The sequence below is a fragment of the Cinclus cinclus genome, chromosome 5 (assembly GCF_963662255.1).
Source record: "Cinclus cinclus chromosome 5, bCinCin1.1, whole genome shotgun sequence".
Classification (NCBI taxonomy): domain Eukaryota; kingdom Metazoa; phylum Chordata; class Aves; order Passeriformes; family Cinclidae; genus Cinclus; species Cinclus cinclus.
The window spans coordinates 73,638,915-73,775,647 of record NC_085050.1 but is presented as its reverse complement, the minus strand read 5'-3'; the positions used below and the strand labels follow the sequence as shown (position 1 = coordinate 73,775,647).

The following is a 136,733-nucleotide window of genomic DNA, read 5'->3' as shown; positions in this document are numbered from 1 at the left end:
TCTAACCAAGAAGAAATGCTCCTCGGTGTCATGCATTTCATATTTACTTTCTGACAGTCTGTGAGAAACTCTTCTGGAGAACTCACCTGACTGATCTTACTGAGCAAGGAGTTTCTGTCCTCTAAGCTCCAAAAATCATGGGAATTTTGCAGGAGAAATATCCTTTGGAGAATATGTGTGATTGATGGGATGAACCTCATGAAAGGCTGGCAGCTGGCGTGAAGTCACACATGCCACTTCAGAAATGAAAATGATAGAACAGTGACTGGCATCAAAGCTCATAATGACTCTCAGCAGTTTCCAAGCTCTCTGGTGGTTATTGCACTTTAGAGGAATGGGGAAGGGATATGGTTTTCTGTGGGTGATTAAACATTCGGCTCCATGCCCTGTGCTCATAATGGATAGTTTCCTGATTAACTGCACTGGGATTGGATACCTCAGCTTGTTGGACCTAACAAACAGGTATTGTCAGACCTTCGGGAAAAAGGTGCTGGGGAAAATCACACTCCCTGTTGTAGGTTTATATCCGTGATCTACATTAAATATTCAGATGTGTTAGTCTGGTATCGGCCACTAATGTTCTGTGTCACACAGCAAGGCTGTGTTGTCCTTCTGTTAAATGTCCCTTATGTTAAATAGAATTGTGCCAACTCCTGGGTTCTAATTACATTACTCCCTATAAGAGGAAATTAGCTGTGTGCTGGAAGCAGGAGAAACAGTGACATACAAGAGTAACTTCCACATTTCATTGAATCCAAACGACAAATACTTTTCCTCAAAGGAAGAGGAGAATATGCCTTTAATGCAAAGAGGATCCAAGCCCAGAAATAACTAACACCGAGCCCTAATACTGGGGAGAAGGTAGGGTGGGAACGGCAGAAGGAGAGTAGAACTTTTCAAAGTCCAGAATACACCTTAGGAATTGCTAAAGGTATTGCAGTTCAAACACCTTGCAGTTGTAACTGTGACTGTCCAAGCCTGCTCAGATCTCAGTTGTTGGTGGTTTGGTAAACATCAGGCCCAGAGACATAAGTCAGTCACAGAGAGATAGGATCTACCTCTGATGAGCAAGATTGATCTGGGTAGGAAGCAATTACAAATCACTACTTTAAACTGTCCAGTCACTTTCTTTTGAAGAGTTAAAGATTAGCTTCATCCTTTTCCCCCAAAGCACCAGGGTGAATTGCAAATGCACTGAGAAGTTCTGTGCAGAGGAGATATGATTCAGTGTATAAATACCAAGGTAGTTAGGCAGAGATTTACACTGCTGAATAATGGTATTTTAAATGTCAAGTTCACAAAGTCCGAGATACTTTATACACATGTAGTGTTGCTTTCCAAAAGTGCTGTAATTCTACAGGCAGTCTACAGAGGCTTAAAACAGTACAAATTCTGTCTTTGTACCACTGGGCCTTAAAAAATCTAGAGAGCTACTTGTGAGTGCTTGGAAAAAAAAACAGGGTGCAAGTTCCCAAACTCTCCTGTCACACAAGTATTCTGGTTTGCTGTTACATACTTGTGAGGAATGGGAGAAGGCAAACAGGCCATGCCTGAAGCATTTGTTTGAGCTGCTGCTAACTCATGATCAGTGATACACAATTCACCGGGGTTACAGGAAGTTCTCTATGGCAGGAATTGCCAGCAAATCAATATAATGTAAATTGCTCCCTGGGGTTTTCCATTTCATATAGGTTTGAAACAACATGAAATGAAAGAAAGAAAGAAAAGGAAAATCCAGGGACACACAGTGTTCTCAAGCAGGGAAAGTAGATGTTGGAATTTGAGGCTCCTTCTTTATCTCCTCATAGCTGTTGTGCTTTGCACCATCTCAGTGCCTCTGAGTTAAGATGTTTTACTCTTCAGATCCACATCCAATGCTAAAATGTGACTCCATGGGCTTTCATTGATTCCCAATTTACACCAGTAAGGGGGTGATTGGAATTACCATGCTCATGGAATGTAGCATAAGGTTGTTAATTCTGCTTCGCCTAAGTTCTTGAAAACAATACATCTTTGGAAAAGCTGTCATTACTTTATCCTCCTCCCCCATGCAGGTAAACCCTAGAACACAGGCTTCCAGTTTTGGGACCGCTGAGGGGATATAGGCTGGCAAAGAGGAGGCTGGGGAGTAAGGGAGGGAGCACAAGCAAGTGCTACTCCCAAGAATCTTCTCCAGTCCTTTCCCTGTTCTCAACCACTCTTTCTGCTCAGTCCTCAAGTCTTGACTTTGTCACACTGAATAAAATATTTTTCTGAGTAACTCTTTTGTTCCTGTATTGTAATAGGTTTTCTGTTACATATGATGATTAACGAAAAAAGGTACTTATCTAATAGGGAAGACAATGTATGGTGATACCAGCTGCAATACTGGAAAGTCCCTGAGTAATCCTACTGCAATTATTTTTTGGTTTGTTTTTTTTTTTCCTTAAAAATGCAAGTAATGCAATTAAACTGGTCTCCTTTGTTCTTTGGTAAAGTCACCACATGCTGAGTAGCCTGAGCACCCTGACAATGTTTTGGACAGCATCTTGTCCATTTCTTCCTTTTAATTTTCTTTTTTTTTTTCCCAATCCTACTTCCCTTTCTGGAGATGATTTCATTTCCTATGCACTTACTAGATACATGGGGAAAACCCAGGAATACACAAAGACAGTTATTTTCCATCAAACTTGATCAGTAAATGGCTTTTGTTGTGTTGTGAGTCTGCCAAAGGGCCCAGAAAGGAAGGACTGTAATTCTGGAGTCCTTCAAACAGCTGAAAAATGTGAACCAAGTTCTGAGTCAACCAGAAATATTCTGCTGGAAGCTCAGGGACTGCTCAAGCAAAGCTCAGCTTCACCATTAGTGAATTTTAGATGTCCAGTTGCAAGCGTGGAGTGTTAAATGCACAGCACTAGGACCCAGAAAAGCCAACAGAATGAGCACTGGGAAATCAAACTGGCTACCAGAAAATTCAGGAGAGAGAGAAGGAAGTGCTAGCAATGGGTTTAGGTGTGTTATACAGTTGTGTATTCCTGGAGCAGCTGCTTGTGCAGCAGGGACATCCATGTGCCACATGCTCCCGAGACAGAACTCCAAAGGGTTTCTCCTGCCTCTGCACCAGAGATCTCATCAGGAAGGCAGGTGGAAAAAACCATTCACCAGCAAAGATGTTGCAACTGTGCTTCTCTGCAGCAAGTAGCACGGGCTGCACGGAAAATACAGGAATAGGGTTCATCATCTCCTGTGCTGTGAGGAAGTAGTGCTGTGGTACAGCAGAGCTCTGCCTCTCATCCTTGTTCTCAGAAGTGCAATTTTATGACTAATTAATACTCCTTTCTTAAGCCACTTGCACAGTGACCTTTGTAACACCTGCCCAGTGCGGGACTGATTTGGCAAAGACCTTCCACTTCATACACAGCACTTCTAAAACTAAGCAAATGCTATTTGCATTTTTCAAAATGAGGGTAAATATTAAACACAGGCAGTTTCATGAAGAGGGGAGGGGGCAGCCACACAAATTTCAGTAAGCCCCTCCTGAGATGGAGGGCTCAGCAAAACAAGTTAGGCTTGTAGAATTGCACATTAACTAAACAAAATAGAATTAATATTTTTGGACAGGATTGATCAGACATTGCAGAAGCTCATCAGAAGACAGATACTAGAAGTGAATCTCGTGGTTACATTTCTAATTACAGCCCTTTGTTCTATATTTTTCATGTAAAAGTCATTCAGTGTGAAAGTTGGCAAACTTAAAATCTTGGGGAGTTTGTTGATACCTAATTAAGGAATAGTAGGGGGGAAAGACATAGAGTTATGGCATTTGTAACTATAATTAATTCTCTGATTGGCTCTCTCAAGTCAGCTAACTTGCCTCAGTAAAGGTTCATAGTAGAGAACATCTCACCACCAAAACACAGATTACACTAAAGACCCCAACTGCCAGGATAAAAAAAAGAAACACACACAGACAAGTTGAGGTCTTTTCCTGTTGCAGATCAAAAATATGAAGAGATTTTGCATATGGGCTCACAGAAATGTAAAAAGTTAAGAAGAAACATTTGCCTAAAGAAAATCTAAAGACCAAGAGGATTGCCCTTTCCTGTTGAACCTCATACTCTTTCAAAAAAACCCATCAGGTCACGTGGACTGACTCAGCTGCTCAGCAATTTTTAAATCATCTTTTGCACGTTCAGATCTAAAATTCCTGGCATTAGGGATGATTACTAAAGATAGCGGTGAGCAATCATTGAGAGCAATGAGGACAAGGCACTGCAAGGAGCCTCCCAGGGGAAAGAAATTCCTCACTGCTCGTGGGAGCATAAGGAAATGTAAATTTCCTGGGCACTCAAGTCAGAGAAGGGTAGGAGCACATAGAAAATTATCTGAGAAACCACAGTGTTTTCACTTGGGTACCTCAGGCTCTCTCCTGCCCCTTGTTTTCTGCAGTATAACTGATGAGAAAGCCTTGCTCAGTGAAATTACTGAATCTTACACCTACTATAGCACCTCCAGATGGATCTGAACTAATCCTTCACGTACCAGTTTGCCATGTGACTTGGACAGGGACTGTTGGACCACACAGCAGTGTCAAAAGTTGGATGCAGGACAGTCTGCATTCCTGTGTGTCACACGCTGCCAATAAGCACCAATACTCAGAAATCTTATCTCTTGGTAGCTGCTAAGGCACTCTCATGCCAAGAAAATTGAAGCTTCTCAATAACTGTATTCATGACCCTTATGATAAAAGAAGTGTTTATACAGCTGAGTGCTATCAGATATCGTTTATGACACTCACATTTAAGGCTTAGCAATTGCTGTCTTCAGTCAGAATGTGTGTGAACTAGAATTCCAGGAGCTCTTCATTCACCCACCTCGCGTCTCCAAAACAAGGTCCTTTTAAATCAATTGGAATAGCAGCTGCTCTCTTTGGCCCAAGTCACACAGTTTACAATAAAACATGTGACATTTTCATTCAGAGTTCATCTCTTCTGGCTCCTCTCTGTAATCACAGGAGAGATTTTATCTTTGTCAATTCTGAGGTTTTTTTGCAGGCCACTCCCGAGCACTCTGCTCCCTCTGTACTAAATTAGGAGTCAAAGCACAGCCTCCAGAACACCACTCAGTTGTTCCCACTGCTCCCTATCAAGATTGCTTATACTGTAATCATTATGTTGTCTCTGATAAACATAAAACACCTAAGCACTTTCTTTATATTTGAGTGGAAACACACAGAGCCATAAACGTCTGGTCTGCCTGGACCAAGAAAGCAGAAATGACGTTTCCTTAAAACTGAACAGGAAGAAGGTTTTGCACAAAGACAAAGGATTAAGGCTTCATTGCATGTATAGCACACAAAGAATAAATTTTTCTTCGATATACTGAAAACCATTAATGAAATTAAAGAGGAATAACAGTTTCTTGGATTTATTTGAAAAAAAATCCACACTCTTTATGCAATGCAATTCATCCTTCCATCTCCTCCCTGTATGCAGTCCAGAAGATTATCCATTGATGTTCTAGCTTGCATTTCTGTAAACTGTTTGATGTGCGTGGAAATAGTGTGTGAGGGGAAAATAAAAAGTCCAGAGTTGGGAACAAACAACCCATTCTGTGCTGCTCTCAGGCAACAGGACAGCACTTCATAAAAAGAGATTGACCTGGAGACCTGATAAAGGCCTACAGAATTATGAAGGCAGTGGAAATCAGGGATAAGGCTCAATATCTACTTTTTGTTGTCCTGTAGAAGAATCAGGAGGCAGCAAATGAAACCAGATTCAGACTACCAGGGATAAGTCTCAAAGACACTTAATCTTTTCTTACCCTTTCCTAGACACCTCCTGATTGCCACGGTTGAAGAGGACAATGCCTAGGCAGACCCCAGGTCTGACAAGCAAGGGCTGTGGCTGGGGGTTTATCTGTTTATCTTTTAGCTAATCCATCTGTATTTGCTGCAAGATGTAAAGTGAGGGGAAAGTCAGGTGCTTAATCCCATAGTTTCTGGAATAGCTGCTGTTCAGATCATATGCTCCAAGGCTATTTATAGACAGTGGTAGATATGGTAGTACCAAGTGGAATTCAGTCTGGCATATGTAAATCTCCGAGACCCTCATGACCAGTCAGAGAAAAATGACCTACATTAATTCATACCTGGCCCTATGCTTTGTTCCTCTGACTTCCCCATACCCTGGCAGAGGAACAGTAATGGGAGTCCTTAATGTTTAACCCAAAAAAGGCCAACTTGTATTGCAGTATTTGTGTCTACTGTTAAATGAAATGGTTGAACACCTCTGACTTTGTTTGAATAACCCTTCTTCATTATTCCATCTTCAGCTTTCTTTATCTTCATCGTAATCAGAATAAATATTCTCTTTACAGGGTCAAATTTAATTTTTCAAGAGTGCCTCATTTTATTTCAGAAGCAGAATTCTGCAGGAGCTTTTAAAATTTTCCTTTGCCCAAATTCAAAGCAGCAAATAACTAAGAAGTTTTTGCTTCAGCAGAAGTAGTCATCCTCAAATAACAAAATCCATCTTAGGTTAGGTAAAGCAAGTCATCGTATCATATTTACATATTCTATGTGTTCTCAATGGTACTACAGAGTCTCAGTGGTACTACTGTATATTTCAGTGAAGCTAGATTTGAATTCACCAGAAGAATACTGTAAGTAGTTCTGCTAAGGTTATCTCAACATAGAAGTGTTTTTTTTGTTTGTTTGTTTGTTTGTTTTTAATGCACATGAATATAAAGAAAACGAGAGCTAGTGCCTGTAATTTCTAGAATTATTGGCTCTATCTCCTGTCACGTCTTAAAATGGAAAAAAAATCACATTGAAGTCAAAAGACACAGAGGTGGAAAACCACAGAGCAAATGCCTTCAACCTGGAGTGGAGAGTTACAAGGCGGACACAAGCACAGATTAAAATTATCCCAAGAAATTGCAAACTCTCTGCAGACTCCACACAGCTCAGTACAGGACAACCCCATGTGTCTCGACTCCATCAGGTGCTCTGTGCTGAGAAGCGGTTTTGTGGTCACGGAGGGAAAGGGGCTTACCGACTCACTCACCTGTGACTCAGTGCACAGCAGCATCTTGCAGGCTCGGAGTTTCCGTGCCTGTGACCCACCCGTGATGCCGGAGTGCCCCGCGGGGCACAGGGAGGATATAAACACGGCTGGCCCCGAGCACAGGCACTTGTCACCCCGGGATCTGCCAGAGCTCCCTCCACCACAGAACCGGGCCAGGCCACACGAGGAAGGCACGCTCTTGCATCATGACTGGCAAGGCAGAGGCTGCTGCGCTGATGCTGCTCCTGATCTCAGCACTTGGAACACAAGGTAGAGAAACCCTTCCTAAAGCTCTCCTGACTAATGGTCAGAGCAAATGCTGATGGGGAGACACTGTGCTGCCTTACCAGTGCAGCAAAGGACTCTCGTAATGCTGTCAGCAAAACACCCCATGTTGTGCTTCCTGTGAAAGTAGTGAAACACTCCCCTTTTTTTTTGTTTTCCAGGCGCGGCAGTGCCACGCTCGGCCATTGAACTCCGGTGCCAGTGCATAAGCACCCATTCCAAGTTCATCCATCCCAAGTTCATCCAAAACGTGAACCTCACCCCCAGCGGACCTCACTGCAAGAATGTTGAAGTCATGTAAGTGTTTTGCAAAACTTTCCTGATTACTTAACAAGAAGAAAGCAGATGTTGCTCTCGAGAGGGTGTAAATGTTCTGTGAGCCGTGCGAGCAGCCGGCAGAAGCAGCTGCTCAGAAAGAGGAGCAGCAACATTCCCTGCTACTGCAGACAGCATGCTACATGTTGTGAATTGTGTTGTTGTTGTTGTTGTTTTGCCAATCTCTGCTTTTTAAACGCATGAAATATATTGACCTAAATTCACAGTCATCAGGTAGCAAATAACTTTCTAAAACTCTGAACTCTACTGACTTGTGAAAATGCATGGAGCCATGCTGAGCAAAAAATCAAAACATAATTTTTAAGGGCTAGGTCCAAAAAATGATCACCCTTCTACTCAAGTCAATGAAAAAAAACCAAAAACTACCATTACCCTACAAATCATTCCAGTTGCATTCCAGAACTTTTAGTGTCAGTACAATTTCTGAATCAAGATGGAAAGATTTACCTCTTCAGTGGAAGACTGTTACAAACATAAAGCCAGTTGGGGGAAAAAGCAGTTTTGAAAAGAGGGAGAGTCCTGCAGAGGGTTTAATGCATCAAACAAACAGATATTAGAAGATACTAAACCAGTGAAAAAGATCCCTTTATGTTAGGCTACATCCTAAGTTTATACAGCTTGAAGTGGAAAATGTGTACGGTATCGCTAGAATGATGTTGTGAGAGAAAGGTGGCATTGCCTTGGATTTCACTAAGTCACCCCTTTCCCTTCCTTTCTTCCCTGTTGCAGAGCTACCCTGAGAGATGGCAGAGAAGTGTGCCTGGAGCCCACTGCTTCCTGGGTGAAGCTGATCATTAAGGTCATTCTGGACAAGTGAGTCATTTCTCCTCAAAAAGCACAGCTTATTGAAAACCGGTACTTTAATTGAACTATCAAACACAGATGGTGTGAAGTGCTCCAAAATTCTGTGTCCTTGAGCAGTTATTTCCTTTTGTGTTCACTAATTGTGACAAACACTGTGATTGCTTTGAGCCTTAATTACAGCATTAGCTATTGAAGTTTTACTGTGCCACACATCTCTGGGAAGGTTATGCTCCTTTCCCCTGAGGCACAACTGTTTTGAAAACTTGCAGCACAACTGCTCAGAAAATCCAAGCATTACCTGACTGGTTTTCTCATGCTTGCGGCGGTAGAAAGCAGCAATCAGTTTTTCAAATAAATGGCATATAGATAAGTGGGGGAGTGGGGGGAAATCAGGCACTTCAAACCAGTTGTCAAGGGAAGCATCAAACCATGGCAATTCGCTGCTATTGAACCCCTTTGGGAATGTTATGATGTACCAGTGTCCCTTGGGTTCTGTCACAGCTTTTCAGGGTCTTGGGCACAGAAGCATGAAGTGCTAGTCTTACCTGTTGTATAGTCGATTTTTAATAGCTTCCTTTTCCATCTTCTTTCTTTCTAGGGCCAACACCAAGCCTGAGACGGTGTCCTAAAACAAAGAATGTTTTAGGACAAAGATGTCCTAACTACTCCAGGGAGGCAAAAATAGGGAAGGCACTCACCCAGCTTCTGAGAGCTCACCTCCTCTGGCCTCCTACATTCACAGTGTCACAGCATTTAGAAAATGTACTCCGTGGTACAATACTTTTAGTCTTTTAAACGGGTCTCATTATGTCGGAAAGCAACTACTTGCAGCAAGGAGGCAGAAAAATTGGCTTGTGAAGGAATATGGAGATAATCCCGGAATAATTTTTGCTAAGAACAGCTGGAACAGTGCAGTGCATACCCAGCGGAGCTTTCACTAAATGACACCTTCCCTTTTTGCTAACAGTTTAGGAAAAGACCACAGCTTCTCCCCAGCAAAGCATGGACAGGTAACTTCAACTGTACCTGGGTCCCTGCCACTCACTCAGTGGGCCACTGGCTGAAGAGGGGAGCTTCCAGACTTAACGTGTCTAAATTCTGGCACATCAGGTTTTGTGTCATCATTTTCAAGATATTATTTATTGTGAATGAGTGTTGTGATGTTGTAAACATGTATTTTAATGTCATCTTTTTGGCTAGAAAAAGCACTTTATTTATTTATAGAATAATATTTATTTATTTATTTATTTATTTATTTATGTTTACATACCTAATAAATGCTTGTTGAAATGTTTCTGCTTCAGTGTTGTCTGTTATTAATTTTCTTGTTGGAACAGAGAACTCGAAAAAAAGAGGAAGCATTTTCTTTCAGTTTGTATCACATAATGGGTTCCCAGAAGGGCAAGGAAGGCGTGTGAGTTGTGAGGGGCAGCAAATTAAAACGGCAAATTGTTGCCTCTGTGAAGTGTACATAATTAACAATCAGAGGAATTATGAAAGCTATCTACTTTCTTCTCCTCTTCTTGTCAGACTCAGGGTTTTCAGAAGTCTGGATGATAAAATTTACAGATAATAATGAACTAATACTGGTTAGTCACAGAAATTGCAAGGCCATAGCAGTGTGGGGCTCTGACAGCGCAGCAGCTGAGAACATGGCAATAAATAAAGGTTTTCATTAACTTAAATAAACAGGGAAATCTGATAAACATTAAGGAAGTCCTCCGTAATTCCAGTCAGAAGGGAGGACTATATCAGGGGAAATCCTAAGGAACAGAACTCCAATTATATGGCCTCACACCTACCTGTAGCACAGCAATTTACAGAGGAATGTTGAAATTCAAGCAGTGAACACCTGAGAAATTAGAAAGTTGAGCAAATATTTTGATATTTGTTTAGGTTTGGTCCTTTCCAACAAGCAGCCACTCCACATTCTGCACAATCAGCTCATGTTTGCTCATGGTGCAAGACATACAGGGAGTTTTTGGCAGTGTTTGAGCAAGTTCTTGTGCAAGTGGACAACTGTTCTGACCATACTTTCCTCCCTGTCCCCACGTTTGCCCCTGTCCCACAGCACAGCACTGCGCAGCAGCTAGACCTCGGAATGGGAAGGAGTCAAAGTTTCTCAAGGAGACAGGTTTTGTTCAGACTTGTCTTACAAGTCTAAGCCTTCCTGTTAATAATCCCAAGGGATTTTTACAAGCTGCCTTCTTTCAGAGATGTAATTTGGAGATAAGGATGTCGCAGGTATGAGCCAAGAATGGGGACAGGTTGGGAAGGACCACTTGATCTGCACAGCTAGGAAAGTGTGAGTGTATCCTAAAGGACTGCCATCAATTTTAGTGTAATACAGAAGCATGTAACCTTTGCCATGACTAAAATCCCAGTCAAGTTATTGGGAGCTGAACCATGGCCAAGAAAGCACTTTTCTCATCAGTTATTCTGTCCAAAATGTCAGCAATGGCTGCACTTGTGGGACCCTGGGCAGGACATCTGCACCTTCCTCCGTAGGCTCATCAGCGAGACGTGATTCCAAGGGTAGAAATGATAATATATCCCATCTCTGTTCTGTATGCAGTCACGGAACACCATCCTAGGAAGCACAACAATCACCCTCAGCTTCCAAAAATGTGTGTCAGTGCTCTTGGCAACTGCTAAGAGAAGCACTGTGACTCTTGGTGTCTACTTTCACCAGACTGAGCTGCTCTTCCTGGTAGGTAGAAATTGCTTATGATGTGTTTATCTGCTGTCTTGAACACCTGTGATTATTCTAAATGCATGAGATTAGAAAGAAAAACAAGCAACTTCCTAAATGCTTATTTTAACCAGGTATCATTACAGCCCTTACTGCCAGATGCTTTCTCTTTTCATATTCTGAGCAGATGAAAGTGCCAGAAGAGCTTAAGTGACTTTGGTGCCAATGCCTCAGACATTTTAAGCTCATCATGTCCTGCTTAATGACTAGAGAAACTTTTCAGTACAGAATAAAACATCTAAATCCCTTTAGCCAAACGGAAAAGGACAAAATCCTTTCAGAGAACAGGAGAAACCAGTTGTGTCTTGTCTTCACAAAACACTGACTAAATAACTTAATCGGATTTATATCAAAATATAGTCTGTAAGAATGGGATGAAAAGTTCTTGTAATTATGATGGGTAAATGTTTTTTAACAAGGCACTAAAGCATGCTGCAAAGGGTTGACCAGAAATTCTATATTCACAGAGTAGGGAATAAGTCCCTTTATTTTGGCTCAGAGGGATGTCAGGTAATGTTGTATTGATTTCCACGGGCAAGCTTAGCATTGCTGGTTAAAGCAAATATCCCACGAAGAAGTGCAAACAGAAACGGATGGATAACAATAACAATGTAAAGAATAATTGAAAATATACAGCAGCAAAAGCTAGGGAAGTTTGAAGTGCCACTGGACGGACCGCACAGAAGTTTTCAGATTTCTTATGCAACCCTCTCATGTGTTAGGAAACCTGCATGTGCAGAACCCACCTCTCAGTGCTCAGGCTGATGGGAGTGCACCTTTCAGGTATAAAACCTGATGGGAAAGAGCACCAGAGCGGGACCTCTGTCAAGAAGAAAACGTGCACAGCAATGGATGGCAAATATGTGGCTGTCACTTTGGCTCTCTACTCGGTCTCAATGGCATGGTCAGAAGGTAAGAAAATGATGTCTTAAAATTCAGTTAATAAGTATACACATGCAAATGCAAGTGGGCTTGCACTATGTCCATGATGACCTTTTGCAAGAGAAGTGCATCTTCAGTAAAATGTCATTCGGAAGTAAAAAGGATCATTTGTACCTGCTAGGATGCTGTGGATGTTTCCAGGAGTACAGTATGCTTCTGTCTGCAAAAGGATTTATTCCTATGCCACAATATATGCTTGTCTCTAGGTTTTAATAAGCGTTTGAATTAAAACAGAACCTTTTCCCCGAAATATGTCCATATAGCTCTTCTTTTACAAATGACAAATCTATCCTTTTTGAGATTTTACTCTTGGTAGGCAGATTGATGACAGAGCAAGAATTACCCCGTTTGCAAAAAAGAAAAAGGAACATGAGAAGATGATGGTGGCAGAAGCTTAGTAATCCAAGTTTTAATTCAAACACACCTGCATACCAACAGCTCTGACAGTGCAGCTGCTGTGCTGTGCACGTGCAGTTAATTTCGTCTCAGCGTTCAGCAAATCACAGTGTCTGAGGGACAAGAATGAGGCTACAGGAGGGAATACAGTTGGCTTCAGGGGAGCAAATAAAGAAACTGTTTATGTACCTAGACATAACAGAGTTTTGTTCCACAGGTAAGGCCCTGGAGAAGATGGATGAAAGAGGCTCCCAATGCCAGTGCATAGTCACTCATTCCAAGTTCATCCCTCCCAAGACTATTCAGGATGTGAGATTAAGCCAAAGAGGATCTCACTGCAAAAATGTGGAAGTCATGTGAGCACTTTTCCTAAATTGCATCTTGCTTCCTACAGGAGGAACTAACTCGACATGTCTCATCCTATTTACTTATGTGTTTTGAGTGGCGGGATGTTTCCCTGGCAAAGCCTCAGAGACATCAGGTATCAGGAACAAGGCCTCATATCCGAAGGAATAAGATCATTCCCAGCTAGTATTACAAGCAGCTTCCAGACTCTACTTTTTATCTCTTTCTGCTGTTATCTTATTTGTGAAAAACATCAGAGGGGAGAATCAGATGCCCCAACACAGGGCACAATTAATAACTTAGACATTGAAGAATCAAAGATAAAAACTTGATCCTCTTGATATGAATTACAACATTTTCCTCTGACTTGGCCTGCCTGTGGCAAAGTTTGAAAGGCCACAAGTTATTTCCTGTGTCAGAATTGCACATGGAGCATTTCCCTGTTTGAGGAGTGGAGGATTTGGATTATACTCTGTCTGGGTACAAAATAAAAGATACAGTCAGCTGCTTTTAAAACCATCCCTGGGGCTAATCACAGGAGCCAGACCAATGTAGTGAGTAAACGCAAGTGCTCTGTCAGGTCTTTATGCTTTTGCTGTGGTTTCTTAGAGCAGATAATGTTTGTACATCATAGCCTCTGTGCAGCACTGCATGGCATCCCGTTCCACCTCCCAAGGAATAGGTAATTTAAACCAGGTTTGGTTAAAAAAAACCCAACTTTTCCAGATGATTATGTTCCTGAAAGGTCTACTAAAGTATGGTCAGATAGAGAACTGAAACCAAATAGAAAATTCATTAGGCCCATTACAGCATAAAACACCTGTACTTTCATCATTCATAAAAACCCCCAAACACATAAGACAAAACCAAGCAGGTCTTTCATCTACTGGCTAAGAAAAATTCCCAGCCATCAGGAGAAGTGTGCAGGACACACCCAGCCTTAACTTCTCTGCTCCTTTCTCGGCAGAGCTACGCTGAAAGATGGCAGGGAAGTGTGTGTGGAGCCCACCGCGCCCTGGGTCCGGCTCACTGTAAAGGCTCTGCTGGCCAGGTAATCTGTTTCCTTTCCTAGAACACCTGCACTTCAAAGCTTATTTTAGAATCTCATTTTACTTAAATTCTTGGCAGGTAAATATTCACTCTGTTCAGGCATTAGTCATTCTTTCCATCAGTTCTCTCTAAAGCAGTATTTCTTCATGCCTGAGGAGTGAAATAGTCCACTTTGATATCTTCCTGATGTGTAAAATCTCCCAAAATGCCATGGCTACGATACCCCTAAACCTCTGTTTAGACACAGAACATTTTGTGTGTTTGATACTTCCAAAAGTCAAGACCTCAAAGACTCACTTCCTCTTTCTGGGTATAATTCATACTTGCAGCTGACATCTCCAAGAGCTTTCACTGCTGTAGACAGGGACAGTCAAATCCCTGCTTTGCACACAGGCAGACAGAAGTTCTTTCTCTTGGAGCAGTTCCTGCAGGAACAGTTTTAGTTTTGTTTTTGTTTTTGTTTTTTTTTTCTTTGCAGTTACGGCAATTGGTTGGTGCAGTAAAAATAAGTCATTTATGTTTTGCGAGCACTTATTGCTCTCCCTTATCTTGTGTTAACAGCAATTGTTTCTTTAATTAATTTCTGAATTCACTTTATACTTAATCTAATTGCAGGGCCAGGGACAATGTTGAATCACCAGTCAAAGAAAAGTCAAGGAAGAATAAACCTTGGATTTCTGCAAGCATATGAAATGAGAGAAAACATTGCTGCTGAGAATGCACCCTCTGCTACATTACTACAGTTGATTCTTTTTCTTTGCCTGAGATGGTTGCCATTCATCTCATTTTCTTTGCTGTTGCTCTCTCTAAACTTCTGTCTGTGATAGATCAAGGAGTTCAAGGCTAATGAAAGTGTTTAAGTGTTGTAAGGATGAGAGTAAACAAGATCAAATTAGTTACCCCTATATGGTCTTACTCAAAGCAGAAACAGAATGGATAAAATTAGCAAATGCATGAATAAACACATAATAAAGAAGCATCTGTGCAGCTTTGAAGGAAGTAATCTCTCATGCACTTGTTACAGTTGTTCGAAGGTGAAAACAAGACTGTGGATGTGGCAGGTCTCACAGGTAGAGTCAAACTGCCTTTCTAAATCCTTTCACAGCCCTCACTAAACACTGGAAATAATGAGGCTAAGAAATATGTCTTGGAAATGGGTAAGTAACAGGTGAATACGTAGAGATGAAGGGCAGAATGAGAAGATCGACTTTCATTGATAAAAGAACATCACCCATGGATTCTTACACCGCCTTGTGTAGGGTCCTGCTTGGTTTCGGAGTCCCACACAGGATCTAGGAAGGTCGTTTGCCAGGAGCTGAAGTACTCTGGTGATGCTTAAGGATGATGTGAAAACAAGGCTTATCCATAAAGAATTGCAGCAAGACCTTAGCAGATTCACTGATTAGGCAACAAACTACCAGGTGAAATTCCCTGCAGGAAGTAGCCAAAGTGATTGACACAGGAAAAAATTACAAAGCTCCAATAGAAGCAAAATGTTCCAGGCTGACCATCAGCACAAAGGAGAGAGATCTTGGGATGGTGCTAGGTGTATGACAGGAATATCAGATCAGGGAATGAAGAGAGCCTGTAAGTGACTTTAGCTAAAGGCTATTTGACTGGGTGTAAGGAAGGTGCAAGCAAGCACGGGCTGATACCTGAACTAGCTCCTGTCTCATCAACAATTTCGAGTCACTGTAAGCCTCGGGGTAAAGACAGGGAGTTCACGGCTTTCAGAAGGGAGCAGCTAAAAATAGAGTGCCTACATCACCTGCGTTAATTCTATTTGTTGTGCTGCAGTTTCCACTCACAGACAGGAAGATGCAGGCAGAGACACATACATGCACATATACCAAGAGAAGTTTAGAAGTCATACTTCTGAAGAAAGGAACACATTAATTATTTCAATATAACAGAAAATATTAGGTCAATTTTTTTCTCTCATGTCAATTCACAGATAAGTCCGAGTTGGAAGGGACCCAGAAGGATGATCAAGTCCAACTCTTAAGTGAAAGGCCAGTATGGGGATTGAACCTGTGACCTTGGAATTATGAGCACCATATTCTATCTGACACCCTAATAGAACACATTTTTTTGTTTCACAAAGTGATTTTGCAGCTAACATATTTATTCTGTGTTGTTTTTCCAGGGTAATACTTATATGGCAAAATATTAATGTTAATGTGCCAATTACCACTGATTTATTGCTAATTTCTTTTTACAGTCAAAAAGATGTTTAGTCTTAGTGATTTGCTTCACACTGTTTATGGCTGGCCACATGAATCTAATTTTTGAGGTAGAAAGCACTGAAGTGCAGACTCTAGCAGCACTCATCAGACTAGACACACATGGTGAGAGCGATGGAGGACTCAAAAATGCCATGAGTGCCCTGTGGGTTTCAGTCCTGGGAGCCCCAGGGTGGGAGCTGGTGTTTGCAGTTTGACCCCCAGCAGCCCCCTCAGCAAAGTAGCTCTGGACTCAGATCTAGATCCATAAGTTCACCGAACACATCCACTGCTGCTTCCTGCTGCTGCATCACCAGGTTTTGGTGAGCAGCAAGATTTGACCTGTCCATCAGCTTGAGGTTCATTGGATCATCAAATTCACGTGTTGCAGCTTTTATGCCAAACAGATCTCGCTTATAAGAGTCAGAGATGTAGGTGTCATGTGTGTTACAGCCACTGACCGCTTCCAATTTAATCAAAAGTTCCGGTCAGGAGCTTGTTAAAGCTTACCATGTGTTTCCTCCTGCCTCTTCCAGGTCTTACTTCAATAGTCAGAAAATGCTTCTGGCCGAGCTGATGGGAAGCAAATGCAAATAAGCAATAAATGCAGCCTTACAGGGCAGGTAAAGCCCAGGTGCTTGTGCCTACCAATTCTATAGGTGAACTTAGCATCTCTTCTGTTCATACCAGGTAGATAAATTTTATCTGTAGTATGCATATTTGTTAATGTTTCCTAGTATTATATGTTAACAACACAGGTAATGTTAATGCATCCTGTTCTAATATTACTTGATACCTTATATTAATATTTTCAGTACATTTTCATATTGATTTGGAGCAAATTAAACATTTCATTTAATCCAGGACAATTTTTTAAGTGGAAGCTTCAATACAGAATTGACAGAGATAAATACAATATAGAGCTATATAAATACAATATAGACAATACAGAGCTAAAATATATATATATAAATAAATATGCAGCAACATACAACCATTTTTATAAATGCATATATTAAAAGGCAAACTGACTTAAAAGCTGTATTGCTACTTTGTGATTCCAGAGGGATTCAGGAAAGTCCAGCACTTGTTGTGATCTGGCTACGGCTACATAACCACCTATATTTAAACAGTGAATTTTGAAAAACCCTACAAGCTGACCTAAGCCTTTCTCCTTTACTTGCTACCACTTCCTCCTGCAGCAATTCTGATGTCTAGCAGATATTTTGCTTTTTACGTATCTGTTCCCCAAGCTGTGCCTCATTGCAGACTTCCACAAGAGTTTGCACAACACTGGGCACAGCTTCTGAGCAGCGGAATCGATTGTTTCCCAGCTCCTGTATTTGTCCCTTCAGGTCTCTGCAGCTCAAGTAGAATGGCAGCTGAATGCCAAGGCCTTTGCGGGGAAAAGGAGGTGGCTTCAAAAGACAGAGAGAGATTTTCCCTGGGTACAAGAGTAGCTGGAACAGAGGACACACAGGAGGCAGGAACTGACAAACAGACTGAACCCTCCTTCATTTCAGCAAAAGCTTTGCCTCCTGGGCCTCTGGGTCTTGTGTGCACAACTTCTTAAGGGAGAGGATGGAATTTGTCCAAAACAAGACAGATTCGTAATTTTCTTAGAGTAACTTTATCAGCCCAGGAGCTGGAGCATTCCTCTGGACTGGAGTCAGTAATGGACTGAAGCTCAGCCTCCGTACACCTGAATCCCCCTGAGTGTGTCCCTTGTGCAGGGGCATCCTTTGCTATGGACAAAGATTAATGGACCCCAGCCAAAATCATAACAGATGCCCTTTTGACTTCTGTGCTCATTACACAGGGTGATGAGTCATGACAAACCACTAGTTTCCATCCTGCAACATGGAGAACACAAGCTATATCCTGCCTTAGAACATAGGCATGGGAGGTATTTGCTTCCTTTTCAGCAGTCTTTCAGTAATCAGACTGTTGTGTAAGTGCTGTTTTGTTCACTGCCAGCGTGGTTGGTACAGGGTTTAGCATGGAAGGTCTCTGCTCGCGGCAGTATCAGCTCACTCAGTGACGCTATCCCTCAAAAGGAGCAGCAATTCCATTTGCACAAGTCATGTCTGATGGCTGGCAGTAAAACAAGCTGCCAGAACCTCATAATGGACTTGCAGTTTCCATGACAAAAGCCTGGATGATATCCTGGGCACAGTGTTGAAGGGATGTAGAGAGAACTTGGGCAAAACATGACACTCCCAGAAACGCAGCTTAGGAGTGCCTGGCCTTTGGGCTTGATCTCATGCCTGGACGTTTTCACGCCTCAGTTGTCCCTCTTACTCCCCCTTCACACCGTCCCAATGAAACTGTAACACTGGTGAAAAAGTGCAGGGATTTTTATTCCATTACAAACATCCTGCTCTTCTAGACAGATACTCACTCTTTGTTCAGGGGCAGGGCTTATCATAGGCGGAGCAGGCTCTTGGCTTCATTTCTGCCCTGGGAATTTCTGCAGATACGTTACTGCCACATACAGGAAATAGCTGAGTCTGGTGGTCAGGAGCACAAGCACTCACTGATTTCACTTGGGGATTTGAAGGGGAATTCTCTTTTATTTCCTCAGATATTAATAACATTTCAGCACACACCAAAATTACATAATAATGCTGCAAATAGTAACTAAGAAAAGTGGGGTCTCTAATCAAATGGTTATTTGCCTTCTGTGTGTGTGCATACATATATGGAGACACAGAGAGAAATCATAAGAAAAAAAACAGCAAAACCTTCCAAGTAAATTGGTTAAAACCCCAACATCTACAATCTGGCACCAGTGGAACCACACATTAATATAACAACATATACATCATAATAGAACACACGCAATAAAACATAATATTAAGCTCCTAACAAAGCCCTCTCCTGGTCCACACCTTCAGAGGACTAAATGTATTTTTTCTTGAAGCTCTCTAAGAGACACAGCTAAGGACCAGCACAACATCAGGAGTCAGAATCAGTCTCTTTTGTCAACTTAACACTCTGTAAGAGGTAGGAGAGACAAAGCTGCTGGATCTTTTCCTGGGGACAGCCCACACAGCAAAGGGAAACGAATTTTACCACAAAATTCCTTTTACCAAGTTGAGGACAAGTGGCATATAGGAAACAATAATGAAGTATGGGCAAACTCCTCCATTCTTACCAAAAATAAATTGCAATGCTTTACATGGTAAGATGAGTTTTTATGAAGTTCCCCAGATTTAGGGAGAACCATCTAATCTACAGATCCCAAAACCACAAAGCTTTGAGTTTGAAGACAGCAAGCAGCAAAAGTCATCATGTCAAAACGATGATGTTTTTACTACACAGAAACAGAAGGCATTCTCCTAATCACACACATTCCAGCTGAGTTTGAAAATACAGATCTTAATTTAAGCAAAATTTCATCATTTGAGCCCGTCTTCCTTGGAATTTTCTCCCTTGCAAGGTATTATCCCCAGGCACAGCAAGTAAAAGCTCAACATTCATGCACCAAGGTTCTCTAACAGAAAAGTCTGTACAGTGCCATAACTACCACTCTTGTGTCCCTTTGCTAGGACCTAGGGTCGCTGTCACTGAAAAACATTTCAGAAAAGACTTATTAAAAATGTCTGGACTCATGGAGGAAATAAAATCGGTTGTGTTCAGCAGATCATGCTGTTTAGTTTGCATATAAAACTTCCTCTGTTTATCATCCATTAACATGTGTAACATGAAAAGTACAGGAATGATTTTCAAGTCCTATCAGAATTCAATATCTGCTTCCCACAGAAATCTTTGAATATTGCAGCCTTTATTCCTTACTAGACAAAAAGATTTAGTGATGAACTTACTTTGTACCATGCCCCTTGAACAGAGGGAAAAAAAAAAACTAAAATGAAAATCTTTTACATCAAAATAATGCTGAGGCAAAATCCTGACACAGTAAAGAGCTTCTCAGTAACTTCAGCACTGCCTGAATCCCACTCTGGTGGCTTATATCAGGTAAGCAGAAGCTTTCACCGTAAGAGGGAATAAGAAATTCAGTCTCTCAAGTACAGACCTCATACACCTACAAAGAACAGCAATAACCCTGAAGAAAATGTTAATAAGTGATAACATAAACGTAACTGAAACCATTCTGAAGTTATATTATTAAATAAGGATATGCTTTAGAAAAAGCACAAAATTTACAAGTCTACTGAAATAATTGGAATGCATGACTACCATAGACATATTTTTAAAAATCAGTGCATTGTATCATTATCTGAAGAATAATTCCTCGTCATCTAGGAAGAAGTTTCACAACAGTCATGTGACTCATTTTTACTGCATCTGGGAAATTCCTCTAACGCAATCCCCGTGCCAGCAGAGTACAGAGGCTGGGCACTAAACAGTATATAAGCAGGAATCAACAATCCCCTCACACAGCACGAATCAACAATCCTTTGGGACTCAAGCTCACTAGCTCTAAACAACCCAGCAAAACACTCCTGTCCAACCATGAACGGCAAAATCATAGCTGTCCTGGCTCTTTTCCTGATCTCAGCAGCTGTGTGTCAAGGTAAGTAAAGCTTCCCAAAGTCCCTTTGGCTGCAGCGTTGCCGAGGCATCAGCTGAGATATTTGTCCTTGCAGAGTAGCTTTCTATTTGTCTCACTAAATTAGTCTCTTTTGAGAGATTTTCAGCACCTCTCTTCAGTCAGAAGTCTACCATGTAGACCTTGGACTGATGAGTTACTGACATCTTGTGGGAAATATTTTAAGGATGCAACTTGCATTTGCTTTGTTTCTGTTTCAGTTGAAGTGTATGTGTCTAGAGACAGGTTCTTCTGTGGGTAGAGACAGATTTTTTGTTCTGAAGTGTTCTGATGTTTCTCTCCCTTCCCACACAAATAACAGTTTATCATCTTGTATTTGTTGCTTGGTGGCCTCAAGCAAGTAATACACAGTTGGAAAGGGAGAGCAAAAAATGTCAATACAGAAACATGGGCAAACTTCCAACTGATGAACAAATCTAGGGCTTTGTCTTCTGCAGAGTGGCCAAGGTTTTTGATCCAGATATTGAAACAATGCAATTAACTATACCGTGTAGTCAGTATGGCTAGTAACCACAGAGTATGTGGGGCCATTCCTAAAATATTTGTTAATTTAGTTTCCAAAGTACTTGGGCATCAGCTCCCCCTAAACCTAAGTAAACCTCCCTGTAAACACAAGGATTTAGGCAGCTTGGACAAACGCAATATTTTAACTGAGAATGTTGTTACAATGGAGCAGCTGTGCTTCATGCCTGATATGACCCTAAGACCACCTGTCAAACCCCAATGTGCCTTTTCTGCTCACAGGTAGGACCTTGGCAAGGATGGGAACCGAGCTCCGGTGCCAGTGCATAGCCACTCATTCCAGGTTCATTCCCCCCAAATCCATTCAAGATGTGAAGCTGACACAGAGCGGCCCCCACTGCAAGAACGTTGAAGTCATGTAAGTAGCTCTGCAAGAGGTTCCTTCCTCTTCCCCTGCACCACTGCCACTGCTGCTGGGCTTTTAGGCTTCACAAGCACCACAGTCAACATGCTGACCTCACGCAGCCAGACTCGGTTTTTATTTGGAGAGGGATGGTTTAAAGTGAAAGACTATGTTTGTCGCCACCTCTATGACCTTACATATTCCTGAACTGACCATTGTTTATCTGTCAGGGGACATATTAAATATTTCTAGTAGTAGAACATGAATTTCATGGACTTGTCAGCTCTTAGTACACAAGGTAATGATGTAGTTCGAATCCTGCATTTATTAGGCAGGCATTCTCAAGGAGAAAAACTAAGTTCCAACAAGTGGATTTAGGGAAACAATGGACCAACCTAACCAGATCTGAACAGCACAAAGGCATTAAAATCGTAAAATCCTTATTCTACTCAGACACCTTTTCACCACTGGAAGTTTCATTTGCTGTGTAAGAAAGCTTTAGTAATATAAATAAATCCAAATCAAGTGTTCTTATAGAGAGGGAAAGATTTTTGGGAATGTGCGACTGCTCTGAGAGTAGATGCAGAGACCCACACAATTCTGGATGGTTCTGGTCCACTCAGCTGCATAACACGTAAAGCAGAACAGCCAAATCTAACCTAGAGTAGCTGTGACAAATTTATACTGTCTGATCTAAAAATGAAGGATTACATTCTGTGAGTAAAACAGAATTAAATTCTGTGAGTAAATCCATGTAATAATTTCCTAACTTTTCTTTATTCCCTGTTTTGCAGAGCTACTCTGAAGGATGGCAGGGAGGTGTGCTTGGAGCCCACTGCTCCCTGGGTACAGCTGATTGTAAAGGCAATTTTGGCCAGGTAAGTCCCATTGCCTCTCTAGCTGGGCAGTTGAGTGGTAAACCTCCCAGAAAAAGCTGGTTTGAAGGATTCCGTAGTGATGCTTCCCATTCTTTCTTAACCAGATTTAAAGAACAGGGAAGCTTCCTGCTTAATTACAGAATCAATCTTAGTTTTCCTGACTGTGCTTCAGGGTCCTTGCTCAGGCTCATATGTCAGTACTAAACCTCTGAGTACCAGCAACTCCCTCTGCAGGGAAGCACAAAGTGCTTGCCTCCCTTTGAAAAATAAGGCTTTTACAAAGTCACCTTCCCCTTATTTAGCTGCTATTTTTGAGCTAATGAGGTCCTTGCTGTGAGCAACTGCAGGAGCTCATGCTGCAGAGGTTTCCCAGCTGGACACTAGACATGCTCACGCTGGGATTTCAGTAGCTGCTTTTGAAACATCAACTTTATTCTCCCTGGCTCCAAGATAGCACAAAGATTTGGAAAGAGACCCCGCATCCTAAACTGTTTGTGCAATGCTAAGCAGCGGTAACTTGAACCTTCTTTTAAATTACCCTCTTCTCTCACCTCTTAACAGGGCTCAACAAAATTCTGACTCTCCTCTCTAAGAAACATCAGGACAGAAAAAATCTGGGAACGGCTTCATCCTCCTTTGTCAAGGGAAATGTTTGGGAAAAGCATCACTCAAGCAGTGCACCATCTTCCACATCCTGTATCAGTGTTATGATGTTAATTATGGATGGTTTTATTTATTTATCTATTTATTTAACTGTATGTATTTAAGGAAGACTTTCACAATGGTCAGTGTTGTCCATGGGACATGCTGCCTGTGACACTGAAGGAAAAGTGGTTTGCTGAAGGAGATGGAGAGCCCTTGGCAGCCACTTGAGCCAAACATATGCAGCGAGGTGCAACGCACCTGCAGCACAGCTTATTTACACTAAGCCTGATAATTTTGCTATTTCACCAGCAAACTGATGAACCCTCCTGCTCCTCTGGAGTGCACCAGTATGTTGTGTCAACATCAGCTTCCTGAACCACAGTCAGCCTGTGGCCAGACTGTGAACTGCAATGTCTAACTTGAAAAACCTAACCTACAGAATGTGTAAGACTGCATTTGGTATTTGCGTATTGTGATTTCCATGGTATTTATAAATGTATTTATTGAGCAGTTTCTATGTAAGAAAGAAAACAATTATAATTTATTTAATTTCTACTGGATTTTTCATTCCTGCTACTCATTTCTGGAGAAACATTCACAATCTCATTACTCTGTACTTGATTGTATGTCTAATTAGCTAGTCCATCAGCTAATGGAAAAAAACCTGCATTTTACATGCATAGAGTTTGATTGAATGTAATTATTCCTATAAGTGTACTATTAAAAGTTTTATATTTAAAAAAAACCCATTTGTTATCCATTTGATCTTTTAAATTCTCATTTGAAAATTTCACTTTCTTTTTGCTAGCCTGATTTCTGGAACTGAAATGAAAATTTTTATGGCCAGGGTGCCATAACTCCCGCTGTTATGGTAACCTGGCACTCCTGACCACACTGTTGAGGGTTAGTTCACTCCCTTTTCCCGCTGTGTAATTTTCCCCATTGTCATGCTAAGATACCTGTTGACTGGACCCTGGTGACAAGGGGGAGGGGACGGGAGGGAAGAGGCAAGCCCTGTGAGATTCAAACAGCCAGAAGAGGAAGCGGAAGGCTGGGCCTCGGCCCATTTCCTCCGCGGAGTTCAGACGAGAAGGGCGATCGCCGTCTGTGTCCCATCCCAGCATCGGGAAACCACCATCGGACCCTGCCCGGCTGTCTTCTCGCTGTGAACTACCACCATCCAGCACTCTGCTGAGCATCGGGACCGACCCCGTGAGCGGAGAGCTCTCTCTCCATCTCTCTCTCCCCCCGGGACAGCGCTGCCATCACCCCCAGCCCTCCTGCAGCTCTGCGGGACCCGCCCGCCCCCAGCACCGGGAACTGCAGCTCAGGGAAAAGGTGCCTGCAGCCAGAAAGGGACTGGGACTGAGTTACTGTTCTGTTTGTGGGTAATTTCATAGCTGTTGTTGTTCTTGTTTGTCGTAAAGAACTGTTATTCCTACCCCCATATCTTTGCCTGAGAGCTCTCTTAATTCCAAAATTATAATAATCGGAAGAATCACATTTTTTTTTCAGTCCAAGGGGAAGCTTCTGCTTTCCTTGGCAAACACCTGTCTTTCAAACCAAGACACACACTAACAGACTCTTAGGGTGGGGTAAAAGGCTCTCTCCTCTCCTCTCCTCTCCTCTCCTCTCCTCTCCTCTCCTCTCCTCTCCTCTCCTCTCCTCTCCTCTCCTCTCCTCTCCTCTCCTCTCCTCTCCTCTCCTCTCCTCTCCTCTCCTCTCCTCTCCTCTCCTCTCCTCTCCTCTCCTCATTCCAAATCCACGGGGACTGGTGGGCTCTAGAGACATGCCCTTTCTTTAATTCCCTTGCAGGTAAAAGAGTTTTACTCCCAGATGCCTAAACACTGCTAAGTGTCCAGGTCAGCCCCACAGCTGTAAATCTTTTCTACAACAAAAGGCCGCTATCTGACCACCCAAATGGGAATTTGTGACCTTTGGGTACCCAAAGAGCAAGCCCTTGTCCTGGTGTAACAATTGCTTCCTATTCTGATACCTGAAATGCAGTGTGCTGAACACATGATCCCTGCTCCTCTTAAAAATTTTCCAGAAGGAAACAAGGAATAAGACAGAAAGGGCATAAGTTCAAAGACTATTGCTTTTAACTAGAGTATAACTTTACATACTATATATAGTATGAGTTTATTTGGGGGATGCACAATTTTATTTCATTTTTGTCTATGGTCTAGACAGTTATAAAACAGCAGAAGGATTTTTGCTGATTAACTTTGTGTTCATAAAATAAGACATCTGTCTCTGGCTTGCTTCTTCTTGAAGACTCTTCTCAGTAAGACTGATGCCAGTCCTTTCCTTCACCATAGATACTTTGGCATCAGCTAGAAGAGTTCTTCCGCTTTAAACAACGTGCCCTCTGGCCCTGCAGCTATCAGGCCATGCAGAAACCAAGCATTCATCACCTTCCTTTCATTTCAGGGCCCTCCATATCATTAAATGCAGCAGAGGTATTTACATATCCTTTCTGTCCTCTGCTATTCTCTCGGCCCCTTACTTCAACTTCCTTTCAAACCACTTTTATTCCCTTTATTTTCACAACAGGTTCATTTGGGGAGCAAGAGCAGTGGCAACTACCAAGTGACCAAGCAAAAACCTCCTGCCATTTCCCTGTCCTCAAATACCCCTTCCCATGTCCGGTTGCAGGAGTTCTGCTCTTGCATGGAGAGCGGCAATTTGTCCCCTGGAGCTTCTGTGGTTGCTGTCCTTGTAATAATGAAAGCAATATTCCTCTCTAATGTATAAACACTGCAAACTATAGAGGAAGTCATGGGAAGAAATACTGGAAAGTCCCTGAAAAATACGTCCAAGTTTTCCTTGGAAGACCAGAGGATGCGAACATGAGTATTTCGGCCTCAATTTCTCGGTCTGTGCTGATTATTGGCTAACACGATGTGGGCTAACATAAACATCCTGGTTTTGTGTTAGGTGACAAACACCCAATCCATGCTTTACTTGCTTTTAAAACATTATGGACCGCTTCCCATTCTAAAATGACTGCTTTTCTTATGTTCGTATCACATAACAAAGGAAAATTATGCATAGGACTGACTTTATATGGCAGATTTGTTTCTAGCATTTATTCTTGTTTATAACCAGATATCAGCAGCAACTCTACAGGAAATGGAACCTTTGGAAATTACACAAACTGCCACAGAAACTTTGAGGTGAGCAAACAGCAAATAGATGTTTTGTCTCTGTGTGCACAAGAAAAAAAAGAATTTTGCCACCTATAAAAATAAGTCTGAGATCTCTGCTGTTGAAAACTGTCATGAAAATTGACTTTAACATCACCTGCAGTTAAATTACTTCTAGTAACAATCACTGGTGTCAGTCAGTGCAAAGACTGTTTCACAGTTCCTGTGGAATTCTGGAGAGGGAGGTTCTGTGGAAGAATCTGGTAGGTTATAGGTATAACCAGGCTCACTGATACTGTTCCCTCTGCCCTTGTATGAAACAGGCAGCAGTGTGACATCTCTACAACCTTCTGCAGGCAGATTTCAACTTAGCTGTGCTGAATAACTTATCATCGTTTAACAAATATAATTGATTTTAACAAACACCAACTCGGATAGGTCCAATTACCTTATTCCATGGAAGTTCAAATCCACGAAGAATGTGATCAGTATTTTTTGAGAGAAAAGGCTTGCACCAGGTTTGCCAGATCCCATCTCCACCAACTCAGAGCCAAGGATGCTAGCAGAAATGTGAAGTGAGACTGCATCACCCAAAATGCACATTTACAACTCCAGCATCAGCCTCTCGACTTCTCCTGTTCCTTACTAGAGGACAGGTGAACTGGGAAAATCTAATCTTTTTATCTTTTGCAGAAAACGTTTTCATACATAGGCACCCTATAAAAACCTGTGGAAATAATAAGTCATTAGGGAAGTGGCTTGAGAGCATATTTGGACCCAGTTAACCAACTTACCTTCAAAGGAGCCTTCAGTTAGTGTGAAGGAGAGTTAAGCAGCTTTTCTGACTCAGCTAAATAAAAAATGTCAGAATTTAAAAAAAAATTAAGTACCGAAGTAATACTCACACTGCACTCCTAGGATTAATGATTTCTTGATTTTTCCTTGAAATAATTTTCCAGAATGATGAAAGCTTCCATAGCTCATAAGAGAAGCAAATTAATAAGTCCACCCTCTTAGCCTGATTCTTTTATTAAAGACATATATTACATGTTTGTACAGAAATATGGAGACTTCAAAAATGCTGACAATTCTTCTTTTCCTCTTCTGTTTTCAGGGTCACATTTTTTTACAAGTTTGCAAGCAGACAGGAGAATCCGAATTTAACCGTTGTGCTAAAGCCAAAACGTCAATAAAATTGCAAAAGTTTGGAATACCATTTCTGTGTGAATTGTGTCTAAAGTGTCAGCAGCAGACTTCATAAACAGTGTGACAGGATATGTGAATGAGAGCGTGGACCACATGGGCTTCCTTTTATTGGCTGCAGAACTTCTTGAAGGAATAAGAATGTGTGAGAATGAGCCCCGGCACAGATGAAACATTTACAGTGCAGCTAAGAGGCAAGGTTTCTGACTGAAAGCCAGTAGCTATTCAGAGGTACTCAGAGAAGCACAGCCACATGCCTTAGCAGCAGATAATCATAAGCAACAGAGGAGTGACTCCTGTTCTCCCTTTGGTCAGACTTTTGCAAAAGTAAAAAATAGAGGCAAAACAAAATATACTAAGCCCAGAAAAAGAGGCAAAGGGCAGAACTTGAAACACCCCCTGTCATCTACTGCTCTTACTGAAAAGTATGAGTTCGTCCATGCCAGTGTGAGACTCTGTGTGAAAGGCACTTAGTCACTCAGTACAGTGAAGAGCAAGTGATTTGTTAAAAGACCTGACTTTGAAAGCTTTGTGTTTGTCTTATCAAATAAAGGAATGCACAACCACCCAGCTGGCTCATTGCTGAGACAGACATTGCCAGCAGCAGACCAACAATCAAGTCAATAAATGTACATTTGCTGACTTACTGCATCCCTGTAGTCAAAATTCTTCCAGCTCCTCATTTCCTGGTTTCTCCTGCGTTTGGTCCTTCACCTCTGACAGCAAAGCCCATCATTCTGCAAAAGAGAAGCCATTTACATCAGCACTGCTCACCGTGAGCACAATCTCAGTAAGAGGAGCCAAAGAAAACAGGCTCTGTCATAGATGGTTCATAGTAAACCCTGCAGCTTCACCCACTCCCTGTTAGCACCAAGGAAAAGCCAAGTGGTCTTTCTGCATACACAAATCTCTCACCAAAGTCAGCGGGAGACTCAGCTGAGGAAAAAACAAGGGAAAGAGCTGTCAATCTACCTGCACACGCCTGACCTGTTGGCAGGCCAAGTGCCAGAATCATTTCCATGTCGGGAAGTTCTCACGATACTATTCCTGCTTGGAGGAAAGGATGAGGGAGAGCATGCAACGTCTTCTGATACTCAAGCGACTATTAAAAAAAGAAAAAGAAGAAAAAGGAAATGCATGAAAAGTACCTGTACAGTTTGTTTCAAATGGTGTTTACCAGGAAAACAAGACAGGGCCATCCAGCTGGAAAGTCTGCTGGTAGAACAGTGCTCCCCTAGAAAAATGAGGATTTGAACAAGCCAAAAAAAAAACTCATTAGAAAGTGAGGATTTTGTCAAATTCAAGCTTGTGTTCAAGTGCTAAGGGCCATGTTCATCTAAATTAAACTAATCATAGCAAAATAGTATTTGGAGCTAAGTGAAATTATTCTTTTCAGTCAATGTCCTGATCAGTTTCATTTTACAGGGACTTCCACTGTTTAGAAGAAAATCAAAGATAAAAATGCTGAATTTCAATTAAATCAAATGTTGATTTTTTTCCAGCCTGTTTTCCATAGAATGCTCCTAGCTTGCTTGCTCTCCTGCCACCTCAATTTACCCCTGACAGCAGTGCTCACTAAGAATTTTAATTTCTTGGTTCTTAAGAAAGAAAAAATGCTTTGCTCATGTTTGTTACCATTACTTTTAGCACAGTGCATTAGCATAGTCCTGTAACCTGCGTGCATTGAAGCAATTTGGAGTTGCACTATATGGAAATTTTAGAAAAGGAAAGAAAGAAAAGAAAGAAATAAAAGATAATGGGGAAGATAACAACTGACAATAAACTCAGTGGTGATCACATTTACCAGAAATGTTATCAGCGCGTTTCCTCCAAACAGCTTCTTTTCTAAACACCTCCCTATAACAAGCTGAAAGGATACATGTCCCTCTTGTGGCACTGTAGGCTCCTTTGGATAATTCAGTAACAAGCAAATGCATCGGTATTATTTTCCCTTCCTTTCAACAAATAGCAGCCATTTTATGTTGCCAGGAACAATCCAATTAATTTTACTACAGAGACCAAATACGCCGGAGGCCGAAAAGGCTGTAAGAAAGCATTCCCTGAGATTGCAGCTTCGGTGTCTGCTTGGGTGTAAGTCAGGTAAGACTTCTTCATTTTTCCTTCATTGTTACACAATCAATGGGAGTGACAGACAGGATTAAAGTCTGGGCACTATGAGAGAAGACTTCAAAGATTTTGTGATGATTCCAATGAGCATTCCCATTTTCCTGTGGTCACATGTCTCGTGTCACTGTTTTCCCAGGTGATGCTATCACTTTAACCAAAAGACCACAACTATCCAAACCACACTCCCAAAAATTACTCAGCTCCACTGAGTCTGAAAACCAAAATTGCCTCAAGCCATGCTGGGGAGAATGTTGATTTTGGACTGGTTTTTTGGGGAGTGAATAGTTTGTTTTTTAAGAGACTCGTATTTTGTTTACTTCCAACTCTCCGCAGATGGAACAAATTTTTATTCATTTATTTCCAAACAGCTCAGTTCCAACCTGACTGAAATATTTTTTATCAGGCTGTAAGCACGAGGATTGGAGGAATTTATTTGTACAGCTAGTCTGAGGGGTCCCCATGAGAAGTAAAGTCTTCACCATAGTTAACAATATCCTGACAGGGGACGTGTATTTCACTGCGCATGAAGTTCACACAGATGCAAGGGCAAAAGCCTGCAGGCAATTCAGAGGATGAAGAGCATTTTCTGCTGCTGGTAAGGCCAAGAGGAGCACTTTCTGCCTTTCAGAAGCTGTGATGACCTCAAAGGCTTATTAACTGAACAACTGTGTGGGGGTGGAAGGAGTCACACAGTTGTAATCTTTGTCCAGGATCATGCCTGTCAGGAGCCAGGACATTCTTCCCCTTTAGCAATGGTAGGGACAAATTGCTTAAACAATTGGGTCCCAAACTCAAAGCTTCTCCTGTCCTTATATGTTAGATGCAAAATACCAGAACCAGTGAATTCACCACCAGCCATGCACTTTTTGGGAACTGTTTTATGTTCAGGAGTCCCACTAAGTAAGGTGACAGTGAAACCGCAGTCCCTACAGTCCCATCAATGATCTCAGAAAAGGGAAGTTGGCACCTGAAACTGAAAAAACGGAGAAATTATGTCCAAACATAAAGATTTCAGAGCCAAGTCATTCTATTTGCTAAGGTAATTCCTGAGTAATACAAACACATTCCTTTTAGCTACCAGCAGCGTGTGTGTTCACGCTCTGATTCCCAGCAGTGCACACAGGTGAAGAACCTCTCACTCTGTGGAAAGGAAACAAAAAGACCTGAGGGCTCCTGAATGTCAAAGTTAGGTGCAGATGCAGGAAGGCTGGAGGGAAGATACTGAGCATAATTTGTTATAGATCTTTATTTTAAATGTGAATCTTCACATCTCAAAAGGTATTACAGAAATGAACACACAACAACGTGTGATGTGTGCCACGATGCAGCTGGCAAAACGGAATTGGGATTCTCCACAACAGAAGGTCATGAACAATACGAGACTTCAATCTCTTACATCCTCTGGTATTATTTTCTGGGGCATATGGACTGGAAACATTTCAAAACTTGAGAAACAAACAGCCAAGTTGAAGGAAATGAAACATCTGATAGATATAAAACATACTTTGCATAAAACTGTAGCTTGAAATTTGGCTACTGCCTCCAGCAAATATGTTTGTCCTTCATGACAAAGCTGGATCCACAGGAGGAATCATAGGTGTTAGGGAACAGCATCTCATCATAGCCTGGGAATACTACGAAACATATTGGTAGAGGTAAGATAGCTAACATAATGAAGATGAGAGGATATCAGCAGTAGATACCCTCTCACTTTAGACAGTTGGCAGTGACTTGACATTTTACAGATCAGAACATAAATCATTCCTAATCAAAACCCTGGAGGAAATAAGACTGCTCCTTCAGAGACTGGCCATGTTACATGGTTTCTAGGCCATGATAAATGTTCACCTTACACTTGGATCTGGGACACATCCTCCAAAGCAATTCTCGTGCACTTAGGAGAAGTCCTCACTTGTTGAAGTGAGACATCTCTTGTTTTATTGTCTTGTAGCTCTCCTGAGCCTGCTGCCAGTGAATGGCTCCCACTACAGGTGCCAAGGGAAACAAATACCTTCTGTGGAAAGGCACAGAGCCAAAGTCTACAACAAAGCAGCCAAATCACTTCCTGCACGTAATGAATTGAGGACTGGATAATACAGAGGAGATTGAGACATGGTTTATTCTCTTCATGTTTATTCTCTTTATGTCCCTACTCAGGACCTGCCTGAGCTGGGTCTGCTTTGTGTGTCCCAGTAACCCAGAGACCCATGTGAAGGACCCTGAGAGATTTCACAGGACCGTGGATTTCTGGTGTATCTTCACACAGCAGCTTCTGCTAAAGAGGTGGGTGACTTGAATGGGAACTTCTGCGGGACAAATATAAACGTTGTGGCGAGTCCTGTCCCAGCTACACTGACACCACCACTCACAATAACTAATTTGAACTTAATTCAAAATTATCTTCAAGGTCCCCTTCCAATCCAAACCATTCCGTCATTCTATCTGAACCACCTGCACTGAGTGCATGGCAAACTTAACTACAATGAAAGAGATAGGCCAGCAGGCAGGATAAAAACTCAGCTTTCTAAAGTGATGCTGTCCGCTCCCTATCTTTTCCATGCTTGCTAAAGATATTTTGCCAAAGGTAGTGAAGGGAGACCGAGCAAAGTGCGTAATTCAAGGGAGTTCCTCCACAGCTCAGCCTTGCTGCTGCTGTTATTTGGACTGACGAGACCTTACACTCCCACAGAAGAGAGCTAGAAGCAATCTCAAGTCTGCAGGTACACAGCCTTGCCCAGGCAGAGGGTCTTGCATGTTGAAATAGAGACACCCATTTCCCTTGTTCCAGGCCTGTTTGTGCAAGTCCTGACTCAGAGGACCAGGCTTTGTACATCTGCTGCACCGCAGCATGTCCATGGCCTGAGTGCTTCTCCTCTTGGCACATGGCTCTGAGGGAGAGCTGGCCGCAGAGTTTCACACGTTGCTGCTCCATGTCTAAAAACAGCCTCACGCTCCAGACCCCAGGGGACTTCTGGAATTTCCTCAGCAGTAACCACTGTGGAATGAGTCTGATGGGTCAGTTCTTGTGAGCAGTCATGCAAGCACAAAGCCAAGCGCTGGCACGTAAACTGTCCTTACTCATGTGCAGTGTCCAAGAACAATGTGTAATCTGACTGTGCATGAGTGACGAGTGAGTGATCTGCCCCCCACATGCACTCAGAGCTGCATCTGCCAGCGACAGCTGCAATTACCTGAAGCACATTATCTGTGCATCATCCTACCTGCTTATTGCCTCAGTTTGCTACAGCTGGGCAAATCCCTCTTCCTGCAAAGAACGTGGCACTTCCTCGGGACAACCGCATGGGGAACTCGCTGTCCAGGGCTTGTGTGGCTACAGCTTGGAGGGAATGGGGATTCTACCTCTATGATCTCAAGCGATCCCAAGTGATCCCAGCGAAGGTTTCTAATTAGTGGCTGCCCCTGAGGTGACTGTGTAACTTCCTTTTAAGGGCAAGTTAAAAGCCAACTGCATCCAAGGATGTAGTTACCCGATCTGTGTCTGGAAAGGGGTCCAAATTAGTAATCAGATATTTCCTGATAACACAGGGCAATTACCATTTGCTTGGGACATGCAATCTTCCCTCAGGGCTGATCTCCCGAGGGACTAAGCCAGTATCTGTATGAAGCAGTTGAGCTGTAGATGATGGAGCCCGGGAATGAGAGTCTTTGTGTCACATCAGTTTGCTATCTACTTAATCCCTTGCTAGGACTGCTTTACTTGCTGTGTCTTACCTGTTTCGGGTCCTGACTTGGTTTTGTTTTCAGATGTCACACCTAATCTAAGGCATTCAGGCAGATGGGGCAAGACACACGGCAGCCTGACCCTGGAACACATTGATTTGCTGAACCCCACTCATGTTCACAAACATCTGTGGAAGAAAACAGACGGGCTACAGAAAAACAGCTGGGCTACAAAAAGCTCAACCAAACAACCAACCAACTGACCAACCCAAAAATAAGACAAAGTGCAATATTATATTTCTTATTAAAACTTGTTACAAAAGAAAGCATGCTGACCGTGACTGATCTAAACCTATGCGTAAATAACATTTAGAAAACCTGCATCTCATTTTCGTTAAAAGCTCATAGCAAACTGCTCTTTTGAGTCTTTATAACTGAACTTAGCAAAATACCTTGAGAGGAATGAAGAAAAAGAGAGTGACCTGTGTGTATAGAGGAGTGGAACAGAAGGCTTTCAGGAGTGGAGCATAGGTATGAAAACCTGAGGGTTTTGTTCTTTTCCCTAGTTGCAGGGAAAAAAAAATAAATCTGTTTTCAAAAGCTAGGTGAAGAAAGAGGCGCTCAGGGGAGCAATGCCCACTGAATAAGAGTGTGTGGTTGCACACAGGCAGCAAGGCAAGCTCCAGAATCCGAATTTCCCTTTGGCACAGCACCCTGAAAGCTAAAGGAGAACCCCTGCAAAAAAGGTTCAGCTCCTTTCAGAGAATGGGGCCCCAGCCGACCCTGGGCCATTCTCGGGATGGTGCAGCGCCACGCTTCCCTCGCTCCCAGACCTGAAGGAGCCGCTGCGCCGGGAGCGGCCGCTCTTCTTTCCTCTCCGCCCTGCTCCTTGAGCGCCACACACCCACCGCCGGGAAGGGGCCAACGGGGCACTGCCCCCCGGCTCCACTCCGGGAATTTCCCCGGCAGCTCCCGGCAGGGAATAAAAGCACGGGAGGGAACGGGGGCCACCCCGCCGGCTCCCGCACGCTCTCCGCTGCCAGCACCAGCCATGAACCCGCACCTCCGCCTCCTCCTCCTCCTGGCCGCCGCCGCTCTATGCCAGGGTAAGCGGCCGAGCCGGGGTTACCCCTCCGTCCGCGGCCGGGGTGCGCGGGGGGCCGGGGGTTTCCGGGGGCCCCGGGGTTTCGGGGGACCCGGGAGCCGGGGCTCAGAAGGCTCCTCCCGTCTGCCAGGTGCGCCGCTGGCCGGGGAGCTGCGCTGCCGCTGCGTGAGAACCGTGTCCGAGGTGATCCCGCCGCGGCGCCTGGCCCGCCTGGAGTTCCTCGCCGAGGGCCCGCACTGCGCCGTGCCCGAGGTCATGTAAGTGCCCGGCCCCGGCCCCGGCCCCGGCCCGGCCCGGCCCCGGGCTCACCCCTTCCCCGTGTCGTCCGCAGAGCCACGACGAAGCAGGGACAGATGGTCTGCCTGAACCCCGGCGCACCCTGGGTCAAGCTCCTGGTCACCAGGATCCTCCGCAGGTACCTGCCGGGCCAGCTGCCACCGGCCCCTGGGGACAAACTTAGCTTTCGGAGGGGCTTAAACACAAGAATAATGAGCCACGTTTCGCTATTGATTCCTGTAGGGAAATCTAGGTGGTTACGCAAAAAATGCGTCCAGAAAGTAGCTTCTTTGTCTGGGAAGAGACAACCCAGCAGGTTGTCAGGGAGAGTATCCACAACAAATGCCTGATTAATTGAAAATCTTGCCACAGTATGTTCCATCATCACCATCAGGCATCTTTTCCACACCTCCTATGGCATTTATTATCTGGTGTAAGCAAGAAAACGCAGGAAAAAATTTCCTGTCTGGCTTTACAATTTGAAATCTGTCTGTTGCAGTTCACCCAACAAGCTCTGAGGGAAGGAACATCTCAGAAGGAAGTTACCTGTTTGCCACAAGATACCAGGAAAACGATGCAATGGGAACGCAATAGCTCAGCTCTCCAGTTTTGATGAGTTTGTAGATCAGATGTTCTATGTTCCATTCCCTGCCCTCGTGTTTGTTATTGCCTAATCCTGTGTATGGTTTTATTGACTGAGACAAAGTGATTGAATCCATTTAATAAGACAGCGGAAGCTTTGCTGGACACCTCTCAGCAGCATTCTCTCAATTTTCTCCACGTTTGTTCAAGCTCTTTCTTGGCAAATGCTATTTGCTAATAAGTTCTTGTAAAGCAGCATTAATACCTGAAAAGAAGATGGGCCCATTGTGAGGATGATTTTGCAAATATCTGCTGAAAGTGTGACAGGAGAGGTTTGAATGGATCATGGTAATGATTGGGGGCAATCCTTCTGTCAGGAATAACAAGAGTGCTGTCTGGCACTTGGCATTTCAGTGCCTGTTCAGGTTACATGGGAATAAATCCTCAAGCAAGAATGTTTTGCTCCATCTCCTTTTCCTCCTGCAGCTCACCAGCCTTTAATGCAGAATGCCTTGGACCTTTTTGCACAAGATACTGTCTGGTGAAATCACAAATTTTGCCCCTGAAGTCTTTTGCCCCCATTCAACACTTAGAAGACTTTAGTAATTTCTATGAAATTGTGGGGGTTTGTGCCATGACTGGTTTGGTTTTTAACCAGGTAATGTTGAGGTTGGTTAGTTGGTTTGTTTTAAAATGAGTTTGCATTGAAGTATTTGGTATTTATGTACAAGATCTAAAGGAACAGTAAGTGTTCTGGAGAGACTTAGACATTTTATGTCTACTTGTATGACATACTGTCATAACTCATAAAGAATAACTGATTTTCATTATTCTGCTTTGGAAAATTGTATGTAAAGAGGCGGATTTCTCATTATAATGTAATGAAATATATGATGCAATGAAAATGTTTTCCTGTTGAAAAATATCCTGGGTTTTTGTGAATTCCATGTTAAACAGGCCTGTGTACCTATGTCAGTTTGGGCTAGTGGGATGCAGGGAAGCAGTGACCTCTCTGTACCCAGGGATTCCTGGACACACCTGCAGATCAGCTCTCTCTGGAGTGTCAGGGGCCCCTTGTGCCAGGAAAACAGGTTTCTATATTCAGAGGCACATTACTTAAACCCTCTGATGTGAAGCTGATTTGAGCTGCTAATGTGAAGAGACATTAACCCCAGGATGGGTGTATTGAACCCAGGCACACCCCTGCATTCTGCAGGAATTTCTGTTCTGGTTTACCTCGGAGCAGGCTGTGTTTAAAACAAAATATGCTTCCCTGGGTGGGAAGGAGTAACAGTGTTCAGGTAAGAAACAGTAAAATTTGCAACCGAAAATTTGTTTCCACAAAAAAAAAAAAAAAAAATTGTTCAGATGCCAGGAGTGACAAGGATCTCTGTCACTTCTAAAAGCCAAGAATCCCCCTGTTGGGATTCCTCAGGGCACATTTCTAAGGTGACCAATCTCTTCCGCACTAGGTACACTGTACTTGTTTAGTGACAGACAAATAAATTGCTGCTTGCACATGAAACCAAACAAGAGCTTATCTGAGGGCACAACCACATCCTGGCCTTGCTGACATGGGTGAGTCTTGAGTGCTCTCCTGTGACACCTGAGGAGAGCTGGCTCATCCCCAGAACACGGGACAGACAAATGAAGGTGCATGGAAATCTGATTCCTTTACACACCCATAGGTAGAGAGCAAGAAATGTTCTTCCATTTCCCTGTCACGATTTTTTTCCCCTGGCATTTGAAGGTGACCTGAAACTGTTGCTCCCTCTTTAGAGCCTTGAGGAAGTCCTGCCTGCACTGGCCACCTCTCAACAAAATCCAGTGTGTCTGCACACATACTGGCTTTCCCCGTGGGAATGGGGTCTGTCTGGAATGACCACACTGCCCTGTTACACCATGTCTGTGTAATCCATGTCAGCATGGATTCCAGAGAGAGCTACGCCCAGCTTCACTTCACCAGAGCAGCAGATATTTGCAAAATCCCAAGGCAGATTTTTTACTTTCTCTGCTTAGCACAGACCAGAGACTGTGACTAAAACACTGACAATAACCAGATTCTTTCAAAAACTAAAAAGTATAATTTACCTGCAGGAATAGATGCCTATTTTACATTGTATTTTTGAAAACTCTGGCTCGCTAAAAACATCTACATCTCTTCCCTTCTGCTCTATGTCATATGTTTTTCTTCAGATGCAAATTAATCTACTGTAGCAGCAATGGAAATATCTTGTGTAACTCTGGATTTTTGCCTCCCACCCAGTTTTCAGTAGGAAAGTACATTGTCCAAGAAAAAAATGCTAGTAAAACAGGACACATCAAAACACCCTCAGGTTTTTAAAGTCCTCATGGGGCACAGGAATTGTTATAATACGGTCTTTGAAATTCTCAAAATACTAAGCATGAATAAAGTTCATCTCCAGTGCACCCTAAAAGATTCACATATATGCCTGTAGCTAAGTCACAGTAAGCTTATCATTGCAACTTAAAACTACGTTTAACACTTGAAATTGTTTTAGTTTTTTTCTTTTTATTTGTCCCCATGGAACTGGAAAAAGAGTTTGGTTTTCATGTGAAGTTGCAGTTTTGAGCAAGTAGCATATTTTGTGCTATATTGTAAGGAACTCGAGGAACTGAGAACATTTATGAAGTATTTGGAGGAATGACTAGGAAACTGCTTAGCTCTCCATAGTTGTGGACTACCTAAGAAAAACGCTTTCATGGAGAAAATAAGTGTGCTTAGTCTGCAAGGGTACTCAAAAATGATGACTGTCACCATCTGAATAACATGTCAGTCGTTTGTAAGGATGTCACTAGGAAGGCAGAAAAAGTCCTTGAAAGATATATTCCGTTTAACATTAAAAATAGAGAAACACCTGCTTCTGCAAAAACCCAGCCAAACACCTTGCTCCATGGATACGTGCTCTCTATCCTGTTCCACGCAGGAAGAACACACTCAGACACTATCACCCACCAAGACAGCAACAATTGTTACAGAGCTCGGGGCTTTTCACCTCTGTTGTTCGATTAAAGTAGCTGAAGACACTGCACGTGAAAGCGCTACACTTAAGGGTGTTTCCACCACCAGGATAAATAAAAAGCAGGTTCTTATGCCCTTTGCAGAAACGGCTTAGCAAGAAAAAAGAAATAGCAAACAGGTTTTCTCAATCAAAGCTCCTCTACCGACTGCGGAGATGTAACTCTTTAGGATGAGCTTCTCCCGCCCCTCAGCATCTCCCGTCCCTGAGCGCACCTGGTCCTGCTCCTTGTCCCGGCTCTTCCCCTCGTCTCCTGGCGGCGCCTCCGCTCCCACCTGCGGGGCCCGACCGCCATGGCTGCGGCCACCACAGGGCTCTTCTCCTCCTCCTCCTGCTCCGCGCTGCTGCTCCCGGCCCGGGTGTCGCGGAGGCCATGGCGAGCCTTCACCTTCCTGCCCGCGCCCCGGGCCGGCTGCAGCGTCAGCAGCGCCCCTCGCAGGTACCCTGCGGCACCCATCGGGGAGCTTTCCTCATCGCTCCTTCCTCTTCATCCTCCTCTCCCTCCTCGTCCCCCTCACGCTGTGGCGGGAAGCGCGCGGGGGGAGAAAAGGGCGCGAAACGCCTGAGGGGACGGCGGGCTCGGCTCCCCCGCCATGGCCTGCGGGATGGAGGGCACGGCTTGGACCGGGCCGTTCGGCCCGGCACCGCCGCTCGCCTCCACCGACACTGCCGGCATTCCTCTGCTTCAGCCGCGAACGGCACACCTGAGCCAGAGTGAACACACGGGCGGCAGCCAGTCGGTCCTTGCCCGACGGAAAAAGCACACAAGCTCAGCCAGGGAAAGGTAGAGACATTCAAATCTCTGCTGGACACAAACATCCCGCTGTTAAAAAAAAAAAAAAAAAAAAAAAAAACAAAGAAAACAAACCAAAAAAACCGAAAAAGAAAACAAAACGAAACAAAAAAACCCATAAAAATCCAACAAAGCAACAGATGTGAAGAGTAGGGAGCTCTGCGGCTGTGAGACCAGAGTCTTTGAGGGGAATTAGGCACACTGTAACACTTCCACAGTGTGTCTATTCTCTGCAAAGAATATGGTAATATTAGGAAGATGCGCAAGGGATTACCTAATATATCACGAGCATAATTCAGTTGGAGTCTACACAATTTTCAAGATGCTTTGGAAGAATACACACACTTTCAATAAAGAAAATGCCAAGATCTTAGGGAGGCTTATATAGATAACATGACCAATACATCTTTCCTGAATTTCTAAGATGGAAAGTACATTGAAAACTGTGATGTGACATAAAATTTCTGGCATTTCTTTCAGTTGTGTGACTGACCCGGAATGAAGTTACTTTCTGGGATTGCCTATAAATGAGTGTTATCCCGTTTGGGAAGTGACAGGAGGATGGACATAACAGGTATGAGATTTGCCAGGAACTTCAGTGTGCATTTGATTTGTTTTAAATTCATAGAGTCATATTTTGTCAACTTTAGTAGCACTGCTAATTTTATCTGTGTACTCAAGTAAAAGCAACGTAAAATGCTGGATTTGTTGTGATGACTTGTTATCAGAAAAAAAATATTAATTTGTGATGCTTTTTCTTTTAATAGAATAAACTTTAATGTAAGATCCACAGGAATGTCCCCTTATCACATAGAATTTGTAATGCATAGTTAGACTACACACTAGAATTCTTGGCAACATCTACAATTCTTAATGATTCTTTTAGAATAACCCAGAAGACAGCCTTCTAGTAGGAATAGTTATTGTTCATCACTTATTTGTAGTACAGGAACTGCTATTTCAGTTAAATCGCATCTAAATGATACCCTTGTCTCTCCAGAAAACAATCATTTAAATGATCCAGTAATATCTGTGAACGGCGTTATCAATGTTCATCACTGTTTTTACTGATACTTACTTTATTTCCTTTCTAAAATGAATACCAGAACCTTTGTTTCACGTTCGCCCCCCCCCCCCAGTTACCCACGACGCGTTCCTCGCCGTCCCCTCAGGCGTTTCGCGCCCTTTTCTCCCCCCGCGCGCTTCCCGCCACAGCGTGAGGGGGACGAGGAGGGAGAGGAGGATGAGGAGGAAGGAGCGATGAGGAAAGCTCCCCGATGGGTGCCGCAGGGTACCTGCGAGGGGCGCTGCTGGCGCTGCAGCCGGCCCGGGGCGCGGGCAAGAAGGTGAAGGCTCGCCATGGCCTCCGCGACACCCGGGCCGGGAGCAGCAGCGCGGAGCAGGAGGAGGAGGAGAAGAGCCCTGTGGTGGCCGCAGCCATGGCGGTCGGGCCCCGCAGGTGGGAGCGGAGGCGCCGCCAGGAGACGAGGGGAAGAGCCGGGACAAGGAGCAGGACCAGGTGCGCTCAGGGACGGGAGATGCTGAGGGGCGGGCGGAGCTGGGGGTGTTTTCATCTAGGGTATAATTTGATAAGAATAATATTTTAGAAAGGGCATGCCATTAAAACCCAGCACGCACACTGTCTGTGCAAGCACTTGAGCCACATTGCTTTTGGAAACATCTAACTCATCAAAAACTTTGCCAGGACTATAGCAGACCATGAAGCCTCACAAATCTGACACATCTTTCCAAAGCTATTTCCAACTTCATATAGGAATTTTCCCACTGTCAGTAGGCTGGTGGGGGTGCTGTGATTATTTTGGCATGCTTTTTCCATGCTGTTTCACACCTTGGCCCGTTTTTTTTATTCCGCTTTGAACAGACCGTTCTTATTACTATAAAATCTGCCATTGAGCGTGACAGAAGGCACCAATACGTAAATTGCAAGCCATTCCATGAGGCTTCCCCCTCAGAAAACGCGAGGGTACAGGGAATATCCGTGGAGCTGTGTGTCTGCCCGCTCCAAGCTGTGGCGGGATCAGCAGCTCAGGGGAGCCAAAGGCTGCAGCCGAAGCCCGTGTTAGGGGCATCGCCGGCGCCGCTCCAGCCGTCCCTGTCGCCCTGACCGGCGGCTCCGCCCGTGCCTCAGCATCTCCCGTCCCTCAGCCCCGCCCGCTCCGGTTGCGCTCCCGCCTCCTCCTCTCGTCGCTTGGTTGCGGCGTCGCTTCCGCCCCCGGGGCCCGACCGACATGGCGGCGGCCACCAGCGCCTTCGCCTTCTCCTCCTCCTCCTCCTCCGCCGCGCTGCTGCGCCCGGGCTGGGCGCCCCTGAGGCGGTGGCGAGCCCTCGCTCGCAGCACCAGCAGCTCCCCTCGCAGCGCCGCCAGGTACCTTGCGCCCATCGCATCTTCTTCCACTTCCTTCTCCTCCTTCCTGATCCTCGTCCCCCTCGTGGCGCGGCAGGTGCAAAGGGCGTGAAACGCCGGAGGGAGCAGCGGGCTCGGGTCCCCCGCGATCGCCCGTCGGGGTGCATGCCCTCGGATCCCCGCTGGGTTCCGCGGTTCTTTCCGGGGAAACGGGGAAGAACCAGCGTGGGAGCGGGCGGAGAGCAGGCCGTGGCCATGGCTTTGGTGATCCAGCGAGGGTTTAAGCGATGCCCTTGAAATGGAAGTAGCCCTTGCGATGTGACCTTCCAGCCCCCTCCCAGAGGGGATGTGTGAGTACACGTTTGTTTGCTCCTGGTACCTTAAAGAGCTTGTCACTGGATTTATTCGGAGTTACAGCATATATTCATCATTTGGTGGCAAACAGGGCATGCTTTGGTGCAGTTGGGATCAGTGTCCTGACAATAATCACCCCCTGTGTTTAATTTATTGCGCTGTCTGCAGAGGGATTTTGGTGTTCGGTTTGCACTGCAGGTCTGAGCTCTTGCCTGGGTGTGCATGGGAGGGTCTCTCTGAGCTCCTGCTTTGAACCTTTTCATTTATATGTAATTGTCTTAAGACCTGGCTGAAAGCTGACTAAAGAGATTCAGCTGATCACAGGTGCCAGTGCTGAAAGCACTATCTCTGTGATTTCAAGAATGAAAAGACGAGTGAGCTGAACACACACTGAAATAAGCATCTGTCCCTTGGATGTTCTGTGTATTGAGAATTTGTTCTGCCAGTTTTGGGAGAAGCAGCTGTGTTTCTGGACCACTGCATCTCCTACTTCTGTTCTGTGCTGCTAGTAACTGTTTTTTTCCAGTTCTGGAAAACATAGATGATCCTGCACTAATAATTTTCCAGAGGTTTTTATGGGGTGTGGGACATGTCCTGTTGTGATGCTTGGTATGGTCTCAGGGTTTTAGAGTACGAATCAATCTAAAGTAGCAGTGCAGATCTTTGTTTCTGTCATGTCCTGCAAATCACTGGATTCATTAACAAGAGGAATTTTCTGTTCTAAGTCCATGCTGGATTCAGAGTAAGAGCATCCATGGGTGGGTGGAATAACCTTGGGGCAGGATGGTGTAGTAACAACAGTAAGTCTGTCATTTAACTTGGTCATGAAATCTGTCACAAATCTACCATTAAACCTGTCACTGACCAACACATGGTCAATGTTTTAATGTGTATAAAATTTACAATAGTAATAACAATTTGTAACTTGGTTTCAGTGTCTTAAATAACCTGCTCCAGTGTAAGCTTTCTGTACAGGTGATGCTTTATTTCTTCATGCAGTTCTTGTATGATATTTCTATCAAAGGACTTAAACTATTTAGATTCTAAACCTAGGAAGCGTCAACATGTTTCATACTTTCATATATTACAGATGTGAGAAGTGCCATTTACTAACTCTCTTCCCAGCAGCTTTGAGATATGAGAAATATATCATTGAGGCCTGGACAAAAAACTGTAAATAATCCTATGTCAAATCCATTTTTAAGGAAAGTAGAGGAGGAAAGTGGGTAACTTTCCTTAACCCAGTACAACCTAAGGGCGTAAGAAGGTTCTCATGTTCTGTTCCAAAATGCAGGAGTTCATGTAGGTTTACAGGGCTGGCTGTGTGTGTTGGGAAGGTGAGTTGTGGCTGGTGAGCTCCTCTTCCACGTGCACTGATGGCACATCTGTGCTCTGCAGGTAAGAGTGGGGAAGCTCTCTTCTTTGCCCATGTAGATTTGCAGTGTCTTAATGTTTTTCAAATAATATCTGAGATGCAAGTGCACGAATCAAAACATGTGGCAGTGTTTAAAATGGTGGATCACGCACTTAAAGGTGTCTTCTTCCTGGTGAAATTTTGGACCTAAATATTGTGCATCTTTTTATCTTCATAGTGACGAAGCAACTGTTATCTCGGGGACAAAGCTTGCTCACCAGGTCTTGAAAGAAGTTCGAAGGGATGTGGAATCCTGGATATCTGCTGGGAACCAGAGGCCTCACCTCACTGTCGTGTTAGTGGGAGACAACCCAGCCAGCCACACTTATGTCAGGAACAAGATAAAAGCAGCTGCAGCTGTGGGTATGTCTTATAAGTGTTCCTTTGGTAAGCACAAGATATTTTTGCTTAAAAAGAAAAAAATAAAGCAGGAGCAATCCCCTCGTCGTCTTAATTAAATTTTGCACCAGTTTCTTCCATGTTTTCTCTTATGGACCTAAGGAATTGCATGGATGCATGAAGAAAGTAGTTTTAATGTGATTTGGATGGGAGCCATAAGTTTCATTTTGCATCTTAAACTGTTGCTTGGAAACAGTTGTTAAGAATCAGGCAGGTTTTTGGGCTAAATGACTAAGTTGCACATCACTCAAATTCCTTATTCTGACATGTTTTCTGTTTTTTGTTTTTATCAGGCATTTCTAGTGAGATCATACTGAGGCCTAAAGACATTTCGCAGGAAGAGCTCCTGGATATGACAGTAAAACTCAACAGGGATTCAAGAGTTAGTGGTTTATTAGTTCAGCTACCTCTCCCAGGTATGTGACATCTTTGTCCCGCTCCTTGTAGACAGTCCATGTAAGAGGAGAGAGTTTAGTAGTTCTGGGCAGCAAGTGTACTTTAGGGACGTAAGAAATTCTTCCAAGAGAACATACATAATGAAGGGTTAGCTGAGATGTTAGTTTTTTTTTTTAATGTGCATTTCATTTTAAAGAAAAAAAACAAATCCTGAGAAGAATTTTATATGCAAAAACTTGCTTTTTTAATGAACAGTCGAAGTGGTGTTTCAAGGCATTTCACATAATTTATCCAGTTTAATTATCTTTACTTTTTTAGCATGTTGCGTTGGTTTGCCTTGAGTTTTTTTCATCCCCTGGGTCATGCAAAATTACGCTATGTAGCAGAGGATGCTGTAGCCTTTCTCACAGTGATTCCAGGTTTGGCCTTAAACATTTGTTTATGTTTTCTTTGTTGGGCCTAATGTTCCAGCTGAACTTTGTGCCTAGGTCCTAAAAGCATCGACTAAATTTTTGGATTTTTTAATTTGCTTTCTCCTAATTCGTAATAAAATCTCACTGAAGTGTCACTGGTGAGTAGCTGGCAAAGTGGTATTTCTGCAGTGATAAAACTTGCAAAGAAAAAAAAAACTAAACTAAAACTCTTTTTTGTCTATAAAACAGCAAAACTGGGGCAGATGCTGAGGTGCTTTGGTTGTATTTGTCATAAATAGCAGTGTTCATGATGGGGAAGGTTTGCACGTGGTGTTCCATGAAAGCTGCCTGGCATGGGCCGTGCATTGAAATAAATTTGCCACAAGGTGGAAGTATAACACAAGTGAGGAACCACATCCTTAGGGATCCCAGTGCCTCTCCCACTGACCGGTTAGCGGCGACAGGCGATTAACCAAGTTTGATTGCAGCAATGAGAGCTGTGAAGGATGGAGCGCTGGCAGCCTAGGGATGGACATCGTCCTGCCTCGAGCCTGTAGCAAAGGAAGCAGGCTTGTGTTCCCCAAAAATGGGAGGTGTCATCTTACTGGTGAGGGTGCTCAGGGAAATGGTTGGGTACCACTTTAAGAAATGCATTTATGAGGAGGATATCAGGTCACTACAGTCTGCTCTTGAGCTGTCGGCTTTCATCAGTGCACAGTTCAGAGCTTCTTTTAGTCTTGAAATGTTGGGAATTTAAACCTGCTCAGTGTCAGAAAAGAAAAAATCCTCGAAGATGGTTCTAGCTGTTTCAGTTGAAATGTTGGATGCTTCTGCACTGAAATGCTGAAGTCCTTCGATATGGGTTAGTCCTAAAATTGAAGATTCCTCTCAAGAACTGTGACTCATATGTCATAACTACACAAAGACTAATTAGCTTCCATCCAACCTATCAGACAGGCGTGGCTGTTGCTTGTGTTAGGAAAAGCCTTAGAACACTTTAATAAATAGCAGAACTTTGTCAGTATTGCAGTGTGTGTATAGTAAATTTAAATGTGCAATATGTCAATAACTGGAAATGTTCACTAAGTTCTTTCCATAACAGGTGTCAAATATAACTCAGATAACTGAAGTTGATAACACATTTTTTTTCCTCAAAGGAACTTAAAGGACTAAAGGACCAAATGCTAAGTTAGCTCATTTTCCAATTTCTATTTGCCTTGTAATGGAAGGAGACAAAGCCTAGAAGTTGCGAGAACTTTATCTGTGCAGGCTGCTTAGTACCAGGATTGATGTTGTGTGGGGTTTGGAGCTTTTTTGTAGTAAACCACACAAGGTACGGCTTTGGATCAGCATTGGGTTAAACACGGATTCAGGAATAAATAGTTTTGTTGTGTTGCACTATTGTGAGCAGCTTAACTTGGAGGATTTTCATGTTTTCCAGAGGAGAACTTCTTTTCTATGCACCTTTAGAGTGTGTTGTGATAGTTTTCTGGAGACTTCCTGTATCTTAGTTTGAATTGCGTGGGAGGTGGCCCCTGTGGGAGGATGCTTTGTAAGGGTAGTGCTGAAGGCAGTCTCCTCCAAGGAATTACAGCAGTACTGATCAGCGAGGAGTGGAAACAGCCTTGCCTGCCCAACAAGGGTGGGTTTTATAAAAGAGTGGGTTTGTCAGGTCTGTCAGGCTGTGGCAGTGAGAGTCTGCTGCCTCTGCTGTGAGGTGGAAGGGTTGTGTAGGGGACAGGCAAGGTGGGATGCTGTGTGAGGGACAGGATGGAGTTAGCTGGTCACACAGGAGAAAGGAGGGGGCTTGCAGAGGAAAGGAGTCAGCGCTGTGTGGAGCTGCCTGTGTGGGAAGCTCACACCGAGAAGGCGTAAGGAGTTTTTAAGGTAGGGAGGAGCTGATGCTGGTGTCAGCTGGCCCTCCACTGTCAGGCCCCTAAATGTTAATCTTTTTGAGACAGAGGATGAAAATCCATATGGTATTTTTTTCAAGCCCCTTTTGTGCCATGTTGTTTTCCTTAGCTTTCCCTTTTGAAAATCAGTTTTTGTGTTCCACGTGCCAGCACCAGAGGCAGTTGTGTAAGTATTTTCTGTGTGTGAATGCTTGGCAGCTGATGCCCAGTCTAGTCCTGCAAGTTTAGCTAACACAGGGGAGAAGATGTGCAGAGAGGAACTTGGCCTGGGGAGTGGCTTGGAATGACAGCGAGGAAATTTGTATGGGTATCAGTTGATGTTTTATGAGACTGATAATAAAATAATTAAGAATTTGTTTTGCTCTTCTGGAAACAAAGAAGGCATGTGGGAGCAAACCAGGTAAATGGATTTCTTGGGGCAAACACCATCTGCTCATTAAATATCAGAGTGACTGTCTGTGCAGTTGGAGATGAGTTGAATGGTTTGTTGGTTTGGGGGTTTTGAAAGGATTCCTGAAAGAGAAGCCACGTGTCCACATCCTCTTCTCAGGCTCGCTGCTTGCTTCTCCCCAACTGTGCAGCTGCATTTCTTCCCAGTACTGTAATCCCTGTTCTGAAATTCTGCAAATCAGTTTTGAGTATGGAAAATATCAATGTAAAGTATGATTTTATTTTTTTTTCCTTTTACATGATTATATCTGTTATCTACCTGTTTTTGGGAAGCTGAAGCCAGACAGTGTGGAGGAGGTGTTTTTCAGAGCTCTGTTCTGCCCATCCCAGGCACAAGGAAAAGCATGGCTGCCAAGTTTGTGTTGGATGAGCAACTGACTTGCCTAAGGGTAGCAAGTTCTCTTTTGGGTTACTCCAATTTTTTTTTTTTTTTTTTAAATCCCTGAGTTGATATAAAAACAAGGTTATGGTTGCTTTTGGTCTCTGTGAGGCAAGTTTCAGTTGTAAGACTCTTTCATCAATGTACTTAATGTCTTAATTTCTACAATCTTTTCTCATTAGCATTCAGGAGGAAACTTCCTCTCGTTAAAAACAAAATGGAGAATTAAATTGTAAATCATAGCATCCTGGTTTAACTCTAGGGTTTTTTTAATTGGACATCTTTTAACAGGAGATTACCATGGTTTAAGTTTTACAACATGCTTATCTTTTAATTATCTAGCTCCTTTTAATGCAAAACCACAAAAAGTACTAAATTAAAACATCCTGTTTATCTCTCTAAAATATCTTTACTGGCAACATCTGAATTTTCTTGTTGACACTCATTTTCCTTTGTTTTTTTTAAACCCTCCTGTAGTGCTCTCTGACTTGGACATTGGGATATCTTGGCACACAGCTGCAGGATTCTGTTCAGGTTGTGTCTAGAGTGGGCGATATAAGAGATGCAAAAAGCACTTTTGCTCTGAGTAGAAAATTGTCAAGCCCCAGCCCCACTTGTCAGGTGTAGGGGAAGGTACGTTGAGTCACTCTTTCTGGTGCTCGGGAGAAAGAACCCGATTCTCAGGAGGTTCAGTAACAAAGTGGTCATTAACCCACGGAGGGTCAGTGGCTTGCTCCCCATTTCCCCTCTCTGGGGGTCAGCTTGACTTTCTCCTGGAAGAAACCTTCCAACAGGTCTGTGTTTCTGCAGGCCGGGGGGCACTCACTGCCGTTTTGTGGCGCTGGGGAGGCCGGGGGGGGGGCAGTCGCCGCCATTTTGGATAAGGCTGTGGGGCAGTCACCGCCATTTTGGATAAGGCTGTGGGGCAGTCGCTGCTGTTTTGTGGCTCTGGGCAGGCCGGGGGCACTTGGTGCCATTTTGGGGCAGGCCATGGAGCAGTCATTAGACACAGTTTGCTTTTTGGGTCAATGTGGGATGTTTAGTTGAGCTGTTGCTCTGGGGTGTTAGGTGTTCCAGGTTTATGCATGGGTTTGTAACTCTGCAGAGAGAGGTCTGGCAAACATTTTTTCATAACCAGTTCTAATGTGTATGTGGTTTAAGCTTTAAGCAGTTGCAGAGCTGTCCCATGTCATTAGTGCATATGAACAATATTTTCTATGAATACAGAATGATGTGCAGGCAGTGCCGTTTAAGCCATATTTAGTGTTTTGTGATCACTGATATCAAACAGTTTAGTGTGTTCTCAGTTTTCTAATGAAGTAGGATATGTTTTGGTCCTACTGTTTAACAGTTGACTTAAAGGAATAGTATTGGTAGCAAAGGAGAGCTAGACCGGCAAAGGTATTTCAGGTTGAGATTTCCATGAGTTGGCTTAAAAATTAGCTCATATCTCCTCTGTGGGCTTAGAAACGAGCAAAATGCATTTAACTCTTCTCCTCTGGTTTGTTGGGGTTTTTGAATGACTTCATATTTGAGACTTCTGGATTTCAGAATTGACTCAGAAGTGACTTGCTTAAACATTGCTTTTTGTAGTTACTGTCCTCCTTCTCATCTGGGTTCTCGTATTTTGACAGAATGTGTTGTACTAACACTGTTAAAAATGCCTTACCCTAGTTTTCAGTAAACTGCTTGAAAAGATGGAATTGCCTTTAGGGGGAGTGTAGTTTGTTCAATCAAGAGCAGTAATTAATTAGCCTGGCTAGGTCCAGGCTGTGTGCTTGTCTGTGCAGTGACTGTGGTGGTGTTGATGGCCCCTGGCCAGTGAAGGAGCTGTGGGTGAGAGCTGTGTGTCTCCTAGATCACATCGATGAGCGGGCAGTCTGTAACACCATCGCCCCTGAGAAGGATGTGGATGGATTCCATATCATGAATATTGGACGGCTGTGTCTGGATCAGCCTTCCATCATCCCTGCCACCGCTGCTGCCGTCTGGGAAATCATTAAAAGGACAGGTAAGGGACTCACCTGTCCTGGAACTCCTTTTGCCCTGGAAGACCAACAAAGGCTTAACTCAGGTGCGATCTAGAAAGTCTGGATTAACTAAATGCATTGGGCTGATTGAGGAACAAATGTTTAGAGCATTAATCTGAATAATAATGAGTTGTCAAGCAGATGGGCGCAACTACTAAGTGTAGACACTAGTATTTGGTGGAACACTTCAATACTTTTCTGATTTTTGTATTTTTGCAGCAAAAGTTCTGTGCTGTTGTTTTGTTTATAGATAGCAGATTTGAATGCGTTAAGTTCTTGTGGAGAAGGGCAGAAAACTAAACAAAAATGGGAGTGCTTAATTCAGTACTAGAAGGGGGGAAAAATGCATGTCTTCAATCATTGTAATTTTTTGTTTAGAATGTGATGTGCATGTTCTTACTGGTAGACTTAAATGCTTCCCTTGGTGGCTGGAGCAAGGAAATGAAGTCCTTGCTAAGGGTGATTCAGATAACCTGAATGAGTTGTCAGTTTTCTTTCTCCAAGGTGAAAGCTGAACATTGTTTTGTGGATTCATCCCTCAAATTCAGCCTTGTGGGCTTGCTAGTCGTGTTGATGTCAGCAGTCCACAGCAACAAATAATTCTGTCATGGGGATTGAGAAAAAAGGTTTAGATGTATCAAAATAGTGGAATTGAATTTTTTTTTTTTTTCCTACAAGGAATACAAACATTCGGAAAAAACGTTCTTGTAGCTGGAAGATCTAAAAATGTTGGAATGCCTATTGCAATGCTTTTACATACAGATGGAGAGCACGAAAGGCCTGGAGGTAAGTCCGGGAATGTTGTCCCGATGTTTCCATTTGTGAAGTCTTGAAAATAAAGCTGACTAGAGGACTCAGATAGAAGAGAGAGCTTTGCACTCTTGTCAATCCTTGCAACCAGACCGAGAAAATCAGCTTGTTAACAACTTTCCTGACTTATTCTCAGGAGAGCAGTTTCTGGCTTGACTTATTCTGATGTTAAGTAATCACTTCCTCCTCTGTTTGCAGCAGCTGCTATTTCAACTGGTCCTTGAGGGTAATAATGGGAGTGAGGCCTTGAAGAGCTGCAAAGGCTCCTGTGATGTTTGTAGAATGTAGCTGTTTATCCTCATGCTTGTTCAAGATGGATTTCATTTGTCATACGTACAAGAGATAGACGTAGGCATATGTATACATGTACATTTAGTTATGAATAAAGAAAAGGTGTGGCATGACCTTTGTGTTGTGCTAGGTCAGCGAGCTGTTGCTTATGAAAATACCCAAATGACCAACCAAGGAACTTTGCAGCATGAGCTCTGTGATTACTTGTTGGCCTGGGGGATATTTCTGCAGTGCAGCTTATATCCCCCTGGAAATTGGGTGTTGTGGTAGAAGTATTTTTGTAATTCTAATTACAGAAGCCTACATGAGCTGCTGTAATTGTCCCTAGAAATTAAAACAAATATAATTTAGGTAGAATGCTGCCCTTTTGCAGCTTCATTTTGATGTTAGAAACTGCCGTGGTGGTGTGCACAAATGAGGTAAACAGGGACATTTAATCCCAGGCCTGTTTAACTGGAGCAGAGTGAAATCTGTTATTAATATAATAAAACACTAAAAGCTTTATACTAATCATAGAGTCGGTTTTTCCATTCAGCTTCTGTGGGAAAGTTATTTGTAACTTCTCTCAGTGCTTGAATTGTAATTACCGTGGGTTCATAGGTCTGCTCTCATCCTCATTCCCACGAAAATTAGTAGCATTTTTGCCATTTGTTGCAAATATCTGGTGACTTTTTGTTACTGGCAGTGCAGCTGATGTTTTAAGTAGGCTTGGTGTAACACCAAGTCATGTTACAAGCTACTTATAGGTTTCCCACCTGGAAATGAGGAGACCTATTGACCCGTGATGCATTCAGCAACTTGTTGCAAAACCCTCACCAGCTGCCTGGGCAGCTTTTAGCTGTAGCTAAATACTGTTTGCAGCTTCCAGCTTTTGGGTGGATTGCATGCACGGCAGGGTTTTGTTGTCTTGTGTCCTGGGTTTCTAGTTCCTGTTTGACTGTCTGGTAGTGCAGCTTGTTTTGGGGGGCCAGTCCATGGGTTTTTTGTGGTGCTTCATGGTCTTCTGCCACTGTTCTGGTTCCTGATGTGTCAGGTAACTTCCCTGGCATCCCTGCTTGGTGGCATTGCCAGTGGTTCCAAGTACGTCGCATATTTGGTGTAGGGACAGAAGAATGCTCAGCTAGTCCCTTAGTGACAGTGGAGCCCTAGGTATGGAAAGGTTTAACTTGTCGACGTTATCTTTGCCTAATCTGAAGAAATGGATTTATTTCTCAGGTAGTTTTCCAGTGTGCTAAGTGCTGCCACACAGTATAAAGCAGCTGACAATGAGAAAACAAAGGAACATGAACTTCTCTGAGAGGAGCTGGCATTAAGTGTGTATGTGTATGCTGTGTGCATTATGATAAATACTTCTGTATTTGGGGTGGTTTGGTGGAGTTTTCCTCCGTCACTCACACATGGGGCTCTCCTTGAAGGTCTGGTTCATCGTCTGCACTTAGGTTTAATTTCTGCTTCTGCTGTGAGCAGCCAGAGTCCAGCCTGCATGTTGTTTGGAAAGAAAGGCAGGCCAGACCATGGTTTCAGCTTTATTTTAACTCAGGAGGGGTAGGGATTAGAGAAGACCTACAATGAAATGCTGAAGAAGAGCTTCTTCAGGTTATCAGTCAACAAAGATGTTTTTCAGCAACTGGGCTGATTTGATTAAGTGTTTCTTAATGAGAAATGATGAAGGGTGTGTGTGTGTGTGTACAGTACTATTATTTTATTTCTTTTTTTGTTGGTTTTCTTTATAGGCTATGAACAAAAATTAGAAGTTGGGGACTGTCTTGATTTGTGATGTTTCATGTGTAGATACAGTCATGACCTGCAGGTGGCAATATCTGATCAGGTGGTAAAGCTCTGTGAACCCCTTCTAAAACAAATAATGTTCTGTGTAGGCCCGTCAAGAGACTATCACTGTTTTATGAGCTAGGGAATTGACTTGGGAGTATGATGTGGGATCTTAATTGTTAAATATATTCCTCTTCTTTCAGCAGAAGTAGCAGTGTAAAAATAGTTCTTTATTTACTGTTTGGGCATGATCACAAATAAATGGAAAACCTCCCCTTTCTGAGGTGTCTGTAAGCTTCTGGACTGCTATTCTCAAGGTAGGGGCTTCCCCCCCCCCCCCCCCCCCCCTTTTTTTCATCTTTCCTTTTTGGTAGTGAAAGCAATTACGTGGTTTCAGGAGCTGACTACAGACACATTGCTCACTAGAATCTTAGAGGGAAATTAGCACCAATTTTATTCCTCAGAGGTAACCTTGTGACTTTGGGCTTTATCCTTTGTTTTTTCTCACACTTCCTGCTGAGTAATGATGGTGATTTTGGGCAATACCTACTTCTTTTGTTTAAAGCAGGTATCAGAATACTCTATTTTTTCCAAGCCTGTGTTTTTCTGTTTTCACTATCTGCAAATGTCTTGATCTGCTTGTCTTTGGGGAGGTCATGTGCACTGTAGAGCCTGAAGAAGAGGGGTAAAAGGTGAGGGGAGGGAGCAGAGAAGCCAGAGCACAGCAAGGTTGAAGATGAGATGCCTGAGAGAGTTAATAAGGTGAGAGGCACAGATTAGATCAGTCAGACCCATTCCAAAGGAAGCAGATGTGATGGTCATGTCTGAGAAGGCAAAAGGTTTTAGTTGAATTGCAAGTAACGTGGCCTAGGTATCTGTGATGAGAGGAAGGAAGAGGTGGGGTAAGTAACAGCTGAACACTGTGCAGTACAAAAAATTGCAGAGAGGGTTGTGAGCAATGCTCTTGGAGATCTGTTCTCTTTGCTGCTTGCTTGGGCAGTCCTCGAGGGAGTACCGCACCTGCTGTTGGATGTAGTAGGAGACTTTGGACCCTCTCCCTGTGACTGTTGATGTTGTGGTCTCTCCTCAGCATCTCCATCAAACAGCACAAAAGTTTTCCTGACTTACAGGGCGGGTTAATTCCTAGCTCTTGCCAAGAAAGGTGAGTGTCCCCAGCAGCAGAAAGATGTGTGCTTCTTGAGCTTCTACTGGTAGTCCTTTGTTGAAGCTTTCGTGTGGCAAACAGCTGAGTCTTTTGGCACCCTGTACAGTACAAACTGGGCTTGATAAAGCAGACACTGGGTTCTCTTCTGGGTTTGCTTTGTGGAGTTCCACTGAACGTAACGAAGCCGTAGGAGGGCTTCCCTTGCCATAGAAGGCAGTTCAGTCCACAGTATATAAATTAATTCATCCTGGGTGAATTTTTAAGAAAAAGTGTTTTTTCGTATGTGTGAGCATCAAGTGTTGTGTTCTGCCTATGCTGATTTAAAAATCACATCCCAAGACCAATCTGATCATCTGTACTGTTGTTAATGTACCAAAAGTAAGTAATTTGCACCTAAAAGTAACTGCTGTACTTGTTACAGAATTCTGCGTCTGCCAATAAATTGTTTTTCTCTTCCGCTTCAGGTGATGCTACGGTGACCATTACTCACAGATACACCCCAAAAGAGCAGCTCAAGATCCACACGCAGCTGGCTGACATAGTAATAGTTGCTGCAGGTAATACTGGTTGCTGCTAACACCCCAATTGCAGCATTTCAGACCTAGAAAGGGAACTTGGCTCTCTGTGTCTGTGGCATTGGCAGTTTCACGTTCCACTGAGGGTGTTGCAGTGGGTAGGATTTTTCACTGTAGGAAGGGCAAGTGATTTGGCTCTTTGTTCTTGCCCTTCGTGTTTGCAGACTCTTAAACAGTTTCTGGTCACACGTGACACCTTTCCCTTAGGGAGACTTCAGAGTGAACTCAAGATCAGGAGTGCATAGTTTATACAGGTGTAATTATGTAAATTAAAACATTCTCTGTGCCATGGAAAAATCATGAGTCATTTAAATTTTGACAGGAGGGTTTCTTTAAGTCAGCTGGAGGCTGTGTTCATAAAACCACAGTATTGTTCCCCCGCTGTAAGAATTAAGGCCAACCTTGCCAAATTAACTGGAGGTTTGGGTAAGCTGTGTTATTAATGGCTGGGTTTTTTTCCTCTTTTACAATTATCATGTCAAGAGTAAGAGAAGGGTAATTTCCGAGAGGAAAGGGACTGAAAGATCAGTGTCAGTCCTCTAAAAGCAGTGTAAACTGAAGTGCATGTAGTTCAAGTAATCTGTCCCAAAGAAACAAGGCAGAGCTCTGCTTTGAAGCAGCCTTCGTGGTTTGTTTACAGGTATTACAAGTAGAAATACAATTCATTTAAAAAAAAGCCAAACAACCCAACTTACTCTGACCTTGGTAAAATCCTGGGTCCGTTTGCAGCTCAGGGATATCATCATTCACCTGTACCATTTCATGTGAGGGTTATGTCTTTCCTCTTTTCTGCTCCATTTTCCCCTCTTTGTCATGCTCAAGACCCAAGACTTCCTTGTGCGTTTTCTGGATGAAGAGAGGTACCTGTCTAAAGCTTGTCACTTGCTGTTGAAGTGAGATGCCCTTTCCGTCAGGGTTTAACTTCACTGTCTCTTGGCTAAGGTAGGCCAGGAGCGAGGCACAGCTTATTTCTCCCACGTCTAATTGTTGAACTGTAGGCCTGACCAGAATTCACCACTGTGAATAGAAGACAGTAATGGTGTGCTAACTGGAAATAAACCAGTAACTTTTCATCCAAATTCACCGCTTCCAATTTAATAATCTCTTCCTTTTTTTGCGCTGAACATGTTTTGTCATTGTTTATGCTTGGAGTTAAAGGGTTCAGGAGCAATTCAGCCACGTTTACCTTTCACATTATTTTCCTTGTGTCATTTCTAGCAGGAGCATGATACAGCACTCATTACACAACTTGAGATACACTTGGAATGATGAAAAAACCTAGGGCTAGGTTGTGCAAACAGCACGCAGCCCTGCCCCAGTGGGTGCTCTGGGGAAGGTTGTGCTTTAGAAAGGTGGAATCACTCCAATCTTCCTTTTGTTACATGAGAACTGTGCATGTTGTACCTCTGGGATCACAGGCTCCCTGGAAGTGGGTGACCTGTTCAGTGAGTGTTGCAAAAAAAAGCTGATTTGTACCCTGCCAGGGTGGAATAGCTGCTTTTACAGGCTGCTGCAGAAGATGTGCAAATGGAAAAGAGGTTTTTCACGTGTCTCCGCCGAAGACCAAGATTGCTTTTCTTATGTAGTACTTTGACAGGAGCCATCTCCATCCTGGCTCCTATTTGGTGACTTGTTGCCGTGAGTCTGTTCTGATCTGGTGCTCCACCTCTGAGTGCTTTTCTGTTCACTTGCCTTCATGGTTTTGGTAATATTTCAGATCAGGTGCTTCTCTTCTCTGAGTGTGAGAAGATCCATATCCGTGTGCTGTCTCTCATTTATTTGTCCCCAGACTTGGGGTACCAGTTTTCCTGCTTAGTTGGATTGTAGCTATCCATTCAGTTTATTCCTTCTTTCTTGTTCCTCCCCAACTCCTTGCATCTTCAGTTCTGACAGTGCTGCTCTTATCCAGCCTTCCTGTCCCTAGAATCTCAGTACCGTGCCGTTTTTGGATTTCTGTCCAAAGCGTGGTGTTTACTGTTAAGCCCAGCTGACACTTAGTGTCCCACCACAGCATTTCCCATCTTGGCCTGCTATCCCTGCCTGCAGGGACATCCCATGGAGTCTGTTCTTTTTGCTGTCCTCCCGGCTCGGTGGCAGAAGCACGAGTCCTGCTTTACCCAGCGCTGCTCCTGGAGCCCCTGCAGGACACGCAAGGCAGTGATGGAAGCAGCAGGACTCTTGAACCGGTCATTTACTGCTCCTGCTCTCTGGGTTTTCCAGTCTGCTGAGGGAAACAGGGCTCATCTGCCTGCTGCAGATGTTTGGAGAGGGAGTCAGGGAAAAAGGAATGACTGTGCCAAATGCTGGATGAACTTCTGCTTCGACTGCTTGTGCTGTCCCTCGGGTCATCCTCTGTGGTCTTCTTGTGTAGGAAGTGCTGGGGTAAATCAGACCTTCTATTCTGGGTAGCTTTCTTAGAAATTGACTGTTTCACAATCCTTGCAATTGAACTCAGATTAGGCCTTGTTTTTTCTTAGTTTAAAATGCGATTCATCATTTTCTACAAAAATTACCCATGAAAGGTTTTCCCATGTTCTTCAGTCAGTGCGTTTTAGGAAAAGCTGCTCTAATGTTTATCCCTTCGTACCTGGTATGTAAAGCAGGTTTAAGTAAATAGATATGGCTCATTTGGTTTGGGGGTTAGCTTATTTGTTGCTCTTAAGTATTTGGCGTGTTATCAAACCGTTCTACAAAGGGTGTAACTGTGCAGTTTCCGTTAATATGCTTCCAGCCCTATCACACACTCATCGTTTACCCCCATAAGGCTGAGGCATTATCCAGTTGCCAGCTAAGTTGCCACGGATTGCATCAGAGGGGGATGAAGGAGATGCAGTCAGATGTTATCAAATGGGCTAGGAAAGAGTTTGAGATCTTGGGTTGCTCAACATGAGAAGCAGAGTTTCAAGCGGGTGTCTTATGGGGGAGTGAGAAATGGAGAGCAGAGAGTGAGTGTTCTGGTATTGCCTGAATCCGAATGGAGCGCTGTGGCTGTGCTCCAGCGCTGCGCGTGGAGCCAGAGCCTTGTACTCCAGCGCTTCCCTCCAGTAAAACTGCAATTTCGAACCGTATGGGTTGGGTTTCTTTTCCTTTTTGACTTCTCCTCACCTGAGAGAAAGCTGCTTTGATGGGGAGAGGGAGTTCAGACTCCCTTTTTGGAGATACTGTAAGATTGCTCTCAGAACAAAAAAACTGACGAAATTGCTCAAGAGGCAAGGTGAATTGTCATTTTTAGTTTGCAAATTCTCTTTGCTGGGAGTTGGAGTTGGCATGGTAGGGAATAAATTGCTGACAGAAATAATGTGGCCGTGGATCCGTTTCATGATCTGGACTTTGAAGTGACCATTTAGGTTTTCTGGGTCCTAACTGAAGCACAGATTCATAATGAATAAGAAGGCACTTCACTTTTAGATGTGCGGAAGAAATGCGGTGCATATGAAGAAGCTGAGGCGGGTGGTTGTGGCTGTTTTAGCTGGAATTTCTTAATAGCAATAGACTCCTGCCCCAGGACACGACAGAGATGCAGCCCACAAGGTCTGCAGTGCCGGGTCTGGGCCTCTTGGGTCAAGTGCAGAGGTCTCCCAAACTGGTGTTCATAGCAAGAAATGGTGGTGTGTCCTCTGGGGGAGGTCAGTGTTGTGTTCTGGGATTACCATAACAGCTAAAATTCCATACTGGTTGAGTGTGTTTCTAGAACCAAAACCAATCCCGTGGCACAACTTTTGGTGCAATGTGTTTTGCATTTTTTTCTCCTCTTTTCTGCGAGTAGTAGTAGCTGCAAACCATGTGCAGTGTGAGGTGTGTCAAGAAATATTCAACTGAAAGAATTCTATTTTGTGCATGCAGAGCTGTGCATGCACACCCCTTGATATCATTCAAAACTGGTAACCTTGGACTACCTGGCCAGGTAATTAAATATGTCTTGATGATTCCAGGTATCCCCAAGTTGATTACAACTGATATGGTCAAAGAAGGTGCAGCTGTGATTGACGTAGGCATCAACCATATCCATGATCCTCTTACAGCAAAAACCAAGTTAGTTGGGGATGTGGACTTTGAAGGTCAGTGAAACACTCTTTATACAAATCTGTTGGATAAATGTGTTGAAGTTTGTAGGATTTCACTTAGAGTCAATTTTTGGAGGAGGCAGTCTCAAATAAGACAGTGTTTTCAGGATTTGGTTTTTTGCAGTTTTTTTGCTTAAATAAGAGCATGAATCTATCTACTCTTAAGAAATGGTATGTTAGAGGAAGAGTTACTTTTAATTACAGGTGCCAGCAGCCTGTCAGAGATACAGATGAGCTCTTCTGGCATTGGTGCAGGAGGTGCTTGTATCCAGTTTCTTTTGTGCTTTGAGTTGGTGTAATGTTTGCAAAGTTGTCAATGAAAACAGTTTCTGCTCTTTGTCCAGCCATGGGGTCTCCTGCTGTTCATAGCAATTATTAAACAGCTTCTCAAAGCCTCCTTTTATGCTTTTTCTCTGCGCTTGTCTGTGAAAATGTTAACTTGGCTTTAAAAGTACCCTTTATGCTGAAGTGTAATGTGGGTTCATCTAAAAGTGCTTAGCATCTTGGTCCAGGCAAGCCTAACAGATAAAAATTGTTGTTACATATTGATCTTTTTATGTTTAACTTGTTGCAGAGCAAGTTCACAATGTAACTTGATTAAATATCTCTGCTCTGGAGGAGCTCCAGACTGGAACAGCAGGATTGTTGCACTTACTGGCAGGGTTGAGTGTGGGAAGCTTAGACAGCGTTTACCCACATTATTAATGGTTCTCAACAGTTCCTTATTTTGATAAGTATGAAAATCACCCACGACTTTTTTTCGCAGGTAGTAACATCTTGGCTGGCATAATGTCTCAAAACTTAATTATATTCAGAATGGTTTTAGCCAGCTGTATTTGTAATTGCATCACTCCCATAGTTCCCTGCTGCTTTTACTCATAGTGCCTGTTACCTGTCTGTTGAAGTCTGTGAAGTTAGCTGCGTGAGTGTAGCTGAGCGACTGTCTTGGAATGTGTTTGGAAATGTCTGACTGGATGTGTGCAACAGAGCTCCAGGAAAAGAAAGCTTTTGGAAGACAGCTTGAAAAATCTTTATCTTTTATTATCCTGTGTGTGGTATCACAACTAAAAGGTTCTATTTTCTGTTTTCAGAGGTGAACTAAAATACAGGGTATTGTCAGGTGTTTGGTTTGCTTTAGCCAGTATGGGAGTACAAAAGCTGTACCTTTGAGAAATGTGAACCTGCATCCTTGTTGTTTGTTTCTCTTCAAACACGGCATCTTGTGCCTGCAATCAAGGTGTAGATTCAGTGGCAAGGCTGTGATTCAGAGTTTCAGCAATGTGCTGTATCTGTCTTGTCATGTCTGCTGTGGGTTGTTCTCGAGATTTTACCTGGGGGGAGGGAAGATCCAAAAAAGAGGCAGGAACTTCAGCGTGGATTATGCCACTACAGTTGCAAGTAGCTTTTCACTGTGCATTGCCAAAGGGAGGTTATTGTTGGTTCATTGGTATCGGTGAAAGTTTGACTAAATCTTTAACAACAAGAAACATCCCAGTGTATACAGTCCTGAATACTAGTGAGTAAACCACCCTTGGCAAGTATTTGATCTGGCAGTTAGGAAGTGGAATGAGGCAGCATGTTTGTGTAGCAAATAATTTTATCCTTTTCCCCTGTTTGATCACTTGGCTGATTCTCCATTGAAGGCTAAGTGAAAATGGTTTATGCAGGTTAAGGCCAGGCACATTAAGGGCTGGCATGACATGGGGCACTTGTGTAGCCCTCCAGTATCTCTTGTCTCTTCATCCACTTCTTTAGGAAAACAATGTTGCTGTGAGGACAGCAGAGGTTTAAGTAGGGAATCCGAGTTCAAATTTCATTCTCAAAAGTGGATGGAAATGGCTTCTTTCACCAGGTCATCTGGCTGAGGACTTCTTGTAGTGGAGATGATTTTTTTTAGATGTGTGGAAGGTGTTTTGATTTAGTTGCTTATCTTGGCAGTACTTGGATCCCACCTTCTTATCTCTGCAGGGTAGATAAGAGAGTGAAGGTTATTTTTATATCTTTAACAACGAAAGGATGCATTTAAATTGTTCTCTTTCATGTCTTTCTTTGTTAAATTCAGTGTACACCTTTGTGAAAATAATGGAATGCCTTTAAACAGTATTTGTGATTTCCCACATCCCCACGCGTCCTCTTTATTTTGATACTCCAAACTGTGTCAGCATCAAAGAAACAGTAGTTGCTTGGTCCAGGGTAGCTCCAAGGTGTCTAAAAGAACAAGACAGGAGAACACTATGCCTGTGGAGGTCAGCTGCAAAGCACTGAGATACTCAACCTGATACTGCAGGCATATATTAAACTGCTTGTGCAGCTCTCCATGTTAAGCCGTCGAAGCACATGGAGAGTACTTGTTTATGTTTAGAAATTTCAGAAAAGTGTGGTCTGGGGAGTGGCTGTCCTGGCTTCTGGGAGCCTCAGGAGGAAGAGTGAAGTGGAAGGCGGGAGAACAAGCGGTGGCATCTCAGTGTGATCCCTAGTGCCATTTTAGCTGCTTTTGGGCAGCAAGTTTCAGTGGCAGAAAGGGAAATCTGTTTCTATGAGCAGTCTAGTGCACGTGTGGGTGTACTTGGCCCTGTTTTATAAGCTTTTGTTGCCACAGCTATAATGCCAAGGGAGGAGGAGGAGGGCTACGAGGACCAGGAATATTAAATAAAGCAACAACTTACCCAGGACTTTTAGCTGAAACAGCTCTTTTGGGTGGAGCATCATTTCCAGGAGGAACTGGTAGAGCAAGGTAGTCACTCGCCACTGTAGTAGCTCATCTTTGCAAGTGGAGGTGAAAATACCAATGAAACCAAAGTTGCTTGTATTTCTTTAAAAATCCTACCGTATTTTTGACCAACAGCCATGCTTCTTGTTGGGCCTTCATTGGATGCCTAAGTAGAAATGAAATCCTTTGTGTAGGATCTTCGGTAGGTGATGTAGTTGTGATACCAGTGAAAAGCTTTGCAGACAAGAACTGTTCTTTCTGACTTGCCAGTGTGAAAGAGATTCCCAGTGCTGAATAGCAGAAGGGAGGGCCCCATTAAGTAGTTGATGTGGTCCAAGGTGATGGGCCTGTGTTGCGCATTTTCTCTGAATGAGATTGTAGTGGCCCATCTTCAAATCCAGTTTGTTAGTGGAGGTGGTGGTCCTTCAGCTGCACCTTGGCAGCCGTGTGCAGGAAGCCTGGGCTCTGTGACAGCAGCGGCATCTGATGGTGTTTGCTGCCTCTCGGCGTTCACTGCGATACCTGCCCAGCTATGGGCTGCTTCTCACTTGTTGAATCCTTTCCAAATTAGCTCCCTGTGCAGCTTTCCCAATCAGTGGTCTCAGAAACAGCGTGTTCCAGGTGCTTTTGCTATAGCTTTACATAGTTTGTTTCTCAGTTGATTTTTGAAGATTTGGCCTTCATTTTGCTATGAAGCAGAGTCTAGTTTGTGTAATTGCGTCACCATATTGCTGCCCTGCAGACATTAGGGGAGCCATTGCCTGCTGTTGTGTTCCATGAGTGCAAGGAATGAATCAGCAGGTTGGCTTTAGGCTGTGATGGAAGCCGGAAGGCCGTGCTGGCTGTTGGCTGACTGGTGTCAGTGAACTGCTGCAGGGCCAGTCAAGGTTCTCCTGCAGAGCAGAGGATGTTCAGGGCCCTTACTGATAGATACACACTCTTTGAATTATGACACTGGACTGTAGTTCCTTGGCTTTCCTTTATATTGCAGTGAAAATAAGTGCAGTAAGAGAAACAAGGATAAGGAAAAGGAACTCTTGAGAAATGGGGTAGATGCGTGCTGATTGGTGTCCCACAGTGCACAGCGAGAAGAATCCTAGAGAGTGTGGAGCAGAACATGGGATATCTAGTGTGACTGCTGAGTACCTCGTTTCACACTTGGGTAGTGCTGCAGGGATGCAGGGATCTGGTGTAGCTTTACGGACTCATAAAGCAATGTGCAAACAGTGCTTAGGCAGGAGTTGCTCGGCATCACTTAATGCAGATGCACAAGACCCAGAACTGCCTTCAGGTTGAGACTTGCCATTGGTTTGTGTGATTAACCCTATTAGGTGTCTGATGTCCTCAGCTTTGAAGGAACCTAGGAATGAAGGGCTGTTTCCAAAGCAGTGGATCCTGTTTTTCAAGGAAACAATCTACATTTCATTTCTTCTGAAGAATCAAAGGAAGATTTCAAGGTTCTACAGAAGCTGCAGAATAGCAGCTCCTCCCCCATAGGTGTCTGACTCGCATTTTCCAGATTGTCAGGAGAAGGCCTGGAAGACCAGCACCTATGTGGAGAAAGCAGGGGTAAAGCTGTGGACCAAGTTATTTATTCCTGAGGAGCAGAAGCAGGACCTGATGGAACTGATGGCACAACACCTCACCTGCCTACCTGAGATCAGTCACATGTTTAGGTGCTGTCTGAGGACTGCGCTTTGGCCTCTTTCACTTCACCAGGAAAGGAAAGTCTATTGCCATTTTTGAGGCCAGGCTGTCTTCCCCCTTTGGTCACTGGGAGTCATCTTGGAAAATGGCACTCGCCGTATCTGTGTTGACTGTTACCAATGGAAACTTATCAGATGGTAGTTTCCCCTGCTCAGACACCTGTTGTGTGTTCAGAAGTCTGGATCAGCTTTGTGCATAAGCTCTCGGGGTGGTTTTATACTAACTGACACAAAATTTGTCTTCTGCCACACCTCCTCTCAGGGATTTCCTTAATGGTAGGATACGGGCAGAGGAATTCCCCTACAACCTGGGAAAACAGTGCACTGTGTGTTTCCTGCTGGGTAGGGTTGCTAACACCACAGGCAATGCATGCTGTACCTGACAGTCATTGGAAAGCTTTCTTAAGGAAATGCATGGTCTGCTTGTGGGTTGTCCTCTTTGTAGGTAAGCTAGGAGCAGCTTGAATAACACCACAAAAAGAAGTAGGTAACATTGCCAAGGAAACAAACAAATTTCAGTTTAAAATGCCTACAGTATTTTCTATGTTAATGGCTGTGTTTTCTTCAGATGTGGGTACATTTCAGTAATTATGACATTAATCTGAGAATTCCAAGTAACTGCATTAACTGTAAGCGCCAATCTAAAATGGTAGGTACTTCAAATGACTGTTAAAAACGTTAATGATTTGTGTTAGAGAGTATCAAGAGTAACTGTCATATGACATCTTAATTTGTTGTATTTTACATCTGAAGAAAAAAACGCGTTGTACCTTGATTTCCTTTCCGTATGTTTTGACAGTATATGTGGTGGTGCCAGTCAGCAGAGTAATTAAAACCCTCCTGGTTGATATTTAGCATCTCTTGACAATAAGGGTTGATCTGTTTTTCAGCTCAGCGAGATATTCACGGTTAACTTTGCAAATGCTCTCCTGAGGTCCTTGCCCTGGGGGGTTCAGATAGCTTTTTATTAATTACATTTACCCCTGCTCTTCAAATGTAATAGATATCCCCAACATTCACTTTTTCCAATTCTTTCACAGTACTTATCTTTTTGAGAATTTCTTATTCCTGACAGTTAAGCATCACATAAATGCAAGAGATTAAAGATAAATGCACTTAAAGCAGTAGCAAGTGATCTTGTTCGTTCCAAAGCCAGGTGCCTAGCTTTTCATCTCTTAACCTCTTCTCATAGCCAGGCAGAATCTGCTCTCTGGTGACTTCAGTGGGATTGAATGTTTGTGTCAGTTACGTTTGCTCAGTTGTCTCCTCTGTGTGTGCCTTTGAAAAAGCAATGCTTCTGAAAGTGGACGATGATTTACCAAGAAGTTACTACTAAGCAAGCCAAAAAAACTCCCAAACTAACAAACAGAAAATACCTCTTATGGTGGCACCCTAAAAAAAACTTCAACTCTCAGTATTAACAAGGTTAGTAAAATGCCAGTTGGTCAGACCATTATTAGAAAATAGCTTGCTAGTTTGTCCTGTGGTGAGGTCCTACCAAGGTCAACAGAATTCCTTTGCAGGCAACCTGTAATTCTAATTGATGGCATTTTGCACAGTAGATAAGAGCACCAAGTCAGGATTTATTGCTACGTTATATTAATTCCTCCTAGAAACAGGTTAACTTAAATGCACTCAAGGTGTACACTGAATTTGAATAGTCTAACATGGCTCATGGTAGGAGCTCATTAATTGAAGTAAGATTTTTCTTTGTGATGCTTTGCAAAGACCTGCTCTTCTGCATCTTGGTTTAATCTAGGCACCCTAGTAACGCTGCTTAAAAAATAAGAAGCCTTCTCTGGCGGAAGCCAGTGTTTATGGCTGATATTGCAATGGGAAGTTTCCTACTAGCATTGTATTTTTCCTTGAATACAACTCTCCTCTTTGTTGTCTGTATCCTGAAGCAGGAAACGAAACCAAAAGAAGAATGTACTCTCTCCCTCTCCAGTTTTAAGTTTCTTTCTGTGATCCCAGGGTGTCTTTATAGGATGTGGAGGCCAGAGTAGGGGATGGAGGCTGACTAGATGACATTACTGCTGCTGGTGCTCTGTGTCAGTGGCAGTAGTTCCAGCAGCCTCCCGCTCTGCAGCGCTGCTCCTCAGGAGTGCAGAGGTGGGGGTGGGGGGGTCACTTTCTTACTTTCAGAATGACATCCCCAGCTTCCATAGCTCTCCTGGGTGCTGCAGGTGCAGTCTCCCAGCTGGCAGATGGGGGTGATGCACATCCATGCTGCTCTCCTGGGCCCATTCTTACCTCATGTCACCCGGATGTTCTTGGGACAGCTGGTCAACCGGGTCGCATTGGCAGAAATTGCCCCTTGCTGAAAGATTTTGTTGGGATTAACCTTCCATCTGTCTGAGCACGGGCTGCACGGGGGCCTGTGCTGCTGTGGAGAAAGGGCCGCGTGCTGCTGGTCCGTTACTGGGGCAGGTTGTCACAGCCTGGCCCAGAGCTAGCCCTGGGTGATCCATGGAGGTGAGGAGAAGAACCGCGCGGCCCCGGTCCTGGCCGTGTTCCATCCCTGCCGTGGCTGCGGGAACGCTTCTGTCTTGGCTTGTCCCTTCCCTGCAGTACCTGCCAGTCACAGCCGTCCCTGTGGGCTGCGGAAGGGAAAAAGGGTTTGGGAACATTCTCAGTCAATAGCTTTTTCTCTTTTCTCTTAGAAGTGAAGAAGAAGGCTGCCTTTATCACTCCAGTGCCCGGAGGGGTAGGACCTATGACTGTTGCAATGCTTCTGAAGAACACACTCCTGGTCACGAAAAAGCTCATTTACTAGAGCGAATGGGTTGCCTTGGAAGAAGAATCTGAGTTGTTCTATTTATTGATACGCAAAACATTTATTTTCTTACTACAAATATATTTATTTCTACATTGCATTTATTTTTTCATGTCAAGTGTGTTAAATCTGATGGTTTGTAAAATGTTCAAGTACTTTGTTACCTCCTGCTGACATATGGGCAGCAAAAATGGCTTGGAGAATGCAGCCTACACAGGTATGTTGGTGGTCAATTACATGTTTGAGAATGAAGAATCAAGCGTAGATTGAAACTGTTCCTATGTTTTGGGGCAGTTATCAAGTTCTTGTATACACTTGGGACCTGTTCAAACAATATAAAAACTAAAACACACTAGCTATCTTTTAAGTACGTGGTTTGGGTTCTGAGGTCACTAAGCACTCTGGATATAGTTCAGAGTCCTTAAGTATTTTTTGAACACTTACAGCCAGAAGTGACCAGACATTAATGTTGACATGAATGTAAATGTTTTAAAGTAGTCAACTTAGCTTGGGTGCTGGTGGAATGCTGACTTGAAGCATCTGCAAGAGGTAAGCAGGAATAAGTAGCTATAAGTGAGGCTGGAATTTTTTTTTTCCATGTCTGGACAAATTGGTTTTTTTTTGCACAATACCCCTGTCTCACAAAAACCCCTCAAACTTAAACAGTTGATTGAAATTGAATGGAATAGAATTAAATTGAATAGAATTGAGTGGAATGTAGTTGAAATTACTGTATATGTACAACATATGTAGTATGGCAGGAGATGAAGAGGAAGAGAAAAGCAAAACTTCATCCCTGATTCAATATTTGTATTGAAACTTCAAGCCATTCAGTTATTCTCTTATTTTGTGAAACTGCATGAAGAGGGCTTTTTTTTGTCCCTGTTGTAAGCCTTGGCTTCAATGGCCACAGTATTTGGCTGGTTAGAGAAGAGGGTAAGGGATAAGATCAGTCTGTTTCTATTCCCAAAAGCTGGGAGTAGAAGTTCTCCTATGCAATGTAGAATTTGCAGTGAAACTTACTGCTGAGACGCCAGTTCAGCTGAGTGTGTGCACTGGTGCCGTTCCCACTGAAGGCAGTGGTAGACAGTTGGGGGTTCTCCATGTTTTTATCTCAGCTGGGATTACTGGCTTATTTTCATCCGGAGCCTTAAGTGTTTGCTAGTGGGCTGTAGCTAACTTGGAAGGGGAAGGGAAAAGACTGTGGCCAACTTCTATTGCTGTTCAAGAGAAAAATGCACTTCCTGTGATAGTGAAGGTGGAGCATCATTTCTGTGCTGACTATTCGTGTGTTGGGCTTTGAGAGTTCGCTTTAGCGCAGCGTTTGCCAAAGTTTGGCAGGGTGATTGTTAAATATATAATGCCAGTGGTGCAGACACTTGCTTGTCTTTTTAAATGTAAGTGGTAATACAAATTCATGTGGTAATACAAGTGGTAAGAGGATCAAGGCACCTGTGGAGACTGTACTTGGACTGATCAACCCATGACTGAGCGATGGAATAAAACTTGTTCACTGTTACCTTGGTCTTGCTGGAGGGTGTTGATGTGGTTTGGGGCACGGTTGTGTTCTTCATTTGTTTGCCATGTGTTCAAAGCACAGCAGGTTCAGTCATTGCTGTGTCCATCTGTTTGTACTGCTGTTTTTTTGGTTTTTTTTTTTTTTTTAATCTAATTCTGATCATCTCTGTGTTTTTTGACAGGATAACCATTTATGGCCCTGTGCTTGTGTCCCTTGAGCTAACCTGCCTGTGTCACGCCCTACAAGCGGGTCTCTGTGCATCGCAAGCCTTTTCCCTTTATCCTGTGGTGGCTGGGTTAGTGTTACAGTGCAGCCAGTGAGGCCCAGGCTTGGCTGCACAGCATGCTGTCTGCAGAGCTGCTAGAGGCATCCATGAGAGTGCTCTCTGCTGGGAGAGCATCCAGAAGGAGCATGCGGAGGGAAGGGCCCATTAGACAACCCAAAAAGCACGCTGGCGCTGGCGTGCCCGACCTGGTCAAGGTTTGTCCAAGGACAAACGCCCTGCGGCAGACAGAGCACGGTCTTGCCCACTGCAGCCTTGTCCCAGGCCTGCCACACCCGTTGTGTTGCCTCATGACAAAGCCTCCTCTGGGATTCAGGGCAGATTAAACTGCCGTTGTGCAGCCGAGTGTTGAAAGCAGGGCTCACGAACCTCGTCCCTGCTTGGGACTGATAGCAGAGGTTATCCAGGTAGGCATAAACACTGCTGTCTGTCCAGGGAGTGTGCAAGTTGCACTCAATCAGTGTGCGGGCATGCAGTTATTCAGGATGGGAAAGGAAGGGAAAAGCCTCCTGGAATGCAGTCCGTGAGCAGGAAAACACGCAATTAAAATATGCATAACTAGCTTGTGTTTTTTCCCTTAACATGTGAAGTGGTTAGATGTAATCCTACAGATCACTGAGGAGAATGCAGAGGAGAGGGAGAACTTGGGCCAACCAGAGGTACTAGGGCAGTTGTTAGAAGACTTTGGGTTTTAAATTATGAAAATTGTGTCATGTTTTTGTTGCTTGGAGCTCACACTTGAGGAGGTGAGAGTTGTTGCTGAGGTGAAGTACACAGTTCTTTGGTCAGTCAGGTTGTTGATGTCTGTGTTACTGAACTGGCCTTTTCCAATTACCTGCTCTAGTCTGGGCACATCAGTACCCTTCAGAGAGACCAGTCCTACTTGTTCTGAGCTGCCTGTGACCAAGGAAGCTGGACAGTGTTTGGAGCTGTGGAGAGTGGTTAAGTACAAGAAGCGTGTTTGACAGGTCTGTTCTAGAGACCCTGCAAACACTTTATGTGAAAAGTGTGATTGTTCTCATGAAGCATAATCGCTTCTTGGAGGGGCAGGGATGGGCTTTACTGGCATAAGTGAAGGGTTCTATTGCTGTAGGAGGGAACAGTTTACCTGCTGTTTCAGTCTGTGGTTGCTCAGTGCTTGTGCCTGGCCAGCTCTGGACTTGTGCCCCGCAGCTCCGGCCAGCAATCCCAGGCCTCACACCGGCCAGTGGGCTGCCTTGCTTCCCGGGCTGTGCACTGCCAGGCTGAATGGGGAGTGATTAGCACAGTCCTCAGGCTCGTGGGGCCTGGGATCAAAGGCCTCCCGCTGGCAGTCACTGCTGGAGAGCATCATCCATTATCTTTGTGTCCGATCGCTTCCTAATCTCGGCACTAGCTGTTCCCGCAGTTCCCCTTCTGGATGGCAGGGACTGAGGGACAGGGAGGACCAGGGGAGGAACATTAGCAGGGCAGGGACTGGTCTCTGCACTCTGAACTCCAGTACAGCATCCTGAGGGTGAATATCCTCCTGGAAGTCCTAAGACCTACCTTGTGAAGGGAAGGAAACACCACATTTTCACATCATGTTTTGTTTTGCACACCTTTGTTTTGCTGTTTTTTCATTCTTCTGCTCTGTCAGATTCTTGGTCTCGCTCTGGAACTGTACCTTTGCCTGCACAATTATGCCCACAGGTTATAGGAAACCTGGGTTTCAAAAGAAAACCTGATGCCATTGCTAGATAATAGCAGTTTCCTAAATAAATGTGTGGTTGCCCCGGGGGTTAGGTTGTTACCAGATGCACCTTTTCTTGATTGGTGAGAACAGGAGATGACGCTTCCTGGCATATAAAGTGCAAGAGAAAACACAGGAGCACAGATAAGCAGAGCGAGCAAGCCACCTGGAAAGAAGACCTGAGAAGGCGTTCAAGCAGCTGCCTGCCATGGCATTTGGAATGCTGATCTATATTTTGCTGAAAGGTAGGTTTGGAAGAGGCTTTTCTGTGCTGTGAAGTCCACGGAATTGTTAAAACAGTATTTCTCTCCTTCTGGAATAGGCGGTGGGGTGGGCAGTGTGCAGAGACATTGGGAAGCAGAGCTACTTCAGCCGTTGGAAAGCTGGATCAGATTTAAACTGACAGTATCATTGAGACTCTTTGAAAATAAGCTGCTTAAACTGGTAAATAGGTGTAAGGTTGTCGTATGTTACATGTATGTGTGTTGTAAGTTGTGCAAGATAATAGAATGGAAAACAGGATGGATCTGTATGTGGGATATTTGCAAGCCATCGTTTGTTGTCCCACCATCATAATTACGCTGTGCCAAAAGGGAGTTTGAGGCAAGAGTGTTTTAAATGAATTGTTAGTACATTGCTGCCTTCTCTGGGGTTTGTTTGAAGGGCATCTTGTGTGAAGTGCTTTCTGGGTGAAATGAACCTTGAATAGATATACTGAGCTTTTCTGTTCCAGTAAGCATCTATTTGCATTACACAGCAATGGGGGCACTGAGTGAAGAGTCAGCTATTACTGCTTCATCCCTCAGCACTGACTTATGGAATAATTGGACAAAAAACAACGCTGAAGGTATTGCTTTTTTGTTCTGTTTGTCTCTGTTAATCTGTCAATTAGGAAAAAAACCCAACCAACAAACCAAAATCTGTGATGTTAGCTGCTGAGATGCTCCGTCCCTTGGACGCTGTTGGATTTGTGAGTTTTATTGGTGGGATGAGCTGATTTTTTCATGGAGCCTCTGAAGCCTCTGTGGAATAAGAGCTGCCCCCCAGCAGGGGTAAGCTCAGCAGTGAGCAGCTGAAGGATCATTTAACTCAAGTTGAGTCATAATTTGAAGAAGACATCTTGAGGCTGATGATGTGGGTTTCTGATGGCAATTTCAGTTACTTTTACCCGGTGTTTGGTTTCTGTCTGTCCTCAGCGTGCACATTAATGCGCAGAGGTGAAAATGAACTGGCACAACTTCAAGCGATGCCTCTCACAAGTTGTTTCTGTTGTTTCAGTAGTTTCTGTCTTTGGTGCTGTTTGGCTTTTGGCTGTCTGGGCTTTCACATTGCTCCTCAGAGTGCTGGCTCTCTCCCTTCCTTTCTCTTCTGAATGAGATGTGAACTCAGGTTCTTCTACCTGCCAACATCTGAGAGCGGAGCTGTGTTGATCCTGCCAGCTGCATTCTTAATGCTACCTGAGATGCTGGTGATGTCATGGCTTTGGGAGAGCTGTTCGATCTTGGAATGAGGTTTTGGCAGTTCAGTAAAGGAGGGGAGGAATCTAACTGCGATACTTTTTTGTGTCTGTACTTTATGAGGCTTATAAACAGGCATACAAATAATCTTCTGTTCATTCTGAGTCATCACAGGATGTCTTCCAAGCTTTTTTCAATAGATCCGTGAGCTTTTTATTATTTTCATATAGCAAGTCTGCCTGTTTTATTTTAATTTCTGATCTTTCATAGTAGTACAGTCTTACATATACATTGATCCATACACATACTGTATCTATGGGCTCCTTATATATACATATGTACACATAAAGTATGTATACACACTTATGTGAAGTCGGTAAGGTGTTGGTTTTTGACCACAGTACTTTGGTTTATCACTGCAGCACTGTGGTCTGGTTTAGTCTGTCTGTGACATGGTTCTTGCAGAGCTGCATACTGCAAACAGAAGGATAATGAAGTGGAAATACGTTGTGGCTCATCAAGTGCCCTGTTGGTGTTGTTTCTAGAAAGCAGGAGCAATGGGTCATGTTTCAAAAAAGAGGGGGCATATTTACAGGGTCACAGCCATGTCTGCAGTGGTCTGTGAGCTTTTGTAGCTGCTGGAGCTGTGGTAGTCAACTGGACACCAGCATTCTCCTTTGAGAGAATTCCACTCAAAGGTACGATCAAAGAATCAACTTCACAAGCGTTCAAGCACACATTTACTCAGGGAGTTAAAAGTATATTTTGGCAGACCTCTTACAAAGCCAGTGAAAAGTTAGTAAACGGCCTTTACAGAAAGAAGATTGGAAAGAAATGCTTAAAAAGACACGAGAGAAACTCACTGAACCTCTGCAGTTTCTTGGTAGCTTCTATTCCTGTGCACTGTAAGTTCATAGTAAGATATTCTGCCAGGGTTCAGTAATACTAAGTAATACTAATAGGTTCTAAGAACATGAATTCCTGCTTCAGTATCACTGGAGGAACTGGCAGATTCTTGTGGGATTCAAATTGTTTGGGGACTGAGGTGCTGTTTGTGGAAAACCCTCAATTTTTGCTCAATTTCTTTGCCTGCTCTTTTCAGGATCTGTCCCTATTTCCTTAATTTATGTTGCATAGCCTTTACTTGTCACCAGTGCTGGGGCCGGGGAGATTCAGGGTCAGCGATTAGCAGAGAGGGGGAAAGGTCATGGAGAAAAGCTGGGAGCTGGCACGGCATGGAGAAAGGACTTTGGGTGGTGTTTGAGCTGATGGAGAGCCTTCATAGCAAAGCAGGCAGCCAGCAGTAGGCAAAGTCTTGGCTGCACTGGCAAAAAACTGGAATCTCTTGATTGCCATCAGCTGGTTCCATGAAGCCTGTAAAAGAGGCCCTGGACCTGGGGCTGAGCCCTTCCCTGCCTCCCCTTTCCCAGTGCCTTTCCTCCCTGATGCACCATACTTGAGGACTGAGCTGTCATGGTCTTACTGGCTGACAGCTTTTGTTGCCAGTCTGTTAGTTTTGGCAAGCCCGGGCTTCCAAGTGCCTGTAGCCTTGATTTCATGTCACATCTTGCCAGGTGTATCTGTTTGAATGACTCAGTTGCAGGCAGCTGTCAAGTGCTTACAAGGCATGTTTCTCTCTCTTCACGTGACATGAAAGGGCACATGGACCTGTTTATTCAACAGCTTGTTGAGTATCTAGGTGGATAGTATGATAGGATTTAACATAATGCTCTGGGGCAGACTAGGAAACTATCCTTTTTATTTTCAAACTTCATTCTTTCAGAGGTAGTTGGTACTTTTGCAGTGTCTAAATAATTAGCACGTGGAATTTTTGTGTGTAGGCATAATGGGTGATATTAGCCACAATGGACCAAGCTGCTCCTCTTGATGGCGACTAAGGAATGTGTTGGTTTGTCACAAATGCTTTCTAGGCAGGCTGCTCCAGGCTGACCTGGGTTTCTCATGACTGCAGCACTCAGGGAAGAGACGGCTGTACCTGTACAAAGCCAGGTTTCCTGCAGGTGTGGGTAGGTGGAGTCTGCCACCTTTCGGCAGTCCTGGCGCAAGAGAGGAGGGATTTTGGTATGTGCAAATCTATCTGGTGGAAGTTGGGGTAGAGGTGGTTTTTTGTGCCTTTGGGGTGTGAATTTGTGCCTTCCTCATGTTTATTTTATTTCTTTCCCTCGTGGAAGAGATGGAAGTGAAAACGTAAACCTGTGCAATAGATACCTTCTCAGGGCCTAGTAGAGGAGTGGTACTTTGGGCAGTGGGAAATGCTGGCTAGAGGCTTCCATTAAAGGGTTATTTTTAGTGGTTTTTCTAGTGCAGTTTGTGCTGAGAGTGTTTGAAGAGGCTCCTGGCAGAAGTGTGAATGTGCCGTTGTGTATTTTCTGAAACTCTTCCCTGCAGAGCTTAGGTAGCTGTTCTGCAGGTGATTTAGCCCTAACCAGAATGGGTTTTTGCAAGTCCCTGGGTTCTGGATCTCCTTGGTGTGCTGAGCCCTGCAGCTCTGCTGACCACATGCTTTCCACTGTGCTTTCCTCATCAGAGAACAGTGCTCCTGTCCAGATTGTAGGGCCATCTATCTCTTGTGCCGAAGTCTGTCTTTTCTTCATGAAAACTGCTCTTTCTTCACTTGTTCCTGAAGTCGGTCCCTCTAAGGCCTAGTCCTTTGCTGATTGTGCTCTTAGCCAAAAAGCCTGTGTCCAGAGGTTGTCAGCAGCATTCCCAGAGCCAGCCAGAGAAGAACCAGAGCTGCATACTAGACCTCCTGTTTAGCCAACACCAACTTCCTCCCTTGCATTGTGTTTCTAGGCCCCACAGTATGAAGAGAAACCTGGTGGGTAATTTTTTATCCATGAAAGGATAGATAAGATGCCCTTTTCTCGGCCATTAGGAGTTCGTTTTAAAACAAGACATGTTTCTCCCACCTTTGTAGCTTTTCCTGAGGAAGTGCAGTAAGCCAGCATGGCATTTTTCAAGCAGACCTGAATTGTTCTCCCTAAGTCTCTTGCTCAGCTGGGAGTCTGATGACTCTGTCAGGTTTGAGAGGCACTGTTCTCAAAGGAATTGTGTTTGATCTGAGTGTCAGTGATAGCATCATGCCTTTTGGGTGTCCAAACCACATCATTCACAGCTGAAGTTGAGAGTTGCTCTAGCCAGAGCAGCTGTTAGCCATTGCTTGTCATCTCTGATAAAGCTGCAGAGAGGAGGAAGAAGAAGAGAACCCAAAACCACTTGGAAGATGGCACAAAGGAGGTTCCTGCCATTAACTGCCTCAGACTGGTATTTGATTGGGAATTTAGGGGGTTGGTGCTGTTAATCCTGAAAAGCGTGTGGTGGGATCACAAGTTGCCCTCAAGGGGGCTTCAAGCTTATGTCCATGGCAATGGTTCCAGGAGTGTACTGTCTCCAGACCTTGATTCTACACTTAGTCAGAAAGGAAGGGTTCTGCTTACTTGTGCCTTTGTTGAATCACCTTTGTTGAGCAGACCTTGTCACCTTGCTGCAAGATGTTATTTTTCTTGTGGTCATAACTGAAAGCTGGTGTTGACAAGCACTTGGTTAGGAAAACACCTTCAGCTGTCACTGGGGCAGTCCCCTGAAATAGTAAGTCATTGCTTGGACACCCCACCCCATCAGTGATTCCTGTAACTGGGTAGAGAGACCAGTTGGAACAGATGCTTGCAGTGATGGTGAAGCTTTGGAGCTTTCTCCTCACTTGCTGCTCCCCTATTCCCATGACTTCTTTATTGCAGTTGGAGCCACCGTGAATAGGGGAATAAGGTAGCATTTTCTGGGCAGGAAGTGTGCTTGCTGACCCGGCTGTGTGGATTTGAGCCCAAGGTCAGAACCTTGGTGGCCATGGACCGTGCTTCTGCACAGCAAAACAGTCCAGGCAGTTTTGGCAGCTGTCGTGGGCCGCTCATCTACCATGAAACCATGGAAAAGGGAGGGGAAGGAAGAGTCTCACTGTTCATGTTCACTCATGGCTGCAGAGCTGGCAGGCAGGAGCACTAGAAATGCAACAGTTTGTCTTGGGATAAGGAAGAGAAAAAATTAATTAATATTAATGGAATTCAGACTGCGAAGGACGCTGAGAATAATGCAGCACTCCTTGTGTCCTAAACCCCTGCTATTCCTGGAATAGTTTTTCTGAGTGGATTGCAGGTTGCGTAGCACGGATATTACCCTATGTGAATCTCCCATAGTAATTTCTGTACACAGTCCTCAAGAGCAAGTGATTTATTTGCAGTTTGTGCTTTCTCTGAGCTGTGTTGGGCTGTCTCAGAAGCTTGCCCTGTTCAGTGCTGACTGAATCAGTTCACGAGACACCACACTATAAATTGACATACTGAGCACTTGCTGTGTGCGGTATCAGTTCTGCTCCAAGTGTGAAAATCTGTTCAAATGATGTTCTCTCCTAAGCATAACGTGACTTTATTTTGTTTCACAGTAGATTATACAGAGCAGCCAAAGCTCTTGAAGCTGATGCAGACCTGCCTTGAGGAACACCACAGCTATTGTATCAATGGGCTCTGCACCTTCCACAGTGAACTGAGGAAACCCATATGCAAGTAAGGAATGCTGCCTATTATATCCTTCTTCCAAATTGACACTGGCATTGATTGCTCATGTGCTGCATGTGCAGCTACACAGTGTCAGTCAGGTATTTGCAGGATTAAAGCTGGTGCGGAGGCCTGAGTGCTGTGGTGCCTCCGGACTGCTTACAAGGCTGTAGTGCTGTGCTAGTGTAAAACCAAGGAAGGGACAAGGGGGAGTTCACAGCTTGGTAGGTCACTGCCGTGGTGCCGTCTCAAATTGCTGCTGGTGCTGGAGTATGCAGTTGGGGGATCAACAGATGCTCACAGTGAGTACTAAGAAGGGAACGGGTTATTCCAGCATATCTGCTACAACTCCCTTATTCCACAACCCTGCAGCAATCAGGGCCGTGGTGTCCTTACAATTCTCTAGGATGCATAGTGGGCAGCCTTGGCCTTTGGAGACGGTGCAGCAGCTAAGGATCAGGAGAGCGCCGTGCTCCTGATCCATACCCTGCACAACGAGGGGGTATTGAGACTGCGTCGCTGCTGCTATGACTGCAGTACTTGAGCTAGCTTTAAACTAGATAAACTGGCACAACTGGTAGTCTTGGTGGAGGAAAGATGTTCTGAGTGAGCACCAGGTTCAGCCCCTCTTTGTTTAGACTTCTTGTGATGTGTTTGAAACTGATGAAAACTAACGTGTGTTTGAAATAGAAAGCAAAACAAGTTCTGAAGAATTTTTGCATGATGTCTATTTATTTTGTAGGTGTCTTGCAGGTTATAATGGAGAGAGGTGTGAACATTTAACACTAAATTCGTATGCACATAATTCTTACGAGCGCTACATTGCTGTGGGAATTGGTGTAGGAATATTGACCAGTGGTATACTCGCCATCATCTACTGCTATGTCAGAAAGAGGTATGGGAAATCTGGAACCTTCTGATTACGACTGATTGATCTGAACTTGAGTGGGCAGAGAGGTTTGAGGGCCCTGGGAGTGTGTTTTTGCCTGCTACTAATCTGTGATGTGATCTTAAAGGAACTAACACCCTCTACTTCTGATTTCCGATCTACCCGTGAGGCCTGTGGTGCAGTTGTCTGAAACGTGGGGTTCCTCTGGGCTGTCTAAGTGAGTGAGGGGAGCAGATTTTGGTTCTGTGCAGGCTGCTGCAGTTTCAGGTTTGGCTGATCTAAATCACGTGATGGTGTCCCATTTTAGATGCAGGAAACTGAAATCACCCTACAAGGTGTGCGTGGGCGAGACGGCGCTGTGATGCCCTGGCACTGGAACACTCACCAGTTTGCCTGCTGAGGAGGAAGGGGCTGTGCCATCGGACAGGTGCCCCGGCCTGGCTGAGGAGATGGACTCGAAGGAACGCCGGAGGAGCGCGCCAAGGGAGCTCCTGCTGGACTGACAGGCTCTGTTTGTTGTTGAAGAAAGACTTCCTCTCTTGGGTGAGGGTGGCTCGTGCTCAGGTCCCAGCAGCTGAGGATACTGGCAGGCCTCTCGGCACTGTGCTGTGCCCAGTGTGTGCCGTGGGGAGGACTGGTTGTTTTTAGCTGTTTGCCGTTGTTTCAAGTGCTCGTACAGTGTTCTGCTTTGGTCTTTTGTCTGTTTTGCTTGGTTTTGTTTTCTTCTTTATTTCTTCTCTGGAGGATAAGCACCACCTCCCTCACAGTGGAGCTGTATTCTAGACATCGTGCACTGACCACAAACCATTTGGGTTCTGATTTTGGTGTCTGCTGGCTGTGTGTGTGAATAAACAGCCCTCTCCCGACCCAACAGTTACCTTTGATGTGCTGGGCTGAGTACGGGCTGCTGGTGCTGTAAAGGACAAAAAGTGCTTTGGACTGAGGAAAATGTCTTGTTCTTGAAACATTCCTGGGTTTAGAGTATAGAGTAGACTTTTCCTGGAAAATTAGACTGTGACACCTCCGGGCATGGCGTGTTCTTATTGTTTTCATAAGCAGAGCAACCAGAGACTGTTCTCCAAATGGATTTTGGAGTGTGCTTGTGACAAAGAACTCTGTGTCTTCCCAAACGTCCTATAGCAGCTTCTCAGTTCCATTGAATTTCAGGCAGAACATTGCCTTGCTGCATCCTGATTTCTGCACAAGACTTGAATTGCTAGAAAAGCTGGAATTTCATTATGAATCTTAACTATAATTTATCCCAGGAAACAGACTTTTTCTATTCCATTTGCGCATGATGGGCACAATGTGATCATTCGAATAAGAAATACATTTTTTTAAGGGATTCAGTTCCACCCTGGACTAACAGATTCCGTATCGGATGCTTGGTTCCGTTCATCTTAACTATAAAGAATTGGGAAGGTATGAAGATTTGGTTCAAGGAAAAGGGAAGAAAATGGCTTCTGAAGATGGTGGCACTAGCTGGAACTTCTCACTGACAGCTGGCGTGTTTGCCAGTGCTGATGTGACTAGAGATGGCTCTGAGAGATGTTCATTTCCGCTGCTGCACGTTGTAGACTCATCTGCTGTGCTCAGCCTTCTGCCAGAGAAAGGCACTTGGTACTTTGAGATCTTGTGGGATAATAATTGGCTCCTAAATTCAGGTGCCCTGCTGAAAGCTGAGTTTTTTTGTTATGTGAGTTAATTTTCATGACAAGGATGCGTGTTGTTTGTTGAAAAACCTGTGTATTTGTGAGGCTACGGTGACAATGCCGAAATGTGTTTGACAGGTGGGGTTTGAAAAGGGTAAAGGTGCATGTGGCACTTAAATGGTCTGAAGTTCAGGAGGCTTCTCATGTGGGGATCCTGATCAGTAGCTGAGCTATCTTTCCAATATTTTATTCCAGGAAATAAAATAGCACATCACACGCTGCTTGGAATCCCATGTAACAGAGGGAGCAAGCAGCATGCATATGCACACACAAAAAGGAATGCTGGTGTGGAATGGATGGACACCAGTCTTTTCCTCTGCACATTGACACCAGCGTTTTTCAGCTCTCAGCCTTTTTTTCTTCTTCATCTCCAGTCAGATCTTCACATCTTTGTGCTGTTTGCTCCTCTCCATTCTTCTGACCCTTTCTTAGGTTCCACTTGCCAGCTAACTCGTGCTCTGCGGTCTTGGAAGTCGGCTTTCGGTAGGGGCCCTAACATTTTCTGTCCCACATATGTGGTGAGAGGACAATTAGGTGTGAATTACAGTCTGCACATCCTCACAAACAAAAAACACTCTTCACCCATCTCACATGGGAATTGAAAATGTGCATGTTACTGGGAAAACACAGGTGAGAGATCTTTCTCATTGGTCTCTGGAGAAAACTGTGGAACTGAATATCCAAAGGATGAAAAACCTTAGTGTTTATGTCATGTGAGTGGATCTCCCTCTCCCCTGTGAGTTGTCTCTTCCCGTGCTCACCCTGCTGGTGTTGGAGTCACTTCCCAAGGACCAGCCCTTCTCCTTTGCAGAGGCTGTGTCTTGGAGCAGACACACTCCCTGCACAACTGCCTCAGGGACCGGTGCACTTGTCACAGAAGTTCTACGGGCACGAGTTGGAACAACTGGACTTCACCTTGCCTAGAGAAAACTGTTGGAGAGAGATGCATTTTGTTTTGCATGTCCTCTTACTGACATTTGTTACACCCTTTGTGTGCCAGAGGCCAAGCAAGTGCCCTGCAGGATTTGGATGTGCCTCTTCAGTGTTATTATTCCTTGCAGTGAACCATTTTGTACCTACAGCAACATGCACTGCCTTCATTTTTTCAGTGTTTGGTTATGTGTAAATGAAAAGGAAGGTCTCCTTAAGAGCCACAATTTAGCAGGAGACTGCTTAGTGAAATACGGCCTTCTAGTTGGCTTTCAGGTCCCAGGCAAGTGAGAGTTTGCTGATATTTTTCTGCTAGTGGAAGAAAAACTGGGGAGTGAAACACCAGATAAGTCTGTGCCGTGGAAAATGAGACTTTGTGTCAGGGCAGAATGAGAATGAAATGGAAAGATGAAGATGGGAAGAAGGGAAGGCAGGCAGGAAGGAAAAGAAGATGCTTGCTTTATTTTAGTTTTTTTTTTCCAAGTGGTGTCAGTGCTTCCAGCACTGGGTTCCTCCCCCCCTGAGTACTGTGTGCCTGTCCTGCAGCAGCACAGTCTCAGAGCAGACCCCAGCTGTGTGTGAGGCATTCATGGCTGACTCAAGCTGCTCTTTGGCTGAGGGAATCTGCATGGCCTCAGATGGCTTCCTGCAGTCAGCCCTGCTGAGCCCTGCCTTAATAAGTGACAGATGCTGCCAGCCTGGAATGGTGTGTTGCTGCTTACGGTGCTGAATTTCCTGTAGAACTGGCCTGTCAGAGGATCAGGATCATCTTTCCTAGCTTATTTATCAGGCCCAGACTCTTTCTGTAGTGGCATAATAAAGAGAGCTGTAAGCTTCTCCTTCCTGTTTCAGCTGCATGTGCCAAAAACTCTCATTTCAAGAGGATCCCCTGCATTTGTGTGACTTTTGTGCAGGGCTGCCTCAGCTGTGAGGGGCAGCAGCTCAGCTGAGCCAAGCCAGAGACATCAAAGACCAGGATCTTCCTTTCTGAAGGGCAGAGCACTTGCCCTGTCAATGATCCAGGCTGGTGGAACCACACCGGCTTTTCCTGCAGCACATCTCAAGCTGAGTTGCCCTTAAGCCACCCAGCCCTGAACCTGCTTCACTGGCATCTGCAGCCACTGTGCAGATGTGCAGGGCTGCTACTGGAACATCTTCCCTCAATTTAACTCCCATTTTATGCTCAGGTGTGTGGGTGGCCTGCAGTTTGCCTGCTTCCAGCAAGGTCCGTTTCAAATGGTGAGAGGCAAGTCTGGGAAAAAGATGGCTTTGAAGACACTACCTCTGTTTTTGGAAGGAAGTGTAAGGAGCTGGATTGATGCTTCCAGTGTGCCATCTCCCTGTCCTGCCTAACTGCCAGGGCACACTGGTAGCTGGCAGGCAGGTAGGAGACTCTTTTTTTCCTTGGAGACTTTCTCTTTTTTGTAGCAACCTGCAGTATATTGGGGTAATGACACGCCAGGGTTGCTTCTCCATCCCACTTACAGTACAGTACAGATCTGATTTGTGCTGCTGCAGCAGTGCTTTGTATACTAAGAACTAGCTGTGAAGCTGGTTTCTTCCTATTTCAAGCAAGAAAAGGAAATCAAAACAAAGCCCCCTGAAACACTCCCCCAAACCAGAAATCAAACCCAGAAAATCATGTTCCTCTCAGCAAAATTTTAGAGCTTTGTGATTCTTTACACCTGTTATATGTTTTGATTCATTTCTGGTTCCATGAAATACGCTCTAGGTGGTAAAGCATCCCACAAGGAGAAGGCTGATTTGGCAGTGTAATTGATTTCATAGTTAGGTTGCCAATATCTCCTGTCACCCCTGAAGGCTGCAGCTCTTAATGGATTGCTTCTAGACCATTCCGAGGAGGCAAGGCTTTAAGACTGATGTTCTGCAGCGAAGTAAAACAAGGCAAAATGCAAGTTTGATGACAAACAGCAAGAGTTTCTTTTAGAATATTCATTTCGGTTCTCTCTCTCTTGTGTGATATGAGTGCAGATTTTCTGTTTGTGTTTTAACTTGTAGAGCTATTCTCAAAAATACCATGGCAAAGTGCAAGTGTTTGAATCCAGACAATATGCATAATAAATAAACGATTTGCAGATAAAAATATCTGAAGGCTGGATTCAGTCAGCTCCAGCCTTGTCATAGGCCGGGTCTTCACAGCCTTGCTGCCTTCAGCGAGTGCTGGCACGGAACCCAGTGCTGGCTGCTCCATGGTCCGTGTGTCACAGAGCTCTGCTGTGGCTGCCCTTACCTGCCCTGACCCTTGCTCGGAACAGCAAAGCGCCTGTAGAGGTCCCTACTGTACTGCAAATCCAGGGAACCACTTCGGCCTCCTCCTTTATGACCCAGTTAAGAGAGAGAAACAAAAGAGCAGGCACTCATTAACATCTCAGTCTAAGTAGCGATTAACTATGGTGACAGCAATAAAATCTTGTGCTGTGACTAGACTTGGGGCTGCTCCTACTCTCGCTGCGCCGCGTGGAAGCGAGAGCACGTTCCGTGAGCAGCAGACCTTGGCGAGCTGGAGGAGGTGTGCACGAGTGGGACCTTCCCTGGGCTGGTTTGGGAGCTCTGGTACTGCGGGCCCTTTTGGCTCCTGGCTGCGCAGGTGGGAAGGGCTCGCTCCATGTGGCCGCCGGGGTTGGGAGCTGGGGCACAGGCTGGGTTTGGTCGAGAGCAGGGTTTGCCTTGGTATGAAGCCCATGGCCTGTGGGCAGGCAAACCTCTAAATGGGAGGTTGCTCGAGTCAAATTAAAATTATAATTCCCTTTTTCCTAAGTATAAACATAAAAACAGCCTATGAGACACACCGACAAATTAGGGTTAAAACTGCTTTAAATACTTATTCTCTGGAGCAGTTTGGGATGAGCTGAACTTGGTATTTGAGGCATGTCTTGCATAGTTGTTCTGGAAGAGTTTTCCATTTGATGATTTGGGGGTTTTCTGGTTTTTTTGAAGTAGGGCCAGCTGTGAATGGTCACCTGCCTTAGTTCTGGGCTCAGTTCTCTAATTCATAGAAAGGTTAAAGGTATCCAAAAGTAAGGTTTTGATTCCATGTGTAACACTGAGTCATTTAAATGCTAATCTTTAATCAAAACTTCTTGTTGGATTTATCTGGCCAGTATTGGCAAGGAAGTTTCCTTGTATAGATTCCCTAGTGACGTTTGTTTATTAAGCTATTTGGTCCTTTAATAAGCAAAAATATAGTTTATTACCTTCTGAATACCTGATATTCAAATGCCAGGTGTGTTTCCTTTGCCCTTGGCAATCCACATCTGTTAAGCTCTTAGACTTTTTTTTAGAAATGTTCAGGTGTTTTTGTTTGGGGGGCACAGGGAATGGGAGAACCCTTCCTTTCTTTTCCTTGCCCAAGGCTGGTGTGCAGAGAGGCCTCTCGACAGCTCCCTCTGGCAAACAGCGCAGCCAGGCTTGAGACGCCAGAGGACAGGGCTGAGCTTTGCAACAATGTCTCAGTAACTCGGGCAAAGCTAATTTGTTTGACATCATTTCAGCACGTAAAGCTCGGCCTGTTTGTGTGCCATTGTTGTGGCAGATCCCAGGATGGATGAAGGGCATTTTATTGACTCTGCTGGCCGTTTGACAGAGCACAGCAGCGGATTTGGCCGTGAGCACTGTTCCAGGGAGCTGCCTTAACAGATGCCAACGCCGAATGCGAAGGCTGTGGGGCAACAGCTGGGCCTGGAAGGGAGCCGTGGCAGCTCCACCACAGGGAGGACCCGAGAGCTTCCCTTGAGTGCGTCCCCGATATAGCAACAGGGCAGCTCAGCAGCCACCTCTGGCCAGGGGAAGCAGGGCGGGATGGGTCGGTTGACACGGGGCGGGAGGGGGACCTTGAGTTACAGGAGCATGTAAGGTTTGGCTGAGAATTTCGTGCTTTTCCCCTTCTTTTCAGGGCTGTGGCATTGCAGGTTTACGGGTGTTTCTTGGAGGGATGCTCTTCAGGAAGGGAAACTCCAGGAGGGCCTCCAAGTGGCCTTGTCTGTGTTTGTGATTTTTGGAAACTCAGCGTCTCAGGTGCTGAGTTTTCGCGTACAAATCATTGTAGTTCTGATGTGGTACTTTGGTAGCTTAATCTGTCTTGTGTGTCAGGATGGATGACTCCTGCAGGGCTGGCTGCTGCTCTCAAAGCAGTGCCTTTTCAGCCTGTCCAGGTCTGCCATAGCAAACCGATGCCCTGAAACACAGGCAGGGCTCCCAAGGAGCTGAAAGAGAGGAAATTCTCTTGCCCTTTCCCCTTGCCTTGTTAATGCTTCTCTTGACTTCTTTGGTGGCATGTTCACGATGTCTCTTGTGCAAATAAGTATGAAAGTTTTTCCTTAGGCACTTGTCAGCCATCTCCCGAATTCCTTTCTCTATCACTAACGATGTTTTCCATCAAGATTACAGCAGGAAAAAAATGTTCTCTATGGGCTAGGTGCTCCCCTGTGCGTGAAAAGTGTGTGCAGGAGCCAAAGAACACTATGAGTTTCTTCCTGATTGTTCCCAAGAAGAACGGAGAGTGACGTAGGGGAAGGGCACAACCTCACACCAGCACACACACACTCCAAGGCCTGCACAGAAGTGTCCGTGACCTCAGCACCACAGTGAGGAATTGGGGGGTAGTCTGACCCACTTGGGTGTCCCTTTGCATTCCTCCCTGACCTTTTCCTGCTGGCCCATTGGAGGCCCTTTGAGCCTCGTCCTTCCTGCCCTACACAAGAGGGTTGTCTCCCTGCCAGGAGCAGGTGTCCTTGTGTAATTCAGGTGTCGCATTCAAATTGCAGCCTGGAAAGACTTTAAAAGATGATTCCAAGTAAGGGTGAGTGTGTTTGCTTTTTAAACCATTGAGGATTTGTTAAATGTACTGGTAGAATGCCTCCACTGAAGGCTTTTCAAGACAATTCATCATTTAGTAGGGCTCTGTGATTTTCCCAATCAGCTCTGGCCTAACTCCAAGCCCTGCTGCAGGCTGTAATACAGCCTTTGTTGTCTTCAGTGGGTGCAGACTCAGGCTACTTGTCCGTGGGTATTTAGGTGTTTGTGGCTTTTGAGTGCTGTGGGATTCTCAAAAATTCCTATTTTTTTGTGGTGGCTTCTTGAGTGAGAAGTACCATGATACATTAGAAGAGCAAGGTGAGAGATACAAGCCAACGTGCACAACACTCAGTGACAGCAACTCAGAGATCCAAGTGTGCTTTGAATGCTACTTGAAGGTTAAAAACCCTGGGTGGAGGAGGAAACTCAGGGACTCTTGGCCCAGTGTGTGTGTGTGTGTGTGTGTGTGTGTGTGTAGGCACAATCTGGGTAAAGCCTCTTCAAGTCCTGGGCTGCCGCAGGTTTCTTGGGGACTGTGCATTGTCCATCATTTCAGTGAACTGAAGTGAGGCTGCTTCGCCCCCTCAACACAAATAGTTCTGTGTATGTGCATTGAAAGAAAACATGACACAGATGGGAGACGAATTCCCTTTGTCTTAAAAACATTGGAATACATTTAAGACTGTGCATTGCTTCATTATTTGCACATCCTTCAGCAATTAAGCTGCGTGCCGAATTTCTATTTTGCCAAATTATATTTTCTGTGATCAGTGTCCAAAAACATGGTCAAATATTGACAGAGGTGCCCTGTATGTGTCTGATAAAAAATCTGACTTTAATGTGCATACCATACCTTGTGCTGATGAAGAGCTGAGGCTCTGCCCTAGATATCAGGTGGTTTGGTAATGTTGAATGGCAAGTTTGTCTTTGTTTCTCATAAAAATAATCTTTGTTGACCCAGAGCTTGGTTTCATGCAGATCAGTACATGTGCAGAAAGCCTTGCAGAAAACATTCAATTATCCTTCAAAGAACTCAGGGAAACCCAAACCACACCAGTGGGGGGGAGAGTTGGACCCCTGGTGCCCCCGGCCCTGTCCCTCCTGCAGCCCATGGAGGGTTTGGAGTGGGGGTCTCTGCCTTGGCACAGGGGCAGGTGTCTGTATGCAAAAGGTGCAGATCAGGACCTGCACCATCTTCTCATTCTGCGCCGGAGCTTTAGTCCAGTCCTTTCCACACACTGATTCCCCCAGGGTCTATGGTCCTGTGCAGAATGCGAAAATGATAATTGATAGAAATTGCAATTAATATAAATAAGACATAATGATAGTTCTATATGATTTAATGGAAGTCACTGCCAAAGAAGTCAAAGCAGAGGTTTCTACATGTCATGAAGAGTGGGATGGTACGAAAGCAGCCTGATCTGCTTCGGGTGGCCTGTCGGTTCAGAGGCTTGAGCTTGAGCATGGCTCCTGTCTCTTTTGTGAAGTAACAAGCTAGGTGGGTGCTAGACAGGAGCTAAAGGTTTATTTAGCCTGTACTAAGGGTGAGCAAGCAGCAAAGGAAATAGCACAGGTTGTTGGGCTAAGTCTGCCATTCACGGGGTCTGATGTGTCCCAGGGGAAGCAGGCCCACGGGACAGAGTGGTCATGGCATAAGGATAGAAAGGCCTGATGGTTTTCCACTCCTACATCTCTCTCCCTGGTCACATTTAAATTTCCCTTCTCTCACAGTATGGATCAAGACTGCAGCATCAGGAGCAGGAGCCTGGGAAGCAGCAGTGCTGCTCTAGTTCATCATCCACAGAGGAAGTGATCCCTGAAACGGGCAGGAGCAGAGCACAGGGACAAAGGTGGGAGTCCCTGCCTCTGCACATGTTTGGTAAGTTGCATACCCTGTGCTTGCCTCCCTGCTGCCATCAGGAAAATATCCAAGTAGCTGCCAGGATGCCAGGGGGGTGGAAGTGTTACAGACTTTGAAGGTGGTTCAGAGATGCTGGGGTATGGCAAACCAGCACTTAGTCCATATGTAACACTTGGCATCTGTAGATGGAAAACTGGTCTTGCTCCCAGTGTGAGCTCTGGGGGAAGCAGGCAACGTTTCAGCAGCCAGCTGAAAAAATTATCCAGTTGAAATTATCCCAAGACTCCCTTGGCCTGTCATGCTGCAGGGAAAGTGGAGCCTTCTCTGCTTCTGCTTTTGCTCCTTGCCTCCTTCAGCCTTGCCATCCGTAAACAACTGGGGGGAGTTTTGAGTGTTACTACTTCTAATAAAGTGGTTTTAGGAACGTTGTGCCTCTCCAGAGCTTTCATAACATACAGTAATAGAGGCTTTTGGCAGAAGCAGTAAAGCAAATTGCTTCCACCCTCCCTTAGCATGCGGTGAGCTGTGTGTCCGTCCCAGCAGCCACGTGACTCAAAGTCTCAAGAAAGTCTCAAAGCACCTGGGAAGCTGGGAATGCCCGTGTGAAACACACAGGCTCCATGTCCTGCACAGAGGCACCAGCCTCTGCTCTCCCATGCTCACTGGGCCCCATGATCTCTGCCAGCTCGTGCAGTTCTCTGGAGCTGCTTCATTTGGAGACGGTGGGGAATGTTCTGTCACTGGGGATGCACGTCCTTGCACCATGGTTTACTCTAAGCCTTAATTTTCTTGGCCTCTTAGGGCTTGCGTCACACTGTCAGGCACTACTGAGCAGAGACATTTGTGTTTATCTGCCTACCTGGTAAGGGAAAGGTAAGCAATTTTTATGCTTCAAATGCCTTTCGTGTCTCCCCAAGGGCATTTAGTTATCTCATTCCTTGTCTGTAGGTACAGTTTTAGTGAGTGTAAGTTACAGCTTCCTCCTGCTTTATCTGCAAAGCAATGTGCATCCCATCTGAGTTCATAGTGCAGTATGCACTTAGAACAATTAGGGTCAGGACTTGACACTGCTGCCTTTTCCCCCTTTGTTTCAAATTAAAGTTCCTGATGATTTCCTTTACAGCAAGCATCTATTTCAGGTGCGGCAGTTGCTGTTCCAGTGGTGCTAATGATGGGTTAGAGGGGTGTAACACAGGCCTGACATTGCCAGGTGACAGTAGGGATGACACCAGAGCAATCTGTGCTGCTCACAGGAGCAGAGGAGAAGAAAATGGTGTCCTGTCTTGGGAAGGTTTTGGGAGCACCACTGTGGTTATGCTGGGAATCGGACTGAAATGAGACTTGATCTAGTTTTTTCTTGCTTTTGATGTAGCATATGAGTCTTGTCCTTTTGGCCAAAGTCTGGGGGAAGTAGCTGAATGCTCTGCTGACATCTGACCTGATGCTACTATGACTGTAGCCTGGAGTTACAGTTCTTCAAGGCACCTGTTTTTGGAGCTAAGGATGCCCTGTCAGACTACTTGGCATCATGCTCCTGGTAGTGGGTTCTTCACCTGTGGATGAGCAGTGACTCAACTCGGTGCTTCTATTTCTACACCAAGAGTTCTTACTGTTGCTCCTCTGTTTGCTTCCGAGCTGGAGCTTCCCTCTGCATGAAAGCAATTCCTCCATCCCTTAGAGCTGGCTACTCAGTTAGTCAAATATGAGCCACCCTGGATAGGTGTGCCTTGCTTTTAATAAAGTATTTAGCTGACAGGGATCTTTGAGCTTCTCTCTAGCTCTGCTAGGAGATTCTGTCCAGAGATGCACTGCCAAAACACAAGAGTTTGGTGCTATGATAATAACTCTTATGATATGAGAGTATGGTGTTAATGTTACCTTCTTTTTGAAAGGTGTCTTTAGATTTACTGCAGACAATTTGCAAAATATGGGCAGTTACCTCATTATTGACCATCAAAAAGCCCTATTTTGCAACACTGAAGAAGCTGAGAAGGAAATTAAGGTTTTTCTCGTGTCTCGCTGTCTTTATTCAGCTAGAATAGATTGTTTATATGAAAGAGAAAAAATTCCTACCTCGAGGGATTCCCTCTTTAGGTAAGATACAGCAGCAAGCTTTCTTATCAGTGTAACTCCCTTGCCTCGCTCTACCTGAGTGAGAGCTACGCAGCATAAACCTCTGGGAAATAATGCTCACGGTAATGTATCATTCCTTTGATTTAAAATTCCCCGGCAAATGCCCCCCAAATGCACCAACTCTACAAACAATGGCAGAAGCCATGAAGTAGAAGCCTTGGTAGGTACCGGAAGAGGCGATGCGTGGGCAGGACGGCGTGTGCAACATTACCAGTGAAGCCGCAGGAGAGGGAGACAGACTTGCTGCAGGCGGGCATGTATCAAACTGGTGGAGTGCAGCTGAGGGGCTTCTGACAGGATATTTACAAATTGGTGATATCCTGTTTATGGGAGCCATGTAAACAACCGGAGGCCGTTGCCCAAAGGCTCTGCTGTTGCTCAGATGTGCGTAAAAGGCAGCTCTGACATGGGCAGTGCAGCTGGCAGCTCTGACGATGTGACACTGCGATCAGAGCTGCTCCGCTGTGATTGAACGCGTGCGGTGATGCGCAGCGCGTTGCATAAGGTGCAGCATGAGACCCTGGGAAAGGGCTTGCAGAGAGACCTCTGCTTTAGTTTAGTTAGCCTGTGTGCGCCCTTTAAAGTGGCTGGTTTGGAAAGATGGGTAATGAGCTTTGTGTACTTTGTAGCCCTTCCTGGAAATCTCTCTCCTGGTTCACAAAGGGCAATGTTACGGGAACAAAACAGGGGGAAGGGTTGAAGAGGCAGGATGGAGACAGAAGAGCAGAGCTTTGTTCTGCACAGGCTTTCAGGTCTGGCATGTTTCACCTGAGGCAGGGAGTCTCCTGTGCTGGCTTAAAGGGCTTTAGGCTGATGTCAGGCTTCTTGTCTGTAGTGTTTAAGCAGGGTAGCTTAATCCAGGTGTGGAGCTGGAAAGCGAGTGTGTGATTCTTGAGGGGGCGACCTTGGCTGCAGGCATGCTGCAAGTCAGGGGCCAAAAGTGTCTCATCCTGAGCATCTGACGTGCAGCTTCACAAGAAAGGGGCTCTCAGGGATATTTGTTGAAAATCCTATAGAGGAACTGTTATTCAGAAGTTTAACAAGGTTCAGAGACCAAATTTGTGGTTGGCAGCCTGGGCTAATTCATCCTTGTTCCCTAGCCCTTAATTTCCTGTATGAAGGACAAAGACCCTGGCTGCAGGAGGATTGATCAAGAATGGCCAGCCATAGCTTAGTGCTGTTGTTACTTTAATAGCATCACTGATCTAATTGAACCCAGCCCTGGCCTTTGTCCTGTCCCACTTGATTTACACGCATGCACTCCCCATGTCGTAAAGGAAATCTCCTGCCTCTCTTAAATAACACTAAGCTGCAGGAACGAGGACGAGGGGGTGGATGTGTAGATACCACATGGAGGAGTTGTGAGGGAAGTGGCACAGTCAGCCAACTGGCCTCTGCCACCTCCTCCCCAGGATATCCAGCTGCAGATTCCTGTCTTGTCCCATCTCCTACTTGCACCTCAAACAACTAGCACCCTCTGCACCCATGGATGGAGAGATGGGACAAGTTCCCTGGGGCCTGGGCCTTCGCCTCCCCTTAGCCCTTGGGCAAACCCACAGTTCCTTGCTGAGGGAGCAGAGAAACATGCAAGCACTGAGCACCTTTTATTTTGCTTTTTAGTGTGGGAGGAATCCAGGTTACACTCTTGAGATAGGTTGGAGAACAGCCAGCTCTGATCAGAGAACTGGGGTCTGTCTCCTTTCCTGGTAGATGACAGCAGCCTGACCTGCATCAATGGCAGGGAAAATCAGTATTGCAGGCAGGTGGTTCCCACCTGTGTAGGAGCACTCCCTGCCCTTCTCAGCCCCACAGAGGCCTACAGTCATTCCCTGTGGCTTGCAGTCAGTGGCTAAGTTGGTTAATCCGTTTCTTCCATGTGTGACCTAGGAACGGTGTCCAGGGGGACTTGGATACCTGAGATGATGTTCAGACCATTGATGGGAGGAGAAGAAGGTGACTAAAAAATGATTTCACATAGTCTTGGTCATTCCCAAACCATACCCCAGAGGTTTCCACATACCATGTGACCCATGGGCTCTCAGGAGTTGGTGGTACTGAATTCACTGGAGATCAAAGAATATGGGGTTTCATAGCAAGTTGGGCCCAGTCAGGGAAAACACCGAATGGAAGTGTGTTGTTAGGTGTTGCAATGCCAAAGTATTCCTGATCATCTTCTTTCCTTTCTGCCTGCAGGCAGAGAGCATAATATCCAGCCTGGCTCCCAGCTGATGTGAGCGGGAGGGAGCGCCGTGGATTATTTTTGCTGGAGCTGTAGGAGAGCTTCATTGGGGACCACAGTGTCCTAGTTTGAAATATGACTGCAGCGGTGAACTGGGCACCAGTATTTATAGGCTCCCTGGGGCAGACTGTCTCACCACCTCTGCATGACAACATCCAGCACAATGAAGGCCTGATCCTCCTCAGTGCTTTTTTTTTTTTTTTTTTTTTTGTCACTTCAGTAATAGTAATGATTAACAGTAATTATCAGAACAGTAGTGGGAGTGTCCCATAATGCTAGTGGATGGGGGAATTCCACTAAGTGTATCTGCTACAATGCTTAGTGCTGGTTACCAGGCCAAACAAATACACTGGGAGACTTGTGGCTCTTTGCTAGATTCAGTTTGTGGAACATGTGCTGGCTAAGCTGGTTTCAGGTGGATTGCTGTTTATTCCTTCATCCCTAATGGCACATTCCTCCTGTCCGGGGTGCCCCAGCTCCCGTGTGCATGGCTGGCAGTGCAGGTGACAGTCACTGCTGTGTTGCAGCCAAAACGTGGAGTCCGCAGTCCCAGTGGTGGAGCAGGGCAGAACAGAGCACCGGGTGAATCACAGCTCAGGGCTGCTTTGGATCCAGCAGGCCAAGCACCGGCAGGGAAACAGCCCACTAGTCAGTCCTTCCTCTGCCCATATGTGCTTGAGATGTAAGAGCAAAATATTTATCAAGGGCCAAAACAAACTTGCCAAAGGGATTGAAGCCAGTGCAGCTGAGGCCTGTGACAGCCAAGATTCCCAGATGGAGCAGTGAAGAATCAGGGGCTCTACTGACGGTGTGTGTGCAACATATATTGCTCAGGCTTTAGTGCAGGCCTTAGGGTCTGGTGCCCGGCTTCAGCAGGTCTGTCCTCTTGTCTTCCCCATGCTGGCAGCAGCTGTCCCGAAGGGAGTTACAGGAGAGGCATGGCAGGTCGAGATGGAGAGCCCAGAGCCAGGAGGGACTGCTGTGCAGAAAACCCGAGAGCAGCTGTTGAGTCACACAGGTCCCCATCACAGTGGGTTTACTGTCCTTTCACTGTCCTGAGGTGGATGTCACTCTCTGGGCAGAGCCACGGAGTGACAGTCACCCACCAAGAACATGCTGCCACGTAGAAATTTAAGTTCTCCTGGCCAGTGATCAGGGGCATAAATGATGCACCCATGTGTGCGCATGGTGACTTGTCAGAGAAGGCCGTCTTCATCTCTGCATATGTTCTGTCTCTCAGTGGTTAATCCTTGTCCCTGGAGAATGAGAAATTCTGTGGAAGAGATGACTTGATAAACTCCAAAGAGGTGCTGATGGACAGAACAGCTCACAGGACTGATGGGTAAGGGGCTGGTGTTCTCCCAGATTGCTTTCAGCCTACTACATGTTGTGGGGAAATCCCCTTTGCTTCAAGCTTTGCCCTTCTGTTATTCTGTTCCATCTAATTGCTCTGAACCGTTCACCCAAAGCAAGGAGAAACAATTAACAGATATAGGGACAGTGATATGGGGGGACTTGGCTTGATAGCACTGTCAACAAGGGCACGGGTTTGTTTAGCACCAAGTAAAGGCAGAAGCCATGGAAAGACTCCACAAATGAGAAAGGCTTCAACCCCTTGGAGGCTAAGACATCACTCAGCATGGAGCACTGGGCTGTAATTAGGAAAGGGAAATCACCAGCTGAGCATTAAGAAGTTCTTGCTGCCCGTGAGATGTGTTGAGCCATTCAGGATTTGCCCAGGGGAGCGTAATGGCAAAGTCGTACAAGCCAGGAGAATGAAATTTTAAAAACTGCCCTTTAGAGAAGAATGCAGCATAAGCTAGGAGATGTGTCTCCCTTTTCAATTCCATCTTTCTGAAATGGATGAGAATTAGCTGCTTGGGTTTTTTTGTTTTGTTTTTTTTAATTGCTGCTTAATGCTGACCCAAGAAGTTGGCAAAGAAATCAGTGAATTTTGGGGAATTGTTCTTTATTTTAAATAGCAAAACATCCATGTTGTCCAGTAACTTTGACCTCATGCTGTGTTTACAGGAAAAGGCATGGGCCACTTTCAGCCCTGGGTGCAGAATTTGAACTCTCATAGTTTATAGGAGAGAGACTGGTTGTTTAATTCATCCCTCACATTCATGGCAAATTTGTAACTGACCTTTAAATGGAGTAATTTGGCTCAAGGATTTTCTTTACTGCATTTCCTCCAGACGGTTTCGTCTACGTATTCCAGTTAAAAATACATTCCCTTCTTAGGGCATCTGTGTCCCCGTGAGTCCCAAGACTTTTACCATTTATGATTTTCACAAAATCAGGGAATCGTGTTGGAAAGGCGCTCTAAGATCGCTGAGTCTGTCCATTCCCCCCAGCACTGCAAAGCCCACCGCTGAACTGTGACTCCAATGCCACATCTACATGCCTTTTATACCCCTTCGGGAGCTTAATATTGTGTAGTTCAAATGAAAATGCTCTCAAGAGTGAGGTGCATTCCAATTGATGTCTGACCTTCTGAGAGTATTTCTTGAGCATCTCTCATTTTGTGCCATGAAGGCTTGCTGTGTAGGTAAGTCTGCTTACAGACTGTGCACTCACGCTGTTTGAAAAATTTTGGGTGATTTTCCCAGGAATTTATGAAACTGCTGCTTTTTGTTGCTTTGCGCGTGTGTGCAATAGTGAGTGCAAGACTAGGGGTGATTTTCTTTCCATTTCAAAAATACTTTCTAGCAAGGAAAATGTTGCTTTTTCAAATTTGTCTTGTTTTCAGGAGATGAAACCAATGCAGATTCATGCCCACAGCAGCAGTGCATAAAACTGGGTGCAAGTCCTACAGAAGGCAGCTAAAGTAAGTGATCCATACACTTGCCATGTATGGTTTTAGTTATGTAAAAACACACAGATCAAGTGGCAGTTCACTGCTGTGAACACGTGTATCCTTCTGCAGCAAGTCCCTGTGAGGAAAACTTACACCCCAGAAAAATACACATTTTAGCTATGCTTTTTGCTCTTTAAATTGAAAAGGGCATGTGGTTCATAGAAAGTGCTTTGTGCCGTCAGTGATGGATACACTGACAGACAAGGCTCAGTCCCCTTGCAATAAACCCTGCTGTGCATCTGCTGCTCTGTCCCAAAAGGGGAGATGAATGCTTGAGACTTTGCAAGGACTTCAGCTGAGCCTCTGTACTTTGTGAAGAGAGGTTTTCTTTAAAGGTGATTATTAAGGCGGTGCAAGGCAATAAAAGCAAGCGAGCCTTTCACCCAAGTTCTTAAGGTATTTCCTCAAAGTGTATTCTCCTTACACTTTGTAAAGAAAAAATATCCCGAAATGTCTCAGCGTTTGGGGGGCTACTTGCTGGTCAGGTGCCAAGGAGCACAAATCTATGGGCGCCTTGCCCTGGGCGTGCCGGTTCTCCCCGGCTGAAATCGAGGCCAGCAGCGGAGATGCACCCGTGATGCTCTGTTGCCCAACCAGTGCTGCCTCCCAGCATTGCGCAGACTTGTTGCTCCTGCCGGCACCTATGGGATGCAACGAGCCTGCCTTACAATGACCCCATTGATACTGCAGGGCTCTTGGAAAATTGGCTCTTAAGGTGTGTGCCAGCATTATCCCAAGAGGCATCCTTCGTGTGGAGGAGGGGATGGTGAAAGCCACAGGCAGGGATGCCGGATGCGAAATCAAGTACTGTGAAACAAAGCACGTTACAGAAAGATGAAGCAAATATGTGTCCGTGATACTTGTTTTCCATATATTCAGATCTGAAAGAGGAAATTCCAATGAATTGCTCCAATTGTGTCAGCGTTACTTGGTATCTGGGTACCGGTACAAAGCTATAATTAAATGTTGCCTTTCAGAGGATAAATCATGCAGGAATTTAAGGGTAAAATTAATTATAAAGTGGAAGTTCTTCGGTGATGCTGCTTTTTAAGGCATCCATAAGCCCACACGCAGAAACACGTTGCTAGTAATTGCAATTCCTTCCTTTACTCATGACGATCCCCGCAAGAGCAGACAATAAAATCCTTAATAAGGGGGATCAGCACAAATTAGGCAACAAAAACAGTCATGTGGCATCAAAAAAGACAGCATCTGTATGGCATGACTAATTAGAGGTGAAAAAAAGGGACTTAGAAAAAGATTCCAGCTATGTCATGTCCCACTTGCTGTGGAGGGCATCCTTCTAAATGCTACTTTCACACTGAGCTTTATTACATTTGTCTTGCCAACTCTCTTACCATTTAGGTAATTGATAAGTGGTGCTGACACGCAGTTCTGTCGCAACATGCTGCCTTTTTTCACTTGAGCATCTCCATGCCACTGTAGACCTAAGAAAAACACTCCAAAAATAAGGAGTGTGATTTATAAGGATCTATTGCAGCCCCCTGAATGAATGTCTTTATTACTTAGAACTGCATTCTGCACGTGGAGTTGTGGTATACGTGCTATGTGGTATTCTGCAGTTACCTGTCTTGTATCAATAACTGCTTATAAAACAGAGAAACTGGGGACACTTGAATCATCAGCTATCCGAGTGCAGCTCAGTGCCAATACTCAGGTTCCTTTCACTATGACACAAGCTTATCAGTGCCATGATCAACTGGGTATCGATGTGCCTTTATAAGGGAGGGGGCGATGATTTTTCCTTTAAAAAGAAGTGAAATAAACCGTCGTTGCTGAGCAGCTTGTTGAGATGAAACACGCTTCATATTTTAGGCAAATGTGTGCAGTCGGGATTTGGTGGGTGGGATCCCTCAGTCGTCCCATGGTGGGATAGAACTGCGGAACGAGGTCTTGCCTAATACAGCGACGGAGTGTGTGGGCTTCAACAGGATGCTTGAAAGGAGTTGTTTAAAAAGTAGCTGTAACTGGCTGCTCTTTCAAGGATCTTACAACTGAAAGGTGTTGCTTCCAGGAACTGCCTGTGCTACTGGTCCATGCCGAGGCCAAGGGCTGGAGGGGGAACATGGCACACACACCTCCTGAGCTCAAGATCATTGCAGCCAGCCCAGGTGCCGGGTGAGGTGCTGGCATTCCTGGTGCCTGTGCTCTAACTTAATACACCCTTTCTGCCCTTAGCTCCGGGGCTCCCTGGCAGCTGCACGTGAGTGCTGAGGGTCACCTCAAATGCCAGGAGATGGAAGATTAGGCCAGCAAGTTTCCAGCTGCCCACCCCGGAGTGTTTCCCAAACCTCGGTTTAGGCACAGGTGCTGTTCATTGCAATGCTATGGCCAAGTGGTCCCTTGTGTGCCAGCAGGGTCTACCGTGGGTCTGCAGGACCTCGTGCCATCGCATGGATGCTTTGAGGAAAAGCAGAGACAGCAGTCCCGAGGTTGTGCCGTAGGCATCCACAGCCCCGGGAAGTCCCGGGCATCTGTGCCTGGGCCAGACTGCTCCGAGGGCTCGGCTAATTTTACGGCCCTAGGTACTATTTGCGGTGCTACCTGCTGGAACGAGGGACACCGAGTGCACCCGGGCACCATCCGAAGGTCGGAGGGGGCAGAGCTGTCCCCGCTCCCGGCGAAGGGCCGGGACAGCCGGGCCGGGGTGGGCTCCGTCCGTGCCCCGTCTCGTCGGGGCATCGCCCGCGGGCAGAGCAGGGGGCGGCCCGGCCCGGCCCGAATGCCGGGGGCGGCTCGTCAAGAAGCCCGAGCCGGGCGGGCCGCGTGTCACCCCTGCCGGCCCCGCCTCTCCACGGGCACATAAAAGTGCGGGCGGCCGGCCGGCGTCTTCCACACCGCTGCGCTGCTCCTGCCTCCGCCTCCTGTCTTCCTGCTGCCTTCTCTGCTCCCTGGGCGCCGAGGACGATGGACGCCGGCTGCCTGTGGGCCCGCAGCCTGCTGCTCTTCCTCGGTAAGCGGCGAGGTTCCCATTCCCGCGGGCAAGGGCTGGGAGGGCATCGGGTGCTGCGTCCTGTGGCAGGGGCGTTCTTTGGCTGCTGCGAATCTGCGTCAAAGAGTGAAGTTCAGGTTGCCTTCAGAGGAAGGTGATGGGTTTCTCTCCGAGATGAAGTCCCAGGCACTGACAGGTCTTCTCAAGTGGATTGTATGAGCTGAGGAGTGGAGCACACACCACGCTCTGTGGTGTGTTATTATAGGATGTTTTTTCGCTTTGTGCGATGCCCGGGTGTGTCCTGTGACTGAGTGGAGGTGAACATTCTTTCCCTTCTCCCCAGCTCTGCTCCCGGTGCAGTCTGTTCTCTTTCACCTTGACTTGTCCTATTTGTAGCCTGGTCCTGCTGCCTTCGCCCCGGCCAAGCTCTGGGCGAGCTCAATGGGTGAATCCTCACAGGGGCAGGGACTTCCTTATGATAACAAAACAGTTTGTGGCCTCCTTCTGCTTGACACTTCTCCACCTCCTTGCTGGGAGTGTGTTACTCCATGGTATGACAAAAGCTACCTGAAAGTCTCAAGTGAACACGTGTATCCTTAGAGCAGCAAGAATCCTGGGTGTGCTGTGATGCAAGAGCTGATCCTTTTAACACACCTCCATGGGGCGCTGGCAGTGACAGGCAGCGACTGCTGAGAGCTGGCCCTGTTGGGCAACTTGAACTGTGTGGGCAGCAGAGTCCTGAGACCTGGCACACTCACACCTTGCTTTAATGACAGAGCACATTCTCACACTGCTGATGTCGGGGTCGCGGTCGTAGCTGATGGACAAACTCAGTTCCCAAGACTTCTCTTTTGGGACAGATGTTTTCCTCACCTTCTAAGCCCGCTGCCGTATGAGTTTGTGTCTTTCATCTTAGCCGGGTATTTCCGTAACGGTTGATGGATCGGCTGCTGCACAGCATCTCACTTGCCAGGACAGCAGGCTAAACATCTTCTAGTCTGTGAGTCAGCCATGCTTTGCACAAAACTGACACTGGTAGGAACTGGTATGTCTTCATAGATCTGTACATGAATTTCTTTGTTTCCGGGGCAGGCACAACATCTAATAGTAAGGGATGGATTAGTCATAGCTAGCTGGCATCATGACAAGTGCTATGAGGACTTTACTGCCTTCCCCTCCCAGGGCAGGAGTGTAAGCAGAGCTTGGTGCTTCTGGGAAGACTGTTTGTCACTGGTGTTATGCCAGACTGGAAGAGGTTCCCTGCTGAACGGCTGAAGCCTTACTGAAGTGACGGTCCTTGCCAGGTTCATTTCCTGGCTGTGGTGGGCTTGGAGACTGCGCAGCAGAAAGGCAGTGGTGGGAGGGAGATGTCACTCTCTCCTGAGGGGACACGGTGCTGTGCCGCCCACATGCGGATGTGGTGGTGATGGGGACAAACCCGGGCCCTGCCTTTTCTGGGAGATGCTGCAGGAGCTTTGGCACTGATCTCCTTGTGCTCACTGTAATGCCCACTCAGTGGGGAAGGCAGGCATTGAACCTCTGAACCCACTGGACAGTTCCAGGAGCTGCTGACTTTATGTTTCCCATGTCAGATTCTCCTGGCTGTCAGCAGATTGGCTCAGCATAGAGATCACTGCATGTGATGATGGGGAAAGTGTTAGTGGCTGATGTGTCTGGCTGGAAGTAATCATGGAGTTCTGCTCTTGTGGCATAGGGACCTCAGCCCCCTTGCAAGGGGTGGAAAGCAGTGTGGCTGAGGCACGGGGGCAGCATGTGAGTGAGATCGCTGGTGTGTAGGTCTCTGGGGGCTGGAAGCGGTACTGGGATGACTGGGTGCACAAAACTGCATTGTCTCTGCTTAAGGGTAAGTCCTGGTACAATGCTGAACATGATTGTGTGGGCCTGTAGCAATTATGGAGCACCAGTCTTCCCATGACAGACTGGTGTTTCCAGGGCTGCCTTAGAGCTGCTGTAACCTGATCCTGGACATCCACAATTGTGAGTCTGCAGTTCCGGAATGGAACAGTTGGTAGTAGGGATGCTCACAAGGCCAGTGGGACAGACTGGCTAACTTCCATGTGCCCTACTTCATTTGCACAAAGAAGGCCTTAGACAGTTAATACATGCCCTGGATGTCCAAAATCAGGTGATAGGGATGCACCTTGATCTGTCTTTGCAATTAAAATGGGCTGAGATCCTTCAGGTGTGTATCTCCTGGGCAACCCTGCTTTGGAAGTGCAGCCCATGCGGAGGGTGTAGGTGCTGCTGCTGCAGCAGAGACCACAGAGATGCCAAATGGGAGGTAGCATCATTCAGGTGAATTAGTACAAGATTGGCAGTCTCCATGGCAGACCAAGCCAACTCAAACAATGATTGACATCTCAGAAACCTGACAGTTCCCCTAGTGTAAATCCTCCACAGAGAAGTCCTCAGTTTAGTGCATCCTTCATCCTCAGCAGTCATCTGCCACTGGAAACTGCAGCTGGCTCACAGTGGGCAAACTGATGATTAACCCTTGTGGGTCTTCTCTGACGGAGGCTGCAGGAAAGTTGGTCACTGGCCCTCATTTTCCTTTCATCCCTCAAGGAAGGACAAGTAAGCAGCAGCATTATTCCTGTTCCAGTGAGTGCTTTCAGTGTTAACCTTGCAGGAATAGCTGTGAAGCCAGATGGGATTATGTGTTCATGCAGTGATGTAGGAATTACACAGTGCTACAGCGTGTAACGCTCACATTCCCACGAGATACACATGAAAATTCACCACCTCATTGCTCTTATCCTGTACCCTGTATTTGCTTAATGAACAGCGAAGAAATAAAAATATAACCTCTCCCAGGTGCTGTGTTTAGTATGCATCATCTGATAAATATCCTGGGAAAGGCTCTCCTTTGCCATTGCTGTATTCAGATCCCTTATCCTCCCAGTGATGGCAGAGGGGAAATACGTGCATGGGGGAAATATGTGCATGCAAAACACAGCAATGCCGAGCAGGAAGAACTTTGCTGAAAACCAGCAAATACTGCTGGGTGTCAGCAAATATCCAGGCCTGCAGTCCAACCTTTCCAGCCCCGAGTGCCTGCAGTCAGGTGGAGGAGGCACTCGCACATGGCTGGGATCGGGAAAGCCCTTTGGGAGTGTTGGAGGAGGAGGAGGAGGAGGTTATTTTTAATTTGTCCCTCACAGATGTCTGAGTTGTGGCCTTTAACTGGAAAGCCGTGCTTCCTTCTGGAGCCAAGAGGAGAGCTGACCTGCCTCTTCCATGGACTTGCCTTGGACTTTTCTCAAATGCAAAAGCTGGGTTCTGCTAAGTCTCAGACGGGGAACTTCAGCTTAAAAGGCAGCTGCTCGGGTTATGTCCAGGTCAAGGACTGTGCACACTGTGACAGAAATGTGTAGGCTGCATGAGATCTTCAGCTGGCTTAATCAATCTCTTTAACAAGTGGGTATCTGGGATACCTCTGGCAAGTTTAGCCTTGACTTTTGTTAATTCCTATCCTTAGTTCTTTCTGTGACGTGATGTCTCCTTAGTGGGACACGGCTGTCCTACGCCGCAGCTCCTCCCTGCCAAGGAAGCATCTTAGTCCATGGAGCAGTCCTGAATTGTCCCCCCACTTCCTGGGAAGAAGAACTGACTCGGTCAGTCTTTTTCCAGCATCTTTTGGGACGCCAGATCCCTGGGCTGACCTCTTGGTCAGACCTGATAACCTCTTCTTTCACACACTTGAACTGTCTGTTTTAGCAACTCAGACTGGCCTCACAGAAGTGTTAAACTGCTGCTGTTGAGGAAATCTACAGTGAGCACACTGCCACTTGGAAAAAAAAAAATCCCACCCTGAAAGTAAACTTGCATATCCTGCCCCATTGGAGGGAAAGGTAGGTCCTGCTGAGTCATGCCAGCTGGCACAGGAGTCTCCAGCTGCTACAGGTGCGGGCATTGTGGATCTGTTACTGTTGCTCTGGCTCTGGGGGACCTGGGGGACCTGGGCTTTGTTCTTTCTTCTAAAGCTTGGTGGAAATCTGGCTTATCAGCTTTTCAAGGAATGCAGTGTAGAGGGAGGTAAGACTGAGGAATGGTGTTTATAAAAACGCAAACACAGGAAGAAGCCCTGTCCTTCTTAGATATTCCTGCTGGTTTTGTGTGTAGCTGGAATGATAAAGGAAATAGATGAGCTGCCGGAAATCCATAAATTACCACTACTAGATTTAACCCTGAGATGTAATGAAACTTTCTAATAACTGGAGTTGAATTGGAGCGATCAGGAAATTATGGAGGCACACTCCCTCCATTAGACATGCATGACCTGACAAGTTAATAGAGGCAAACAGCCCAAAGACACAAATTACAGACTTCCGTGGAATGGGGCTGATGACTAAGCAGTTCATGAGCAGGTTAGTTTGTGACCACAGCAGGAGTGTTAGCCAGGTGGATTTCATGGCCAGCCAGGGCAGACATTCACTATTCACTCACTATTCTTCGTAGACTAGCCATGAAGCTACAGGTACCTGCACTGGCTTTCAAATACTCTTTGGAAATGGTCATTTAACTAGTGGAATACCTGAAAGCTGTGCCTGTTTGTTCTGGTGTTCTGCTAAGTAACAGTGGCCCAGGGTCCATAAAGTGGTCTGTAACCTCTCTAAGCCCGTGGGCAGGTGAGGAGTGTTTGGTATCTCGTGTCAGTGGCTTTGCAACTGGGCTTTTAACCAAAGAACTGCCAAAAGAGGGGGTGTCCGTGCAGGAACTGTCCAGCCCTTCAGCAAGGAGAGGGCTGCAGAAGTTCTTTGCTAGTAAAGAGCAGCTTTTGTGTGAAGCCGACCTTGAATGGTTTGTGGTCTCTGAAGCCAATGGTGGGGGTGCTGAGCCTAGCTCAGCACTGACCTGGTGTGCTGAGTCACCAGCTGCACTGACTTGCAGATTCCTAGGAAATTTTCTTCCTGTGGGCTGTTGTGAGTCAAGAACATCTTGATTTTTATCAGCAAAAGGACTCCTCCTGTGATGAATGCTGGATTGTCATGCCTAATTGTTGAAGCCTGGCTACTTCCCTTGCACAGGTGCCATGCCAGACCAGTCAGAAACCTAACATAATGATCAAATGGCCTAATTCCTGCCTCTCCCCGTAATCTCTCCAAGCCTGTTCCTGCCCAGTTTCAGTCAGAGTGTGGCTGTGAGGTGGTCACAGACACCAGGTTTCTGTTGAATCTTTGTTCTGCATTCTAAGTTTGTGTTTCAGTGGTGTTTCTTTGGGCTGCTGCATATAATGTAGGCAGCACATCAACCAGACTTACATTTTTTCAGCTTTCAACTTTGAATCTTTCCTACTGTGATGACAAGCTTCTGTTCTTGCATTAATTACTGCAACAGCTTAAATACTGAACTCAAAGTGCATCTAGTTTTAACTATTGTTTTTGTTCTCTTATAGGTTACCTATTGCAAGCAGTCCTGGGCACAACAGTGATCCCGTTATGCGGGCCTGGTGAAATGGAGAACTGCACCACAGCGCTCAGTAAGTACTGCACAGCTTTTTGTAAATAACAGATCTCTAATTCCCATCCTCCTTGTGCTGGCAGCCTCACTGAGGTGCCCTTGGGAATAGTTTTTCTCTGAGCAGCATTGCCCACATCCTGAGGTGCTAATGAAATATCCTTGCAGTCCAGACAGAGAACAGCCCACGTGTGGCCCAAGTTGGAATAACGAGATGCAAGCCTGAAATGAAGGACTACTGCTTCCATGGGCAGTGTGTGTACATCGTGGACTTGGATGAGCACTACTGCAGGTATGCACAGGCCCCACTCATCCTGCAGATCTCCCTGAGGTGGGCTTTGAGGTGAACTTGGATCTGTCTGCCACTGACACTTAGTGAAACACCAATCCAGCTAAACATATTAGATGCTCACAAGAAAGTGAAGAGGAGCACCATGTCTGTATTGCTCAGCTGCATTTAAGGAAGTGTTAAACACATGTGCTGCCTCCAGTGATCTCTGTGAGAGTCTCAGACACCTGAAATTAGTGACCGACGCAGCTTAGACTTGGGGCATTGATTCTGATGTGCTTCCGTGACAATCTGTATCTACATTAGCATGAGATCCAGAACTCAGGCAAAGCACCAAGGTCACTCCTTCGATTCGACTTATGGAATAAAGACCCTTTAGGCATTTTTAAGGGCATTAGTCATTTACCTGAACGATTTGTAGGCGTCTCTAGGACCACGTGGGCTTGAGTTCCAGCAGTTTAACTGTCTTGTCCCTGAGGAAACAGCAGGCCAGCAGCATGGGATGCTCTGTGAGCTGCTGAGGTGTAACCCTGCTGCCATGTCTCTGACTGTGCCTCTCTCACCCTCAGGTGTGACGTGGGCTTCTCCGGAGTGCGGTGCGTGCACTCGGAACTCGTCCGGCAGCCCCTCAGCAAGGAGTACGTGGCACTGACCGTCATCGTGGTCCTGCTCTTCCTCGCTGCCCTCTCTCTCGCCACCTACTACATCTGCAAGAGGTGAGACTTGTGTTCCTGTGGCTCGGGAGGCTGAGCCAGCCGGAGGTGTCGGGCATCCCCTGAGCACCACGGGTGGCCTGGAACACCTCGCTCACCAGGCAGCTCGATGCACAGACCCCACTCACCTGTGCTAGAAGTGTTCAGGACAGGCCGTGTGCTGGCAGCGTGGCATGGCCCAGAGTGCAGGCTAGGCAACAGCACTCCCAGGTGCCTGTGTACCGGGATACCGAGGCCCTATAGGCTGGTTCACGTCTGGCTTAGAGGGTGTTGAGATCAAGGAGAGAGCAGACAGGGAACAGGAAAATTCTAGTTCTTTCACTGGTAATGCCATTCCCTCAAGCATCAGGGACTGGAGAGCAGCTGGATTTCTACTAGCTGATTTATTGATCTGGTATGTTATTGTGGTGAGCACGATATCACGAGCACTGCCTTATCAGCTGCACCATGGGGGACAGTACTCCATGAACAGATCCAAAGCAGCAGGAATCATTCTCCAGCTAAAAAAGGAATGGTAAGCATTTGTCAGAGAGCTGAGGACGTGGAACAACTCCAGATGGAGAGATCCGCTTCCCACATCTGGTGGGTAGCTAGATGGTAACCAACAGGATTTCTCAAAGACAAACCTAGTACCAGCAGGAAGACTTTAATGCAGACGTGGAATTTTCAGTGAAGAGTTGAGAAAGGAGACTGCATTCAAGTGATGTCAGACCTGGAAATGAGCACAGACAGAGCACAGAAGCTAGAGATTTAAAACAAATGTGAGGTGCTTATATAAGTTTTTTTTTAACTTTCCTTCCTTTACCCCCTCCCCTGCCCCCTACCCTGTCACTCCCCAAAAGCAGCTGGCTTTCCAGAACTTAAATTTCTCTCTTCTACTCCAGGTACCGAAACAAGAGGAGACAAACAAATGCCAGTGAATACAAGGAAGTTGGTGCCCTATAGGAGAAACTGTGGCTTCTGGCAGCATTCTGTTCATCTGGATGGACTCAGTGACTACCCATCTATTTAAATACTATTTTTATTGATAATATTTACAATATTTATAACCTTGTGAAAATTTCAGTTGTTTGGTGATTCAATAAGCAATAGGTCAAGCATTTTATTTTCAGTGTTTTATTTTTGTATTAAATAACATTTCCCGAAAGGGAATCCCATGTAGGTGGTTCTTCGGGATAGAGATATATTTTTATAAAAACTCATCTTCTTGCTCTGGAGAGAAGAATTTTATATTTATTCTTGTGAATATACTCAAAGCACTTGTATACCTTGAAATAAAAGTTCTAGACAAGGTCACAATGTGTGATTTCAGAGAGTGGTGGTGAATGGAGTTATCTCCAGCTGGCAGCTTGTGACTGGATGTTCCCCAGGGCTCAGTACTGGGACCAGTCCTGCTTCATATCTTTAGCGATAAATCCTCATGAAAGGAAGGACATTGAGAGCCTGGAGTATATGCAGAGAAGGGAGGTGGGGAAGGGTCTGGAACACACATCTGATGAAGAGAGGCTGAGGGAACTGGGGGAGCTCAGCCTGGAGAAAAGGAGGTTCCGGAGGGGACCTTCTGTCTCTCCACAACTCCCTGACAGGAGGGGGCAGCTGGGGTGGGTCCCAGGAAACAGGGACAGGACAAAAGAAGACAGCTTCAAGCTGTGCAAGGGGAGGGTTAGGTTGGGTATTGGGGACCATTTCTTCACTCTAAGAGCTGTCCAGCCCTGTCAGAGGCTGTCCAGGGCAGTGGTGGAGGCCCCATCCCTGGAGAGGCTTAAGAGACATATAGATGTGGCACTTGGGGAGATGAGGTATTGGTGGGTTTGGTAGTGCTGGATTAATGCTTGGACTCTATGATCTTAGAGTGAAACCCAGTGTGGCTTGACTGAGCAGTGTCTTTGAAGCCTCAGCTGTTACTCTTGGAGAGAGAAACCACGGTATTCTTAATGTAGTGTATCAATGCACCTTAGTTCCAATGGACAGTTTTAACTGGCACAACTGGAGGAAGGTATCAGAGGACGGCTCCTAGTGCAGCATATCCAGCTTGTACTGCATGGCAGTAGCACGGCTGTCTTGGCTCATCCATACCCTCAGGAAGGTTGTTTTTGGCTGTATTTTGGCTTTCAGCAGGGAGGCAGCAGCACAAGCTGGTGAGTCTCTGCAGCTGAACACACTAGCACGTGGCAGCTCAGGGTGTGAGCGTAGCTACAGCAGGACAGCTGCTTCAGAGCCAGCACAAATCGTCCCCACAGAGTTTCTGCCACAGCATCCACTGTGCAGCATGGAGCAGGGCAAGGAAAATTTTTGAGTTTGGCCATATGTATCTTGGCCTAAAATAGTGATAAAATAGCCTGCTGAGTTTAGCTGAATCCCAGGTGTTGTCTCCCTGTGAACAGGAAGCATTCTTGCAGTGCCTGAATCATCCTTGCTAATCCCATCCCTTTTCATGCTTTCAGAAGATGTGAGAAAAAGCCCAACCTTTAAGTCATTCCTGGTCATTGCCAGACATGCAGGCAGCCAGCGTGGGGCTGCACTGTTGGGTGTCTGTGGGCGTGAGACCAGTGATCCCTCAGCTTGTGCAACACTGGGTTATCCTGTTGGGATTATGCTCGCCATGCTGGGTCTCTGCAAGTAGCCTGTGGCTACCTTCTGAGGTGACCTAAGTGCTCACTGTTGGCAGTGCTACAGGCCTGTCTTCACCCAGCCCTCAGTCCAGGTCACTCAGAGATTGAGATGAGTTTGGTTGGTGCAGTTTTCCCTGCTCTGCCTGGACCCTCGTGTCTCCCTTCAGCATCAAACTAGAAGAGGATTGTTGGTCATTCCCAGTTAACTGGGTTAGCTCTGTGTCACAGGGCCCTTATTAGCTGCTCTTCAGCTTTTCACTTCCTCTCTCCTTCCATAATCCAGTTGTGACACAGGAACCTGTTCTGCTGGGTAACTGGTGACAGCTAATGGCAATCCTAGCCACAGCCTCGTTGTTACACAGCCTTTCCAAGTGGGAAGATGCGGCCAAAATCGATTCTTGGAGCCTCCTTCCATTTTTGTTGTGACCCAGTTAGGATATGTGGTGACGCATCTTTTTTCCCCCTCAGGCTTCCCTGCCTGTCTGTGATCTACTCTGGCCTGTCCCTGTTTATCGTCCAGAAACTTTTCCTGGACTCCCAGAGAGACTCAGCCCAGAGGCCTGGATCCCCAACACCATCCTTTTTGCTCTCCTGCTCCACTTGGCAGGAGAATCCCAAAGAGGGACCTGAGCAGCCCCTCGAGCTGCGGACACATCTTTCTGCTGCAGCACTCAAACCCACGTGCCCCTTACTGCTCTTGCAGAAGGTTAGGACTGCAGTAACAGCAGCAGCCTGGGGTTTATCATGCCTTACACTTTGGGTCAGACACTTCAAACACGAATAGTCCACTTTCAGACCTGTGCAGGATTTGTTTGGAGTTTCTTATCCGTCTTAACTTTTAGCTGACTGTCCTGATCTGGCTTGGGCTTTCTCCACCTATCCTGTTGCTCATCTGACTCCCAGCCCACAGCAGCCCTTCCAGCACCTGTGTTTTTCTCACTCTTGCACATGATTGAGAAACTGCAGAGCTTAGGGCCACATACCAGCCTGCCACCTCAACAGCTTTTGCTGGCTGGACGTAGATTGCCAGTCCAGCAACCACACAGCCGGGTCCTGGGGACACACCCCAAATAATTTCTCTCTGACAATGAACCTCCCTCATTCTTTCCACGGTTTCTGCTGGCACCACCTCTGTCCCTCTGGTGCAGCTCTTCCTCACCTGCACCACCCACTGTCAGAGTCACTTTTGGCTGCCTCTTCCCTGCGGTAAGAGCATCCGTGGTGTGTTTCCCAGGTGGCCCTGCCAAAGCCATCCTGACACAATGCCTTTGCCTGCTGCAGGAGTTGTACAGGCTCCTTCCAGGGCAGTTTTTCCCTGCCTGTGACAAACTGCTTCACAGCAGACGGTGTGGGTGGGGGGGGGGGGGGGGGGTGCTTGTCAGGGACTAGAGGCTGGTGCTGGAGAAACCCTCCTGATGACCTGGTCACCATACAGGTAGGTGACAGGTGGCCATCAGCCTGTCCTCAGGGCCACCAGCGCATCACTGTGCAGGCTGCTCTCTGGAGGACTGAGCAGCCACAGCTCCCATAGCTGCAGGGGTGCTCTGTTTGACATGTCCCTATTGTTTTCAAACCTGTCTCATCCCAGATTTGCCCTCTTGGTAACCCTGCCCTGGGATTCTTGCCCACAGGTGTGTATATTTTATCTGAAACTCATTCCAGCTTCTTGGGATTCAGGCAAAGGCATGGTGATGCTTGTTTTTAGACCTGGGGCTGTCTGACCTAGAAAGAAACAGCAACAACTCCTTCCTGGTGTCCTGTGGAAGGACTGTGCTCCTGTGAAGGCTCACCATAAAGCCTCCAAAATGCTCTGGCTTTGTGCAGACATCACTGGTGTTGCTTCCCCTGGTCACTACATGGCTGACTTGTTTTAAGAGGGCATTAGAAGAAAAACCTTTCCAAAAGCAGCCAGCAACCACATAACTGCAAAGAGATCCGAGTGTGAGTCCTCACAGCACTTAAGCCACCCACCACCTCGTCACTTCTTGAGGGACAAACATTTCCAGTGTGTGTGCCATGCCCAAGTACCAGAGCTAGAACTGCCGTTTGCGCAGTGCCTCTGGCTGCCAGAGTGTTTAAAAGCAGCCCCCCCCCCCCCCCCCCCCGCACACCCTGCAGCTGCAGCCCCCAGGGCAGCTGCTGTGGCAGTGCAGGCAGCTCCAGAGCTGACCCTCCTGTTTGCATAGGCTTGCTGCCTTGGCGTGCCTCCTCTTGGGCAACCTCGGTGCCCTGGGAATCACACGTTCCCCTCGGCGGCTTTCCTCAGAGTGAGTCAGCCACGGAGCTCAGGAAGCCTCGGTGACTGTCCTGGTTACATCACAGAGGCGGAGGACGTTTGGACAACTGGGCCTCGTCCCTGCTGAGGCAAGCCTCGGATTGCACAGCACATCTGGCACCTCTTGGTGCCCAGGGCTGCTCGTGAGAAGGGCAGGGATGGTGCTCAGGGAGGAGAGAGGAGCTTAAGTGGGCTGGAAAGAATCACAGGTCATGTACTCATTGCATATCTGACCTGGGTCAGTAGCAGTCATCCTTTGTGTCTGTGCTGAAGAAAGGATGGGTGGGAGGACCAAGGAACAGATGGAAGAAGGCAAGAAAGGATGCACATAAGGAAGGACAGATAGAAGGTGTTTCATCAGTAAATGTAGAACTTCAGTCTTGCACAAATAGACATCATTATTTTAATAAAGCTGGTGCCAAACCTAAATTATTGCAACACTCCCATGATAAAATCCCATCCTATATGATTAAAAGATTTCCCAGCAAACTTGGAGATTAAGAAAACTGATCAAAAAATATTGAGAAATCTCTGTGCCCTACCCTGATGGATGCCAGTCTGATCCTTCTGACCCAGTCACCAGAGGGCATCAGCCTCTTGATAGGAAAATCCAGTTGGAATTTAGGAGATGAGATACAGTTGTGAACAGGCACCGGCCACAATTTGGAACCACTGTTTGTCCACGGACATTTGTTCCCAATGTGACAGTGACTCTCTGTGGTCTGGTTTGTTGGGCTGGTTCTTGATGCCCTTCATTATAATGGGAAGCTGAGGCAGTTGGAAAAGCCACGCGAAGAGGAAAAGAAGTCAGTTCAGCTGCCTCTCCCAGAGCTGCTGTCATTTGTGTGGTACAGGCAGGGAAATGGAGGTTAATTTTAGGGGAGAAAACTGGCTGATGGGAGTGGATATCCATCTGGATACACACAACAACAGGGGAATAAGCCTTCAGGTCAGTGCTGAGAGGGGAACGATGGAAACCTGACTGAGGAGTTGTAATAAGGGGATAGAAAATCAGAGAACAGAGTTTCAGTGGGAGCAGGAAAGGATGGTGAGCGGTCTGACAGCAAAAAAAATACAGAGGCAAAGTCTGGGGGAAACAGGACTCAGCACCTCACAAAATCAGAGCACAGGCCACCTCCCAAACGCATGGGGCTGACTCGGGGTGAGCTCACCCAGCCCCTGTGAACGCCCACCACAAGGAGAGGAGCATTTAAAGGGGAAGGGCAAATCTCAGAAATTGAACTGATAATCAGGCTCAGGATTGTTTCTTCTCTCAGCACATTCACCTATTTATTTTGATTTCCTTTCTGCTGTGATAACTGAGCTGTAGTATTTAATTTCAGCTGCTTCATCACCGGTCAATGCTTGTTGGTTCTTTTCCAACTCACCCAGGTTGTTTTGTTCCAATGAATTCGTATCAGACAGACGAGAAAAAATATCTGTCCGTCAGCTGGTATTTCTCACAGGTTCGGCGTTCCGTGACATTCCTAGCGCTGCTTTCGTTCCCATCTAGTGGCCACCTGGAACATTACACTCCCAGATCCCCAGGTCCTGGCGGGAGTATCATCGCATGCTGGCAGGGCAACGGGATGGAGAAGGGTGAGAGCACAGCCTCCCTGCCTTGTTTATGGCAGGACATGGCGAGTTAGCTGGGAAATACCCTGTAGAAAAGCAGTGACATGTTCATTCCTAAAAGAGACAGAGAACATTCTGGGTTTAGGAATACTGGTATTTTTGTGTGCATCCAAAAAAAAAGGTGGAAATGGTGGCTCTCATAATTTTCTTAATGCAAAATTTGGGGCACCACCACCCCCAACATGGATAAAATGCCTGGCATAATGCCCTGTTTTGGATTAGAAATGGAAGCTGGAAAACCATACTTCCCAAAGGAGCAGATGCATGGCCTTAGTCAGTCCCGGTCTTAAATGCAGAGTTTCTCTGGAAGGTTCTCATCTGTCCCTGGAGTGATTAATCACTAATGCAAGACTCAGTCACCTGACATTTAGGGCAAAACTTTCCTTTCTTTGCAAACCAAAAGTGAGCATCAGCTGTCTCAGAGCTGTGCAGCCACCGAGAGCATTTGTCAGCCTCACCGCTCACTTCTGCAGGAACCCTGAGCTCAGCCTGCCTTTGGCAGAGGGTGGAAGCCATGCCAAGTTCTGCGACAGATTTTGTTCACCCCGAAGCCGCCCTTCCTGCAAATTCATCACCTCGCAAACGAGCTGCTCAGGCTCACGGTCTGAGAATGCAGGAGTCACCATGCCCTCCCAGGGTTTTGGCAGTGACCTCAACCCTGACGCGCTGAGCCCACCGATGGACACCCGGGATCTCTGATTGCACGCGGTGATCTGGCACTCGTGGGTGGCAAGGAAATACACTCTCCTGGCATGGGCTTCAGACCCCACGTGTCAGAGAAGGCTGTCCCGTGGCCTCCCCTCTCTGCTGCTGCAGTGATGCTTTACCTGTCTCCTTTGCAGGTTTCTGCCTGTGGTACAGTTTGGAGTCACTATTTCCAGCAGAGTTCAGAGGTTGGGGAGGGGCTGCCTTTGTGCCCCACTGGACAGACACAGTCCAGTTGAGCTGAAAAACCTCAGAGAGCCAGGACTGGGCTCCTGGGAAGGGCTGCAGGGATGAGAGCAATATCCCCAGGGCTATGGGCCCAAGCATGGTGACTCTGTCCCTGGGGCACAGGCTGGGGGGAGAAGGACCTTGTGTTCAGCAGTGGTGCTGGGACAGAGCCAGTGTGAAAATCCCTTTTGTGGAGGCATGTTAAGGTTGAGAACAAGGCCCCTTGCTGCTGGTCAAGAGGGCCTGAGCAACCTCAGCTCTCCTCCTCTCAGTATCATGTGTAGTGCCTAACAACTGCGAAATGCAGAATTTGGCATTCACAGGGGTCAGGTTACTTGAAATGTGATTCTTATATTGTCACTGTAGGACCAGTTCTGAATTTTCATATGGTCTTATGCATATTTTTTTTTTTTTCACCTCAGATCCTTTGAAGTGTTTTTTATTTTATTTGCTGCCACTCTGCTAATGGGAAGGAAAAATGGCTGTCTGGATGCAATCCTTAGTGGCCTATTTAATGCATGTTAAGATAAAATGTCTTTAAATCCTGAAATAATTTAACTGTATCCAAACACCACTGAATTTTCTTCCTATTTTTACACAGAAGCACATTAGCCCCTGGCAACTTGAGGTTTCAGCCCTGCACACGCTGCCTCCAGGTTTCTCCCTCCCTGTTGAAGCAGACCTCTGCTCATGCTGAAACATCCTGGGTGAAGCCTACAAGGACAGGAGCCATGCAGACACTGGTGCAGCAGTGACATTGTGAGACATTTTAGGAGTGGTGAGACCTCCTGTCAGCAAAGCTTTGAGAGGGGGTGTCTGAGTGCACCTCAAAGCAGAGACTGGGCTTTGCTCCAGAGGGGCAGAGTGTCGGGCTTGGGCGGACCCAAACATGCCAGGATGGCATTGTGGCGTGTCAGTGTAAACTGGGTCCTGTCCAAGGCCTTCAAGAACAGGGTTTTTCCTACACGAAGGCAAACCTACCTACAGGAGGAAATGAGCCTGTGCCTAGGAAACCTCCTTGGCAGCATGGTGTACAATCTTTACGCAAATGAGCCTTTACTCAGGAGGTGTCTCAGCAGCCCTGTCCTGGGAACACGCTGGCCCCACGCTGCCGGGACACACGTGACACACGGGGGGGACAAGGGGGGACACCAGGTGACACACAGACAAAAGGGACACCAGGTGACACACAGACAAAGGGGACACCAGGTGCTCTGCCTGCTCAGGTCCCGCTGACCATGGAAGCAGCTTACAAAGCCCTCACTCACCCCAGCCTCAGTAAGCTGACACGAGTGCTCCAGCTGCCAGCACTTTGCTAGTCTGCCAAATTTCGTGCCCCTTTGCTGGCACCCCGGCACAGTTCAGGGCCACTGGAGTCACCAGGGCACAGCGCTGGCAGTCCAAGGCAGGCAGCACCAGCAAACAATGGGATTTCCAAGGGAGCATAACTGCATGCCTGTGAAATGGAGTGTTCTCCTGAGCTTCTCTGCTTGCTCATGGCCTGTGAAAAAATCAAAATCCAGAGCGATCGACGTAATCACTGTTGTGCGTAGGAAGCCTTGCCTGGGCTTTGTGCTAGGAAAAAAACTTAGCTATGGCAAAGGTGAGAGGAAAGGAGTTGCTAATTGCTGTAGGCTTCTCTTGTGATTCATTCTTTCTCCACATACTAAATGACTACAAATAGGTAAAAAAAAATCACCACCAACGGAAAGGCACTAGGAAGATCTCAAAGCAAAAATGCTAAGACTTAAGCTGCACTTCCAGGAGAAAATTCCCAAACGATCCTCACACGTCCTTTATATTTCTCTGCTGCTGTGGACACAGCTGGAAATAATGTGTATGATAGGGAGGAAACATCACAGTTTGTCCCTCCCAGTCCTTATGTGAGCTTCCATTCCCCCAAAAGAGGTAATACTATAGAATTTGCTCGCAGGGTCTGTGCTGTCGAATGAGCTGTGGTAGACATCTTCCAGGTCACTTCATACCCCCAGCCCTCAAGGTGAGGAAAGGGATATAACAAATTCAGTCAGAATCCCTGCTGAAGCTTCCATCAGCACCAACATGCTTTAGGTCAGCCAGACTTCCATGGCCAAGACCCTTAAAGGCAAGCCCAGATTGTTGCCACTCCATCTATGCCACCATACAGTGGCATTTTGGTCTGGATAGGCTTCTTTTGAAGATTTCTGCTCTGGCTCTTGTTCAGCTCAGTCCCTAAGACACTAGGGCAAAACCACCTCTATTTTCCCAAGTATAGGCATCACTTTTCCAGCAGCCACATAGATACCCTCCATCTCCAGGTCAGTACATCCTGGGATTGAGCTGGGACATCTCCAAACTCAATGAGTAGTCACACAGCTTCTGCTCACATTCTAGCATTTTTTTTTCTCTTCTTTTTAGAATGAGGACTTCTTGAGCCCTTGCAGAATGATTCAGTCCTCCATACACCTTTGGGAGGTGAGGATCTGGGTGCTGTCCTCTGCCAGGCACTGTTCTGGGCTGCAATACTGGACACACTAGAGAGATGATCCGAAGATTCTGCTCATCTAACAATGGTGTGGTAAGCTGGATATGTAAAATAATGTGCACTGCAGGTGAAGCACTATCATTCTGAAGGGAAAGGGCTACAGTCACATTGCCAGGTAAATGAGTGTCAGGCACTGGCTACAACAGCTGAGCCTTTGTGTCCTTAGAGGTTCCTATCTAAAGCATCTTCCCTCTTCTGTCCAGTGGCATCAGCAGGGTGGTTTTGCACTGGGGTACCATTGTGGAGCCTGGCTTGGGGTGCACGTGGGGATAGCCACGAGCCTGCCCTTTTCAGAGAGTCCTGGGAGAAGTCCTTGCAAATTGCCTCAGGGAAATAGGAGAAAGGACAGGAATTTTCAGTGCAGCATGGCAGGAAGTGGTATTTTAAAGAAAATTGTTAGCTGAGGGACAGCTCCCCATTCTAGTGTGAATTCAGCGTTGCTTCATGCACGTTCTGGCTTCAGGCCCTTAAAATTACTGCTGGGGTCAGGATGTGCCCCCGAGCATTTGCAGGTCGAGCCATTGCACAAAAAAGAGTGGGTGAGTGCTGGAGGATGCATTTGGTCAAAGGAGAGCTGTTCAGTGCACGCTGTGTGAAAAACAGAGCAGCTGAAGCCCAGGACAGTGTGCTAACGGCAGGCAACTTCCCAAAACTTTTCCTAGCAGGGGGTAGGATGGGTGTCTTGGGCAGGCTTGCAGTACGTTATCCCATCCCTGAAGCAAAACCAGCCCAGGAATGAATGCTGAACTCTGCCTAGTGCCAGTGAGAGGCAGCATCTGGAGCCACAACGTGGCACAGGGCATTTTGCAAATGATCAGGCTGCCTTCCCCATTGCCTGCCATTCAGGATATCCTGGGGGAAGCAAGTGTAAAACCCTTCTGCTGCTGTTTGGTTTGATTTGGTAGCATCACACTCCTTAGCACTGCTGTGTGTTTCATCAGATTAAGCAGGGATGTTCTGGGTCCCTGGAGTTGATGTAGTCTGAGAAGGTACCTCTTAGATTTTCAGGAGGGACTGTTTTTTCATTTGTATTGATAGAAGTAACAGAAAATTCCACAAAATCTTGTCATCACAGCAGACAGCAGATTCTGTTCTTTTTGGTTTTTTTTCCTTAGACATGCTCCAAAAGACATGCTCAGATGTGGAGTGATGGAAAACACAGAGCACTGGGCAGACTTTCCTGAGGGAGCAGTGCATAAATTATTCCCTTTCTGGACAAGTTTTGCTCATGCAATCCCTGCTTCAGTAAAGTCTCCAGGAAAGGAGCGGGACACAGGGAGAATGTCACCATCTTAGCAAAATGATTCTTTGCTCAGGGCTTTCCAACAGGGAGGCACAGCCACCTCAACGCCTGCATGTCTCAGAGGCCAACAGACTCTACCAATATCCAGAAAGGCAATATCCAGGCCTTTCCCTTCCTTCCTCACCTACAACCTGGCTATGCACTCGCATGTTCTTTATTACAACAATCTTGATTCACATCAGCAGGAACCGGAGTCACACATGCCTCACTTCAAAGCTCCCTCCCTGCCTGTGAGGGAGCTGCAGATAGCAAGAGATAGTGGTGTCTGCAGCTCACAAGTGAAGTGAAAGTCTAGTGAGCTGCCCAGAAAGACACCACTCCGGTTTGAGTCATTACCCCTTTCCACCTGTTCTCAGCTGGATGGATGAGAAAAGATAACTCGTGTTCAAACACCAGGTCAGCTGTGCCCGCCGCCCTTGCAAAATAAACATTTGATGTCAGTGAAGAAAATTAATGGGATGGTATTTCAGATACTTCCTCTCCCTTCACGCATTTCTCGGGGGTTTTATCAAAAGTAAAGAGACTGAATAAGATCCCAGTAGGTACTCAGACTCTCCTGGAAGACATGATGTCCCAGTGCACTCCACCAAGGCCCGGCAGCTGTCAGCATGGGTGGCACTGCTCCTCTACGAGTCCATGCCTATGCCCCGGATCATCACAGCACAGTTGGGAAGTGATGGCTGTGTGCTGGCCACCCCGTATTCCACAAACAAGGACAGAGGTCAGAGGGGCAAAAAGATATTACCAATGTCACCTGCACTGGGTGCTGCCAGGTGCTGTCTGTGCTGAAGGTTTTCAAAATGATGGTCCAGGCCCAGGGAGGACTAGCCAGGCTCCTGAGCCCATCTCGTCTCACTTCACTGCCAGCCTATGGAAAATCAGGTCTGGCCCAGGGCAGGTGCCAAGAGCTGTGCCCCAGCATGGAGCCCCCTGCACAGGATCCCTGTTCATCTATAAGCCACAGCCACCTGGGCTTGCCAGCCTTTGGGGCAGCTCCCTGTTGCCTGGAACCAAGCTCATGGAACAGCCAGAGCAAAGACTCTCTGAGTAGCAGTTCCAGCCTGGGTGTCCTGCCAGAAAACCCCGGGTGCTGCTGGGAGCGAGCGGTGGCTCAGTAGGTGGCACTCTGCATCCACAGGGAACCAGCACCTTCCCAAAGGTGAGCCCTGCCCTTGCAGCCCCGGCAACTCACCCACAGGCCCCGCTACAGTGGGGCAGCCCAGGGGGGTGAGCCTTGCTGCCCCCCTCAAGGCATCTCCTCCTTGCACCATGCCTGGGGATATCCTCTGGAAGCTCATCCTGAGGACAGAATCCAAGTGTCCTTCCAGCCCTGGAAAAGGGCAACAGTGCGGTGAATACATTAATTCAATCACATACTAGTTAAGACTGAATTCAGCACGCCATTAGGAAGGGATATATTTTTATTCCTTGCTATGCAGCCTCTGTGTGCATTGAGCCCATAAAATTAAATGTGTGCGGAGAGGATGGCTGCAGTTGGAAGCTCATCTGCCTTTTCCCTCACAGCACACAAAAGAGCTGAGGCCTGTGGCAGAGCCCACCCAGAATGTCCTGAAACATGTGGCCTCTGGAGGGTGTTCTCTCCAAGAAACAGCTGAGCAGGGCTTGGCCAGGAAGCTGCCGTTTGGAAAGAACTCCCCTGATATCCCACCAGAACCTCTCCATGCATAATGGGGTACCCATCACCATCTTGCTGCACTTTTTGAGCAGTTGTGCTGCTTGATGCCAGGCTACCTCTTCTTCTTCAAGTTCACAGGAGTAGCAGGAGGAAGTTGATGCAATGACAAATTCAAAGCATGGCAAGCCAAATTCCTCGCTGCTAGCAGTCAGTGAGATGAAGCTATCAGCTGGAGAGCAGAGAAGAGAGGGAACATGGTGAGTCAGCTGCTGGATATGTCATGTTTGGTCTCTAAACAGTGCAGGTAACACGGGCAATTGCACTTGGGACATTCAACCTTTCCCCCGCTGAGCCTCTTCCGATTGCTCAGCAGTTGGCCAAGTGCAGCGAATGGGACTGGAATGTTCGGTGCTCAGTATATTTCTCAGACTGGACTTAAAAAAATTTGAATGTTTCCAACGAATCTGATTTTTAAAAATGGGAGAAATTTAAATGTTTTGACAGCTGAAGACAAAAAAAGTCATGGGGGAAGCTGTGTGTGCCCGGCTGAGGAAGGCAGCCTTGAGCACAGCAGGACAGAGGATGACAGGGAGGATTCCTGGCTGACAAACTTTGGCCATTTTCAAATCACCAACCCCATGTTTTGGCAGAAGAGACCCCAAGCCCCAAAGTCTCTGCCTTTGGAGAAACTCCCCTCACGTGCAAATGATCTCTGTGACCTCCAGGCACTGAGACTTGTGGAGGTCTTGTGGGAAGGAAGGGAACTCCAGGCTGAGGGGGAAAGGAGGAGTCCTGTGCAGCCCCTGACTGTCCCCCAAATAGCTTAGGAGCTGCTTGTTGACTGCCTGCAGAGCTCTCTGGCGTGGGGTTGCAGTGATGAGCAGGATTTGCCTTTTCTCTGCTGTACCTCTGAGGACAGACAACAAAACCCCCACAAGTAAAGCTGTCAGCTCATGCCAGCTGTTTCAGACAGTTTCAATTGCACCATGCACAAAAGGGCTGGAGAAGGTTTGCTGGAGCTCTGTGTCAGCTTAACATCTGAGCGACTGATTCAGCATCTTCTTTTCCAGACCTCTTGGGCATGGCCTCTCAGGATTGGCATGACTTAGCAAAGCACCAGGAGCCACATATCATGTGTCCCTTTGGAAGAAGGGAGAAGGTTCAGTGACTGAGCCCTTGGTCCAACGACTTGGATCCCTGCCACCTCGAGCAAAGGCTCGGTCAGCTTCCTGAGCTGTAACGTTCTGTTCTCTCTCCGTTAAAAGGTCCAGATCCTCCTTTCCCAATGCAGCCTTACCAGTCACTGCCCTCCCACCCTGCTGTTCCATGGGACTGGAGCAGGGGGTACCAATCCCTTCATCCTCGACCCCCTGGGCTTCTCTGGGTTCCCATGCTAGACCAACACGTTACAACCTGCTGTCCCGGTTTTTCTTCCCTCAAAGCAGCAGTTCCCTCTACAACTACCTCAAAGGAGGTTGTAGTGATGTGGAGCTTCTGCTGTGCCTACAGTGAGAGTACTAGAGGAAATGGCCTTAAGAGGAGACAAGGGAGACTCAGATTAGATACTGGAAAAGTGTTTTCACTGTTTGGGTGTTCAGGCATGGGAATATGTTGCCCAGGGAGGTGGTGGACTCACCGTCCCTGGAGGTGTTCAAGAAGCATCTGGATCTGGCGGTGGGTGATGTGGTTTAGGGGGTTACAGTGGCAGCGCTGGGTCGAGGGATGGACTTGGTGACCTTACAGGTCTCTTCCAGCCTTAGGTGATTGTGGGATCCTCCATCAGGTCTGCTTCCCCCTTGTTCGCACAGCAGCCCGGCGAGGTGGCCGTGGGCAGGAGCCCTGCGGGGAGCTCTGCCGGGGCAGCTGATCCGCAGTGCCCCGAGGAGCACATTGGTCCCTGCCCGGTGGGTGCCGCCGCTTACTCAGCCGTTACTCATGCGCCGCTCGGGGACACGCCGCCACCGAGGCGAGGGGGGGGGGCTTTACCGGGTTTTACCGCTGGAAAACACTCCTCCGGGAGATGCGGGGAGCATCGGGGGATGCAAAGGAGCACGGAGCCAGCCGACAGACAGCTGTGCCCGCAATAACCCGGCGCGCCGCCGACTCCGCGACCCGCGCGGAATCCAGGCTTCCCAGGGAAGCCGTGAGTGCCCGATCCCTGGCAGGGTCCAAGGCCAGGCTGGACGGGACTTGGAGCAGCCTGGGCTAGTAGAAGGCGTCCGTGCCCATGGCGGGGGGTAGAACGAGGCGGAATTCAACGCCCCTTGCAACCCAAAAAACATTCCGATATTCAGTTTCTATAGTCCTGAGACTCCGTCATTCGGCGACTCCGGGATCCCCCGATCCCGCCCCGCTGCGCTCCGCCCCTCTGACGCTACTCCACGTCCGCGCCCCCAGCTCCAGCCGCCCATAAAGTGGGCGGCGGCGGCGGGCGGCTCCTCATGGAGCGCTGCGCGCCGCCGGCACCTGTTGCGGTACGGCGAGTTCTTCCCCCGTTCGTTCTCTCCGTGTCTGTTGACGCCGCCCGCCCCGGGACGGAGGATGCGGGCCGTGGTGCTGATGGCCGCGCTGGCCGTGCTGGCAGGTGCGTGCGGGACGGGATGGCACAGGGAACGTGGGGACTTGGGGGAGCCGCGGCTCGCGCCTGAGGGGAGTGGGGGGGGGGGCGGCTCGCGCCTGAGGGGAGTGGGGGGGGGGGGGGGGGGGGGGCGGCTCGCGCCTGAGGGGAGTGGGGGGGGGGCGGCTCGCGCCTGAGGGGAGTGGGGGGGGGCGGCTCGCGCCTGAGGGGCAGCCGCGCGCGGCGGCGGTTGGCGGGAAAACGCTGAGGCGACTGAGGGGGGGAGGGAGGGAAGGGGCCCGCGGCCACTGAGGGACGGCGACCCCTTCCTTCTCCGCCCTGCTCACGGCGTCGTTTCGCCTCCCTCAAAGTGAACCGTGCGGCCGCCGGGTCCTCGCCCAACGCCACGGAGCCGCAGCGGCACGAGGAGCGGCAGCCCGGGAGCCGTGAGGGCGATTCCGTGCCGGGCCCTGACTACGAAGAGGATGAAGAGGAGTACGAGGAGGCGCCACCTGTCCACCAGTACATCGTGGACGACTTGATCCGAGGTGAGTCGGCGGCGCTGCGGCTGGCATCTCGCAACTTGCGAGTCCCGATTTACGCCTTTTTTTTTTTTTTTTTTTTTCTTGTAAACGCTGCTATGCTTATCTCGTGGAATATGGAGCAAAATCGTGCTTGAGCTTGAAGCCGCTGCTTTAGAAATAGCTGTCGGGGGGGAAACCGAGCATGGTTGTGCCCTGGGTGCGTGGAAGATACAGGCCAGCTGGTAGCTTGCTGTGTGTAGCTTTATCTGCTGATAGACCTCACAGGAGGGCTGTGGTCGGGTAGCAACCACGTGCTTAGTGTAGAAGCATCCGTGGGGTTTATAGATGCTGCTTGGCCCTAGAGGTTTGTTTTGCATCAAGTTGTCTGTCTTGCTCTGAGAATTTTCGGGGTAGTTTCTGATGGTGGCTTATTTGGGTTGGAGTCAACTGAAATTTTCTTGGGAAAGCAGGCGCTTCAATCCCTTAAGTGGCCGCAGGAAAGTTTGGTAAGCATCTTGAGGGCAATGTTTCACTGTCAGTAGCTGTTGTGTGTACTTATTGTAATTTGCCCACTTGCTGAGCTGTGAGGAGATCTGAGCAGTCCGCCTTACTGTGGGAATGGGAGCATTTTGTTGGTTCTGGGTTAAGTGTAGTTGCAGTACAAGCCAGGTATCTACAGGTGATTGCAGCCTCAGTAGGTGTGAGTAGGCTGGCCCTGTTGCCTCCAGGGTGGATCTGACTACTGGTTTTCCTGCAGAAGCACCCTGAGACTTGAATGTGACTGAAGGACCTCTCAAACGAAATGGGACCATGCTGTGCGTGGTCACTTGAGGGAATTGGTGGACTTGTGCTTAAGTGATCTGTGAAGATGTGTGGGGGAAAAGCGCCTGTCGGTGTTATCAAGCAGTTTAGCCTGTAAAACTACGGGCTTGGTGACTGCACAGAAACCAGACTTGTTACCTAAGGTGGTTGGTTTGTAGACCAGCTCTTTTGCTTGGCATAGGCTTTATCTGTGGATAAACCTTGAAGCTGTTATGATTCTGCTGTGGATGGCTTTCCTGGCCACGCAGCTTGTAGACAAGGACACAGATCAAGCTGACAAGCGGAGCCTGGGAGAGGGAGGAAGGGAAGCGGCCTCAATTATGAAAGCGTGAACCTAAAGATCGAGTCAGACGGGAAGGAACAGGGCCCTTGGACTGTCAGGAGCGAGCTCATACTTCCAGGCATAGGAAACCTTGCTGCAGGAGCTGTCATCCTCGTTTACATATTAATATAACTCATACCATTTTAATCAGACTTCTGGTTGCTGAAGGCATTTTTGCTTTAAAGTAACTTCAAGCCAGGCTTGTTGCTCGGGAAGTGAAAATGATCAGCTGTCTAGACAACAGTGGACTACACCTTGTTTCTTTGTACGGGCTCTCGGCACCAGAAATACAGGGTTAGGAAGTAGTTAGATTCAGTTGTGCCCTATTGTGGGGATTGCCTGTATGCATAGTCCTATGGGTGAAATATTAATCATCTGAAAATGATTTTAATTAAGTCTTCAGAGCGCAAGGGTGAAATTGAAGCTTGCTGTAAGTAGCTCTGCTGTTTGTTAGGGCCTATTTAAATCCCCCAGGTAACTGTTATTCCTGAGCAGCAGCGTTGCACTGCCTGGGCTGGTGTCAGGGCTAGCAGTGCAGGGAGCAGCTTCTTGCCAAGTCCTTCTGTGCCAAATTAGTCCAAACTAGCGCTACTGAGCTTTGATTGCTGCATGGGGCAGCTCTGACCCTTAGTCAGCGCCTGGTTTGTTCTCCTCAGTGAAAGGAACGTGATTGCCCTTGCTTAAATCCAAGGGCTACTAAGTCACCAGGATTTTACACCACGCTCTTCTAGAGGTTTGTCTTAATTGAGATAATGAGGGGCAGCAGTAACGGCAGAATAAATGGTCTGACTGTTGCAGACTCCTGCCTTCCCTCCTTCCCTGCGCTCAGCATCTCTGGCCAAGTGGGAGAACTGGAAAGGAACTCTCTCCTGCTGAAGGCAGCACTGCAGGTTGTCTAGGAGAAACAAGTGTGCCAACCGGGATAGCAAGCTGCTTTGCCTCGGCAAGTGCCCAGGACTCTCTAGTGAGTTACAGTGCCTTTCATCACTGATGCAAATGGGGAGTTTGGAGACGTGGAGCTGTTAGCCTTGTATCAGAGTCCATATAAAACTGGAGGATGTCTTGGCTCGCCGTGAGCTCCCTGTTCTTATAGGCCTTTGCTTGAAGCTGTGCTGTTGCGCTTAAGTATCTGACGCTGTGAAATGCTGCTGTCCTGCGTCTCTGCTGCTCTTCATCTTTGGTGGCTCTTGGCTCATCAGCTCCTGCTGCCTCTGGTGTGCAAGGCCAGGACTTAGGGGTAGCAGTTGTGCTTTAATGAGCTGCTGAGCTTGCTGCCTTTGTGCTGGGTGTGAGGTGCCCAGCAGCATTCTCACTTGCAGCCTGTGCTTCCTGGTCGTGGGTTCTGCTGCGGTGATGGTCCTCTTTGCTCTCACCAGATTCTTTAATTCCATTTTCTCAGAGTCATGCTTTCTAGTGCTTTTATACCAAGTCTTCATGTCCTTTTTTCAGTTGAACCTGTGGTTAAACCCAAGCCAGCAAAGAGGGGGGGAGAGAAGAATGCTGGCAAATCAAGAAGGAAGAAAAACAAAGGGAAAAACAAGAAGAAAGGGACTCCGTGTGAAATGGAATACAAAAACTTTTGCATCCATGGAGAATGCATATACCTAGAACATCTCCAGATGGTGACCTGCAAGTAAGTTACTTGTACCTTGTGAGTTAGGTGTCTGCCATGAGCCAGTGGCTTGTGAGGGCTCAGAGGAAAAATCAGTGTCAACTTGCTGTAGATCCATCTCCTGCTGTATTTTGACTGAGAATCTCTCTGCCATGTAACTTAAGTGATGATGGAATCTGAGATGCATAACAAGCCGCTGAACTCATCAGTTGGTCATAAACTCAAACCAAAAGAATGAAAAGGCGTGTCTTTCTGGAACATCACACCCAAACTAATCGCGACTTGTTGAAATGCTGACAAACCTTGTGCTAGAGCAGTGACTGCATTTCACGAATGTGCTCTCAAGTGAGCATCTTGAGGTTCATGGGAAACTCGGAAGATGGCTAAGTCAGGTCTGAGTATGTGTGGGTGCCCTTGGCTCCAGTCAGCACAAGAGCTGATAAGAACTTGTGTTAATATTTACTTTCAGGTGTCATCAGGATTTTTTTGGTGAGCGCTGTGGTGAACAGTTCATGAAGACTCAGAGGAAGAATGATGTGGCAGACTACTCAAAGACTGTGTTGGTAGTGGTAGCTGTCCTGCTCTCGAGCATCAGCTTCATTACTGTACTTATCATTGTGATAGTGCAGTAAGTATAATCCTCTTTGGTGTCTGTCTTTCGTAAGGGTGAGAGGGGCCTGTGCCCCGTAACCCCAGAATGTGCGTGGCTCATTTGAATTACCTTGGTGAAAAGTGTCTGCAAAGGAGGAGTTCTTATCCCAGCTTGGATATGCCTGGAGGGTAGAAGCAGAGTCTGTGACCCTTATATTGTGAATTAAGAGCCTTTCTACTCTTGCTACAACCAGGGTAGTCAGAGTTCTGCAGAACATCAGCAGGAAGCCCAGGAGGAGCCTTAATGCTGAGGCAGCAGTGCCTTCCCTAATCCTTGTGGAGAAATGTGCAAGCAACAGTGTGATAGCCTCATGTGTGGCTGTTGTCCAACAGCTGCATACACAGGTGGAGGGTGGGAAATGATGCTCTCAGAGTCTGTTAGTGGGTGTTGCTGGACTTCAATGCTTAGACTTGGAGGGCAAGCAATTGGGGAGACAGATTCTGCTCGCTGTTAATTTGCAGGGAGCACTGTTTCAGCTGAACCACCTGCTCCAGTTCAGTGTGGTGGGTTGTCAGAATCTGGAGTCCTCTTGAGAATCAATTCCGAGAGTGTTTTTTGGGTGTGTGTTTCAAACCATGCAACAAATGGAATATTGGAGCAGTCCTGTAGCTCCAGCACTGTAGGGATATTGTGGAAACTCCAAGGTTCAGTCTAATTGTAGATCTTGCTGAAGCACACCATCTAAATCGGGTACATGCTGTACCTTTCCCTGCAATTCAGGAAACTAGATACGCCTTTGTCATATCAGTGTTGCTTCATATTTAACTGTGAACCTGAAGAATGCTGGGATGAACACTTGTTCTCTGAACACTGCCTTGTTCCTTGCTGCTAGGAGAGATAACCAGTTCTGTAGTGCTCTGAGAGCAAATGATGATTGGTCGTTTGTGAAGTGCATTTTGCTTCATGTTGTGAACTCTCACAAGGTGGGAGCATGTGACTCTGTACCCTCCTCCAGAGAAACTGCTTGGAAAAGCCACTAGAAAACTGAGAGAAATTGAGGGAAAAATCAGTAAGGGGCTTCCCTATGTGTTCAAGGCACAGGGAATAGATTTGAAGCCTGCAGGGCTCTGCTGTGGGGAGGAGGAGGACAGTGTGGTCTCTGCAGCTATAAGCTAAAGCCACTAGGAAATGTGTCACTCAGACAATCTGGTGCTTTGTTCAGTCCCAGCTATTATCTCTCTTCATCTTGCTCCCTGATCTGGTTTAAGTCAAGAAGTTCCATCTCTGTGAGGCGCAAGTGTTGTCATCTAGTTCAGGGGTTCCTCGATTTTAGCCGAAGATATTTCTTGATGCTGAATGCTTAAAAACTGTCTTGCTTGAGACTCCCTGGAGTTTCTTGAGGATTCAAAGAACATCAATGTAAATGCTGCAGAGGATGGGGAGGCTGGTGACATCAGGATTGAGAATAATCTCTAACGTGCCATAATTCCGCAGGGTCAGGAAAAAGTGTCCTCAGTATGAAGAGAAAGAAGAAAGGAAAAAACTCCGGCAAGAAAACAGAAATGGCCATGTTGGTGTGTAAATGGGGAGAAAGCAGGTATGAATGGTGACTTATAACACCTTTCAGTCCTTGCAGGCTGTGTGGGAATTGCATGCTTCTTTTGCTGAGCTCGTGTTGGCTTTTAATGTTCTGAGTGTCTTGAAACACATAAGTTACATGAGAGCGGCTGGCTTGGTTTGCTGGTTTCTCAAACCACCTTGAGCTGTACAAGTTGTTCAACAGCTCTGTTAGATTTCTGGCTGTGTCAAAAGCCAAGTGAGGCTGGGAAGCTGTACTAAGCTAAGTGTAGCTATGAAGAAAAAGTATCTGGATTATCCGAGTATCTGGACAGAGGCAGATGTAGTGCAGGAAAGAGTTGTAGACTTGAGCCATGGAAGATGGTGGCACAGCATCATCACCTGTTAGAAGAAAAGTACTGAGCATTTTCATATCTGTCCTGCAAGGAGAGTTTGAGGAAGTTTCTGGTGGTCAGAAGCTGTGGACCAAAAGAAAGCTGCCAATTCTGTGAGCACCACAGGTAGCCTCTCAGTCAAGTTTGATACTGTCACAGCAACTGAGGCCCAAAGCTCCTTGGCCTATGTGGATTGCTTCTGGGAGTGATCTAGTCGATTTTACTGAACAGGCGCGTTGGTCTCTGCTGAGGCTGAGTGTGTCTAACCGCAGACTCAAGGACCATTACTGAAAAGGAGTTACACTACAAGCTGAGGAGGAAGCCATAAAAAATAGTCCTGATGAACTGGGGCAGAGCTGGGAACTTGGGCTTTGCCGCATGTCAGCTGTAGGTATTTTCTAGCTTTGTCCAGTGACAATTGGAGGGTTTTGCTCGAAGCTCACTTAAGCTGAAGACTATCTGTCAGAGTGTCCTCAGGTTTGTGCACATCCTTAACCTGCCTGTCTTGCTGGTCCCTTTGCCACGGTGCTAGCACAGGGTGCTTGTGTCTCGGGTGGTGATTAATGTGCCTGGTCTGCCCGTTACAGAACATTTCTCAAGTGGCCATTGCCAAGCTGCGGGGTACCTCTGGCTACCTGACACATCCACCTGGACACTGTGGGCTGGAGCTGTTGCCACTAAGCCCTGATTCATCAAGAGAGAGGCTGCTGCAAGGAGATGTCAACAGGCCACTTGCTGCTGAATCACTTGCTGAGGAGACCAGTTATCACTGCATCTTGGCACAACCATGTGGAAGGAGCTGTCTGGTTGGGGGACAACAGAACCTGTTGTCAAGACCTGCTAGAGACTACTGCTACTGAGCGTTCTCTCTCTGTGCTAGAGCTCCAGTCTTGGCTGTTGTGTGGATGGACTTTGTTCTCTTAGCAAGGCTGCTTTGGCAGCTCTAACTTTAAGGGAGAGAGCCTGTTGCTGCTTTCAGGAATGGATGGAAGGAGGAAAATTCCCTTCCTTCCCTCTACCCAAGTGAAAAAGGGAAGAGGTTGGGATGGTTTCTCTCCCTAGACCTCAGTGGATGAAAAACCTAATTGTGTTGTCACTGTGCTGCCTGTCCATCTTGGTTTCCAAGAGCTTCATCTGTAGTTGTGACGTGCAGGGCGTTGGTGACAGATGTTTGTCAGCCACAGCTGGGTTCTGTTACTGTGTGTGTGGAAGGGATTCCACAGAGTTCTGTAGGACTCATGGTGTGAGTGGAGCTATGTGTGCTAGCCCAAGTTGAAATTAGTCTCCTCAGGATGCTGAGACAGTAGATGCAAGACCTGAAGCTTTGCATCTAAAGGACAAGATCCATGCTCAAACCAACTTATAAGGCTGGACCCATGTCTTGTAAACATGAAGCTACTTCTGTTGAACGGATGCTGCTGCTTTAAGCAGTGCTTAAATATAAACCACTTCACATCAGATCCCATCAATTGAGCTTGACTAAGAACCTGTTCCTTAGAAGGATTTAATTCAGGCAGTGATGCTTTGCAAGCAGGGGTCTTTCATGCTCTACCTTAAGGTGTGAAGAACTCATCTCACCTCAGTCTTTTCTGACCCAGGTGTTCTTGGTTTCTCAACTGTCCATGCAGTCTTTGGTACAGAGCATGATTTGAGTTCGGTTTCTTCTTGAAGAGTGGTTGTGTTCTGTATAAACAGAGCCAAATTCTTCTGGTAGCAGAGAAACACCATTAATTGTAAAGTTGTATCTGTAAATGTGTAAATATTTATTAATGTATTTAATATTTAATGTTTCCATAACAAACTTATTTATTTTATAATTAAACTTTTTACATAACCTAATCATGGTAAGATTTTTTTCCTTGCTCTCAGGAGTACATGTAAACACTTGAAATTAGAGCTTGGTTTTTCCTCAAAGCAAGAATTTCAACCCTTGGGAGCAGAAAGTACTGCTGTGAAGAGCTGCAGCCATGTGTCAGGCATGGGCTTGGTGCTCTTACAAGAGTGCAAGATGTTTGTAAACAAAGTGTACAAATGCAAGTACCTGTTTGGGTAAGAAATCCATTTCATTCAGCTACGAGGGTTCTTCCAGTTACTGAATTAGGGAGAGGCTAAGTCAGCCATCTCATCGGCCGTGGGACTTCAGACTGAGGTTTGGGCACCTGTTGTAGCCCTTGGCACTTGAGTCAAGAGTTGGGATTTTGAATGGCAAGAGCCTTTGATTTCGGTGCAGTCGGAGGGAATTGGGACAGCAGCTTGAAACCTGGTCTCAAAGAAATGAGGAAAAGCAGCGTGGCCTCAGGCCAATTACTCCCCAGGCAGAAAGGGTGCCTTGGCCTCTGCTGGCTGCTTGGCATTTCTTTTCCTCCTCGGTATTTATTAGTCCAGCTGTGTGATAATATTCCCTCAAAGCGCTTGTAGCAGTGAGCTGGGCTCTAAGTTCAGAGTTGCCTGAAGAATACAGCGTTTCAAGGAGGAGAGTTGGGCTTTATAGGGTAGAAAATAAGAGAATGGGGAAGATGGTTTTGAGGTCCTTTTCTTATCAGCATCTTCAAGAGGTATTGATGGCTGGGGCTTAGCTTGAAGCAGAGCTGAAAGAACACACCAGCTATCAGTTTTATTTCTGGTGCAGGTTGTGTATCCAGTGTAGGACTAGAGCTGAGTGCTGCCTGGAGTTGCTGGGATGCCTTGGCCTCCTGAGTTGGCCAGGGAGTTCCCAGGCTCTGAGAGCAGCCTGTATGGTATGTAGCTGAGGTACAGGTAAGGTATTGCAACATGTCTTGGGAAGATTGCAAGACTTCATTCCAGGGAACTTGCTTCATTACCAGAGTAAACAGCATTTCTCCAAGTGGCTTTTCCACAGACATTTGCTATTACAGCTCTGGCAAGAAAAGCTGTTTCTGTCAGTCCTGCCAAGATTTTTTTGCTTTGCAGTAAACAAGCTTGATCTCAGTGGTAACCAAGCCATGGCCTAGTGAGACTGGGGATGGGTTATAACTCCCTTTTAAAAGCCATTAGGCTCTTTTCCAGCAACTTGACTCTCTCCAGTCTGCGTTCTGGGGGAAGTACCAAGTTTTGTACTTGTTAGGCTAAACCAATGCTAGCGTGGTCAACAGCTGTCCTCCCTCTTCCCTCCTCAGCTTCTAAGCCTGACAGGAGTGAAGCTACCAGTGCAAGTTATAGTTTTCATCTGTGATGTACTTTTTATACCCTGACTACTAAGTGGACTGGGCAGTATTTGTTGAAAATGAGGAGTTGGGAACTGGAGAGGCAACAGTGGAGGGCAGACTTCATGGAAGACTTGCTTCTCTCTAGGGATTTAGGTTACAGCTGGGTTTTTGGGAGGAGGTGTAGCCAGTAACCCCACTGCAGAGCTCTTCTTTGTGCTTTGCTCCTGGGCAGTCAGATCCAGCCCTGCTGTAGCTGTTGTTTGCAGAGCTTTGCTGTTTTTAAGAGGCGATGCTGTCTCATGCAGGGCAGGAAACTGTCGGTGTTCCCTGTGGTGGCTTGTTGAGCACTTGGAACTGTTTTCTGTCTTTGGGAAATTTAGTGCGGGGAACTGAGGGCAAGTCTCCCCATCCATGAATGACATGGGCAATTATGAATGCAGAACTGATTTATATAAGAAAGTAACAATCCCCTTCATTATGCTTTAATCAATTACAAGTTGTAGCAAGCAGTAAAGTCTTGTTTCTGCTCTGGCCCTTGCTAATAACAGCCTCTCTAAGCTTCTGAACACAAGTATGGTGCACAAGCACTGTCCAGACCTACAGTGACCAGTGGGTTGGTTGCCTGAAAGAGCCCACAATAGATGGGTGGAACTGTGTGTCTGGAAGTGTCTTGCTGTCTGATGGTGCTGTGCTTGTGTGATGACAGAACTTGATTTACTGCAAGGCGAGGGCAAAGATAATTTTTATTGTTGATCCTGCACAGCCAGGTCTGCTCTTCGGGATGTACATCATCTGGCTTTTGACTTTCTCCCCTCACCAGGGAGTTACCTTGATTTCACTGAACATGCCTATATTTCTGGTCACATATCTTATTAATCCATTACGCCTCCAGATTTTTCTTGAGCCTCCCTTGACAATGCTGCCTCAAGAGGAGAGCGTCTGTGGCCTTCTCACTTAGCTGCTTCAGCTATGACCTGAGGGAGGAGCCTTCTGTGCTTGCACAATTTTCTGCACACAGGGCTGATTTGGCAAGGTATTTTTGATATCCAGATCAGTATCCTGGGATAATGTGATGGTCATGCCTTCTTGCACAATTCCTTCATCTTGCCTGAACGATTTGTTCTCCGTGACTATTGTGGAAAGAACGATAGCTCATCTCAGTGTTATCTATTGGGCACTTAATGGAGCTTTTGAGTGTTTGCAGTTGTCTGTGGCCAGGGAGCTTCCTGTCTGCTTCTGGACTTGGCTTCCCTCCTCCTGCCCACCTCCCAGTACTCCCCTTTTCCCTCAGAGCAGCCACAGATGTTACTCTGCGTGTTAGTAGTTTTCCTGGGTAAGTCCAGATGGAGGTGGCCATCTCTCAAGGTGTTTGTACTGCCAGCGATCTCAGATCTCTGTGCAGTGGTTTGCTTCACCCCCATTTGACTCGTTTGATGCCCTTTTCAATAACTGGTATAAAGGTTTGAGCCCTTACAAGACACTGGGTGTTTTTTTATAGCAATGTACTTACCTAGCCGTACTGACCCTTCAGTGAACTCCCTGAGCGGGCATGCCTGACAGCAAGGCTGTGAACTGGGACAGACGCTTGGCTGGCTTTGGAGGGGGTTGCTTGATGCACTGACAGAATGTCCCACTTGAGAGAAGAATCCTGCGCTCACCCGGCCTGATGACTGCTGAATGCACGCGCAAGGAGCGAGGGCTGCTTTTTGCTGTCCTTGTTGGGCTGTGTTCACAAGAGACAGGTCAGTGGGCAGAAGGGTCAGATAGTCCCTAATAAGCAAACCTAGCTCCCTTCTCATTTTATGGAAGAAGATGTGCTTACCTATCATTCCTCTGCTGGTTACACCTTTCACGAGCCACTAATCCTCCTGTGCTGCAGGTCTGGCTTTGTCAATGGCTCAGGAGTCGCAGCTAAGCTAGTGAGTGTCAGAGGGAAGCAGCTCTTGTTGGCTTTCTGTATAGGCCCACAGCTCAAGAGGCAGCATTTGTGCATTTTTCAACAAAAGAAGACCTTTGAGGTAGCACATTCTAAGACCAAAGTAAAGAAATGCTTTCAAAATGCATTTTCCTAGTAAGGACTGTCAATGAATCTTTTTTTGAGAAAGAACAAGTTTTCATATATAGGCTTCTTGTATTATTAAGCTATAACTTTTTGCATATGGTTCAGAAAAAATAGCCAATTCTTAGCTTAGCTTTTTTGACTGAAATAATGCAGTCTGTTCTCTTTACATCTTGGGACAGAAAGCAAAGCTAAATAGTCTGGGAGTCTGATCTAATGCAGCATTTCCAATATGTTTTAAGCTAGATGTCATACCCTCGTTCCAACACCATGCACCCCAAGTCAGAGAACATTGCCACCGCTTCTAAATGTCTTTGGGTTCCAGCCTTTTGATGCTTTATTCCGGACCTTGGAAAATAGTTTCCTTCTTCAGGTGTGTTTTTTTTCCTTACACTGCTGCAATGAATTTGTATTTGGGTATCAAACAGCAAGTCAGAGGCTGGGTTGGTTTGTGGGTGGTGCTGGAAACCTGCTGTTCTTCCGGAGGACAAAAAAGTGCTGCTGATGTACCATTAGTGACAATGTTTTTGATTAGAAAAGGAAATAACTTTCAGGGCTGCAGGTAACCAGTTAAAAGAAGTGAAAACAGAAAATTCTTTCAGAATTTTAAAGTGAGGAATTGATTTAAAAATGTCTCTATTGGAGCACCCACAGCTCCTGTTAGTGCAGGGTTGCAGCATCTCGGCAAAATCTCCGGCCAATGTCTTGTCAGATCTCCCTTCCTCTCTTTGCATCCCTGCTGGGGTGGCAATGTCAACTGTTGGTGATTGAACAAGGGCTGAGTCTCGTGGCTCAGGTTTTACCCACAAGACTGCCCTTTTCTTGCATTGCTTGCCCTCATGTTTCTAATTAGTGTCATTTATGTTCAGAAATTATTGAAGGTGCACACAGCAAATGGAGGTGGAGTTTCAAATGAAACTTCCAAGTGTAATTTGGGTAGGTACAGAGTTAGTGTGGCTCTCATTGATACTTGTCTGCATTGCTTTCAGACCGTATCTGGCTCCTTGCAGTTAAAAGGCACTTCCCTGCCTTATGCCTGGGGACGATTACTGTTGGGGATGAAAGGCAGACACCTCCTGGGTGGAGCAGAGCAAAACCAAACCAGGGCTCAGGGCAACAAACATTCTGTCAGGTCTCGGTCCCCCTCATTTATGATGAAAGCTTTTCAAATACATGAACAGTAGGGATGTGCGTCAACCCTGTGAGGTGTTCTGGGGAAGCATTGGAGGATTTTGCCTGGAAAACACAGCAGCCGTTTGGGATTTCACCTGGAAAGAGGAGTGAAGTGGAAGGACAGGGTAGCAGGGTCAAGCAAAATGGGCCGGAATAAGGACAGGATTTGAACCACTTCTCCCATACCACAAACATGGCAAGGAATACTGAGGCGTATTAAGGAATGGCTCCTGAGCTAAGTGCACATCATAGTGCCAGTGCCCACCAGTTCCAAGGCCTTTCACAGGTGTGAAAGCAGGGAAGTAAAGCAGGAAGCATCTCTTTCCTTTCTGCACTGGGATCCCCTTAGCATGGCTGCACACTTCATTTTCATGGTCCCATTTACAGTCTTGTAAGGTTATGAGACATCACATAGAAAAGATACAGTGCTGTAAGCTCCGTAGCCATGCCTTTCAAAGATGAAGATTTGAAAGAAGACATGAGGTCCACAGCCAAAAAAGCCTATTGGTGTTTCAAAGCTCTAATTAGGTGCACAAAAAATGCTGTTGTAGGTACAAGCTTGGTGACAACTGCTGCAACAAGATAGCTGGTGGGATTTTCTATTTGGGAAGGTCTTTGTGCAGATGTGAGGGGATGGCTGCTTATGGTGGAAGATCGACAATGACTGTTTCTTATGCTTGGTCCTTGGTTTCCTATTTAGGTTTTCCTAAAAAAAAAAAAAAAAAAAAAGGAGGAAAAACGAACATTAACAACATTAACAATTCTCCTCTGTTCTGTGTCCATCCCAGCAATGCAGGCTGGAATTGAACTGGTTTTTCTGTGGGCTGACACTATTTACATAAGAAATCACTTAATGCAATGCTAATGAGTGAGCAGTGCAAGACTCAACAATGCATGTTTGTTAGCAAAACTATCGCAGGAAAAGTTTGTACAGTGGTTGAACAGTGATGGTGGGGTGCTCATCATCAGCCCTATCTCAGCCTGAATTTTGTCATGGATTTAGTGGGAACTCAAGGAAAACAGCTTGTTCAGAAGATCCCATCTTTTTGCTGCGCTCTGAGAAATTCTGCTTTAAGACACGATTAAAGCATTTAATGATTCTTTTTGTTATGATTATCTTGGTTTGGACCTTTCATTCAGAAGGCCTCCATAGGTAACTGAGGCCTTGTCAGTGCATCGAGAAGGTTGTTTGAACACATGGCTTGAGTTTGCATCTTTCTCTCCGCTAAAACCTTGTTTCTGGTTTTAGCTGGTTCTCAGTGTACTTAAACCATATTCACTGTTTTGTCTTCAGGATGTGTTTCAGTCCCTGCTCTGGTGCAGAGCATGTGACATAAAGCTGTTACACTGTTCAGCTGTTACTGAATTCTGAGTGGTAGCAGGGTAAGTGTTCCCACTGAAACGACTCGGTGCTTTTCCGTCTCACACCAGCAAGAGTCTCCAAACAAATCGCACTCAGACATCCCAAGTGATTGCACTGCAATTCAACACTGTGACTCAACATCCAGGGCCTTGCTGGTGCTGGGGAGGTGTTCCACAGAATGGTAAACTCAGAGCAGAGCGAGGCAGCTTGCGTTTTCTTGGGAGGAGCCAATTAATAACAGCATTATCTGCATCAAGTGTACCCACCTTTAAGGAAGGCTGAAAGCCTTTAGTCCCCTCACTCAAATTTCATCATGCTTATCCCCTGGGCTCAGTGTGTAAGCCAGTCTGGAGGGAGCTCTTTGGAAAGCAGCCAGCTGGTCTGCCAGGAGATTGGATCCAGTTGCATCAGCTTGGGAGCAGGAATGCTCCCAAGGCTGGTGGGACCTGTCCTAACTGGTTTTCCAAAGCTCCTCCCACAAGAACTCCTGCAAGGACATCCACTTACCTCACCAAAACCTGGGTGATCCAACGATCCTGAAAGTAGAACAGCTGTTAGCTGGCAAAAGCAGAGGTTAACCTTTCTCTTGGCTCTGAAGCTGGGGACAGCGTGAAGTGACAAGTGAAAACAGACCACAAGTGCTACCAAGCCATCCTGCCTTAACTGTAGGACTATCACGGACTAGCATCTGTCAAAACAAGCGTGAGCCAGGCCCTTGTTTAGTAGAAGATCAGATCAATTGGTCTGTGATGATGAACAGCTGATGCTGCAGATAATTTTACGGAAAGCACTCCAGCCTTTCAGAAGGGCTGTCTCGGACCGGTTGCTTTGTGTGGGGTTATCAGTGCTCGTGACTTTGCTGTGAACCTTTCTATCAGGCATGGTGCTTCGGTGAGGAAACAGTTGTAGCTTTTGGTCTTTTACATGAACAGTGTTTTGCTGTGAAGCTTAGTGGGAGCTCGAAGGTTTGGGTTTTTTTACTCGTACTTGTGCACATCAGGTCTGAATATCTGCAGTTGCCTGGTGCTTTGAGGCCCTCCCTTCAGGGGCCAGTCCCTGGGGATGCCTAATTGCACAAAGGACTGGCTTCTGACATGGAGGCATGGCCTGAGAACCTGAAGTTTTACCTGCTTCTTTGGAGCAAGGGCATTTATGGCCCCTAGGATCAGCAGGGATGGAGGGGATAGAGTCCAGGGAATGACCTAAATAATGCTGTAAAGACTTGAGAAAATAGCAAGACTTAACTTTATTTCCTTTTCCAATTCTGAGTCGGTATCAAGATTAGGGAGGGCTGTCTGCCAGTGGTGTAGTGTGGCTCAAGCTGGGAGCCAGAGAACACGAGTGAGAAGTCAGCAGCAGCAGCAAAGTTTCCATCTCCCATCCAGGCAGCACGGGAGCAGGATATGGGCTGGCATTCCAGCCCAGCTGATCCCGTGTCCTCTGAAGGAAGTAGGACAGGCAGCAGACAAACCCTCAGGCCTGTTTATGAAATATTCCTGTGCAGTAGCTCCTGAAGTAAAGTGTAGGGAGACTCACAGTTAGCAGGGGGGAGGGGAGCAGGAAGCAGGGCTTGAGGGGAGGCTGTTCACTAAAGCCACGACCTATGCAAAAAGAAGCCTGCCCATTCCTTCTTCGCCCCCCTGCCTCGCTAATGACTGCTGGAAAAGCTTTCTCCAATGCAAAGCATCTGGGATGACTTTGTAGCACAGAGAGCAGTGATTAAACAGATGGTATCACCCACGAGTGCGGCTGAGCGCGGCTTGTACATGTCTTGGGGAGGAACAGGATATGCCACACAAGAGAGTGCTTTGCATTGGGTTGCTTGTGCCCACACACCTTCTGCGTGACCTGGCGTGGCGTGGCGTGTCTGCCCGGCCTCCCAGAGTGCACAGACACGGCGCTGTGCTCACAGCTCACTGCAGCACAGCGACCTGCAGCACCTGCCTGATGCCATGGGGCACCAGCACTGGGGTACTGGGCACCAAAGATCCACTGGAGGTGGGTTTTTCTGTGCAGCTCTGCTGAGGAGGTTTCATCCTGCTCAAAGTGCAGGCCCCTGGTACCTCCTGTTCTTCCTTGCTGTGTATCTCTGTGGGCGCTGTGTGTGTGAATAGCTGTTCGCTCCAGTACATGTGCCCTTCTAAGCTGTGTTTCCTCAGGAACCCTGACCTTCTGCTTTCCCTTCCCTAAGAAGCTGAGATTGGTGATACTTCACACTCATATTTAATCATCCCTTTCTCAGCACCCCTGTCAGTTCTGTGTGTAAATGTGCTGTGCCCTCTCAGAGAGTCAGCACACCTGAGTGGGGAATTCATCCCTGGCACAAAGACCTGACAGTTGCAGGATATCCCCTGAGCCTCAGGTCTGTTTGCATGTTTCTCAGTGCCGTGATCCATTTGTAGCCATTGAGAGTCCTGTTAGTGTAACAGCACTGCTCTGATATCTGGGCCCAGCTGCAGTGGCATGGTGATGCCTCTCCAGGACCACTTTATGGTCTCCTTCAGGACAGTGTTCTCTAAGCTATTTTTATCCAAAGCTGCGTGCTCTTGGCTGTTGTGGTGAGGGACGTTTGGCTGGAGGTTCCAGCAAGGTGTAGGCCGGTCTTGCACTGTCTGAGGCGTTACTTCTCCCTGTGGAGCCTTTCCTGAAGAGGTTGAGCAACCAAGACCTCACCACACTGCAGCAGGAGTGCCTTGTGACCTCCTTTCAAAGCTGTAGGAAGCCAGGAGCAGGGCAATGACCATTGGCTCGTGCTTCTGTCAGCCTTCACGGCTCCTCTGGTGCTCGTGGAATTTATAACTTCTAGTGTATAAACCAGCACTTGTCTGTCCTCTGTAAATAATATTAGGCTGATCCACTGTTGAGCCTCAAAGGTTTTTCCAACAGAATCAGAAAATACTTGGAGTACAGGAGTTAGTCTGGTGATTTCACCCCGGTCTGCACAGCCTCCCAAAAAGGTTTCTATCCTCCTTTGGCCAGGCGAGAGCCAAATTCTCCATTAGTGACATGCCTTCCGTACAGAACTGTTTCTTCTCCACCTCCCAGCAGATGAGGTGTGAGCTGCAGCGTACAAAGGAGGCACCGAGCCAGGCTTGGAAAGCCGACCTCCCTGTTCGTATTGTCTTCCTGATGCAATGCCACACCTTCCTCCCAGTGCTGCTGCAACCGGAGTGTGGCTGCCTGCTAGTCTGAGCTCTGTTAGTTAGAATAGAGTTTAGAGCAGCCGTCAGAGTTTAGCCCCCAGAGGAGAGAGCCCAGGTGAAGGTCTCAGTCAGCTCTGGTCTTTCTCAGGGCGATCTCCTGTACCCCTGTAGTAATTTTGGTGAGTGGCCAGAAAACAGGAGGTAAAGAGAATTTGCTCTGAGAAATGCCATGCAGTCATCCATTCCTAGCGTACTGCTGTGGGTTTGTTTCTTTCTGTGCTCCCAGGACAATGTGCACAGGCTCTGCAACTGGTTCTCACCCATGCACTATTTCAGGATCTAGGTGTATCTACTTAGTAGCCAAGAAAATTTATATAGGTTAATTCCCACACTCCCAATGAATGAATCATTAAGGGAACAAAGAAAGGTGCCTCCTTTAAAGTATCACTGCCACCTGCATTATGAACATACGCCCAGGTTTACCTGTACATATTTAACCCCTTATCAGAGCAAGTAAGTGACAATCAGCTCTGTCATGGATGGCCAGGAGGAAACATGTTCTCGCACTTGGAAGTGATGTGCAAAATGCAAAAGAAAGCCGAAAAGAACCCCTCAAACTCCCATGTAGGGAGGTTGAGTACAAAACTACATGTGGGCAGAGATATGTCCCACCTCCCAAATCCTTTCCAGACATACGGAGGAGGAGTGATACCCTGCATCTGGTGAAACTGAGCTGGAAAACTGTCCTTCCCACTAGGGAAGCCTGAAAGCCTCCTTGCTACTAACTCATGAGCACTTGGAGGAGTGTAGCTGATGGTCCAAGCCAAAGGATGCAGTAGCTTTCCAGCAGAGCAAATTGTTTCCTCCTGGATGCAAGTAAGAACATCATCCCTTTCAGCTGAGAGCTGCGTTTTGGCTCGAGCTGCAAGGGGGAGGAAGGGGACTGCTCTGTCTCCTGTATGTTTTTCCCACTTGGTTGGGTTGTCGGTATACAGTCTGAGAGAGGTGTGCCCCAAGGATTCGAAAGGAGATAAGCTACTGAACTGCATTAGCACATGAAAGAAAAAACGGTGGGAGCTTCCAAAGGATGGCAAAGGTTCAAAACTTGCTCACAGAAGCACATAGTTGTGGATGATTACTGCAGCACACTCCTCCAGCCGGAGGCGTGGCAACGGAGCATGAGATGAGAAGGGAGCATGAAGTGATTAATGCCAAGGCCATTCTTAGTAAGAAATCCTATTTTTAGTACGGCTTGGCTTGGAATATGCATGGCTTTAAAATCAAAGAGCCCCTGGAAGGAGAACTCCAGAAAAAGGCTCTGACTGCAAAGATCAAAGTACAGCTTCCTTCTAAAGATGACCCTGAGACGCACGATGGCAGATGCTGGATGGTGTAGGCCCTACGGAGCAGCCCTCTGTGCCGGTGCTGTCCCACTCCTCTTCCTTTCAGGCACTATTAGGGGCAGGATCCTGGGCTTCTCTTTTGGCCTCTGCACTCTGCAATCCAGTCAAGTACTGTGCTTCCAAGGGACTCCAGCACTCCAACGAGAGCCACATAAATAAAACAAATACTGTCTCTCACAGTGGCTCAGAAGCTGATAGTTTGGCTAATGGTTTGTATGTGTGTTGCCGACATGGCTGTGATTTCTGAAGAACTAATGCCCTGTCTCACCTGTGGGACGTCTAGAAATCCTGGGCAAATATCCAGAGGCCTCAGATTCTGCTTGGACACCATGCTCCAGCAGAAGAGGAGGAACAAACGGTGGAAACCCTGAGAATCAGTGGCACCCACTGTGCACTAGCTGCTCTGGCTGTTTCACTTGGCTTCAGTTAACCTCAAAGTGACTTTTCCTCTTCTGGTTTTTCATAGTCCTTTAGTGTACATAGCAACAACAAAAAATCTCTTTATTGTCATACTGGAGCGTTTCTCAGATCCAGGGTACCTTTCGGAATGGCCTTTACTGTAAGGAGCAGCTGTTTGGGTGTTGAAGGTAGAGGGATCTCAGAGATGGTTGAGTATCACTCTGGAAAATCCATGCTGGAGAGGGAAGGGCTTGGGCTCTTCTTGTTTGGTTTTCCCTTTTCTATACACTATTAGAGCTACCATTTGGGTTTTCTCTTCTTTTATAATTTTGGAGCATGGCAAAAGACAAGGAAGTGTAGTCAGATGTGGCAGCCACAAGCCCTGTAAGGAGCAGAGCCAGTGTGCTGTGCTGCTCAGGGCTAGCAGCAAGGACCCCAGGTGACCTCCCTGCTGTCAGCACAGGCAGCTGCGGGAGACAGCCAAGTTCACGTGAGAAGGTTCAGGTGTGTGAAACAATGGGTGTGATCTGAGGGCTTCTGTGTTTGTTTTAGAGGTAAAGAAAAACAGCCCAATACTTGTGTTGCTTTTCTTTGATTAGCATGTAATCTCGCATGGGGAGACTGCAGGGGAAATTCTACCCTAGGATCATCAGTGAGGGTTATTGGTAAAGTACCTGGCTTTAGTGAAGTGCCAGTGGCTGCTGGTCTGACTGTGATTACAGGCGAGAGGATTTTTGGGTAGCATGCTGCTCTTTTTTCATCTGATTACAATGGCTGTCTAGCAGATCTATGAAATTAGTCCAGGGAAAAAGATACATTGCAGTAAGGTCTAATTTCAGTCTTTTCAATAAAAAAAATCTTATCTTTATTTTTAAAATGATCCATTTTTAAATTTTGTGATTTTCATTTCCTATAAAATGAGAAAAAAGCCGCTCACAGAAAGAGAGTTACTTGTTCTGAATAAAAGACGACATTTTGTTTGACCCGGAGTTCTGTGTTTGGGAGTGTTTTCACGTGGCTAAGGTCACAAGAGAATAACTACTGTGAGGTGAGAGTTCTCCAGGCTGCCCGGTGGAGACAGGGCACCACGTGTGCGTGCACAGGTACCTGCCTGCTCGTTCTCTCTGCTCTGCACATTGCTGAAGATGTCTTTGTTTACAGTGAGGTGACTCGGGTGCATGGCTTTGTCCTTGCTGCTTACCCACCCAAACACACCTCAAAGTACAACGCAAGTGACTATA

General features: G+C 46.2%; 8 protein-coding genes across 9 annotated transcripts; all 8 read left to right on the top strand.

The window, feature by feature from the left end:
• Nucleotides 1-7,252: 7,252 nt before the first annotated feature.
• Nucleotides 7,253-8,484, top strand: LOC134044731 (interleukin-8-like). The gene is made up of 3 exons (XM_062494084.1): nt 7,253-7,316; nt 7,493-7,628; nt 8,397-8,484. Exons 1-3 carry the CDS (start codon nt 7,253-7,255, stop codon nt 8,482-8,484), a joined length of 288 nt encoding a protein of 95 aa, XP_062350068.1.
• Nucleotides 8,485-12,071: 3,587 nt separating this feature from the next.
• On the top strand, nt 12,072-14,828 carry LOC134044730 (interleukin-8-like). The gene is made up of 4 exons (XM_062494083.1): nt 12,072-12,135; nt 12,779-12,917; nt 13,874-13,957; nt 14,572-14,828. Exons 1-4 carry the CDS (start codon nt 12,072-12,074, stop codon nt 14,645-14,647), a joined length of 363 nt encoding a protein of 120 aa, XP_062350067.1. The 3' UTR covers nt 14,648-14,828.
• A 5,811-nt stretch (nt 14,829-20,639) lies between these two features.
• Nucleotides 20,640-23,092, top strand: LOC134044729 (interleukin-8-like). The gene is made up of 4 exons (XM_062494082.1): nt 20,640-20,715; nt 21,496-21,631; nt 22,411-22,494; nt 23,056-23,092. The coding sequence occupies exons 1-4, from the start codon at nt 20,655-20,657 to the stop codon at nt 23,084-23,086; spliced, it is 312 nt and encodes a 103-aa protein (XP_062350066.1). The 5' UTR covers nt 20,640-20,654; the 3' UTR covers nt 23,087-23,092.
• Nucleotides 23,093-34,350: 11,258 nt separating this feature from the next.
• LOC134044146 (growth-regulated alpha protein-like) lies at nt 34,351-35,198 on the top strand. Its single transcript, XM_062493236.1, has 4 exons — nt 34,351-34,405; nt 34,535-34,661; nt 34,736-34,819; nt 35,180-35,198. Exons 1-4 carry the CDS (start codon nt 34,351-34,353, stop codon nt 35,196-35,198), a joined length of 285 nt encoding a protein of 94 aa, XP_062349220.1.
• A 6,147-nt stretch (nt 35,199-41,345) lies between these two features.
• MTHFD2L (methylenetetrahydrofolate dehydrogenase (NADP+ dependent) 2 like) lies at nt 41,346-67,400 on the top strand. The gene is made up of 8 exons (XM_062493211.1): nt 41,346-41,482; nt 43,408-43,592; nt 43,922-44,044; nt 49,038-49,190; nt 49,888-49,995; nt 53,710-53,802; nt 57,753-57,878; nt 64,964-67,400. The coding sequence occupies exons 1-8, from the start codon at nt 41,346-41,348 to the stop codon at nt 65,074-65,076; spliced, it is 1,038 nt and encodes a 345-aa protein (XP_062349195.1). The 3' UTR covers nt 65,077-67,400.
• An 849-nt stretch (nt 67,401-68,249) lies between these two features.
• On the top strand, nt 68,250-76,947 carry EPGN (epithelial mitogen). Its single transcript, XM_062493212.1, has 5 exons — nt 68,250-68,834; nt 69,347-69,436; nt 74,503-74,623; nt 75,357-75,509; nt 75,811-76,947. Exons 1-5 carry the CDS (start codon nt 68,798-68,800, stop codon nt 75,863-75,865), a joined length of 456 nt encoding a protein of 151 aa, XP_062349196.1. The 5' UTR covers nt 68,250-68,797; the 3' UTR covers nt 75,866-76,947.
• A 7,819-nt stretch (nt 76,948-84,766) lies between these two features.
• Nucleotides 84,767-102,568, top strand: EREG (epiregulin). 2 transcript variants are annotated; one of them, XM_062494081.1, is made up of 5 exons: nt 84,767-84,839; nt 100,423-100,506; nt 100,653-100,776; nt 101,343-101,489; nt 102,371-102,568. In XM_062494081.1, the coding sequence occupies exons 1-5, from the start codon at nt 84,833-84,835 to the stop codon at nt 102,429-102,431; spliced, it is 423 nt and encodes a 140-aa protein (XP_062350065.1). In that variant the 5' UTR covers nt 84,767-84,832; the 3' UTR covers nt 102,432-102,568. The 2 variants fall into 2 exon arrangements, with proteins under 2 accessions (XP_062350065.1, XP_062350064.1); XM_062494080.1 differs by lacking the exon at nt 84,767-84,839 and adding an exon at nt 94,982-95,027.
• Nucleotides 102,569-116,845: 14,277 nt separating this feature from the next.
• AREG (amphiregulin) lies at nt 116,846-122,415 on the top strand. The gene is given in 6 exon segments (XM_062494077.1): nt 116,846-116,917; nt 116,919-116,988; nt 117,333-117,509; nt 120,079-120,262; nt 120,711-120,869; nt 122,328-122,415. Coding segments are annotated over 6 exon segments (750 nt in total).
• The last annotated feature ends 14,318 nt before the right edge of the window (nt 122,416-136,733 follow it).

What these genes read in the sequence shown, in the direction of transcription:
- LOC134044731 (XM_062494084.1), top strand. Translation starts at nt 7,253, where the DNA reads ATGACTGGCAAGGCAGAGGCTGCTGCGCTGATGCTGCTCCTGATCTCA. An exon ending in CTCAGCACTTGGAACACAAG is followed by an intron (nt 7,317 to 7,492) that starts GTAGAGAAACCC and finishes TTTGTTTTCCAG; the next exon opens with GCGCGGCAGTGCCACGCTCG. An exon ending in TGCAAGAATGTTGAAGTCAT is followed by an intron (nt 7,629 to 8,396) that starts GTAAGTGTTTTG and finishes TCCCTGTTGCAG; the next exon opens with AGCTACCCTGAGAGATGGCA.
- LOC134044730 (XM_062494083.1), top strand. Translation starts at nt 12,072, where the DNA reads ATGGATGGCAAATATGTGGCTGTCACTTTGGCTCTCTACTCGGTCTCA. An exon ending in TGCAAAAATGTGGAAGTCAT is followed by an intron (nt 12,918 to 13,873) that starts GTGAGCACTTTT and finishes CTTTCTCGGCAG; the next exon opens with AGCTACGCTGAAAGATGGCA. An exon ending in GTAAAGGCTCTGCTGGCCAG is followed by an intron (nt 13,958 to 14,571) that starts GTAATCTGTTTC and finishes ATCTAATTGCAG; the next exon opens with GGCCAGGGACAATGTTGAAT.
- LOC134044729 (XM_062494082.1), top strand. Translation starts at nt 20,655, where the DNA reads ATGAACGGCAAAATCATAGCTGTCCTGGCTCTTTTCCTGATCTCAGCA. An exon ending in TGCAAGAACGTTGAAGTCAT is followed by an intron (nt 21,632 to 22,410) that starts GTAAGTAGCTCT and finishes CCTGTTTTGCAG; the next exon opens with AGCTACTCTGAAGGATGGCA. An exon ending in GTAAAGGCAATTTTGGCCAG is followed by an intron (nt 22,495 to 23,055) that starts GTAAGTCCCATT and finishes ACCTCTTAACAG; the next exon opens with GGCTCAACAAAATTCTGACT.
- LOC134044146 (XM_062493236.1), top strand. Translation starts at nt 34,351, where the DNA reads ATGAACCCGCACCTCCGCCTCCTCCTCCTCCTGGCCGCCGCCGCTCTA. An exon ending in CGCCGCCGCTCTATGCCAGG is followed by an intron (nt 34,406 to 34,534) that starts GTAAGCGGCCGA and finishes CCCGTCTGCCAG; the next exon opens with GTGCGCCGCTGGCCGGGGAG. An exon ending in TGCGCCGTGCCCGAGGTCAT is followed by an intron (nt 34,662 to 34,735) that starts GTAAGTGCCCGG and finishes TGTCGTCCGCAG; the next exon opens with AGCCACGACGAAGCAGGGAC.
- MTHFD2L (XM_062493211.1), top strand. Translation starts at nt 41,346, where the DNA reads ATGGCGGCGGCCACCAGCGCCTTCGCCTTCTCCTCCTCCTCCTCCTCC. An exon ending in AGTTCAGCTACCTCTCCCAG is followed by an intron (nt 44,045 to 49,037) that starts GTATGTGACATC and finishes TGTGTCTCCTAG; the next exon opens with ATCACATCGATGAGCGGGCA. An exon ending in TGGGGATGTGGACTTTGAAG is followed by an intron (nt 57,879 to 64,963) that starts GTCAGTGAAACA and finishes CTTTTCTCTTAG; the next exon opens with AAGTGAAGAAGAAGGCTGCC.
- EPGN (XM_062493212.1), top strand. Translation starts at nt 68,798, where the DNA reads ATGGCATTTGGAATGCTGATCTATATTTTGCTGAAAG. An exon ending in GATCTATATTTTGCTGAAAG is followed by an intron (nt 68,835 to 69,346) that starts GTAGGTTTGGAA and finishes TGCATTACACAG; the next exon opens with CAATGGGGGCACTGAGTGAA. An exon ending in GACAAAAAACAACGCTGAAG is followed by an intron (nt 69,437 to 74,502) that starts GTATTGCTTTTT and finishes TTTGTTTCACAG; the next exon opens with TAGATTATACAGAGCAGCCA.
- EREG (XM_062494080.1), top strand. Translation starts at nt 94,982, where the DNA reads ATGGACGCCGGCTGCCTGTGGGCCCGCAGCCTGCTGCTCTTCCTCG. An exon ending in CAGCCTGCTGCTCTTCCTCG is followed by an intron (nt 95,028 to 100,422) that starts GTAAGCGGCGAG and finishes GTTCTCTTATAG; the next exon opens with GTTACCTATTGCAAGCAGTC. An exon ending in GAACTGCACCACAGCGCTCA is followed by an intron (nt 100,507 to 100,652) that starts GTAAGTACTGCA and finishes ATATCCTTGCAG; the next exon opens with TCCAGACAGAGAACAGCCCA.